This window comes from Sphaerodactylus townsendi, linkage group LG17 (assembly GCF_021028975.2).
Source record: "Sphaerodactylus townsendi isolate TG3544 linkage group LG17, MPM_Stown_v2.3, whole genome shotgun sequence".
NCBI lineage: Eukaryota > Metazoa > Chordata > Lepidosauria > Squamata > Sphaerodactylidae > Sphaerodactylus > Sphaerodactylus townsendi.
In genome coordinates this window covers 22,738,978-22,883,156 of record NC_059441.1, presented here as the reverse complement: position 1 = coordinate 22,883,156, position 144,179 = coordinate 22,738,978, and the positions used below count along the sequence as shown (strand labels likewise).

Below are 144,179 nucleotides of genomic sequence, written 5' to 3'. Positions count from 1 at the left end.
GACGAGGAGAAGGATGCTCTCGTCCCCGACCGACACGATCCTCACTTGGGTGCCATGCAAAGCACCAACCATGAGGAGAGCATGGGATCGCCCTACTCTTGGGTCCCCTCTCGGCAGCCGTGCTGGGAGGCCAAGGCGGCGGGGCGGCGTGAGTCCACTTGGCTCACGCAACCCATGGACCAGGACATTTACTCGGAGTGGGACCCGGCAACGCAAAGCGAGTGGTTGCGGGTCCAGGTCCAGGCAGGGGCGTGGGCCCCTGAGTGAGGCACGGTTGCCTGGCGGCGGGAGCGAGATGAGATGCGGCAGGAGATACACTTCCTACGGCCCAACATGGAACTCCTCTTGGCCCGCACCGAGGCGGCAGTGCGGGATTGCCAGGATACGCCATAGCTGCCGCCGCCTCCTCCTCCAGAGGGGGACAGCGGGTGCCTGTGCCCCCCAACGATGTGCCACCGGTCCTCCGGGGCCGCCCGGGCTGCAGCTGCCGCCACCCCCGCGGCGATGGCGGTGCTTGAAGGACTGTTTCGACGGGACGACGGAGACGCTACCCTACTTCCTCATGCAGATCAAAGTGCAAATGGAGAAGTGCAGTGGTGACTACGAGGTCGAGCAAGTACACGAGGTGGGGGGCCTCCTGGAGGGGGCAGCGGCCGGCTGGTACATGGGACTTTACAAAGGCCGGGCGCCAGAGCTGCGTTCCTTCCCCCGCTTCATGTTGGCACTGCAGCGGCAGCTCGAGGATCCGTTCAAGGAGGAGAAGGCCCATGCCAGGTTGCGGCAGATGAGGCAAAGGTCCCGATCCCTGAGTGATTACGTCTCTGAGTTCTCCCATCTAACCGGGGTGGTCCAGGATTGGCCGGAGCAGGTGAAGATCCACTTCTTGCGAGAGGGGCTTCACCCAGAGGTGGCACAGTGGGCCATGGTGACTGCGGAGCCGACCCCCCTGGTGGGGTGGTACATGCGGGCGGGCAAGGCAGAGGTCCGTCTGCGCAGAGTGCAGCTACTGAAACAGCGGGGCTACCCCCCTGTTGACTTCTCCCAGTCCTCCGTCAGGGGGCACTTCTCCGGCTCACAGTGGCAAGGAGGCAGGGGAATCTCTGTATGCTCAGCGGCGATGGCTGAGACTTTGCCTGAGTTGCAGCGGAGAGGGGCACAAAGCGGCCGTGTGTCCTAGCAAGAAGTCCGGCCCTCCGGTAGTCCCCGCCAGCAGCGTAACAAAGACCGGGATGACTAAGGGTCCAGAGAAAAAGTCCCCATTCAAGAAGGGTTTGGGACTACAAATGGAGCTGCACGAGGTGCACTGGACGTCTCGGCCATCCCTCGTCCCTACTGGGACCTCCGGAGGGTGTTCAAGGAAATGGAGTGCGACAAACTGCCACCCCACCATAAGACTGACTGTAAGATCAAACTACTGCCGGGTGCTAAGCTCCTGAAAAGCTGCCTCTACCCCATGAGTCTGTTGGATGCCCAGGCGCTTCAGGAGTTTTTGGACAAAAACTTGAAACGGGGTTTCATAAAAAGGTAACCAGTGATTTTGCCGCTCCCGCACTGTTTGTGCGGAAGAAGGACAGCTCCCTTCGACTGTGTACTGACTATTGGGGACTGAACGCAGTCTCCGCGTGTAACAAATATCCGCTGCCCCTGATCAAAGACTTACTGAGTTGTCTGGGGGAGGGCAAAATTTTCACTAAGTTGGATTTGCGGGAAGCCAAGGGATACGAGGACCTGATGGCTTTCAACAAGAGGATGGGCCAGTTTGCCTACCGCGTCCTCCCATTTGGGTTATCTGGGGCTCCCGGGACTTTCATGTGTTTGATAAATGAGGTTCTCCAGGATTTTCTGTACAAGGGGGTGGTGGTGTATTTGGATGGTGTACTCATTTACTCCCAGACGGTGGAGGAGCACGTTAAGACTGTGCGGGCTGTGCTACAGTGGCTCCTCGACAATGACTTGTTCGTAAAACTTTCCAAATGTGACGTTCATAAGGAGCGGCTGGATTTTTTGATTTACTGAATCTCCAGCCAGGGGTTAGAGATGGACCCGGGTAAGATGCAGGATGTGTTTGCAGTGGCAGGAGCCCCGCACCAGGAATCAGTTGCAGTCGTTCCTGGGCTTTGCCAATTTCTATTGGGACTTTATTCCTAACTTTGCCCAGCTGGCTCTCCCCCTCACTGATTTGCTGTGCACGAAGGAGAAGGGGCCAGTGGCAACCAAGCCTTTGGCTCTGCTGCTATGGTCCCCGGAGTGCGGGGCGGCCTTCCAGGTGCTTAAGCGCGCCTTCACGTCGGAACCTATCCTACGCCATGGCGACACTTCCAAGCCCTTTATTGTGCATGTTGATGCTTCGGACAAGGCTATGGGCGCTGCCCTGCTGCAAAAGGGGGAGGATGGAAGGTTGTATCCCAGTGCCTATCTATCCCGCAACTTTTCGGGGGCAGAGTGTCATTGGACGGTTGGGGACAAGGAGACGGGGGCGATCAAGTGCGCTTTGACTGCCGGGTGCCACTGGCTGGAGGGCGCAACCCTCCCTTTTGAGGTGTGGACTGACCATAGGAACTTGGCAGTGCTTTGTGCCCTGGGGAAATTGTCCGCCAAGCAACTTCGTTGGGCTGACTTTTTCTTCCATTTCAATTTCACGCTGCACTTCCTCCCCGGGAAGTTGAATTGCTTGGACGATGCCCTGTCTCGGTTGCCCGATCCCTCCCCGGGGTACCCCGCCCCGATCAGGACAGTGTTCTCCCCATCTCAACTGGGCTTGGTGGTCATCACCCGTAGTCAGGTGGCGGGTCGGCCCAGTCCCCCCACTGTGCCCGCATCGCTGGAGGAGGCCCTCAGGGGTGCGGGGGCCCTTGAAGTGCCACAGGATGAAGGTGGCGACCAACTGGAGAAACAGGAGGAGTTCTGGTGAAAGGGGGATTGACTCCGTGTGCCTCCAGCGGCATACCTTCTAGCTTTGCAGGGATGTCATGATGTAAAATCGGCAGGACGCTTTGGGTTTGTGAAAACATTGCATTTGGCCCATAGACAGTTTTGGTGGAGGACGTTGAGGGGGGATGTGGAGGCTTATATTAAAGGTTGCCCCACGAGTGCTATGGCCAACAGGGTGCAAGGGAAGGTGCCTGGCCTCCTCCAATCCCTGCCAGCACCCTCTGCACCCTGGAAGGTGATCTCCATGGATTTCATTACCAACCTCCCTTCCAGCAGAGGGAAGTCAGTGATCTGGATGGTCGTGGACTTGTTTTCAAAGCAGGCGCACTTCATCCCTTGCACATCACTGCTGACAGTGAGCAAGTTGGCCTGCATGTTTGTAACCCATGTCTACCGGCTACACCCTGCCCCTGATAAGATCGTATCGGACCGCGGTGGACAGTTTATTTCGCAGTTCTGGTGGCACTTTCTGAAGTTGCTGGGCACTGAACAGGCTCTTTCCTCAGCGTTTCACGCGGCGACCAATGGTCAGAGCAAATGTACGAACACGACTCTTGAACAATATTTACAGTGCTACATTTATTTCCATCAGGACGATTGGGTTGACCTGCTGCCTTTCGCTGAGTTTGCCTACAACAATGCAGTTCATAGCAACATGGGGAAAAAACACTTTGAAGTTGTTTCGGGACAGTCGGCTAAGCCGTTTCCTTTCCTGGGGGAGGTCCAGCAGGGACCCGTGGAACTGCAGGAATGGGTGCAGACCATCCGGCAAGCATGGGGACCAATGCAGCAAGCCCTGGAGAAGGCTAAGCAGGGGTACAAGCAGCAGGCCGATAAGAAACAGCAGCCGCTCACCCTTGCGGTTGGGGATTGGATGTATTTGTCCACCAAGAACTTGCAGGGTCTGCAAGGGTGTAGAAAACTGTGGGAAAAATATATCAGACCTTTTCAGTGCTCCAAGTGATTAATGATGTGACTGCCGAGTTACAGTTGCCTAAAAACTTGAAGTCTGTACATCTTGATTTTCATTGCAGCCTCTCAAGAAGGCACCTCCCCTGGATGACTGGTACCCTTGTCCGGCGGCGCCAGCTCCTGTCGCGGTGAGGGGTGAGCCTCACCATGAGGTGGAAGAGGTTTTAGACTCCTGGGTGTATTGTGGCCAGCTACAGTATTTATTTTTATTTATTTATTATTGGGTTTTGTATACCGTCCTACCCCCAAAGGGTTCTGGGCGGTGAACTACATAAATCACATATATACAATAATACTTAAATACATTAAAACAATTTAAAACGCAGCGATCAGTAACAAACAATGTCCGCAATAACCCTCATTAAAACCCTCCCAAAAGGGGGAAGAAAACGGGTCCCATAGATGGTAAGAGACCCAGAAAGATGAAGAAGAGGAAGAGGAGGGGGCACCTATCAGCGACTGGACACTCCAAAAGCCCGGCAGAACAACTCCGTCTTACAGGCCCTGCAGAACTCACCAAGATCCCTCAGGGCCCGGACAGCTGGAGGAAGAGTGTTCCACCAGGCAGGGGCCAGGGCTGTAAAGCCCCCGGCCCGTGTGGAGGCCAGCCGCATCATTGAGGGGCCAGGGACTACCAGCAGATTGGCCTCTGCTGAGCACAGAGGCCTAGTAGGGACATATGGGGTAATGCGGTCCCGAAGGTACGAGGGTCCCAGGTCGCATAAGGCCTTATAGGTAAGCACCCATACCTTGAAGATGATTCGGAACTCAACTGGGAGCCAATGCAGGCGACGCAATACCGGTGGGATATGGTCACGGAAGGCCCCCCCCCCCCCCTGTGAGCAGGCGAGCCGCCGCAGGTTGGACCAGTTGCAATTTGCCAGATCAAACGCAAGGGTAAGCCCGCGTAGAGCAAGGGTAGTCCAGCCTGGAGGTGACCGTTGCATGGATCACTGTGGCTAGGTCCGTGTGGGAGAGGTAGGGGGCCAGCCGCTGGGCCTGACGAAGATGGAAAAACGCAGCCTGGGTTGTATGGGCCACCTGGGTCTCCATCAAAAGAGACGAATCCAGGTGGACCCCCAAGCTGCGAACGGAGGAGGTCAGCGCCAATGAGACCCCCTTCCACACCAGCGCTTGGACCCATTTCCCGGCTGGGGACAACGAATGGGTCGATTCTGAACATGTCCAAGCCCCTCGCTTGGTGAAGGCATTTCACTGGGCTTACCCTGATTGCCCGAAACGTGGGGGGGAGGTCTTAAGGGGGGCAGAATGTCCAAGTAGTAGCTTTTGACTCTTGCTGTGTTAGAAAGCCAGAGATAGAAAAGGGCGGAGTTCCTGACTCCTTGACGCTTTTGTACAGAGAATTGTAAAACTGGGGAGCTTTGGGAAAGTATCCGCCTTCCATTTCAGTATGTGCCTTTGATGCAGTTTGTAGATGCTCCCAATCAATCCCTGGCATTAGAAAGGGAATAAAGGGTGCTAGATACAGTGGTAAAGCTTTGAACACAAGCTTGATGCAGCTGGGGGGGGGGGGGGATCCTTGAAAGGGAAATCGATAGAAGGGTTACTTCTTTTGTTTAATGAATATTATTCCCTTGATATTTACCAATCCAGAGCCTTGGATCCTGTGATAAATTTCCACTATGGAAAGTGGAGTTGCCGGTTTCCCTACCCCACCAAAGACCCCCAATTTGTCCCTTCTGCTGTTCGCAAGGATTCCTTGTCCACTGGGAGCAGCATTGTGGGGAGAATTTCAGGCTTCATTGGAACAGGGATGGTCAGGAAGACCCATTCCATTGATGGAAATGCCCTCCAGTAACAGATATATCACAGGATGCAAGCCCATGTGAAATGTTAAGCCAAAGAGTCAACGTGATGCAGTGGTTTCGAGCAGGTGCACTCTAACCTGGAGAACCGGGTTTGATTCCCCACTCTGCCACTTGAGCTGTGGAGGCTTATCTGGTGAACCAGATTAGCTTGTGCACTCCAACCCATGCCAGCTGGGTGACCTTGGGCTAATCACAGTTATTGGAGCTCTCTCAGCCCCACCCACCTCATAGGGTGTTTGTTGTGGGGCGGGGGGGGGGGGAGAAAGGAGATTGTCAGCCCCTTTGAGTCTCCTTGCAGGAGAGAAAGGGGGATATCAATCCACACTCTTCTTCTTCAAAGTTTAAGCCACAAGAAGGGAAATTCCATCTCGTAGTACGGCCGTGGTGTGGAATTGTGTGGTCATCCGAACCAAGAATCCTCTCGTCGTGGGAGCAGCTGCTCCCAAATGGGCTCTCTTTGCAGCCTCACGGGAATGCCCCCCAGGGGTTGCCAGGCATCACAGCCTGGAGACTCAAGAGGTCCTAGATTCCTGATTGACACAGAGATTTTGCTTCTAGCTGAAGACTCAGAAGGGGCATTGCTTTGCTAAGCGAGATCTTCTCCCCACATGCCTGATCAACAAGCAATGTCTCCCTCCCAAATTTCCCCCCTGCCGCTCCGGTGACTACAGGTGGGGGACAGGAGGCATCATCTGTCGTTAGCTCTCTAGAAACAGGTCAACAGTACACCTAAAGTGCCTCTTGCTGCTATGAGGTAGAGCTGTAAATACCAACCTGGGGTATGTGCCTGAGCGTTTGAGAGTATGCGGAAAATGGGTTTGCTAATATGGGGATACAATGGATGAAATGGGTACATGAGTTTTTTTAAAAAGGTTCAGAGCCAGCATGGCATAGTGGTTAAAAGCAAGTGCACTCTAATCTGGAGAACCGGGGTTTGATTCCCGCTCTGCCACTTGAGCTGTGGAGGCTTATCTGGTGAACAAGATTAGCCTGTGCACTCCAACACAGTCACAGTTCTTTGGAGCTCTCTCAGCCTCACCCACCTCACAGGGTGTCTGTTGTGGAAGGGAAAGGAGTTTGTAAGCCACTTTGAGTCTCCTTACAGGAGAGAAAAATGGGATATAAATCCACACTCCTCCTCCTCCTCCTCCTCCTCTTCTTCTTCTTCTTCTTCTTCTTCTTCTTCTCCTTCTTCTTCTTCTTCTTCTTCTTCTTCTTCTTCTTCTTCTTCTTCTTCTTCTTCTTCTTCTTCTTCTTCTTCTTCTTCTTCTTCTTCTTCTCTTTTCTTTTGATCCCCAGTGAGAAATGACTGGCACTCAGTTCCCAAGTGAACTGTTTGCATGCAGAAAAGTTTGGCTTTTCAAGTTGTAAGTTTGAGACCAAAGTATTCCAAACGCGGTTGTTGTGAGTTTGTGTCCGTGTACACAGGGCTCCCTGATGCAGTGATGGGAAGCAGGAATGGTGGTTTTTTATCCTGTCATGTTCCAGAACATTGAGTCGATCCTAAATGAATTTTGGAGACTCTGAGACTGTGGTTAAATCAGCTTAGAGACCCCCCCAAACAGCCCTGGGCTTGTAAATTCACAATCAGTGCATTGTGTTTTGTGACTTGGCAATAATTCATGACTTCTCAATGCATTATTTTATTATTTAACAGACTAGTAAGGTTCATTGCAGCCATCAACCCTCCATTACTTAAACACTGAAATAATGAATGGCACAAGGGGAATGATAACTTCATCAATGACGACTGGCGAACAATGGGCTCCGAAAAACACGGAAGTGAAGCTCCTTCTCAAAATCCAGAAGTTGATCAGTGGACTGTTTGGCTTTGGGATAAGTGGTGCTTTTTGTATTGTCATCATTATAATTGCTTTGCATTTAAGGCAGATGTTAGGTTTAAGCCACAATCATCCAGGGCATGTTTTGATTATTATCAGGCAAGGAATTCATTTTACAGGTGAAACAAAATTAATACCGATCAGACTCTTGAGTACGTTTTTTATTCTTTATGCGAGGAAACAGGAAGAAAAGGAAGATCGTTTCAGCCCACACAAGTCATCGGGAGAACAATATATCAATGAATGGTGTTCCTGCCAGCCTATATTTGTACATATTAGAATCCCACTTGGACAGGCTCTCTCCTGCAGGAACTGAAGGGGAGGAGATAATTTTCTTGGAAAAAAAATAGTTCATTGCTCAAAACACCAATGGTTTGTCAAAAATGGAGAGTGAGGACGAGAGATTATGGGTGGAACTGTAGTCAGAGCTGGACTGTGAAATTGAAACGGCCCAGGAGAAAGTGAAGCTGAGCTGCCCTTTCTGTGGTACAAAGAAGAACAAGAAAGAGTGGGGTTTTATACCCTGCTTTTCTCTATACCCCTCCCTCCCCTCCCTTGCATGCCACCCCTCCCCCTCCTCTCCCTCCACTAGGGTGGGTAGGCCATGTCCAGATGCCAGGCCCCCTCCCCTCCCCTCCCTTGCATGCCACCCCTCCCCCTCCCCTCTCTCCACTAGGGTGGGTGGGCCATGTCCAGATGCCGGGGCCCCTCCCCTTCCCTCCCCACCCATGCATGCCACCCCTCCCCTCCCTCCACTAGGGTGGGTGGGCCATGTCCAGATGCCGGGCCCCCTCCCCTTCCCTCCCCACCCTTGCATGCCACCCCTCCCCCTCCCTTCCCTCCACTAGGGTAGGTGGGCCATGTCCAGATGCCGGGGCCCCTCCCCTTCCCTCCATTGCATGCCACCCCTCCCCCTCCCCTCCCTCCACTAGGGTGGGTAGGCCATGTCCAGATGCCAGGCCCCCTCCCCTCCCCTCCCTTGCATGCCACCCCTCCCCCTCCCCTCTCTCCACTAGGGTGGGTGGGCCATGTCCAGATGCTGGGGCCCCTTCCCTCCCCACCCATGCATGCCACCCCTCCCCCTCCCCTCCCTCCACTAGGGTGGGTGGGCCATGTCCAGATGCCGGGGCCCCTCCCCTTCCCTCCCTTGCATGCCACCCCTCCCCTCCCTCCACTAGGGTGGGTGGGCCATGTCCAGATGCCGGGGCCCCTCCCCTCCTCCCCTCCCTCCCTTGCATGCCACCATTCACTCACTCCCCTCCCCTCACTCATTCCCTCACTTTAAAAAGGCTCAAAGTCAGTGTTGGGGTTCAGCCCAGTTCGGGCGAAACAGTTGTTAAAAGCTCCCTCGCTCGCTTCCCCTCCCCTGGGAGAGGGAGCAACAGGGCTTTGGAGCCCAGGGAGGGGAGGAGAGTTGAGCTGGGCAGCGCTGGTGTGTATGTGTGGAGCCGAGGGCTCGGGGTTCGCTCTTCTCCCCGCCCCGGGCTCCCGGTGGGGCACAGCAGCCGGTGGCAAGCTGTGGGCAGGCACACTGGCTGCTGCCGCTCCCGCCTCAACCTCCATCGGCGGTGGCCAGTTGCAGAAGCAACCTTGACCTGACCTGACCTATCTTTGAACCTGACCTATCTTTGACCCTGGACTGCCTTTTCCCAGACCTGTTCCTCTGGACTCAATGTAAGGCTGCTTTCTCCCTCTCTCACACCTGTGCCTGCTATCAGTTATAACCTGACTCTCTGTGAGCCCAGCAGGCCAAGACAGTGGCCAAATTATGTGGGTGTTACAATTAAATATCAGTTGGATCCAGTGGAAAAAAATTGGCAGCAGGAGGGGACAGAGTAGATCTTTGCCTTCAACCAGAAAGGAATCTAAGACATTTTGTGTACAAAGCACATGGTCTGCTAATGAGCCAAAGTCCCTTTCCTAAAGTAGTAGCAGGTTTTTTTTCTTATTATTCTGGGACGAAAAGTAGCCTTGATGGTTCAGTAGCACACAACTCCTTTCGTCGTAATTGTATTATTGTTGCTGCTGCTGATAAATAATGAATAAGTTTATCTTGGAACCGCATGCTTCTTTGACTTGTTAATTTGCAAGAGAGAAATGGTGGAGAAGGAATGAGGCAAATGGTCCGCAGCTCTTCCTTAACCCCATCCCACCCCTTCCTGCAAAATTTATTTGGGTCACAATGTAGTTCCCACGATGGAGAGATGTAAGGAGTGGTGTCCCCCAGGATCTGTTTTGGGACCAGTGCTCTTTAACCTGTTCATAAATGACCTGGAAGTAGGGGTGGGTAGCGTGGTGGCCAAGTTTGCAGATGATACCAAATTATGTAGGGTGGTGAGAACCGCAAAGGATTGCGAAGAGCTCCAAGCGGACCTTGATAAATTAGGTGAGTGGGCTAAGAAATGGCAAATGCAGTTCAATTTAGCAAAATGTAAAGTGATGCACATAGGGGCAAAAATTCCAAACTTCACATATATGCTACAGGGGTCAGTGCTATCAGTCACAGACCAGGAAAGGGATTTGGGCATCTGAGTTGATACTTCCATGGGAATGTCAACTCAATGCATGGCAGCTGTGAAAAAGACAAACTCTATGCTGGGGATAATTAGGAAAGGAACTGATAATAAAACTGCAAAGATTGTCATGCCCTTATATAAAGCCGTGGTGCGACCGCACTTGGAGTACTGTATCCAGTTCTGGTCACCACATCTCAAAAAGGATATCGAAGAGATAGAAAAAGTGCAGAGAAGGGCAACGAGGATGATTGAAGGATTGGGGCACCTTCCTTATGAGGAGAGGCTGCAGCGTTTGGGACTCTTTAGTTTGGAGAGGAGACGTCTGAGGGGGGATATGATTGAAGTCTATAAAATTATGCATGGGGTAGAAAATGTTGACAGAGAGACATTTTTCTCTCTCACAATACTAGAACCAGGGGGCATCCATTGAAAATGCTGGGGGGAAGAATTAGGACTAATAAAAGGAATCATTTCTTCACGCAATGCGTGATTGGTGTTTGGAATATGCTGCCACAGGAGGTGGTGATGGCCGCTAACCTGGATAGCTTTAAAAGGGGCTTGGACAGATTTATGGAGGAGAAGTCGATCTTTGGCTACCAATCTTGATCCTCATAGATCTGAGATTGCAAATGGGGCAACAGCAGCAGAAGGCCATTGCTTTCACATCCTGCATGTGAGCTCCCAAAGGCATCTGGTGGGCCACTGCGAGTAGCAGATAGCTGGACTAGCTGGACTCTGGTCCGATTCAGCAGACTTGTTCTTACGTTCTTATGTTCTTAGTTTGCGATCTGGGTTGATAAATGGGGAAGGAATGTAGAGTAAAAGCCCAATCTCAAAAGCATATCAGTTTTCTCCAGTAACAGGACTGGAACTGGGGTTGCCAGATCTCCCCTAGTCTTTCCATACTTGCATACTGAAAATATGTTCTAAGAATACAACACAGAATTGGCTCCAGCACCCATTTCTATGGAAGATACTGTGCATCACTCCTGGAAAAGCAGAGAAGGTGGACAATACACCCCAAAGCAAGACTCAACTATTGAGAACTGAGTGAGCTCAGAAAATGGCGCCGAGGAGGAAGTCCAAGGAAGCAGAGAAGTATGTGAAACATGGCAACTGATGACACTTTCAAAATGCTTCCACCAGAGAATTGCTTTAAAAGGGGATTCATTTAGAAGAAGAAGAAGAGTTTGGATTTATATCCCCCCTTTCTCTCCTGCAGGAGACTCAAAGGGGCTTACAATCTCCATGCCCTTCCCCCCTCACAACAAACACCCTGTGAGGTAGGTGGGGCTGAGAGAGCTCCGAGAAGCTGTGACTAGCCCAAGGTCACCCAGCTGGTGTGTGTGGGAGTGTACAGGCTAATCTGAATTCCCCAGATAAGCCTCCACGGCTCAGGTGGCAGAGCTGGGAATCAAACCCAGTTCCTCCAGATTAGATACACGAGCTCTTAACCTCCTACGCCACTGCTGCTCTTTTGTTTTGTTTTGATGCTGGAAATATAAACGTTTTGCGGTGCAAACAATGTGGAACTCCACAAAGGAACCGTTTTATTTCCAATCTCAAAGTGTTTTTAATTAATTGTGTGGAAAAGCCCATTGTTGTGTTCCTGCTGGAAACAGGTTCTCCGGGACCAAGTGGGTCCTCCCACTTGAGCTGGGCAGCGGAATGAAAACAAGGAAGAAATTAGGGGATGGTTCCCAGTGTTCCAATGTGCTGACATCACTTCCTGTGAAAACAGAAGCGGTGTCAGCACATCGTTGGTGATACTGTAGCACAGTCAAAACTCTGAAGTTGGACTATCAAATTCTAAAGCATCAATGGTGATGTGGTGCCATCAATTCAGGCAACTCTGCTCGGGAAAGACAGAAAAGGCTGCAACGGGGAGCAGCAAGATCCTTCCACTTTGATCTCCGGAAGGCTGCTCTGCCTAACAAATACTCCGAAATGTTAGAAAATAAATGTAGTACCCGAGGAGATCGTTCCCCAAAGGACAGGCCGGCCCAGGCCGGAGGTGAAGGCAGGCAGTGAGAGACACTCGGCAGGTGCCCTCCTCACATGCTCTTGATAAAAATTTCTGACTTGGCTCGTGATATTTTTAAGACAAGAGACAGGGAGATAAAAAAATAAAAAGGAGCGTATGAATGATTTATGGGCAGAAAGATGAAGCCAGACGTCAGAGCTGAGGAAGAGGCTGAGGGTCTAAGGCAGGGATGTTCCATTATTGATGGGGCTGGATTTTCAACTGGAGGAACTTACCCTTCTCACTCTTAACCTTTTACTTGTATGAGAACTCTCTCTATGTCTCTCTCTCGCTTCCTGTAAGATAACATTCTCGGATGTACTGTCTATTTTCTGCAGATAATTTCATTTCAGGGGGGAAAAAATGAAATAAGAGCAGATGCTGATCTGCTCTGCCTCTTTGTCTGGAGTGAATTCAGTGGCCATGGGCTGGAGATGAACCTCTGGAAAGTTCTTTGGTAGCTTTGCCGGATCTCCTGCTATAACTGGAGATATAGAGGAAGAGCTCCCCAGAACCTGGTTCCTGGGTAGCTGGTGCCAGTGGGAGGAAATCTGGTGGTTGGAGGGACACATTGTGCCAGTGAAAGGCCAAAGTGATGTCATTGGAGACTTTCAGATTTGCAAAGACTCTGTGGTTTTTACCATAGAGTTTTCACATTCTACATACCATAGAGTTTTCACATTCTACATGATGCCCCATGATGCCTCTTCCTGTTTTCACTAGCATTGAGGTCAGTGTGCTGGCGCTATGACAGGGCACCAGTCTCCCTCCCAAAAAATGCTCCCAGCCGTAACCAGCTGTAGCCTCTTAACCCAGTTTTCTCTGGTGAAGTTGGGTTAACAGGGCATTGGGAGGTTGCACTTGGCTGTGGCGAATGTTGAAAAACATGTGAGAGAACAGCAGAGCGACGCATTCCATGTTTTAGGTTATTAGCCTTGTGACAAGACCTCTGCATATAGTCATGATAGAATCATAGTTGGAAGAGACCCCAAGGGCCATCAAGTCCAACCCTCTGGATTGCAGGAACACACTAACAAAGCATCGCTGTAAGGAATTCCATAGAAGCAGAAATAAAAGGCTTTTTGAGTGTAAAAGTCCGTTTATTAAGACATCTTAGAAAGCTCAAGTACACGCAGTGGCAGGAATGACACTTCCCGCCAGAAGCACAGGTTATAACACCATTCACCCCATCCCCCCTCCTGCTTCCCATGGGAACGGAGTCTTCATCTCCCGCGCAAAGATAACGTCTCCGCCGATGAAACTGGCCCATCGCCCGGGCTGTGGAATGCACTCAAGGTTACTTCACCATCAACACTATTGAATCCTTTACACTCTGCCTCCCTTAAAGAAGACCCCTCCCCAGGTTTATGCTCTTGAGCTGATTGGAAAAGCAGAAATATGGGGTAGAGCGTCAATATTTTGGAATAAACCCATTGATTATACCCAGAGGAATATCCCACCCAAGAGACTAAATATTGCAAGCGTTTATGCATGAGAGTCCAGGATGGCGTCAATTTCGTAGTGCTTGTGACCATCAATAATAATTAGGTGGGGGCCTCTCGGCCAGTGCGTATGCCAGGCATCGAGGCGGGGAGCCTCCTTGAGCAAGCTGGAATGGAAGACAGGATGAATGTTACTAAGAGAGTTAGGCAAATCTAAGCGGGCAGTGACATCATTAATCACTTTAGTAATCTGAAAAGGTCCCACGAATCTTTTGCCAAGTTTGGAAAATTTATGCACGTCTCTAAGATTTTTTGTAGATAAATACACCCAAGAGCCCACACGCAGAGGGAAATCCGAGTGTGGTGGAGTCTCCTTCTTTGGAGGTTTTTAAAGAGTGGCTGGATGGCCTTCTGTCAGGAGCACTTTGATGATGTGTTCCTGCAATCCAGGGGGTTGGACTTGATGGCCCTTAGGGTCTCTTCCAACTTTATGATTCTAATGGTTAAGGTGTCAGACTACGATCTGGGAAACCCAGGCTCAAATCCCCACTCACACCATGGAAGCTTGCTGGCTGACCTTGGGCTGACCTTGGGCCAGTCACACATTCTCAGCCTCAACCCTGGCAAGTATTAAGATGGGCGATCTCCAAGGAATACCAAGGGCGTGATGTGGAGACAAGCAATGGCCAACCACCTCTGGACATCTCTTGCTTTGAAAACCCTGCAGGCAGTATTCCAAAAATGGTGATGTTTTTTTTGAGCTACTGATGCAACCCTTGCATACATACAGAGGGCAGATGAAAAATATCTATGCATTATGCATCCAGTTGAACCCCTGACAAGAAGCCCCTTCAGCTTGAAGGACTATTTAAGACATCATTGTAACATCTTGACAATTAATCAGCCAGTTGTGAATGATGGCAAAACAAACACACTGTTGATGTGTAAGTGCTGTGATGTTGCATCTGACTTAGGGCGACCCCCTAAGTTTTCAAGGCAAGGCAGAAGCAAAGGTGTTTTTTAATTGCCCACCTCTGCAGAGTCTTCTTTGGACATCTTCCATACAACTACCAACCCTGCTGAGCACCTGAGATCTGATAAGAGGGAAGACTGCATGCTTCTTGGCCATGCTGGCAGGGGCTAATGAAAATTGTAATCCATGAACATCTGGAGTGCCATAGGTTCACCACCACGGGTATAGTCCAATCAGAGCTTGGAAACGAAGTAGCAGAGGCGTAGCTCCAGGGGACAGGCGGCGCGCGAGATTAGCCCGATGGAGGTGTGGTGAGGGCCTTCCGCGGGCGTGGCTGGGGTGTTCCAGGGCAGGGCAGAGGACACACAGGTGCACTGGAGCACTTTCCCTCCTTGCTACGCCTCTGCTAAGCAGTATTGGTACTTGGATGGGGCTATCCCATATCACCTTTGCTTCCAGTTTTTTGTAGATAAATACACCCAAGAGCCCACACGCAGAGGGAAATCCGAGCGGTGTTTATCCGCTTGCAGCTTTTGGGAGTCCTTAGCTTGTTGTAAGGCGGTCTGGACAGTTTTCCATCCCTCGGCTAGGGATGAAATCCATTGTTGAAACTCTGGAGGGTCCAAAGCTGCCGCGGGTAGTTGTGGCAAACCTTGGTAGCGGAAGGGCGACCAGACACAATTTCAAGGGGTTTTCTTTGTACTGCTATGAACCGCATTGTTATAGGCATTACTCCATAAGCGGAATAAGCTTCGCACCAATTGTCTTGGTGGTAGTTGGTGTAACAACGTAAATACTGCTACTAGGGTTCTGTTCGTTCTCTCCGTCTACGCCGTCACTTTGAGCGTGGTAGGGCGGCGGCGAAGTGACTAACAACCCCAAAAACGCCTTCCAGAACTTTGAAATGAATTGGGGCAGCGGTGGGAGACCATATACCGAGGCCGGAATGGAGGCGGTAAACATGTTGAATGAACAGTCGTGCCAACTTAGGAGGCGGAGGGGATGGAAGCACATGGAATAAAATGGGCTTGTTTAGAAAATAAGTCCACCACCACCCATAAAACCGTGTTGCCATGACTTTCGGGCAAATCCGTAATAAAATCCATGGAGATGACTTCCCAAGGGCGAGGAGGCCACCGGGAGAGGTTTCAACAGTCCATGGGGCTTTCCCGGGATGGTTTTGGCTTCAGCACAAACCGAGCAGCCGTAATGTATGCCTCAATGTCTTTGCGCATTGCGCCACCAGAGAACTGTCGGCGGGCGGCCAAATGCAGAGTTTTCAGAAAGCCAAAATGTCCAGCCGGCGAGGGCATCGTGGCAAGCTTCAAGAACCTGCTTGCGGAGGAGAGCCGCGATACCAACATTCCCCCCCTCCGTAACTCCATTTTCCAAAGCGCATGGTGGGAGTCACCTTCCTCCGCTGGAGGCTTCGTGCAGCCGCCTCCTCGAAGTTCCCGCTTGGAAAGGAGAGACGAGACTAGAGGAATGGGGGGGTGACGGAGGAGTGGGCGTTTGAGATGGGGTGACAGCCAGCCCCAACTGGGAGGGGGAGAGAACAGTGCGTGGAATGTCTCGTAAGGCAGCTCCACCCCCCTCGGTAGGCGAGCGCTTGGCCAGCGTCCAGTTTATTGGTTTTTTTCCGGGGAAAAATGGACTGTAAAGAGAAACGAGAAAAGAAACCGGCCCAACGAAGTTGTTTTGCGGACATCTTGAGGGGGGGTGGAAAGAGCTGCCAGGTTCTTGTGATCCAACCAAACCTGAAAGGGTGTTTAGCCCCCTCCAGCCAGTGGCGCCAAGTGGAAGTGCTACTTTAATGGCCGCAGTCTCTTTATCCCCTACGGTCCAGTTCAGTTCAGCCAGAGAATTTCTTAGACAAATAAGCACCGCGGAACCAGCCTACCATCTTTATTTTTTCTGCAACAGGGCTGCGCCAAGTGCTTTGTCCGAGGCATCCCGCGTGAACCACAAGCGGAGATCTGGGTCAGGGGTGCTTTAGGATAGGTTAGGTGGTAAACGCATGAACTTTAAGAGTTGAAAGGCTGTTTGACACTCCACCAGGACCAGGAAAGGGGCCCCGAGGCTTGGCGGACAGTGGATCTTTACCCTTAGTGCGTAAGAGGTCTGTGAGAGGGAGAGGTCAGTTCCAGCGGGTGGGGGATAAAGTCACGATAGAAATTAGCAAAACCCAGAAAAGATTGGAGCTCTTTTCGGTTGGTGGGGAGCAGGCCATTGGAGGACTGCGTCAATCTTAGCAGGATCCATTTTCAAGCCCTCGGCGAGATCCGGTAACTTAAATAGTCAATGGAGGTCTGGTGAAAGCAGCTTATTGAGAGCCTGGCAAAGAGTGAATTGTCGAGCAAAGCGTTTCCAATACCTCTCTTTCGAACCAATGTTTCATGCTCTTCTATGGTTTGTGAGTAAATCAAAACGTCATCTAAGTATACTACAACTCCCTTGTACAATAAATCATGGAGAACTTCGTTGATAAGGGCCGTAAAAGCTCCGGGGGCACCACTTAACCCGAATGGCATTATCAAGTATTCAAACTGTCCAAACTTTGGTGTTAAACGCAGTCAAGTGTTCATAGCCTTCAGCAATTCTGACCCTGTAGTAAGCTTCTCTTAAGTCCAATTTAGTAAAATAAGCCCTTTGCCGAAAGTGCATCTAAAAGGTCCTTGATCAAAGGCAAAGGATATTTATTGGACAGAGAGACCGCATTGAGACCTCGATAATCTGTGCAAAGCCATTAAGACCCATCTTTCTTTTTTACAAAACAAAGCGGGGAGCAGCGTGGCGTGTGTTTGGTAGCCGCCGTGATGAACTCAGCGGCGAGGTTCTTGTCCAAGAAGGCACGGAGTTCCTTCTCCTCATTGGGACTCATGCGGTAGATTCTACCTTTGGGCAGTTCGCCCCTGGTTTGTATAACGATTTTGCAGTCAGTGTCTCTGTGGGGTGGCAACTGATCGCATTCTTGCTCCTGAAAACTCTGGCTAAATCATGATACGCAGGTGGGATGCCAATAGAATCGGAGCAATAAACTGAAGAAGCCAGGGGAGGGTGTGTCAGGAGTGATTGGGTTTCCCCCCAATTCATGTGTTCACCGCAGGGAGGGTCCGTGAATTCTAAGATCCGTTCTTTCCAAATGAACTTTTGGTTCATGTAACAATAACCATGGCATGCCCAAAACTATGGAGTGTTTGACACTGGCGCCAAAATAAAATCTAATTTTCTCCCAATGGTCGGTATAGCGGAGGAGAACCGGCTGTGTTTTGAACTGGGCCGGTCCTTGCGTTCGAGAGGGCTGCACCGTCCATTTGGGTGAATGGTATGGAACTTAGCCAGGGAATTTGGTCCAGACCTAGCTCCTCTGCCACCTGGGGCGCCATTAAACAGTGGGAGCAGCCAGAATCCACAAGGGCGAGGCTATAATCGCGAGAGTGTGTTTAGCGGGGTTGGCCAGAGCAGCTTGGACAGTAATGGGAGCGCTGCCTTCACTCTGGCGTCAGGAGTCGGGCCCATGTCCATGGGGGGGCTGAAGAAAGGCAAACAGCTGCTTCCCCTCCTCTGGAGTACTTCGATGACAGCTTTAGGCGAAGCCCGTCGGAGGCTGACCCCGATCTGCATGGTGGCTTGGCAGATGGAGTGGCGTAGCTGGAATGATTGTTGGTTTTGTTTCTTGGGACAGTTGGCTGACTAGATGACCTGGCCCTCCGCGAGTAAAGACACAACCCCAGTCGCGTACCGGGCGTTCAGAGGTGGTTTCGTAGAGGCGGCTGGGCTTGGCGGGTAGGCACCGTGGCAGGTTTTAGGCGCATGACCTCCGACGCAGTATTCCAAAGCGAGGCGCCACCTGGGACCCCAACTGGATCCAATCTGCAATAGTATGAGGAACCCGAATTAAAACACCGTTCCAGCAGCTTGCGTCCACAGCATCCGAGCCATTAAGCATTTCATGCGTTCAGGCCACTCAGGAGGAAGTCGAGCAGCCGCGCCTGAAATTGACGGGTAAATGCTGCAAGCGGGCGGTTGCCTTGCTGGATGGTTTTGATGGTGCGGATAGCTTCATTCTCGGCGCCTGGATCTTGGAAGCGTTCTTAAGGCTTGGAGGAATGCGGGCACCGTGCGAGAGTCTTCGTCTTGCAAATCCAAAAGAGTCACGAACCAATCGGCTGCTGCCCCATCCAAGACTGAGCCGATGTCCCGTATTTTTTCAGGCTCAGACCGGTATAAATCATCATAGTCTTCAAGTGGGCATTGAGTTGCAAAATGAAGTAGGGAAGTTTGGAAAGCGGTCCCATCAAAAGCGGGCTGGTATCGGGGGGGCGATAGTAGCCCGTTCCACGACTCTTGGCCTGCTGAAGGCGGTGGTTGCGCTGAGTTGAGCAGGTTGGGCAGGCAGCTGTTATGCAGGGGCGAATGCGGCTGGCGGTGCAGCTGGCATTTGGGTGGCAGGGCCCAGATGCGGTAACCCCCCCTGGCGCCCGGCGTGGTCAGTAACAGCAGCATAAACTCCAACTTGGGGCTTCCGGATCTGTTGCCTCCTTAGCTCCTCTCTCCAAACGCAGCCAGCTCCCTTTCCTTGCGGGTCAATGCATCCTGAATTAGCATGCAGAGCAGCTTTTTTTTCGTTCCAATTTAGCCAGTTAGATCCCTGTTTAAGAGCTTCAGTGAGCTGGCTTTGCGTCGCCAGAGCCTGAAAGCAGCTTTGGCGTTGCTGTTGTAAATCCAGTCTGGAGTGTTCCAGGACTTTATCATGGACCGACAGATTCTGGGCATATTGTCGTTGGGCGCATCTTTGGCGCGGTCCAACTCAAGTCGGACTTCTTTGCGTTGCCGTTCCCGGTCCCTCTGCAGGTTGCCAGCTCTTGCTGCAACTGTGCCCGTTCCTCCTCCCATAGCTGACGTTCACGGGTCCATGCTTCTTGGGCATCTGCGCCCAATTAAGCCCCACTTCTTCATCCCAGGTCTCGCCTTCGATGGGAGAGGAACAGATCCGGCTGGGAGTGCAGGCTTTCTTCGGACTCTTCGCCATCTGGAAGCGAGACATCGGAGACACCGTAGCCACCGGTGGCTCCTGGGGCACCTCAGGTGCGGTCGCTGGCCGGGATCAGGGGGGTCCGATTGGAAGGCGATGCCGGATACCCCTCCCAATCCCAGGTTTAGTCCCAGTATCGCCGGACGTGGCCTAGTGCTGTGCCACGGTGGTTCTTTGGGAGCATCACCAAAATACGAGTCCAGAATCGTTCAATGGATTCCTGGTTGCCGCTATGAAAGGTGTTCCAGGCCCGTCTCCTCCGGGTGACAGGTTGCATCTGAGGTTTGTAATCCACCGCAGCGGGTAGAGATCCGATCCACAGGCGCTTCGATCCATAGACAGCGCCCTAAGCGGCTCATGGAAGTCCCCATGGTGGAGTCGTCCGTCCCTCGTTCCAGCGGAGTAAAGGAAGACTTCGTGCTGATACGAGGGCGGGGAAAAGAGCCACCAGCGAGGCCCGTTCTCCTGCCGGTTGCTCTAGATCCAGAAGGGAAAGGTCGGAGCCCTCTTTGGGGGCTACCGCACCTTCCGCAGTAACATTCAACCTCTCCATGTCAAGACACCAGAGGTCCACTGCACTAGGAATATAGATGAATTAAGGATTCCTGCCACAATGTAAGGAATTCCATAGAAGCAGAAATAAAAGGCTTTTTGAGTGTAAAAGTCCGTTTATTAAGACATCTTAGAAAGCTCAAGTACACGCAGTGGCAGGAATGACACTTCCCGCCAGAAGCACAGGTTATAACACCATTCACCCCATCCCCCCTCCTGCTTCCCATGGGAACGGAGTCTTCATCTCCCGTGCAAAGATAACGTCTCCGCCGATGAAACTGGCCCATCGCCCGGGCTGTGGAATGCACTCAAGGTTACTTCACCATCAACACTATTGAATCCTTTACAATTAGCCTTGTGACAAGACCTCTGCATATAGTCATGATAGAATCATAGTTGGAAGAGACCCCAAGGGCCATCAAGTCCAACCCTCTGGATTGCAGGAACACACTAACAAAGCATCGCTGACTGATGGCCATCGAGCCTCTCCTAAAAACCTCCGAAGAAGGAGACTCCACCACACTCCATGGTAGTGCATTCCACTGTCGAACAGCCCTAACTGTAAGGAAGTTTTCCTAATGTTTCGGTGGAATCTCTTTTCCTTCACCTTGAACCCATTACTCCTGGTCCTAGTCTCTGGAGCAACAGAAAACAAGCTTGCTTCCTCACCAGCATGACATCACCGGCATGACATCAAATATCTAAACATGACATCAAACATCTAAACATGGCTATCATGTCATTTCTTAACCTTCTCTTCACCAAACTAAACATCCTCAGCTCCCTAAGTCTCTCCTCCTAGGGCATGGACTCCAGACCTTTTACCATTTTGATTGCTCTCCTCTGGACTCGTTCCAGCCTTTCAGTATCCTTCTTGAATTGCGATGCCCAGAACTGTACACAATATTCTAACCGAGTTCTAGCCGAAGAGGTACAATTGCATCCCTCGATCCTCACACTATACTTCTATTAATACAGCCCAGAATCACATTGGCTTCCTTGGCCACTGCATCACAGAACCTGATAGAAACTTTTTGCTTTCCTACTTGCTTTCCTACAGTCAGAGTTCTTCGGAACTCTCTCAGCCCCACCTACCTCACAAGGTTTCTGTTGTGGGGAGAGGAAAGGAAAGGATCTTGTAAACTACCTTAAGCAGAGGCGTAGCAAGGTAAAATGGATCCCGGGACAAAAATCTGAGTTTTGCGGCTCCCCTCCCACCATGACCAAACAATGTTTTTTGTACCAGGTCATCTCAAAGTTACCATCACATTATAGAACATGCCCCAACACACAAATCTGAACACACCCAGGGCTCCCTAGTTTAAACAACATTGAAAGTGATTCTATTTTTTGAAGGGGGAGGGGGGGAATCCACCCTGAAACAGCATCACTTTTAATGTTCAAACTAGAGAGCCCAGATTCTCATTTTAAATCCATCTTAAAGGGAGGCTCTGGGCTCCCTAGTTTAAACAACATTGAAAGAGATGCTGTTCCACAGGTGGGGTGGTGGGCATCTTCAGAGGTGTATCACAGGGAGAAGTATACACTGTGTCCAGGTTTCTCTTATAGCAGACTTCTCTCTGTGATACACCTCTGGAGATGCCAGCCACAGATGCAGGCGAAATGTTAGGAACAAGATCTACCAGAACACGGCCACACAGCCTGTAAAACCCACAACAGCCAGTTGAATCTGGTCGTGAAAGCCTTCAACAATACTTTCACTATTTTGGATTTATGAAGAAGAGTTTGGATTTATACCCCACCTTTCTCTCCTGTAAGGAGACTCAAGGTGGCTTACAAGCTCCTTTCCCTTCCTCTCCCCACTACAGAGACCTCTGGAGGTAGGTGGGGCTGAGAGAGTTCCGAAGAACTCTGACTGGCCCAAGGTCACCCAGCAGGAATGCAGGAGTGCGGAAACCCATCTGGTTCACCAGGTTAGAATCCACCTGCTCTTAACTACTACACCATGCTGGCTCTCAATCAACATCGGTGTGGTATGTGCAGACTGTGCCCTGCCATCTTTTCTGCTGATGGAAGAGGGAGAAAGAGTCCCGTTGACTGGCCAAGAGTTTGTGCACAGAATGGTGGGATTCACACTGGTTACTAAAATGAGGAGGGTAAGTAGACGTGATCAAGAAAAAATTGATAGGAGCCAGTTCTTTCAATGCACTAAATAGTATTTATGTATACATACATATATGCATGCATACACACACATTTTGTATATTATGTATTCTGTATACCGATATTATATATCTGTGTGTATGCATGCATACAGAGACACACACACAAACACATATAAATATATCCGAAACCAGCAACTATTTGTCCTCTCCTACAAGTAAATTTTACAACAACCCTTTGAAGTAGTTTAGTAGGGTTATTCCCAGCTATAGTTTGGGAAATACCTGAAGATTTTTGGGGTGGAGCCAGAGGAGGGTGGGATTTGAGGAGAGGAGGAACTTCTTTGGGGTATATAGAGTCCAGCTTCCAAGGTGGCCATTTTCTGCTGGTGGACTGATCTCAATCACCTAAGGCAACCCAACACACTTGCATGTCAAAGTGGAGATCTGAATCTGTTCTGTAGTCACTGTGGTGCCATAGTTCCCTATTGTTGAAAAAGTGTATGTTTTTCCAGGCGAATTTGGTGCGATGAAGTGGAAAATGGCTGAGACAAATAATCAGGGGCTTGGTTTGCACACGGAATCGAAATCAGGGGCTCGATTTGCACATGGAATCAAAATCAGCAAGGATGAGACATTTGAAACCATCAAAGACATTCGAGAGCGAATGCTGAGCTCAGACGAAATACTGCCTTTGTGGACATCAGACAACATCTTAAGCACAGCAGGAAAACATAACTGTCATTAACATCTGTGGGGTGTTACAGACTTGGCTTCCTTTCAGCCATAGGTTTTCTGGTACTACCCTGTTTCCCCAAATATAAGACATCCCCTGAAAATAAGACGTAGCAGAGGTTTTGCTGAAGTGCGAAATATAAGGCATCCCCCGAAAGTAAGATGTAGCAAAGTTTTTGTTTGGAAGCATGCCTGACGAACAGAATACAGAAAAATAAGACATCCCCTGAAAATAAGACATAGCGCATCTTTGGGAGCAAAAATTAATATAAGACACTGTCTTATTTTCGGGGAAACACGGTAAAAGGGGCACCTTCCACCCCACGAAAACTAGATGGTCTTTGACTAATAGTGTCATGTACAATCTCTTGCTAATTCAGAGGTTTAACCAGCCTGCCTAATTACAATGTACTCAAGGATTTTCCGGCTTATGGGAACTATACTTGTTTGTTTGTGTCAGTGCTTTCAAACATATTAACGCTCCAATTAAGCATGGGCCTGTATGCGCAGGCACTCGCAACTTACCATACAGAGAGGAATGTTAAAGAGAGGGGAGGCTTCTTTTCTTAACCAACGTCTTTGTGCTATACCTAATAGCTCAGGAGTTGTTCTTTTTCATGCACAGCATCCTTGTGGCATCCCATCACTTCCAAAACGAGCTGGCCTAACTCTGCTAAGTGGCATTGAAACCCAGCCACCCTAATTAATGCAGGACTGATATCTTTTAAAGGAGATACCGTCCCAGAAAAAAAAGGTAGAGTGGTAGAGCAGCATCTTTGCAACGCAAAAGGTCCCATGCTCAACTCCCTGCATCTTCTGTGAACAGGGATCAGGTACTATGTATGTGAGAGCCAGCATGGTGTGACACTATACTCAATAGGAGTATAGTGTCCAGATCGAGGGGTGTAATTGTACCTCTCTATTCTGCATCAGTTAGAACCCACCTGGAATATTGTGTACAGTTCTGGGCACCACAGTTCAAAGAAGGATATTGGATATTGAAAGGTTGCAACGGGTCCAGAGAATGGCAACCAAAATGGTAAAAGTTCTGGAATCCATTCCCTATGAGGGGAGACTTAGAAAGCTGGGTATGTTTAGAAGGTAAAGAGGAGACATGATAGCCATGTTTAGATATTTGAAGGGATGTCATGTTGGTGAGGGAGCAAGCTTGTTTTCTGCTGCTCCAGAGACTAGGATCAGAAGTAATGGGTTCAAGGTGAAGGAAAAGAGATTCCACCTAAACATCAGGCAAAACTTTCTGACAGTAAGGGCTGTTCAACCATGGAATGCAAAACCTCAGAGTGTGGTGGAGTCTCCTTCTTTGGAGGTTTTTAAAGAGTGGCTGGATGGCCTTCTGTCAGGAGCACTTTGATGATGTGTTCCTGCAATCCAGGGGGTTGGACTTGATGGCCCTTGGGGTCTCTTCCAACTTTATGATTCTAATGGTTAAGGTGTCAGACTACGATCTGGGAAACCCAGGCTCAAATCCCCACTCACACCATGGAAGCTTGCTGGCTGACCTTGGGCTGACCTTGGGCCAGTCACACATTCTCAGCCTCAACCCTGGCAAGTATTAAGATGGGCGATCTCCAAGGAATACCAAGGGCGTGATGTGGAGACAAGCAATGGCCAACCACCTCTGGACATCTCTTGCTTTGAAAACCCTGCAGGCAGTATTCCAAAATGGTGATGTTTTTTGAGCTACGATGCAACCCTTGCATACACGCCCCCCCCCCCCTGCAGAGGGCAGATGAAAAATATCTGTCGTATGCATCCAGTTGAACCCTGACAAGAAGCCCCTTCAGCTTGAAGGACTATTTAAGACATCATTGTAACATCTTGACAATTAATCAGCCAGTTGTGAATGATGGCAAAACAAACACACTGTTGATGTGTAAGTGCTGTGATGTTGCATCTGACTTAGGGCGACCCCCTAAGTTTTCAAGGCAAGGCAGAAGCAAAGGTGTTTTTTAATTGCCCACCTCTGCAGAGTCTTCTTTGGACATCTTCCATACAACTACCAACCCTGCTGAGCACCTGAGATCTGATAAGAGGGAAGACTGCATGCTTCTTGGCCATGCTGGCAGGGGCTAATGAAAATTGTAATCCATGAACATCTGGAGTGCCATAGGTTCACCACCACGGGTATAGTCCAATCAGAGCTTGGAAACGAAGTAGCAGAGGCGTAGCTCCAGGGGGACAGGGGGGCGACGCACCGGGTGCGCCCCGTGGAGGTGTGGTGAGGGCCTTCCGCGGGCGTGGCTGGGGTGTTCCAGGGCAGGGCAGAGGACACACAGGTGCACTGGAGCACTTTCCCTCCTTGCTACGCCTCTGCTAAGCAGTATTGGTACTTGGATGGGGCTATCCCATATCACCTTTGCTTCCAGTTAGGGCTGATCATTTGGTAAATCTGAACAACAGAAAAAAGACTCTGAAAAATCGAAAAAACCCTCGAAAAAATAAACAAAAGGCCTGTTCTAACTTCACAAGTCGGGGGAGGGCTCCGCACAGCTAAACACCAAGGTCTGATCAGCGAATCCCTGTGTTCAACTGTACTTCCTTTTGGAAGAAGCTTTAGCTCAACGCTACAGCATCTGCTTCACCCACAGAGGGTCCCAGAGGCAGTTTCCATCATCTCCGTCAAAACGGATCAGATTGTTGAGTCTGTGAAAGGTTTCTCCTGGAGCATCTTTACTAGACACAAAACTACTACTCGACGCAGGATTGAACTTGATGGATCACGGGTCTAACTCAGTAAAATTCAGCTTTGTAAATACTGATGATTCTTCAATGTGAAAATAACTGACCCATGGTCTGCCTTATAGGCTGGGAACTAGTTTTCCATGCAGCGTGACCCAGTTTCAATCCTTGATATTTCTATCGGGGGGGGGGGGGATGCCAGCAAGCAAGACTGACAACAGGCGTAGCTCCGGGGGGGGGTGTGACACACTGAGCGCATGCCCCTGCGAGAGTGTGGCGAGGGCGTTCCAGGAGTGTGACAGGGGTTTCCAGTGTAGGAGCGTGGCAGGGGTGTTGCAGGGGTGGAGGACGCACCAGTGCACCGGGCGCTCTCCCCCCTTGCTTTGTCCCTGGCTGGCAGTGATCTTTCTCAGAGAAACTGGATTTCCCCCTACCCCCTAAGAATAGCATCTTCACTAGTGTGCGCCATTTTTTTCCTGATGAAAGAGGCTGTGTACATCCTCTAACACAGTGGTGGCGAACCTTTGGCACTCCAGATGTTATGGACTAAGATTCCCATCAGCCCCTGCCAATTGGCCATGCTGGCAGGGGCTGATGGGAATTGTAGTCCATAACATCTGGAGTGCCAAAGGTTTGCCACCACGGCTCTAACATATATAGTACTGGAAAAGATTGACCTGTATGAAACACATATCTCTCTATAGATATCTGAGCCACCGTGGGGAAGTGGGGAAGAGCAACAGACTCTAATCTGGAGAGCTTGATTCAATTTCCCATTCCTCCGTATGAAGCCTGCTTAGCGACCTTGGACCAGTCACCATTCTCTCAGAACTCTCTCAGCCCGTGTGGAGGCAGACAGTGGCACACCACCTGCCAACATCTCTTGCCTAAAAAAAACTAATAGGGTTGTCATAAATTGGCTGTGTCTTGGCGGCAGAATTACGCACACACCCTTCACTCTTTGCAATCAGAAGTGAAACTTCCCAGGGACAGTTTATTTATTCACTTTCTATGCATACAGTCTCATCCCAGGGTTGGTGTATGCAATGGGAAAAGCTAGAAAGCGATTCCAAAAGAGGCTGTCCTGTAGCTAGCAGGAGAAAGGAAAAGCAGGACTAGGTCCTGAAGACAGGCAGAGCCGAAGACTTCCTGAAGTTGCCCCCTGGGGGATACAGGCTGCTTTGAGACCTCCTCAGGAATCAAGGCCTACTTATGGGTAGGCCAAAGTAGCCATGGGGATGGATCTGGCAGAAGGAAGGAAGTGTGGATTCCAAAAACAAACCCCCTGTTTACATCTTTGCAGCTTCTATTTAGGATGAGTTATCAATAAGCAAATCACTGTAAGATCTATCAAAATCAGTCTATAGCTGCATGGATGAAAAGAGAGCAAGAAACAGTTACCGGGTAAGGGATATGGATGTCCATTGACTCGGGGCCAAATAACAAATTTAAATGGTGGCGGGGAGGTATCCACATAATCAAAAATCAGCTAGTGGAAATTGGAAAGTCTATAAAATTTGGGAGTGAGCCGATGATACCGAATTTAGTATGCTGACGGCAGCTAGAAGAGTCATTTCTCATTATTGGCAAAAGCGTAAAGAACACTAACAGTGTTATGTAGCTGTGATAAGTTACACTGCATCTATCAAACAGCATTCTACAATTATGATGCCCCCAAATGCTGTTATTCATAAAAATGTCGGCAATTTGTCCCCCTCAGCCTGATTTTTGGCAAAGGAAACACATCTCTCAAGAGGTGTAATGTGGCAGGTTTCAGAAAATTGGAAATGGCCGAATTATAGCCATTATAACAAGTTATGTGAGCTGGTCATTTTTTGCTACCTTTTTGCTGAGAACAAACATACCTTCAGTGTTTTCCTTTTTTGTTGTTGTTATTTTGATTGTACGGCAAGCCTGGTGGGTTCCATTCCCCTTCTTGTTTGGGTGGAAGCTGGCCAAGCATTGAGAGCAGGGCCATACTGCCCACGGGGACATATGGGGTCAAATGTCCCCAGGCTGCGGCCATTTAGTCACTAAATGGGGGCGGAAAATTGCCCCACACCCCTCCTCCTTCCCCCCAGAAGAGATGACCTGGTGCAAAAAAAATTGTTGGGTCATGATGGGAGAGGGTGCCCCCCCCATATGGGGGGGAACTCAGATTTTGCACTGGGCTACATTTTCCCTAGATATGCCTCTGATTACGAGAGTTAATGTGACATGTTAATTCCCACTGTCATTTTGCATTCATTCAAACCATGTGCTTTCCAGAAATTTGTACAGTGTACTGTTCTTCAGACAAGGGTATACAATAGGTGCCCTCCCCTTCTAGAACCTCCAAACAACCTCAAGGTCCATTTGTAGGAGTAGGGTTGGCCAATCTGGGTTGGCAAACTCCCGGAGATTTGAGGGTGGAACCTGGGGGAAAAGTTTGGGAAAGGCAGGATGTGATGTCATGAAATCTACCCTCAGAAATTGCCATTTCCTCCATGTTCTGGAGATCAGAAAAAAATCAGGAACAATCTGGATGTTAGACCCCCTAGCACAGTGGTGGCAAACCTTTGGCACTCCAGATGTTATGGACTACAATTCCCATCAGCCCCTGCCAATTGTCCATGCTGGCAGGGGCTGATGGGAATTGTAGTCCATAACATCTGGAGTGCCAAAGGTTTGCCACCACGGTCCTAGCACATGTAAAATAATGCACATTCAATCCACTTTCACAATTGTTTGCAAGTGGATTTTGCTATAACGCCCAGTAAAATCCAGCTTCGAAGTGCGTTGAAAGTGGATTGAAAGTACATTATTCTGCACTTGCGGAAGGGGCCATAGAGTGCAATATTTAAGCACGCAACCAATGTAAAGCTGTTAAATTGGCATCTTTTCACACAACGGAAAAGTGAAATCGTAATTTCATTTACAATTTCTGTGCTTTTGAGAGTGCTGGAGAATGGCTAAGTGACTTAGCCCTTCTCTTAAATGAAGCTTTTTAAAGAAAAACTGTCCCTGATATTACAGTTGTTACAAAGAGTTTGAGACGCTGAAACCCATAAATCCTTTTAGATTAAGGGATGGATGAACAGCAGATTAGGTAAAGCAATCAGCAGCCTTGTGGCGGGGGGAGTTCGGGAATGAAAATGACTTTAAAAGACCATTTACGAAGGAGGAATTCTCTCTGTTGTGTCAGATAAATTTGTAGGTGGGCAGAATGGACAATGGGAAGCTGAACAGCTCTGGTTCCTTGTGCTATAGTAATGCTGGCTTTTGTGTCCTTTAACGGGGCAGCTTTGCGTTATGGAATTATTTGGGTGTGCTGTAGATGACTTCTGTGCCAGGAAAGCATTCCAGAGTCCTCCCTCTTGGCAATGAACGAAACTTCAGAAAACAAATGGGAACAGAAGTTCCTAGCGCTGAACAATATTATATTACATCTGCATGTGCAAGTTATGTGGGGTTTTCTGATGTTCCTCTCCATCACGGTGTCGTGCCATAACCTGAATGTCTCAGGCTGCCCCATCTCATCAGATCTTGAAAGTGAAACTGGGTTGACCCTGTTGAAACTTGGATGGGAGGCCACCAAGGAAGTTTAGCACTTGAAAAACCTACATGCTCCCTTGATGCAAACTTGATGGATTCAACATGCAGGCAAAGAAATTCCACTTAAACATTAGGAAGACCTTTCTGACTGTCAGGGCTGTTCAACAGTGGAATTCACTGCGTCGGAGAGTGGTGGAGTCTCCTTCTGTGAAGGTTTTTAAACAGAGGCTGGATGAACATATATCAGGAGCGCTTTGATTGTGTGTTCCTGCATGGCAAGGGGTTGGACTTGATGGCCTTTGGGCTCTCTTCCAACTCTATGATTCTATGAAACTTTCTACCACCTCTGTTGCAGCAGCCTCCTTTGTTCCCTATGCTCCCCCAAAAAATTGTTCACGGTGCTGTAGGAGCAAACAAATTAAAACACATCTAATAAAATCTCATTTTAAAAGACACTAAAACTAACAGACCCATCACTTAACCAATTAAAACCACAGCTGAAATACATTTTAAAAATCAATAATTAAACATTGGAGGAGGGAAGAAGAAGAAGAAGGAGGAGGAGGAGGAGGAGGAGGAGGAGGAGGAAGAGGAGGAGGTTGTTTTGTTTTCATAGCCTACTTTACCTTTAGGGGTTTCAAAGTGACTTACAATCACTTCCCTTTCCCATTCCCACAAAAGTCACCTTGTGAAGTAGGTGGGCTGAGAGTTCTGAGATAATTGTGACTGGTCCAAGTTCACTAAACAGGCTTCAAAAGGAGGACTGGCAAATCGAACCCAGCTCTCCGGATTAGAGTTTTCCACTACAGAGGAATTGGAAATTGAACCTGGTTTCCCAGATTAAAGTCTGCTGCTCATGTGGAGGAGTAGGGAATCAAACTTGGTTCTTCAAATCCAAGTCTGCCGCTCATGTGGAGGTGTGGTGAATGGCACCTGCTTCTCCGGATTAGAGTCAACCACTCTTAACCACTACCCCACAGTGGTTTCATTTGGGAATGCCAAATGAAATAAAGAGATACAGAGTAATGGAAAACGACAAGGGAGTCTCATTGGGCACTTCCGCACATGCAGAATAATGCACTTTCAATCCACTGTCAATGCACTTTGCAGTTGGGTTTTACTGTGCGGAATAGCAAATCCCACTTGTAAACAGTTGTGAGAGTACATTGAAAGTTCATTATTCTGCATGTGCGAAAGTGCCCACTGGGGAGAGATTCCTCTCTCTTGTGTTGCCCGCTGCCTAATCTCTGAATCCAGCACCACAGAAGCAAGGCCTCTGAAAATCACCGTCATGGTCGGCTGAACTCATTAGGGAGTCAGCAGCCCTTCCATGTTGTTAGTCTTGAAAATGCCATGGAACTTCTGTTTTGTTTTGCTACAGTAGACTAACATGGATGAAAAATAATTTGAGGCAGAGTTAATCTACCGCAGGCTCACTCGGTGATAGGCTCATTAAAAGAACTGACCCAGGCTCATTCCACACATGCAGAATAAGGCACTTTCAAACTGCTTTCAGTGCTCTTTGAAGCTGTCCAGAATGGCAAAATCCACTTGCAAACAGTTGTGAAAGTGGTTTGAAAACGCATTATTTTGCGTGTGCAGAAGGGGCCCTAGAAAGGGACTGGCTTTTGTGGTGGTTAAGAGCAGGTGCACTCTAACCTGGAGAACCAGTTTTGATTCCCTACTCTGCCACTTGAGCTGTGGAGGCTTATCTGGGGAACCAGATTAGTTTGTGCACTCCAACACATGCCAGCTGGGTGACCTTGGGCTAGTCACAGTTCTTCAGAGCTCTCTTAACCCCACCTACATTACAGGGTGTTTGTTGTGAGGGGAGGAGTTTATAAGCCCCTTTGAATCTCCTTACAGGAGAGAAAGGAGGGCAATCAATCCAACTCTTCTTCTACTCTTCTTCTCCCATCCCTGCTAACCTCATTGACTCTGTTCATTCCACAGGAACGGAAAAGACAGGAAGAAGAGAAATGTTTCAATTTGTGGATTAATAACGGTCACCCAAAGCAAGCCAAACCGCTGTAATTTTAGAGTTGAGCGTCGAAGAGCTTTCCCACATTTCTAGGCCTTTGGGGGCTTCCCTTGAAAAGATGCTACAGTGGACGGCTTGTGGGGAGAAACTGGAGTTAAACCAAAAGGGAAGCAGAAGCGAAGTCAATGCCAGTAGTGATATGGGAAAGGTCCAAAGTCTAAAACAATGCTCTGTCAAACTGGGAAGGAAAAGGAAAATGCAAGAAAGCATTGCAAACTTTGCAGGGAAAACAACACAAACAAAACAGGAGATAAGAATTAGGCAGGAAGATGGGCCAGGAGGGGAATGCACACTATGAAACATCTTTCAGCATCTTCAGTTTTCAAACCATATCTTCTGACTGGACAGAAATGGACCCAGGGGCGTTTCAACCACACAGGGAGAAGGGGAGAGGCATATGGGTGAAGGTTGAGGTTTGACCTCATTGTTTGGTCTTCTGCCAACCTCCCCAAGGCCTGGTTTGGACCGTAGTGCAAACTCTCGCACTCCATTTTACGCCACTTCCTGCTCTCTGTGGGAGCCAAAAATTGCAAGGAAGCGGTGTTTTCTCAGGGTCTTTTTGGCACTTCTATGACCGACAGAAACCAGAATGCGTGGAGGGAGTCGTGAAAGTAGAACCATTTTTTAAAATGAAGGCATGTATTTCTTTTTTATGTGCATATGAAAGGCTTCAGCTTAATTTCACTTTGAGGGACGTTTCTGGAACCGGCTCCAGCTGTTGGATAGAATCATTCTGTGGGTTTGATACACTCAGTCTGTGGGTTTGATACACTCAGCAGTGTGAGGTGTCTGGGAGGACCATGTCGCAGTCCTTTCCTCCTCGCTCTCCCCTGTTCATAGCCCCATTGATGGTTAAGAGTGGCGGACTCTTATCTGGTGAACCAGATTTGTTTCCCCATTCCTCCCCATGAAGCTAGCTGGATGACCTTGGGCTAGTCACAGTTCTCTCAGAACTTTCTCAGCCTCACCAACTCACACGGTGTCTGTTGTGGGGAGAGGAAGGGAAGGAATTTGTAAGCTGCTTTGCAACTCCTTACAGCTGAGAAAAGCAGGATATAAATCCAAACTACTTCTTCTCCTGTGCTGCTCCTTCTCCTGGAATCTCCTGTGCTTTAGCTTGGATCCAAGCAGAAGCAGTTGAGTCCGGCCAGGAAAGCCTTTGACAATACAATGAATGTAATGGTTTGCTTGAGAGCGATTCGGTACAAACCCAGATTCAAGGAAATTTAGAAAGGTCATTTCTCCCACATAATCTCCTTTTATCAGAAGAAGAAGAAGAAGAAGAAGAAGAAGAAGAAGAAGAAGAAGAAGAAGAAGAAGAAGAAGAAGAAGAAGAAGAAGAAGAAGAAGAAGAAGAAGAAGAAGAAGAAGAAGAAGAAGAAGAAGAAGAAGAAGAGTTTGGATTTATATCCCCCCTTTCTCTCCTGTAGGAGACTCAAAGGGGCTTACAATCTCCTTGCCCTTCCCTCCTCACAACAAACACCCTGTGAGGTAGGTGGGGCTGAGAGAGCTCTGAGAAGCTGTGACTAGCCCAAGGTCACCCAGCTGGCATGTGTGGGAGTGTACAGGCTAATCTGAATTCCCCAGATAAGCCTCCACAGCTCAGGCGGCAGAGCGGAGAATCAAACCCGGTTCCTCCAGATTAGATACATGAGCTCTTAACCTCCTACGCCACTGCTGCTATCAATCAGTTAAATGTTTTTTAAAATAAAAAATAAAAAACTTATGCTACACGTAAGAGTCCAAAGTTTGGCCTGATGTTAAATAGGATCTCTTCCTCAGCCAGCATGGTGTAAATAGTGGTGGACTATTATGGAAAACCGGGTTTGTTTCCCTGCTCCTCCACATGAAGCCTGCTGGGTGTCCTTGGGCCAATCGCCGTTCTCTCAGAACTCTCATAGGTTCCTTCCGCACATGCAGAATAATGCACTTTCAATCCACTTTCACAATTGTTTGCAAGTGGATTTTGCTATTCTGCACAGTCAAAATCCAGCTGTAAAGTGCATTGAAAGTGCATTATTCTGCATGTGCAGAAGGCGCCTCAGTCCAAGCAGAGACAGGCGAGGCCAAACCAACTCTAAACATCCCTTTGGGGTCACCATGAGTTGGTTGTGACTTGAGGGCAGTTTCTACCATGGGCCCATTAATCTAGAAAATGACCCTCCAAAGCTTGGCTCGATGTTAAGTAGGATACATAACTCAGTTTTATCTCCATGATCCAAAACCTGTTGGGGGTGGGAAGGAATTGCAGAGGGAAAGAACGGAATTCTTGGCAAGGTGGGGAAGGAAAAGGAACGCGAGAGGAGAAGGGAAACCTTCTGGCGAATGGGTTTCATTTTCCACCAGCCACACTTTCTCCTGTCTCACCATCTCCGGCGTCCCAGGTTGCCAAAGCGCTTCAGCTGGAACATTAATTCAATACCACACATTTAATTACACATTATTTGGAAGCAAATTTATTGGAGTGGAGGAAAGCAGTCTTTGGAGAGGGGTTGCTTCCCCCCCACTCCTCCCATCTCATGTGCCTGGCAGGATCAGTGGTTGTGTGTGTGTGTGTGCGTGGGGGGGGGGTGGTGGTGGTGGTGGTTAGATTCAAAGAAGAGAGGTTTGTTTTACATCAGCTGTGATTGCTATTCAGTCCACTCTTTCCAGCAAAAGGGGGCTTTTAGAAAAAAACAAGAGAGAGATACAGTTGCATTTCACAGGAAAATTCGCAAGCTGGAATTTTCCAGCCCATTTTTAATTCCCCCTCCCTCCAACAATTGGAAAATGCTGTGCCAGACAAATTCCATCTGTAAATCCCAACCACTCTGTTTTGGACTGGAAAAGGGACTTAAATGGAAGAGGTTGAGGGTCCCCACAGTCCTCAGATTTCAGACTTCGGTGCCTCAACAATGCTGTAATCGGCAACTTAATGGCCTCCTATGACCCAGATGGATAATCCTGATCACGCTGAGACCCAGAAGAGCTGAGTGTTTTCAAGTAGCAGGCAGAGTTGAAGGTTCTGGCCCTCTCTCCACGGGGTGAGGAATCCCACTGCACTTAGAAGCAAGAGTTGCAGAACTCAGTTGGGAATAGCATCACCAGCTCCAGGCTGGGAAATACCTGGAGATTTTGGAGGGGTGGAGCCTGACAAGGCGGGTTGGGGGGAGTGACATCAATGGGGTATAGAGATCACCTTCCCAATCAGCCTTTTTCTCTAGGAAAACTGATCTCTGTCACCCAGAGATCAGTTGTACTAGCTGAAGATCTCCAGCCACTCCCTGGAGGTTGGCAATCCCAGGTATATTGCAGTTTTTTAATGGTTTGCATGTCCTAAGTTTGTAGGAGTGGAAGCCTACCAATTCTTCATTGGTTTGTTTTCCTGCTGGTGGGAAGTAAAGCTTATTTTGGCCACCCAAGAAACTATGATGAAGTTTATGGGAGCCGTGTGAAAAACAGACATGCTATGGAATCATAGAATCAAAGAGTTGGAAGAGACCCCAAAGGCCATCAAGTCCAACCCCCTGCAATGCAGGAACACACAGTCAAAGCACTCCTGACAGATGGCCATCTCTTTAAAAACCTCCAAAGAAGGAGACTCCACCACACTCTGAGGTAGTGCATTCCACTGTTGAACAGTCCTTACTGTCAGGAGGTTCTTCCTGATGTTTAGGTGGAGTCTCTTTTCCTTCACCTTGAATCCATCACTCTTGGTCCTAGTCTCTGGAGCAGCAGAAAACCAGCTTGCTCCCTCACCAACACAACATCCCTTCAGATATCTAAACATGGCTATCATGTCACCTCTTATCATGTCATGGAGGTGTTGCAGTGATGAGAGGAAGGAGGAACCATAGAGTTGGAAGGGGTCACACAGGCCAACTTGTTCAACCCACTTGCTCAATGCAGGATCAGCCTAAAGTGTCCCTGACAAGTATCTGTTCAGCTGCACCTGAAGGCTGGAAGTCAGGCTCATAACCACGTCCTGTGAAGCTTCTGGCTGCGCTTGAGATCCAGTCGACTGGGCCTCCAGCACAATGGGGTCATCCTACCTGTTCTCCTCATCGGAGGACTCTTGGCTGGCTGACTCCGAGCCCCCGACAACCAGAGGTACCTCAACTGAGAATCCAAGTGAGGGCCACAATCCCAGGCAAAATATACAGATTATTCCATCAGTGATTAATTTCATGTGTGGCATTGAGTTCTGAACACACACTCTGCCAAGATCCCTAAAAGCTTTTTTTAAAGGTTACAACTTTTATGAACATAACCAAGCTGCAATTCAAGCACAGTGGGCTTGAATGAATGAAACTGTCTCAGGGGTTGTACCTTTTCAAGGTTCTCATCATGGACTGAAAGCCTCATTCAGACCCAAGCCTTTTGCCTTTGTGTTGTGCTGTGAGGTTTTTTCTCTCATCTGTCCTGTCTGATCCTGCTGCCCTTGTAGCTCGAGATTTTTTCATGTCGCTCATCCGAACATCCGGGCAGCCAGCATCTGAATTTCTAATTACTCACAGTCATCTGCAGAGGTTTCAAACACATCGGACACCAGTTAGTTATGTATCTTAATTACACTAGGTTGCTGTGCAGATTTGTGAATTTTACATTTGACGCTAATAGTGGGGGGATACTCAATCTGCGCAAGATTTATCGGTACAATCATTCAAAGGAGAGATTAGTGAATAATTTTGAATAATGAAGGAACACGAGAGCCTCGGTATCTTTCCGAGGACAACTTGTGAACAAAAAGAGGGGAGGGGGGAAACGCAGAATGCCGCAGGATTGGGGGTGAAAAACACCACCTTTGGAGTTAATTATTCTCTGATTTGCATGATGCACTCCCCCATTGTCATCATTCATAGAGCATGGTGGGTGAAGCGAAGCTTTAGAAGCTCATGAAAGGGGAAACTCCTGCCAAGATGCGTTTCAGATCGACTCGGGAGACTGGTGTGCTGTAGGGAAGCACATGAAAGTTGGGTGACTTTAAAGCGAGGGCAGGAAGCGGAGGGGATTCTGAAAAGGGAAACGCTGGAGAAAAAAGGAGCGCCATTGATAGAGGCAGACGGCACCATCAGCAGCCCCTTCTGGTGGTCGGACTGGACTATTTCAGAGTACTGGGTGGAGGGGTAGCGCACATTTGATTGCCAGAGAGACAGCATGGTGTAGTGGTTAAGAGCAGGTGGATTCTAATCTGGAGAACTGGGTTTGACTCCTTACTCCCCCACCTGAGTGGCAGAGGCTTATCTGGTGCAACAGACGTGTTTCCGCACTCCTACATTCCTGCTGGGTGATCTTGGGCTAGTCACAGTTCTCTCAGAACTCTCTCAGCCCCACCAACCTTACAAGGTGTCTGTTGTGGGGAGAGGAAGGAAAAGGAGTTTGTAAGCCACCTTGAGTCTCCTTACAGGAGAGAAAGGGGGATATAAATCCAAACTACTACTACTACTACTACTACTACTACTACTACTACTACTACTACTCCTTCATAGCAGTGGACTCTAACTTGCAGAACTGGGTTTGATGGGCTATACCAGATGTCAGCAACCTGTTATGGTCACAAAGCCAGAAGTGGCTCAGTGTGAAACCAAGTCAAGGTCTTTAGAAAAAAGAAAAGCAAGCATGGTGTAGTGGTAAAGGCTGGTGGACTAATCTGGAGAACCGGGTTTGATTTCCATTCATCCACATGAGTTGTGAACTCTAATCTGACAAACTGGATTTGTGTCCTTGCTCCTCTACATGAAGCCTGCTGGGTGATCTTGGGCTAGCCACAGTTCTCTCCGAGCTCTCAGCCCCACCTACCACCCGAGGTGTCGTGGGGAAGGGAAAGACTTTGTAAACTGCTTTGGGACTCCTTAATGGCAGAGAAAAGCAGGGTATAAAAACAACTCTTCTCCTTGGGCTGTTTTTTGTGGTGTCGAGGAAGTTGAGGAGGACAGGAGATTCAAGAAGCCACTGCAGTTTGTACGCAGTTTGTTCGAAAAGCTGATTGCAACGTGGCTGAGGCAGACAACCAGGCTTGGAAACACCTGATATTTTCTTGGAACAGTAAATGGCATCTGTTTATCAGGCAAAGCTCTGTGTTTGCCAGGAGGCCATCAATAGCTTTATGCAGATGAGCCTCCCAGGCGCCCTTGCCAGAAATCCCACGTGGAGGAGGAGGGGGCAACCTTGGTATTTGCCAGCTTTGCTCAAAATGGACCAAGTGCTGAAAGGTCATAAGCAGTTGGAACCGTGAACTCCGGCCGTGGCTGATGCTTTCTTTGATTGCTCTCCCTTTTTGCCGCCCCCCCCCCCCTTGTATTTCCATTTGTTGCATTGGGAACCTCATCTCTGTTTTCTTTCCCTGCTGAAACAATGGCCCCCCTCATGGGCTCGGGTGATCCGGGTATGCTCGGTGGAACGTCCGTACCAAGCACGGTGCTTGCACATGCCCCGTCTCTACCCACTCATTCATGCCCTCTGGAAAATGTGTCCAGGCCACCAGATATTGTAGCCTCTTAAGGTGGATTTGAGAGTCCAAGATGCTACGTACCTCCTGGTGCAGCTCTCCCCCCCACCCATATCGGCAGCGGGGTCTCCTCATGTGGGTGCCATTGGTCCGGGGGGGCTGCCACCTTCAGTAAACTGCTATGGAATACCGGGTGTACCCCTCGAAACCTATTGGGCAACCCAATTCGGCCGTTACCAAGTTGATTACTTTTATAACCTGGTACGGCCTTAAAAACTTCTGTCCCAACTTCCAACAGGCTTGTAGCCCCTGCAGATTCTTCGTGGAGAGGTAAACCCAATCCCCTGCAGCCAAAGGACAGGGGCACCTTTTCCTGTCTGTCTGAGCCTTGTAATCATGTTTCACTTTATCCAATGCCTTTTGCATGGATCCCCAAGCCTCCCAGATAGACTGCACCCAGCCCTGAAGCTCTACTGGCTCCCCCGATGTATCGGACAAAAACGGGAAGGGTTTGGGCAGCTGGCCTGACAGCACCTTGAAAGCGGTTTTCCCAGTGCTACTATGTACCACATTATTGTATGCATATTCCACAAATGGGAGTAAGTCGACCCAATCATCCTGGTGGTAGTTTATGTAGCACCGTAGGTACTGCTCTAGTGTTTGGTTGATCCGTTCGGTCTGGCCGTCAGTGGGGGCATGAAACGCTGAGGAGAGGGCTTGCTCTGTGCGTAATAGTTTCAAAAAGTGCCACCAGAACCGAGAGACGAACTGACCCCCCCCCCATCTGATACCACCTTTTCGGGGGCCAAGTGCAAGCGATGAATGTATTGTACGAATAGCTGAGCCAAGCGGCTCACTGTGGGCAGCGAAGAGCACGGGACAAAGTGGGCCTACTTGGAGAAGAGATCCACCACTACCCAAATTACTGTCTTGTCCCGACTCGTGGGCAGGTCAGTAATTAAATCCATGGATATTACTCGCCAGGGTTCCTCAGGGGTGGGGAGTGGCTAAAGGAGGCCATGTGTCTTCCCCTGGGACCGCCTGGCCCCTGGACACACCGGGCACCCTTTCACATATGTTTCTACATCGCTCCGGAGTGAGCACCACCAAAAGGCGTAGCGATTTTACAAACCCAAAGTGCCCCGCTGACTTGGCGTCGCGGCACAACTGCAGGGCCGCCTTCCTGGCCTCTGGCGGTACATACAATTTATTCTCCTTCCACCAGATTCCCTCCCACAGCTCCAGCCCTTCATCGTCACAGCATTCGTCTGAGGGGACAGGCTGCGTCCTGCTCTCCTTCAACGCCTCCTCCAAGCCCACCAGTACAGGGGGAGGAGACGCCGGAGCACTGGCCTGGCTCATCGTGGAGACCGCCAGACTCTGGATGGGCGGGGGGGTGAGTCGTTGCCAGGAAGTGATCCATCCTGACAATTTGCGTGAAGACTGGGAATACTGTTAGCCTGAAGGGAAAGTTGGAGTAGAATTTGGATGCTCTAGCTTATGCGAGGTGCTGAAGGGTTGTGAGGGAAGTGTCTCAAAGTCCAGCAGAATTCCCCAAGGCAGTTTGTGACCTCTCTGGATGTTGGTGAATTCCCGCGTAAGCAGAGGAGTATCTAGGAAAAATGTAGCCCACACAAACCCCGGCATGGGCGGCCGCCCTTCCCCACCACAACCAAACAACTTTTTTTGCACCAGGTCTTGAAGTCAGTGTATGGACCCAGGGAAAAGAGGAGGGGTTGGGGCAGTTGTTTTCCACCCCTACGTGACTAAATGGCCACAACCTGGGGATGTTTGACCCCAGATGTCCCCCTGGGCAGTACGTCCCTGCACTTCAGCAGCATTTGAATCAAATGCACATGTTCTTGCTTGGGCTAAGGAGCACTATGTTTTCAACATGGTGAGCAGAAACTCCCAAATTGCTGCTGGCCAGAAGTTGTGAATCGGAGATATTGGCAGCAGGATTCAGGGGCCTTATTTATTGGTGCTATTTAGCAGGCTGAATAACTCTGAGCAGCTCAAGATTATCAGAGGTTGGGAGCTAAGCAGGGTCAGCTAAGCAGCGTAGTTGGATGTGACCCTATAAAGCAAGACTGTGGTTGCTCTGCAAAGGAAGGGGATGGGATTGCTATGCAATGGGAGTTAATGGCAAGCTGCCTCTACAGGTGTCCTGTCTTGAAAATCCCACAGTCCCGGAGTCTGCATGAATCAATCGTGACTTAACACACAATAATAATTAATTGTGCTATTGTGGAAGACTGCCACAAGAGGGCGGGATTTGTCTTCCATCCGCTGAACATCAGCGCCATCATACAAAGTGGTCAGAGGGCAGTATTGCAGGTCCCTCTATCCGAATAGTCAGGTGACAGAAGGAACCAATGAGATGCTGCCCCATCCAATAAAACTTGGAGGTTCTTATTGGCTCCTGAAATAGCTGAGCCTCTTCCCCTGACTTTTGTTTTGCTTCCAAATTGAATGCTGTAGCAGTGCAGTCATATCGCTTCAAAGTTCTGTACAATTTCCAAGCGGGTTGACGAGCCTGCCCTTTTCCCCTTGTCTAGTCTTCTGTGTACAGGAAGCACTTTTTCTTTTCACTTTGGGAAACATTCAGTTATATCATTTCTGGCATATGGTCTGAAGTGTTCAGAGTCTTATAATGTAATCTGCTGTTGGTTTACACAAGTTGTATGGGGGGTGGGGATCTTGATTTCATAGAAGAGTAGCAAGGCAATTAGAGATTCAAGCTGCCGTTCCAGGGCCAGAGAACATATCTTCTTCCTTTGAGATGCAGATTTTCCATGGCTTGTATCCTTGCTAATCACGGCAATATAACTCGGATATCTTATTAAAACTATTAAGCCCATAATGCAGTGTGACTATGAATGGGAGATCGTCTGGAGCCCTTGGACCTAGGGAAGGGCAGATTCATTTTTGAAAAGCCATTCTTTGGAGAAAATCAGAAATCAAATGAATTGGTAATCATCCAGACTGCTGCGCGATTCAGATTGTCCGCTGTGTTTTTGGTGGGAATTTATTTACTGCCCTCTCTTCCCAATGAGCCCAAAGAGGCTCACAGTGTTTGCGAAATTCAAAGATTCTGCTAAAAAAAACAGCCAAAGAACCTTTTCCATTTAAAAAATGAAAAACAGAAACAGAAAGGGACCCAGGAGAAGGAGAGCGGGAGGAGGAAAACAAACAAAAAACCCCACAGGATTTTAAAATACTGAATTCCAGATCAAACCCAGAAACATAATCCAAACAAGGAAGCCTGTACCCACTCATAGGCCCCTTCCGCACCTGCAGAATGATGCACTTTCAATCCACTTTCAATGCACTTTGCAGCCGGATTTTCCTGTGCAGAATCCACTTGCAAAATCCAGTTGCAAACAATTGTGGAAGTGGATTGAAAGTGCATTATTCTGCGTGTGCGGAAGGGGCCCTAGATAAATAACACGCTATGCTCAGAAACATGGAAGAGGGAGACAGAGAATGGGAAAACGTGACGGCGGCCATTTTCAGACAGGCCCATGCAGATCTGGAAATTGATCCAGGCCAGATGGGAAATGTAGCCCCCATTTCAAACTGTTCAAACGGTATTAGTATTGTATTGTCGAAGGCGTTCACGGCTGGATTCAACTGGTTGTGGTGGGCTTTCCGGGCTGTGGGGCCGTGGTCTGGTCAGTCTTGTTCCTAACGTTTTGCCTGCATCTGTGGCTGGCATCTTCAGAGGTGTATCCCAGAGAGAAGTCTGTTATACCGAGAAGTCTGGACACAGCGTATGCCAGACTTCTTTCTGTGATGCACCCCTGAAGATGCCAGCCACAGATGCAGGCAAAACGTTAGGAACAAGATCGACCAGACCACAGCCACACAGCCTGGAAAACCCACAACAACCAGTATTAATACTACTGCCCCTGCTTCTGCCAACAGCAATGCCATTCCATCAGCAGAAACCTGCTATCGTGTATGTACTCATGTCAATATCAGTTGGCTGTGTCCATTAAACAATTAAAGAAAAGGCCAATGAGAATTATCGGGAGAGGCATCATTCCTCGTGAGTCTAACTTGTTTCATCTCTCTTCCCCTGCAAAAAGGGTCTAGACGTCAAAGCTTCAGTGCCAGCTGACCATCTTCTAATTAGCAGGCATAATTGTTTGAGAGCCATTAGACTGTTTTCCGTTTCCAGACCTTTGACTTGCTCATCAGTTAAGATGCACCTTTGCCTTTTTTTCCCGGAGCAAGAAAAGGGATGGTTTTGATTGAGTCCATGCTATGTGTCTGTTTTTTTTTAAAAAAAAATACTTTGCTATTCTTGGCCTCCATAAGGAAATGGTTGTTTTTATCCCTCCGCTGTTTTCTGTTTTTCACTTTGGGTCTGAACATCTTCTAGCCCACCTGGGGAGGGGGTAATTTGCTAGTTTCCTGGCTTGCCTGACTGGAGCTCCAAGCAGGGAGATGTCAAACAATTCACAGACCATCATTTATTTATTACAGTGGTATCTCATCATTCTTCTGGCATGCAAGTCGTGGTGGCATACATGTACTTTATTTACACACATTTGTTTACAACCGTGAGAGCCAGCACGGTGTAGTGATTAAGAGTGGGGGACTCTAATCTGGTGAACTGGATTTGTTTCCCCAGTCTTCCACTTGAAGTCTGCTGGGTGAGTGACCTTGGAGTGACCTTGGGCCACTCACAGTGCTCTTAGAGTTCTCTCTCTTATCTTAAAACAATCTCAGTGGAGGCAGACAATGGAAAACCACTTCTGAATGTCTATGTTATTAGCAGGTGGATTCTAATCTGGAGAACCGGGTTTGATTCCCCACTCCAAAGAAAGTGGGATATAAATCCAAACTCTTCTTGACAACCCTATTAGGTCATTATTAGGCCTTGACAACCCTATTAGGTCATTATTAGTCAGCTGTGACTCAATGGCAAAACACACACACACAAATGTTTGCAACTATGTATTCACTCTTCTTGTGGCTCACAAACCATAACTAAAACATGTGACCATTGAAAAGCAATACACTAAAACCCTTAAAAAAACTCCTCCCAAAAAAATACCTGCAGTTTGTTATTTTTGTTATTGTTAATAACAACAACAACAATATGCTGTCAAATCACAGTCAACTACTGGTGACCCCATAGAGCCAGCGTAGTGTAGCATTTTAATGTTGTGTGGTGTAGAGGTTCAGAGCAGTGGACTCTGATCTGGAGAACCAGGTTTGTTTCCCCACTCTTCCATGTGAAGCCTGCTGGGTGACCTCTCAGTTCTCTCCAACCTCTCTGAGCCCCACCTGCCTCACAAGATGTCTGTGTGGGGAGAGGGAGGGAAGGAGCTTGTAAGCTGCTTTACAATTTATTGTCGAAGGCTTTCACGGCCGGAATCACTTGGGTGCTGTGTGGTTTCCGGGCTGTATGGCCGTGTTCTAGCAGCATTCTCTCCTGACGTTTCGCCTGCATCTGTGGCTGGCATCTTCAGAGGATCTGATGTTGGGAAAAGCAAGTGGAGTATATATCTATATCTGTTGGAGTGTCCAGTGGGTGGGTGGGGAAACCTCTGTCTGTGAGTAACAAAGGCGACAACCAGGTCCAATAGTTGAGGGACATCTGAATAGGAAGTATGAGTAACAATGAAGTGACTATGCAGCCTGGGAGGTAACCACTGTAGATAGCAAGGGTCACTGGTGGGAGCATCTGAATAGAAGTCACCTGGCCTTTGTTTCTTTTGTCTATGGTCATCCTTGGTGTTTGTGTGGAGCTGAGTATTGACTACTAGAAGTTCTTGACCCTAGTATTTTTTCAACACTGGTACAGCCAAGTTCTGTTCCATTTTTCAGAGTTTCTTCCTTCCTGTTAAAATTGTCCATGTGCTTATGGATTCTCAATTGCTTCTCTGTTAGTAGTCCTGACGTAGTGGCTTCTCCAGAGTGGTCCAGAATTTCTGCTTTTTTCTAAATCAATATTCTCCTATGTCCAGGTTGGTTTATCATGTGTTCTGCTAGTTGCTGTTTGGGATTTTCTGGCCTGGAAATAGTCTGCAGTGCCTTTTCGTGGTTCCTTTTGATAATCGTGTCTGGTGCGCCAGCGCTTGGTGGATTCCTATGTAGACTTGTCCCACAGCTGCATAGTATGCGATAGACTCCTGCAGTAGCTAAAGGATCCCTTCTTTATCCTTTGGCTGAACGTAGCATCTGTTGAATTTTCTCTTAGTGGGTCTGTGGTAGATTAAGTTTGTGCCAGGTTGTGCTTCTTTCCATCAGTTTTCCCTATAGTGATCAGTGGTTCCCCTTTGATGTATGGTAAGAACACCTTCCCTCTAGATGGCCTCTTTATATCTTTTTGTTCAAGTGTGGTTTGTTCTTGGTCTTGCTGCCCTCTCTGATTTCTGTATTGGAGCAATCCATTAGCCTGTAGATTCAATTCGCCTTTGTAGGAGGTGTGAGGTTCACAGGATTCTGCTTTGCGCTGATGATGTACCAACGTTTTTATGGGTGCCTCCTTTTTGCCCTGGATTTGGTGATTTCGGAGTTTTTGTGTAGATATCTGTCTTTGTGTGGAGTAGGTGGTTTCTGTATACTGTGTGTCCCAATTGTTGGTTTAGGTTTTATGGCGGGATGACCTCAAAACATCTAAAAATGGTAGTTTTCCCCTTCATTTTCTTTCTCCATAGTAAATTGGATGTTTGGGTGGATCTTGTTGATATGGTCCAGGAACTTGTTTAGTTCTTCTTCTCCGTGGCTCCAAATGGTGAATGTGTCATCCACATAACGGAACCATATGGTGGGCTTTTTTGGTGCTGTTTTCAGGGCTTGTTTCTCAAAATGTTCCATATAAAAATTAGCTATTACAGGGCTAAGAGGGCTACCCATGGCTACCCCATCTTTCTGTTACAATTGCTTATGGTTGGGGAAAGAGGGATATAGATCCAAACATCCCCTCCTCCTCCTTCAACAACAGCAACAAAGCCATAGATTTACAATTAAAATAAATCAGTTTCAAAGTATACTATGGTGCCTCTGAATCCATAACTAAGGGGAATGGATTAAAAGGAAGGGAAAGGAAAAGGGAAGAGAAAGAGAGGGCGGCTATGGTAAACCTCAACCATAAGCCTGGTGGAACAGCTCCATATTATTCCAATCTGGAGAACCAGGTTTGATTCCCGACTCCTCCACCTGAGTGGCAGAGGCTTATCTGGTGAACCAGATGTATCTCTGCACTCCTAAATTCCTGCTTGGTTACCTTGGGCTAGTCACGGTTCTTCAGCCCCACCTACCTCACAAGGGACCTGTTGTGGGGAGAGGAAGGGAAAGGAGCTTATAAGCCACCTTGAGTCTCCTTACAGGAGAGAAAGTTGGGGTATAAATCCAAACTCTTCATCTCCTGGAGAAAGGCAATGTTGCCAAGAAATGCCTAAAACTGTCCTCTAATTCTACCTTCCTCTGCAGTTGTCCTTCCTTTTCAGTTGTGGGGCTGATGGTCCCTGACCCAAACCACTGACGTAGTATCATGCTCAAATAGTCCTTTGAACCTGAATTTCCCCAGCCCTGATCTAACATTTTAGTGCCACACTAGGAAAGTTATCGCAAAATGCTCATCTTACCAAGGTACAACTACCAATACATTGACTCTGGATATAAAATCAGAAGCCTTTATTGAGTTGTCTTACAAGGACTCAAACTGCAGGAAGCCAGATCTGGGGATCCTGACTTCTGCAAACACATTTATCCCCTTCTTTTCTAGCTCAAACATCCCCTCCCATCTTCCCACAGATTAATGGAACAACAAGGTGTGAAAAGCTTTGTTATGGAGTTCTGAGTGTCTCAAGGCCAAGCAATAGTCTTCTGCCTGGAGCCTTCTTCCTCCCCCCTTCTGGAGGCCCTTGGTTGCCTACTTAGCTATGTTTCCAAGCACAGTGATTAAGAACAAAAGGTCCATTAACATATGACAGATAGGTATATGAAAGGATGTTTCCCCCTGCCCAGGTGTGACCTTGGGTCCTGGATGGTGTGATGCCAGGGAGGGCGGGTGCCATACCTGACAAAGGGACATCTTAACCAGGTAGCGTGTCCATAGTACTGAGCAGAGGCAGAGCTACAATGGGCCCCCCGGGGACAAATGCCCCAGGAGGGCCGTCGTTGGGTCACATGGGGGGCAGAAAATCATCTGGATCCAGTTTTTACCCAGATTTGTGAGTTGGGGTGTGCAGAGGTGTAGCATGCATCTTCTGCCCCCGTCCAGCCCCGGAATGCCCCTGTCCCACCTCGGAACACCCCCGCCATGCCCCTGGAATGCCCACACCATGCCCTCGCCATACCCCCACACAGGCATGCGCCTGGTGTGTCACGCACACCCCCGCTGCCTTGGAGCTATGCCTCTGGGGGCATGTTCTATACTGTGATGGTGACTTTGAGATGACCTGGTGCAAAAAAAACCCTCTGTTTGATCTTGGTGGGAGAGGATGGCCACCCATCAGTGGAGGGGGCAGAGAACTCAGATTTTGCCCTGGGCTCCATTTTCCCTAGCTACGCCTCTGGTACGGAGAAACATGGGCCAAAGCCCCTGCCTACCTGTGATGAGTAAACATTGTAAAGATAATGACAGTGGAGAACAAAAGTGAGCCATCTTTCTTTGTTCAGTGAGAATTAATGAGAGCGCGTGATGTGATGGAAATGAAACGGTGTGTTCTCCTTGGCACTCATGCATTCTCCCCCTCCCCTCCCGCACCTTTGCCACCTGCAGATGTGCAGTACATTAAGAGGAGAGACATCATTCTGAAGAGGGAACTGGGCGAAGGTGCGTTCGGGAAGGTGTTTCTGGCCGAGTGCTACAACCTCAGCCCCACCAAGGACAAGATGCTGGTAGCTGTCAAGGTAAATATCAATGACATCTGTGCTGAGCACCTGAGGCAAAGCAGGCCAGGTTGAAAATGCTTACATGGGAGTAAGCCCTGTTGTTTAAATGGAACTTAATTCACAGTCCACCTATTCTGTCAGCCTCCAGTCATGCTAGAGAGACAATTTGGTGTGGTGGTTAAGAGCAGGTGGGCTCTAATCTAGAGAACCAAGTTTGATTCCTTACTCCTTCAAATGAGTGGCAGATTCTTCTCCAGTGAACTGCATTTGTTTCCCCACTGCTACATTTGATGCCTGCTGTGTGACCTTGGGCTAGTCACAGTTCTCTGCAAACTCTCTATTAATGCGCATTCAATCCACATTCAATGCACTTTGCAACTGTTCAGAATAGTAAAATCCACTTGCAAACAATTGTGAAAGTGGATTGAAAGGGCATTATTCTGCACATGCTGAAGGAGCCTTAGCTCCATCTGCCTCACAAGGTGTCTTCTGTGGGAAGAGGAAGGAAAGGAGTTCAGAAGCTGCCTTGCAGAAGAAAAGGAGGAGTATAAATCCAAAGCTACTACTGCTTCTTCTTTGCTCGTTTGCTTTGGCTTGCATCCAGCACCCTGCAAGGAGAAACATAAACAGGCTTAGCGCAGTACTGCCTGGGTGACATTTTCTTCAACGCCTCTAAATTGTAGTGCCCCAAAATTGTCTATACAACCTCTTGCACAGTTGGCAGTGCAAGTGGGGATATATAATAAGTTTGACTTGGCACTGGAAGTTGCAGTGGTCTTTTTCTGTATTCCTGCTTCTGCAAAATCTCCAGTGCGAATGGAAGTGATGTGCTTGAAGTGCACAGTTTTGTTTATGGGCATCAATGAATGTAGTGTTGGGTCACTACTTGAAATAACAAGGCTGGAAATAAAATGTTTCCAGACCCAAAGGGGAAAAAACAATATGGAACTCCATGGAGGAAACATTTTATTTCCTGCCTCAAAAGGTTTTAAAAGGTTTGTGTAGCAAGAACAGCTTGGACATCAGGAAGATGCTTGCAGTGGGAATCAGCAGCACCCAGAAAGGACTTTTCAGTACTTGCAGAAATGAGCGAGGCAGGTTTCCCCTGTTCAGGCTTAATGGGAAAGAGAGGTGGGAAGGAGAAAGCACAAGGAAGAGGGAGGAGAATGTCAACATCATGAAGATATTAAATACCAAAAAGTAATCAAGTGCCCAAAGATGAGGATGAATGCTTTGCCATCTGCACAGTGTACTGCCATTCATCTAAATATCTCCAGCCAGACGATCCCCTGAGGAAATAGAATTAAAAGGAAATTATGCACTGCCTTGCATGAGTGTGCAGGAGCAAGATAAAACCAATATTCTTAGGATATTCTTAGGATAAAATCTGCCCGGTTTACAGAGGAGAAAAAAACCCTCTACCATCGCGTGTGGTTCCACCAAATTGCACTTTGAGCCACAGTAAAGAACTCACAGTTGACATAATTTGATTTGCATTCAAAGTCAATGTTGAACTCAATCAAAACAAAATTCCGAGGGCCCGTCAAATCACATGGATTCAAACTGGAGAGCCAGCACGGTGTAGTGGTTAAGAACAGATGCACTCTAATCTGGAGAACTGAGTTTGATTCCCTGCTCTGCCACTTGAGCTGTGGAGGCTTATCTGGTGAACCAGATTAGCTTGTGTACTCCAACACACGCCAGTAGTGACCTTGGGCTAGTCACAGTTCTTTAGAGCTCTCTCAGCCCCACCCACCTCACAGAGGGTTGGGGCGGGGGGGGGGGGAGAAGATTGTAAGCCCCTTTGAGTTTCCTCACAGGAGAGAAAGGGGGATATAAATCCAAACTCTTCTTCTTTTTCTTCTTTTGGAATAGGTCTTTCTGAAAGGCATCCCTGTGTTCCCTTCTGGTTTTATTCACATTGATACTTGGGGAGACAGTCAAGGGTTAACTTATTTTATTTTTTGTAATTTAATTTCTGTCCCAGAAATTCCTGATCAGACCCATAACATCCGTTTCACCTGGGAAGTGAGAGGAGAGGATTTACTCTTAACCCCTGAACTTGATCCCCAGGTGTATGTACCCAAATATCCAGTACATCCACAGACTATTGGCTGAATATTTGACATCTGAATTCTGATGACACAAAATCTGTAGCTCAAATCCACGCCAGCTTTTGTTCAAAGCTCAGTCTTTACAAGGAAACCGTGCATAATCTGCTTTCCACTTCATTTTTTTAAAAAATCTCATCCAGTAATAACCCGGGCATGCAATTGAGAAAATTACCCAATCATAGCAAACCCAAAGTGTGTCTAAGAAGCCGTTTTCAATAAATGTACAAATTTCACTCCCAAATTCTCTGGAAAGTGTCCTAAACCACAGAGGATGAATCGGGATTTTTTTAGAAAAATATATGAGTTTCAGACACTTCACCAGATCCTTTTGCGAAAAGAGCCTCAACCACAACAAAATATATCGGCAGGCAAGTAAATACATCTTTTTGAATGAAGGCAGCCAAGTCAGCTGTTCCCAAATAAAAGATCATGCTGGTTCTGGAGAGTCATAATAATGAGAAATTGAGACTTTTGCCCCTAGGTTCATGAGTTTCAGGTCCTGGCTGGCCTAGAAATAAGTGGAAGCTATTACCCTTTGGGGATTGTTTGCAGCTGTGTCCAAAATGAGTTGGGAAAAATCTCACTGCAATACGGTGTGAGGATGATTCCCACAGAACTATTATCATAATAGTTTTACACCCTGGAATGGACTGAGCATACTTTTCTCTAAGCTTTTTTTTTCATCCGAATACTCATGACTAAATTTTTGGACCCAAGAGATTCCCACAGTTTATAATCATCCCATTTGCAGAATTAGGAAGGTGGTATAGCTCAACAGTTAAGAGAAGGAGTCAGGATTCAGGTCAACAGAGGAAATCTCAGTGCCAGCATGATCTGAAGGCAGCGCAGTGTAGTGGTTACAGCACTGGACTAGGATCTGGGAGAACCAGGTTCAAATCCCCACACTGCCATGAAAGATCTCTGGGTAATACTCTTTAAGCCTGCTCTGCACCACAGGAATGTTGTGAAGTTAAAGTGGGCAACAAGTGAATGATGCTATAAGCTGATTTGTGTTTTCATTGGGAAGGAAAAAAAGAGCATCAATATTGAATCTAATATGTAAATAATGTATTTTTAAAATTTAAAATGTGCAATAACCTGCCAAGCAGTGAAGAAATATTAGCATCTGTCTATGTGTGTGCAAAGTGCTGTCAAGTCGTAGCTGACTTATGGAAACCCCAGCAAAGGGCTTTCCAGGCAGGTGAGAAGCAGAGATGGTTTGTCATTGCCTTTCTCTGTAGACTCTTCCTTGATGGTCTCCCATTCAAGGCTTATGGTGACCCCAGTAAGGGGATTTCAAGGCAAGTGAGAAGCAGAGGCAGTTTGCCATGGCCTTCCTCTGCCGAGTCTTCCTTGGTGGTATTCCATCCAATTATTGACCCGGCTTCACTTCTGAGATCTGATGAGGTCAGGTGACACCATGCCAGCATAGTGTAGTGGTAAAGAGCAGGTAGATTCTAATCTGGAGAACCAGGTTTGATTCCATACTCCTCCAACTGAGTGGCAGAGTTATGTGTTTCTGCACTCCTACATTCCTGCTGGATGACCTTGGGCTAGTCACAGTTCTTGGGAACTCTCTCAGCCCCACCTACCTCACAAGCTGTGTTGTGAGGAGAGGAAGGGAAAAGAGCTTGTAAGCCACCTTGAGTCTCCTCACAGGTGGGGTATGAATCCAAACGCTGCTTCTTCTTCCCTCTCAGTTTCTATTCATAGCTACGCAGAAAAGAATAATGGTGATGTTCTTTTGTCTCTTGGAAGGATGTTACATATGACCAACTTGCCTCTACATACCAGGGTAAATTAAAAAATAAATAAATAAAAGAACATAAAGAAGAGCCTGCTGGATCAGACCAGAGTCCATCTAGTCCAGGGGTAGGGAACCTGCGGCTCTCCAGATGTTCAGGAACTACAATTCCCATCAGCCCCTACCAGCATGGCCAATTGGCCATGCTGACAGAGGCTGATGGGAATTGTAGTTCCTGAACATCTGGAGAGCGCAGGCCCTCACCCCTGATATCTAGTCCAACACTGCTGTACCTGCAGTGGTCCACCGGACAGTATTCACATGCAGGATGTAAGCTGTACTGCCTCACTGCTCCTGTCACCTGGTCTGCCTGTGTGGGGTTTGCAATCTCAGGTCAAGGAGGATCAAGATTGGTAGCCATAGATCAACTTCTCCTCCATAAATCTGTCCAAGCCCCTTTTAAAGCTATCCAGGTTAGTGACCATCACCACCTCCTGTGGCAGCATATTCCAAACACCAATCATGCGCTGCATGAAGAAACGTTTTCTTTTATTAGTCCTAATTCTAAAAGTAATCCCCTGTGCAAACATCAGGTCATTGCTGGTAGGTGAACAGTCATATGACCTGACCTAGATGGCCAAGGCTAGCTTGCATATCAACAAACAAAACCTTTATTAGGCATAAATAGCCTGCATATCTTCAAAGCTAAGCACGGTTTGCCCTGGTTAATACTTGGATGGGAGACCACCAAAGAAGGAAGACCAAAGAAGATGGGAGATCATCAAAGAAGTCTACAATTGCTACACAGAGGTTGTAAGGGCAAACTACCTTTGCTCATCTCTTGTCTTAAATACTGCATGAGGGTTCACCATATGTTGTCTGTGGCTTAAAGCGTGACGAAGCTCTTTTCAGCACACAAATGGTCATTTTCATCCATAGGAGTGGGTAAGGGGTAGGGGACAAATGGGTAGTAATTGGGGCATAGATGCGGTGGGGTGGAGAAAGGCAGAAATGGACCTTTAGGAGAGATATACATCTGGAGAAGAAAATGCCTCTCTCTGTCTTCCAATTTTTGCGTGTGGTGTTCTCGTTATCTCCCCTTCAGGCTTTGAAGGACCCAACTCTGGCTGCCCGGAAGGATTTCCAAAGAGAGGCAGAACTTCTCACCAACCTGCAGCATGACCACATTGTAAAGTTCTACGGTGTCTGTGGTGATGGAGACCCTCTCATCATGGTCTTTGAATACATGAAACACGGGGACCTGAATAAGTTCTTGAGGTAAGTCTGAACCTGTCATTAGAATGTACCCACATCTTGGTGGCCAAGCCTAGCTTGATTGTGTCAGATCTCAGAAGCTAAACAGGGTTGGCCATAGTTAGGTCTTGGATGGGAGACCACTAGTGAAGATAAGGGTTGCTATAGCCAGTGTGGTGTAGTGGTTAAGAATGGTGGATTATAGTCTGGTGAACTGGGTTTGATTTCCTACTTCTACACTAGGGCTGAACACAAACAATTATTGTTGAAGGCTTTCATGGCCAAACTCAACTGGTTGTGGTGGGTTTTCTGGGCTGTGTGGCCGTGGTCTGGTAGATCTTATCCCTAACGTTTTGCCTGCATCTGTGGCTGGCATGTTCAGAGGTGTATCACAGAGATTAGTGTGTTACACATTGTTCCCTGGTGAGCACGAAATCAAGGTTTAAACATCTCCAGCAGCCACAGAATGGTGGAGTTACTGCATGAAGTAGTGACTGGTTTTTATTTCTTAGTGTGTTGACAATTGGGCCCTTAGTATGATTGTTATGTAGGAGCATAATTGTGTTAACAAACGTTCACACTGGCATACCATTATCGAAACTCAGATTGCAGCGTTGGCCAGGGTGACTACCCTGCTGTGGAAGTTGAACAGGGAAAAAAATAAAACCATTTCCATAATCTTTGTTAACATCAAATGGCATCTAAATGGCCAGAAAATGTTATTAGTTGTTTAAAAGATCAGACTCTCTTTCTTATTGGCAGAGGCACTTTGGAAACCCATCCACCCCTCTCCCAATGGCTATGCTTGGGGCTGTGAAAGTGGTAAGACCGATGTGAAGCATTAAACCCTTTCATGTTACTTCTTTGTTTTGGTTTCCTAGCTCTGTGAGCTAGAATTGGGTCTGGGTGTCTTTGAGAGATTAAATGTGTTTCTCAAGTACCGTATATACTGCCAAGATAAGCCAACCCCTAATATATTTCAAGGCACCTAATTTTACCCAAGTCCTTAAACTTATTGACTCAAGTATAAGCCTTTGAACTTGACTCAGTAGCAGCTAAAAACAGAAGATTTGGGAGCAAGATGAGATAGAGTTGCTTAACAGAGGGTCATTCCGCACATGCAGAATAATGCACTTTCAAACTGCTTTCACTGCTCTTTGAAGCTGTGCGGAATAGCAAAATCCACTTGCAAACAGTTGTGAAAGTGGTTTGAAAACGCATTATTTTGCATGTGCGGAAGGGGCCAGAGTTTGCATTAGGGATGAGCAGCTTTCCAGCACTCTAAGAACACAAATGAACCACTGTTTTCCTCCAAATATAGAGTAATTCTGGTATTCATAGCCATCCCAGCCTAAACTTTGCTCCAAAGAAAGTCTTTGTCTTCAGCAACATCAGTATTTGACTGTATGAAGAATTGTATTAATCTAGAATGCAATGTGCCAATAACCCTTAGGAGGGAAATGCCTCGGTTTCTTTTAACACACACACACACACACACACACACACACACACACACACACACACACACACACACACACACACACACACACACACACACCCTAGTTGTAATGCTATGCAGGCTGTCCTTACAGCTTGTTTTTATGGCTCTCTGGTGAGAGAAAAAAAGCAGCAAAAAATGCTTACCGGATCCCCACCGCAGCCCCAGCTCTGGCCGCAATCTTGGAATTAAGTATATACTCGAGTATAAGCCAAGGGGGGCTTTTTCAGCATAAAAAGTTGGCTTATACTCGAGTATATACAGTAATTCTGACAAACTAACCCAAAGTCCAAAGCTCTGTTTCAGTAAATTTAACAAAAGAATACTGGCATATTCCCTCTCCTCCACTGATCCAAGCACAAAGAGGCCACAGCTTTTTGCAATTGCTGGAGGATTTCCAGTCACCCCTCCTTGCTTCTTCTGCCACCTATTTTAAGTGACATATTTGTTAGGTATGCTCCATCCCTCAAATTGACAGTGGCATCCCCTGTCTGCTCCTGAATGTATCTATAAGGGATCTGAAACCTCTAGTTGTGTTGAAGAAACATTTTGATGAAGGGATATTTCATATATTTCATTATAAGAACTTTAATTCTAAGAACTCTATGCTGCAAGTTCTCTTTTCCAAGAAGCATTCCCTCTTCAGTGGAATATGAGATACAATACCTCTTAAGATGATGCCTGCTGAGTCGCAAATGCAAGTAAAGATAAGAACGGGCCCTTTCCATAAAAATCCCCTCAAACATTTCTAAAACGTTTTCAGTCACCCCTCTTTAAAACAATGTTAAGAAAAACGTTTTCAGTCACCCCTCTTTAAAACAATATTAAGAGCAAAATCTACCAGATCAGATCCACAACAGCCAACAAAATAAATCCTTTCCCTACAGAAAAGTACCATATTTTTTAAAAGGGTTTATTTAAAAAAAATCCTATTGGTTGTTTTGTTTTCAAATTGTACCTCTGCGAACCTCTCCAAGAAAACACTTTAACAATAAAGGTGACCGGAGTGGCCGGAGGAGTCATTTCAATTTGCACCATCCGCTGGGCCAGGGATTGCGTGTGATAGAGGTTCGGGATCCCGTCGCTCAGTTGCAGCTATTCTCATGCTGGTGGTGTGAATCTCTCTGGTGGCACAGACATCTCAAACTTGAGGTGACACCATCTGGGAATACAAAGAGGCCCTCAGTAAATTGCAGTGTCCTGGATGATAAAAAGCCAGTGGCAACTCTCATTTGAAACAGTCTGTCAGGAAGAAGTATCAACACTCCTCCTATAAGAAGGACAGTTCTGCTGAGCCGAAAGGACGGGGAGAGGGACGACTCTGCATTACCGTGGCCAGCTTTCTGTGGCAGTCATGTGACTGCAAAATCATATAACTTGTGTGAGGGGATGACTCAGTGTCAGAGTGTCTGTTTGGCCTGCAGAAGGTACCTGGTTCATGAAGGGCAACAGGTATAGTGGCGAAAATTGATAGGATTGTTTCAAAGCCTCGCCAGCATGTGGCCAATTGGCCATGCTGGCAGGGGCTGATGGGAATTGTAGTCCATAACATCTGGAGTGCCAAAGGTTCGCCATCCTGTTGGCAGAGTAATGGACAGAATGTAGCTTTGTGCGCCACTTTGTTATAAGAATAGTTATCTTGCTAAAGAACAGCCTTTTTACCTCAGAAATCATTAAATATAAGAAAGCTTTACTTAAACAGAGAGAAATAGACTATATACATAAATAAAGTGTCACTTATATACAGATACATTCACGGTTCATCATTTGGTTACAATTTCAAGCATAGTCTACAATTTTTAACATTTCAGTCAGAGCCTTTTTGGTTAAAACAAAACTCATAACGTCATTCCTCAGCCAAAGTCAGGGAGCAACTGTTTCCAACTGTCATCTTTAGAATGTTTGTAGAGATCTCCCAGAATTCCCTGCTGCTGCATGCAAGCAAGGCTATAAAATCCAATAGTTCAATCCCCAGTACCGCCATTTAAAAGGGGATGTGAAACACTCCTGTGAACTCCTGGCAGTCTGCCTAGACTTTGATAGACTTTGGCTCCTTCCACATGAGCCAATAAACACTGGTGTAGGACACTATATAACCCATTGAGGGGGCTTTGCACAGATCCCGCCTCTAAAACGAGTCTCCCTCGTGTTATTTCCTCCAACCTGTTTTTTTTTAAATCTGTAAACAAGTGATCCTTTAAAAAAAAAACTCGGGTTGCAGCCACCCGCAATCACAGCCAGGCAGGAGGCGCCTTATTTGCCTCCCTTTCCCTTTTTTTTTTTACAAAAATATGTGGCTTGTATCTGCATAGCTACACAGGTACATCTGGTCGTATGGTGGGACAATCAGAGTGGCTGTAGTGGTTCGTTTGTGCCTTCCTGCATAGCTATGCAGGTGTGGCAAGTAAATAAAAAGAAGAAGCGTCTCCGTGCAAAGGCGTGATACCAACCTAGATTGTTTTCATGAGCTCCAATCGCTGCCTGCATGGATGCATGTGACTGCGAATACAGGAAAACAGGGTCCTTTATCCCGACTGCAGCCCATTATACATTTGCTATGCAGAAGGGGTTTTTGATGGGCTTCATGTGTTTACATAAATGAATAGAACTAGATATAGGAATGGGTGGGTTACCCTGAATCAACTGTATGGTTGCCATAAGGGAGAAAAATGAGGAGGAACAGTCTATATGCTGTCTGATTATGGCCCTTTCTGCTTTTAAAACATTCGTAAAATGTTTTCAGTGTCCCTCCTTTTACCATGATGTTTGTCCGCACTCACCTCATCAAAGCCATTCATGGCTGTTGTAAGGGGTTCTCCACCCTTTTTACGTTATTTGTTGAATTCATGCTTCAATGTTTCTTGCTGTGATTCTCTGGAACTTGTATAATTGATCATTCAAAAATTTTACCCGCCCCTTACCTCTCCCACAGAGGAGTTTCTGCCTAGCTGGAGAATCTTCCCATGGGTACGTGGAAAAAAAGGGGCCTGCTCTAATGCACGGGGCGGGCTAAGTTTCAGTCGTGCTGGGGTCACGCTCATAACCAGTGTGGTAATCTGGCAGTTTAAAGAGTTATAGCTATATATTTAATATTAGTATGTTTGGGTTTTTGTGGGAGGGCTAAGGGCACAGTGTTGTGGGAGTTTTTTTAAAAAAAACACGGCCCCTTGTACTTCCCAGAAGTTCTTTCCAGAAGTGACAAAGGATAACTCTAGGAATCACCAGAAGCTGTATGGTGGAACAAGTTTCCAGTGATTCCTAGAGCTACCCAGAATTGAAACAGAGGCTAGATTAATTAAAACATAGATGATTCTTAAAGCTACCCAGAATTGAAACTGTGAGGCCAGAACTCATGTCCGGCCTGCGCAGCTGTTTTGAGAAAAGATAGGTTAGAAACAAACTCCAAAAAAGCATCAGACATCTGACATCAGAAACAAACAGACCGTTTTACTTAACAGAATATAGAAAGTGACAGAATGTGAACTCTCCCAAGGGAGAGGCACACCCTGGATGCTCTCAAAAGAGAGACACGCCCACCATAGGAAAGACCTTAGTCTTTATAGGTACAAAGAATACATACGTCACAGTTCATCCCCTTACTCACGTACATAATCCATACCCCTTTCACATCCTATAAGCATGAACCTTAAAATCCCATTGGATGATTCTGTCTCCTTGTCACATTAAGACAGCCTCTATTCTACGTGTCTGATTCCTTCTGTTACATAAACACTGCATGCTGTTTGCTCACGTCCCTCTGCCCATATGCAGAAAGAACCATAAACTGAAGTCTGTCTTTTTTTGTTTTCAATCAGATTACTAGTTTCCAAAATTCCTAAATTTGTTCCTGAAGAGAGAGATATCTCCTCAGGGTATGCAGGTTGATCTACCTACATTCTTTTAGATCATAAAACATCCCCTTTCCCAGTTTGAAATGATTTCACTTTAACAGATTATACAAACATTGATTTTAACAATTATACCTTCGATTCTAATACAATAGAATTATAGTAAAATACAAGTACATATGAATCTCTCATCATTTCTGTGTTCATTCAACATATATAGAAAAACAATTTTTCTATTTAACTAATCACATTCATTTCTATTCTAACCTCTGATCTATTTTATGATTCTGTTTATTCATGTAGCTATCCCCTATAGCTGGTTCTGACAAAAACAAAGTTATAAATGTGTATGTCTTCTGTCACGTATTAAACTTTAGTGACAAGATCTTAAAGATATTTATCTTTGCTTGCCTGCATAATCACTGACAAGCTTCTAACATGCTGTTTGACCTGCTGCTAACATGCAGTCCTGCTGGTCACTATACAGAACCCCCATTTTGATTCTTACAAATCTTTGGTTCATACAAAATTAATGTTCCTTAATCAAATACAATTTGTAGACATTCTAGTCCGTTCCCACAAAACAGAGGCTAGATGGCCATCTGTCAGGAGAGCCTTGATTATGTGTTCCTACATTGCAGGGGGTTGGACTTGATGGCCCTTGGGGTCTCTTCCAACTCTATGATTCTATGATTTTATGATACCCATTGCCACTTCCAGTGAGAACTTCCAGTTAAGGCTGCATTTTTTAAAAACAAATTTCTCCCACGATTACTCCAAATGATGGTAGACAGTGAAACCTGGGGACAGGGATTTCCCACCCCCTCAGGGACTTAGCAGTATAAATGTTGCCCAGGACACAATAATCATGAGGCTCTTTTGGTGGTTCATATTTGCATATATGGCTCCCTGCAAACCACAGAGTGAATACCATTACTCAAGACTGATAAATACACTGGGCAGATGTAGAGAGGACAGATGGATTCCTGCCCAAATATTTATTTGTTTGTATGTTTATTTATATCCCACCCATCTCACCACTAGGGACCCAAAGTAGCTTACGTTGTTTCCCTTTCCTCCATTTTATCCTCACAATAACCCCATGTGCTAAATCAGGCTAAGCTTGTGTGACTGGCCCACTGTTACCTATCAAGCTTCCACAGCACAGTGCAGATTCAAATCCGGGTTTGTCAGATCCCAGCTAACATTCTAATCCAGGGTCTGCAGCCTTTTTGAGCTAACTGGCACTTTGGGAAATCTGACACAAAGTAGTGAGCACAACCATAAAATGGCCACCCACAGGAGGCGGAGCCAACCACAAAATGGCTGCTGCAGGAGGCGGAGCCAATTACAGAAGGTTAGGGAGTGAGGTTATGCATTACTCTGATTGTAGGTCTGTAGCATTTCAGTCAGAAGCTCTTTTCAACAGGATGTTTTGTAAAGTGAATATAATGTTTGAAAATATCTTTTTGTATGAGCACAAAAAACATTTTGCTGGCAGAAATTGGCAGATCTCCATTGACCAGTCAGAAGCTCTGCTAGGCAAAAACCACGCTTGGATCCATCCTGTTTATTAAAAATACTTGGTGGGTGTTAGGAAAAGTGTCAGCACCTGATCTAACCACTACACCACACTGGTTTCTGTTCATCTGCAACTCTGTATTCCGGGGGGGAAGTTGCTAGTTTGAGATAGGGTAGGGAACAAGCTTGTCCATTTTTACTGATAATTTTATTGAGGGACTCATTATAAGCAACAGAACCAATCCTCATTTCCACTGAAGCTCATCAAACATTCATCTGGTCTATTTGTATGCTCAGAATGGCAAACAGGGTGGGGTGGGGGGGAATCAAAGCTGATGAATACTCAAATTACATGTAACCGTTAGGAAATTGAAGACTGGCTCCTTCGTGTGCAGCTGGAAATTGATTTGTGACAGCAGGGACCATGTGCGGAGGCAGACCTCAAAACACAGCTTGACCATCACACCATGCCGTAGGGGGGGAAGGAGCCGTTTGCTACATAATTCTTTCTGCCCTCTGTCTTCTGCAGGGCACACGGACCAGATGCGATGATTCTGGTGGACGGGCAGCCTCGACAAGCCAAAGGAGAGCTGGGCCTTTCTCAAATGCTTCACATTGCAAGTCAGATAGCCTCGGGGATGGTTTACCTGGCCTCCCAGCATTTTGTGCACAGAGACCTGGCGACGAGGAACTGCTTAGTCGGCGTTAACCTGCTGGTGAAGATTGGAGACTTTGGGATGTCCAGAGATGTCTACAGCACCGATTACTATAGGGTAAGTGGGCTTCAGTGAATGTGGAAAGTGGTACTTAGGTATGGTGTTATAGGTGAAGTCCGCCCTTGCTATAAATACTCATTCAAAATTGGTTGTGCTCCCACAACGGGTCTATCTTTTGTTATCAAATGGGTCTATATTTTGTTATCAAGCTAAGTGGCACTTACACGTACACAGGGAGCAGTGGACCGTTGAATACTCAACTAGGAAGTCTGATGCTGCAAATATTGCCGACATTTCTCTAATTTCAGCTTCTCTCATGATAGTTGTTCGCACGCACACATCCGCATGCCGTGTTTCATCTGCTTTTCTTCAAGTTGGGAAATGTTCGCCACTGAGTAATTGAAACCTAGATGAGTGGTCCACCCATGGGGTGAAAATGGTCAGAGACGTGCCATAGAGATATGAATTGCTTTCTTGATGATGGACCTGCAAGCTGTCATATGCTGAAATGCGCTATGCCGGATATAGCCAGCTAACTAAATATGAAAACTGCTTTTCCAAGACATGATTTTGAGTTTCTCATCCTTTTTGCTTCCCCAAAGCTGCCAGGAAATGCTTGAGCTTCCTCTCTAGAGAGCTGCTTGAGGAAGCTCACAATAATAAAAAAAAAGTAAAACTGAATTCAGACAGAATAGAAAGGGAAAAAAGCAAAATGCTGTCTATCCCCATGGCAACAAAATGCTCCTCATAACCATGTGCTCATAGAACCACCATCCTAGGAATGAAGCATAAAAACAGCGTCAAAAGCCATTAGAATAGCAGAAAACCATCTCGATAAGCTGTTGAGCAGCAACACAGGACAATCTAAATCACAGTTCATAAAATGTACTTATTGATTTGCTTAATTTGTAATTATTTATTAAAATATTTATACCCCGCTGTTCCATTGCCCATTTTCCAGGCGTCTTATGGAATACAATAAAATCCAACAATAACCAACAATAATACAATAAATACAAAACAATATAATCACATTAAAATAATCAAAATACAATATTCTGCTTTTCTCCATAATGAGGAACCAACGCAGCTTATGTCATTTTCCTGTCCTCTTGTTTTTTTCCCCCACAAATAACCCTATGAGGTAGGTTAGGGTGACAACATTTGACAGGTCCAGTAAGCATCTGAAGCATAGTAGGGAGTTTTAACAAGGAATCTCCCAGGTCCTAGTTTGACGCTCTCATAGTTACACCTCCCTGGCTCAACCAAAGACAACCATGCTAGCCATAAAATCAAAACAGACAATTAAAAAAGATGGGCTTAATCTTCAATAAGTAGTCCTGGTAAGTAGAGATGTTATACTCTGGTGCCTGAACAATACCAGGTGAGGCAGAAGGGGAAAGGCATACGAAAGGCGAGGTGCCAATACCAAGAAAGCCCCATCTGTAAACTGAACCCATAAACCAACCTTTTTGAGCCAGGGGGCACCTTAGAAATTCCGACATGGCGTGATGGGAAGAGCAACAAAATGGCTGCCACAAAATGGCTGCCGCAGGAATCTAATCTGGTGAACTGAGTTTGTTTCCCCCACCCATCCCTGAATCTTGCTGGGTGACCCTGTGCCAGTCACAGCTCTCTTTCTCAGACCCATTTACCTCACAAGGTATCTGTTGTGGGGAGGAGAAGGGAAGGCAAGGCAATTGCTTTGAGACTCCTTAAAGGTTGAGTCTCCTTAAAGGCTGCTTTTTTCATTCTCCTCCGCGCACAATCAAGATTCTCTTTCTTCCTTCAGTTTCCCTGTATAGCAGCCATTCTTTCTGCAGTAGGAGGCTGTTACATTCCTTTCTCTGTCTTTCTCCGTGACTTTCATTAATGAAAAGACACTGATAAATTAAAGAGAATCCAATGGAGGGCAACAAAGATGATTAAAGGATTGAAGGCCACAACCTGTGGAGGGAGATTAAGGAAACTTAATGCACAAGGCTTACGGAAACGGCAACTGGAAAAGTGACTGATAACTGGGCATAAGATGTGGGCAGGGTAATGATCAGTAATGTGGGCCCAATCTCCATATATTTTATCCAGTACAAGTGCAGGAGAAAAGGGAATAATTTGCTTGGGATGGAAACCAGGGCGGAGGTGGATGTGTCATGCGAACCTCTCATGTGACTGGTTGTGGTGGGTTTTCCGGGCTGTGTGGCCGTGGTCTGGTGGATCTTGTTCCTAACGTTTCGCCTGCATCTGTGGCTGGCATCTTCAGAGGTGTATCACAGAGGGAAGTCTGTTACACACCGTGTCCAGAGAGAAGGAAATGTTTTGGGTATATATTGTCCGTGTCCCAGGGTGGGGAACCAATCAGTAAGTGTTTGGGTGGAACTTGTTAAGCAAATATGTGGTTGATAGTATTGTATTGCGGGTGGGGCTTATTAGTCCAGGGAGTGATTCACATTTTCATGCCCTGCAGCAGTAGCAGTATTGGTGAATGCAAATCCTGTGTTTGGGTGGAGTCCATTGTTCATGAACTTAGCATGCAATATGAATCACTCCCTGGATTGATAAGCCCCATCCGCAATACAATACTATCAACCACATCTTTGTATAACAAACCAGCCAGCTGGCCAGCCAGTCAAGTTACCCAACACTCCTAAAGCCACAGTGACCTCTTCCTCTACAGCTACTTTCCCCAACCAAAGAGAGTTGTTGTGTTCCACCATTTTAGGTAACACTGATGAGCACATGCCAAAATGTTGAACCCCCCATGACAAAATCTCTGGTGGATTCTGCATGGGCCAAAAACAGCGGTGTGAAAATGGCGTAAACCCTTTTACACTGTTTTACACCATTTTACACCGTTTTCACACCGCTGTTTTTGGCCCATGCAGAATCCGCCTGTTTAAACAGATGTGTCAAATGGAAGATTCTGTCCATGAAGAATCTATTGGAAGAACAGATTTCTCCCAAAAAGGGAGCATCCACTGTGTCAAAAACTGGGTACTGGCCAGAGGACCAAGGTACAGCTGAGGATGTGGCCTGAAGATATATGACAAAGCAAGTTCCCATAAGCTAAGCAGAACTGGGATGCCTGGAATGGGAGTTGCAGGCAGATGTGCAGAGTTTTAGTTGGCAAATCATAACAACCTTAAATGTAACCAACGACGTAACACCGTGGCTGGAATAAATTGGGCCACAGCTCATTTATTAAAACTGCTGGAAGCTGGGGGAGGCAAGAGGACACATCTGAGCATCGGGGCAGCACCGTTGCTGAGCCCGAACCGTCCCCACCATGGGGAAAGGACAGGAAGTTAAGGATGCCACCTGGGCGCAAACCCATTCGTGACACCCCTTCCTGCTGGAGTGTCGGGCTCTATTGCAAGGCACCACAGCCTGCGCCGTGAGCCTGCCCCACCCCAACCCTCTTAATGAAGCCCCCAGCCACGGAGAGGTCCGGCTCGCAGACTCGGCCTCTCCAAAAAGATGCTATCCTCTGCCCACAGCCGCAACTGAGCTGACCCCTCAGCTCCCGCCCCAGCTTCTCAAGCCTGAAGTCAATGGAGTAATGCGTGCCTGACAGCATGAAGCCATATGTCAGATCCCCAGTCAGATAAGTTCACACCATCAGACCAGAAAAGAGCAGGTTGGTGGGGGTCTTCTTGGGGACCACCCCTACAGGCGAAACCCGCAAATTGGGTAACGGGGGGTAAGGAAAAGGACCCGCAATGCTGCCTGCCAAGCATTCCTTCCTGATCTTGCCAGTCACCACTGCTGACAACCCCCTGGCCAATTTTAGGTTGGGTGCGGTTATGGCCCGCCGTGGCCCATTAAATGGGATATGGAAGCCCTCAGTAAAACCCTTACGCAGGTACTCCGCCTCTGAACGGAGGGGGTAGTGTTGCAACCATCTACACAATGAGCTAACACACACCGGCGAAGGGGCCAGCAAGCGAAGGCTCAGGGGAACTTCATGGTTTTTGAGAAGCAGCTGATCCTCCCTGGCTGCCGCCATCTCATCACGGAACGAGCAAAAGGGCTGCTTAGCGGACACCTTCGTACATTGCCCCCAGGGGTGCGGACCGAGGCAACTGTTTCAGGCGTGCTCGTACTTACACTTGACTCTATGGCAGGCCCCCTTGTTGAAATCCCAGCAAAATGCACGCGTGGGAACCCTGCCCACTCCTAACTCTCTGCAGGCAGCCTCCACAGGGAGGCTACTTTCCCCAAAAGCCTTAATAGAAGGGTGCACTACCACCATCCATGTCTGATCATGGATCAGATCCCAACGGAAGGCCTGCTTATGAGAAGCGCTCTTCCAAACTGCCTCGTCATAGGAAATGGAGGTGGCCTCCCCTGCGAGAGACTTGGTGCAGAGCACATGATTCATGTGAGCTATAAGGTGCCAAGCCCTCAATGGATAGGCAGCCCCAACCAAGGCCAAATATTCCCAAAAACCTTTTTTCCAATTTTCAAAATTCTGATCTGCTCCTTTTTTTCCTAGTTTTTTCTTTTCTACTCGGGAACCCATGACTCCCTGCGCCCTCTCAGGTCTGAGGCACCGGAAGACGTCCGTACAGTAGCCGTCAAGGGCCGGTCTCTGATCTTCTGGGGAAGGTGAGACCCTGGGGGATCACCTGAATCGCAAAAGGAGGCTGACCGGGTGACCCGGCAGAGACGGGAGGTGCAGCAATGCCTGTTGTAAGCCAGCGCCTCTTAGCAAGCCAACTCGGCAAAGCTGGAACATCAGTCCCTGAAGCCCAAAACTCCCCAGAGGCCTGAGCTGAGTCCTCATCCGAAGATGATGAGCTGGGCGACCGTCTGGCTGACCCCGACCGCCCTCTGGCTAGGTCTGGGGCTTCTTCCACCGTGATGGAAGAGCTTGGAGCTCCAGGAGTCACCTGTGCGCCCACCGCGGGGGAGTCTAAGTTCCTGTGAGCAGGAGCCCCCAAGGTGGGAGCAGGGCCTGAACTCGTCCTGTCAGCCAGTGACTGAGAACTGCAGCAGGGTGTTCGATAAGCCTCGCAAAAGAGGATCGGTCCCTGGTGCTCCACTGGCGGGGCTAGAGCCCTGACCCCCCAACAATGCATTCTCAGAGGGAATTGGCCCGCCTGGTGGCCCGAAATAGGACAAAGGCACTCCCCTGTAACCCGAGTAACCCATAAAGGGCACCCCCTGGCTACCTAGGTTATTTCCTCCCCATGACCCTGAGGAGCTGAATCCTGGCCATGGCGAAGGACCCAGTGGGGCTGAGTCCAAGTTTTCAGGGGGGCCACGCTTATAGCCAGCTTCTGCTGGGCCTAATAAAGGGCAAGGGGGAGGGGTCTGAGCGATCTTCCACCCCTATCGCAACTTTAACCTATTACCCACCTTTGTGCGCGCTCGTCCCCACCCCAGAGCTACTCCTCTGGGTTTGAGTGATTTCCATGAAATCTTGTTGTGCTCTTCTGAGCTGAGTTGTCCTGGAGAAGGAAAGCAGCAATTTATCATTTTCTGGAGGGAAGGTTCCAGCGGACTCTATCTCATGGCCGGCATTGACGTGTCGGGTCTAAAGCTCTTTGCAGGCTGCCGTGGTTTGCTCAAAATCTCGCCATAGAGCATTCACGGTAAAGCAGCAAGTGTGTGTATTTCAGGTGTTCTCCATGTGAATGCGGGAAAGTTTTGTGGCGCTTTCACCAAAACACAAGTTAATAAGTAGTTTGAATATAATAGAGGCCCGGTAGATTTAATTCCTGGTTGTTGTTTTTTGCTGTTTTCAAATCTTTTAAAAGAGAGGGGGGGGGGCACCATCTGGCTCCCGCATAAGTAGGATGCGAAGTACTTTGCAAAGGTGAACTGCTTAATTTCCCAATGTATGCTGGCACACAACAAACAGACATTTATGTAACAAAAGCGGCAGCATTGGTCTTCTTCTCCGCATAAGTCTCTCCTTGTTCCGCCCAAAGACAGATGCGTCCTTTCCAGTGCGGATAACTGAGGAATGTATTCAGCTGTTCAGCCTGCTTGGATGACAAGATAATTTTTTTTTCTGGTTCTGGAAGTTTTGGAAGGGAAAATAGTACAAAAAGATCAGAGATAAATTTCTTTGAATGGTGGGGAGGGAGTCCATAGGAAATACTTCCTATACCTTCCATTAAATTATCAATACAGTTCTAAGCAGTTACATTCTTCTAAAGGTAAAAGTAATCACCTGTGCAAGCACTGGGTCATTATTGACCCATAGGGTGAAGTCACATTACCCGCTACATAATGTACCCGGGCGAAGCAATAATGAAATAGTTAAAGCAGCTGTACAGTGTTGAGGAAGAGCGAGTTGTTGTTGCTTGTCGTTGCCGCACAGTTGCTGTTGCTGTTGTTGTTTGGATTTATACCCCATCTTTTCCTCCTGTAAAAAAGCGCAAGGTGGCTTACAAACTCCATTCCCTTCCTCTGTCCACAACAGACACCTTGTGAGGTAGGTGGGATTGAGAAAGTTCAGAGAGAACTGTGACTAGCCCAAGGTTACCCAGCAGGAGTGTAGGAATGCGGAAACACATCTGGTTCACCAGATAAGCCTCTGCCACTCAGGTGGAGGAGTGGGGAATCAAACCTGGTTCTCTAGATTAGAATCCACCTTCTCTTAACCACTATACCATGCCGGTCCAGAAAACTATGGTACTATAGAGATGGTTTGCCACCGGTTCTCCAGGGCGTTTTTATCCACAAGCCGGTACTCATTAATATGTCGACCTCAGAAGTTGATGGAAAGCTGAAGTCCGACCGAGCGGTGCCATCCGGAAACCAACTTCTGTCGGGATTGAACTCAGGTTGTGAGCAGAGCTTTGCCTGCATATCGACCGGCAAATACTACATGTACATCCGTGCCTTTCCCACTTTTGCAAAATAATGAATGTTTGGTTTGGTAATGTGCATGCGAAACTCTGGGAATACATAGAGGAGTAGATAGAGTCTCTTTCCGGGATGGCGAAGAATAAAGTTCTCCTCAATCCACTTTGCAGCTGGATTTTTCTGTGCAGAATAGCAAAATCCACTTGCAATGAAATAATTGTGAAAGTGGATTGAAAGTGCATTATTCTATATGTGCGGAATAGTGAAAGTGGATTCTGCATGTGCGGAATAGTGAAAGTGGATTGAAAGTGCATTATTCTGCATGTGCAGAAGTGGCCAGAGAGCTTTCATGGCTGAACTTCACAAGCCGCAAGGTTCCTAACGTTTTATGCGTTTCTTGGGCTTCCATAGCAAGTTGTGGAACCCCTGTTGTCCCCAAGGAGCACACCTTTTGCTGGGAGTGACCCTTCCTCCAGGGCTCAGTGCCTGCACCTGTTCACCCACCCACCCCCCATCATAGATTTCTTAAGCCTTCCAAAGACATGCTTTTGCGCCACCTCTGTTGCCGTGAAGTTGTCCTCGATCATCGGATTGAAAATTAGATATTCCGGTATCATATTAGAATGCTCGACAGCTCTGCTACCGCTTTGGGGATTCTTTTTTAACAGAAAGGCAGAACGTAAATAAGAGAAACAGACACAGTGTGCTAGCTGAGGATAGTTGCATTTTAAATGAAGTTTCAAGGCTCGTTCGTACTTCCGAGGACGGGACAAAAGTGTCCTGGCGGTATGCCCGCTGGCGTAGTCTGGGAGCTACGAAGTTCCTCCATGCTATGGGCTGGGAACAATGCGTAGATTTAACCACTCAGTCTTCAAATTTCTCTCTCGGCCTCAAAGCTTATGGATCATCTCGCACCCCAAAGCGACCGAGGCTTTGCCAGATAAAGGAGAAATTGAAGTGCCCCAGAGGATGTCAAAATGCAGAGCTCTCTGAAGTGAAGTGATGGGTCAATGGTGGGATGGCATGGGAAGCAAAGATGATTTTTCCTCATTCACACTGCACCCCTAGGGGGGCATCCTGTTCTCCACAGCCAAAGCGTGGTGCAGCGGCCTCATGCGGGTGAAACCTGGACAAGGTAGAACCGAAGCTTGGACTTCACCCGAGCGGCCGAGGCTTCATCTGGAGAGAACCGTGGATGGGTGGGAGCCTTCTCTTCTTGTACTCCTACATTCCTGCAGGTGACCTTGGGCTAGCCACAGTTCTTTGGAACTCTCTCAGTTCCACCTACCTAGGATATTGACAAACGGGTCCAGAGGAGGGCAACCAAAATGGTAAAAGGCCTGGAGTCCATGCCCTATGAAGAGAGTCTTAGGGAGATGGGGATTGCTGAAGCCTGTGTATGAAACCCAGAGGTTAAACGGGTGATATGATAGCCATATGCAATACTGGAAGGGGATGTCTTGCATCGGAGAGGGAGCAAGCTTGTTTTCTGCTGCCTCAGAGACTAGGACACGGAGTAATGGATTCAAGGTGAAGGAAAAGAGATTCCTCCTAAACGTTAGGAAAAACTTCCTGACCGTCAGGGCTGTTTTACAGTGGGATGCACTACCTGAGAGTGTGGTGGAGTCTCCTTCTTTGGAGGTTTTTGAAGATGGCTGGAGTGCTTTGCTTGTGTTTTCTTGCATTGCAGGGGGTTGAACTTGATGGCCCTTGAGGTCTCTTCCAACTCTATGATTCTATACCTCTCAAGGTGTCTGTTGTGGGGAGAGGAAGAGAAAGGAGCAGGAAGGGAAGACCATCAGAGAAGATGGTGTAGAGGAAGGCAATGGCAAACCACCTCTGCTTCTCCCTTGCCTTGAAAGCCCCTTGCTGGGGTCACCATATGTCAGCTGTGACTTGCTGGCACTTTATACAAACAAACGGGGTAGGGGAGGCTTTTCTCTGTCAGAAGCAGAAAAAGATCTATTGAACATATTCCACCTGAGACCCTTTTAGAGGAAATATCAGTGGGCCCATGGGCTTATTTATTTATTTGTATTAATTTTAGTCTGTCCTGTACCCAATGGTCTCATAATATATATATAACATAATATAAAAATCATGCAAAGCCTGTGTTTTGTCCTGGAGCCGTTCCTCTATCACCATGATATATGGTCATTGTATGTTAGCCAAAACAACGATTGTATATATGAAGCTCTGAATTGAACCCTTGGTCTGTCAAAGTCAGTATTATCTATTCAGACTGGCAGTAACTATCTATGCTCAGAGATGGAGAGTTTTTCACATCACCTATTGATGTTTCCTCTCGGTGATACCTTGTGACTCTAACCCATTAAAGTCGGCATGCTAAGCGAGATGGGTCTTACCGCTTGAGTCAGTGGACTTCTACTCCATATTCTTTGATTCCCCACTCCTCCACATGAGCAGCAGGGTCTTATCTGGTGAACTGAATTTGTTTCCCTGCTCCTCCACCTGAAGCCTGCTGGGTGCACCTTGCAATAGTCAATTTGCTCCTTCTCAGTGGACCTCCTTTTAGACCTCCACTTTTAATTTCGGCCATTGGCAGGTACCTGCTGTGGCAAGAGGAAAAGAAGGCATTTGAAAGCTGCTTTGAGACTCCTTACAGGAGAAAAAAGCAGGGTATAAATCTGCACTCCTCTTCTTCACGTGTCATTTCTTGCGACGCCTCATAAACTTTCAAGCCATTTGGATGTGGTGTCTGTTATTGCTACACTTCCTGCCCCATATACATTTTTAAAAAACTCCCAGCTCTGTCCATGAGCAGAGAATGCTTTTCCGCAGCATGTGCAAAAGTCACCGTGAAATGTACCATCACAGCGTATTTAGCGCGTGGTTACTCGGTCACTCATCTTGGAAACCCAGTTGCAACTTATTGGGGAAATCGATTCTTCACCTGCCCTTCAGCAGTTCTATCACTCTTCCCACTTGATGGATGCTAATTAAATGAGCTCCAAGCCCTTTCCCCCTTGATTAAAACTGAAGAAATAATGGTGTGTGAAATGCTGGCCATTTCCAGCTAATAGGGCTAGTCTATAGCTTGTCGGTGGCCCTCAACTCCACCAATATATCACCCTATAGAATCCTGGGGGGCTAACGGAAATTGTACGGGTTTGGTCTATATGTTATCTCGCCAGATGCTGCCCTCACGCTTTGTGCTCAAAATGCTTTTGTGTTCTGTTTCAGTGGTGTTTTTAGCAGCGATGGTAGCTGCTAGAGCATCCATTTATCACCTATGTGAAGATCTCTTTTAACATCAGATGAACTCAGGAACAATCTCCTAAGGACACAATTTTACCTAAAATAAAATTTGCCGCAGGAGGAATTTCTAGGGAAATGAATTGTGAGATTGGTGTTGGTTCAGTGATGGCAGGGAGGCGGGCTTACCTCTTTGGTTCACATGTGAGTGGCAATCATCCCATCCAGTAAGAGCCGATGTGTGTGAATGGGCAGCTGCAGGTGTAATACTACTGAATAGGGATGTCAGCCTCCAGGTGGGACCTGGGGACCCTCCAGCATTGCTGTCTTTTAAGCCTCTATTCCCCTCTTTGCTTCTGTCTTTTCTTCCCATGCCTAACAGGATAAACAAATTGTTAGCTATCAACCCTCCTCCTTTCCAACATGTGAAGAGCTCTTCATAGCCAAGCGCTGTGCAATTGCAGAGGAATTAATTGGACTAATTAGGCTGTGTTGTATTGCTGGGTATTATCTCAGGGAAGGCAATTATCCTAATTTCTCTGCGCTCCCCACCCAATACCTGATCCTCAGAGTCCCCCACAGATTGTTCTTCCCACCCGTTCTCCACCTGTTTGGCGGCTGTTTTCCAACATGCTCGTTGTTCATTTAATGGTTAGCGTTTGGTAATGAGACTGATGCAGAGAAGGGAAGAGCTGTTATCAGACTGGCAGGGGCCCCCTTCACCGAAGTACAAAGGTAGGGGAGAGAATACAGATCGGAGAATCAATAGCCAAGGCCCCAAGAACTTCTCAGACTAAGGACAGGCATCATTAGAGTCTTGCGGTGTCTAATTTTGTTGAAAGCAGACTCTTCATACTGCGTGAAAGAAATCTGGATTTAGGAAGCAAATGTCCACATCTCTTAACAATGGAGGTTGTGATCTGCAACTTTGTGTATGTGTGTCAAGTCGCAACTGACTTTTGACAACCCCTTCTGGGGTTTTTGAGGCAAGAGCTAAACAAAGGCAGCTTATTGTTGCTTGTCTCTGCACAGTGACCTGATTTTCCGCAGTGGTATCCCATCCAAACGCTAACCTATACAGCCTGGGCCCTATTTATGTGGAAGCCTCCTCCATATAGACCTGCTTGGGCACTGAGGTCAGTGGAGGAAGGCGGCCTTCCTGGTGGCTCCATCACCTTCTGAGATTCAGAGGATGGGGACTGCCTGGTGGGCCTTCTCTGCAGTGGTCCCAGCACTGTGGAGCACTCTTCCCCTGAAGGTCGTCGTCGACTTCTTCTTCTTCTTCTTCTTCTTCTTCTTCTTCTTCTTCTTCTTCTTCTTCTTCTTCTTCTTCTTCTTCTTCTTCTTCTTCTTCTTCCTTTTCTTTTCTTTTCTTTTCTTTTCTTTTCTCCTCCTTCTCCTCCTTTTCCCCCTCATACTCCTCCTCCTCGTATTCCTTCTTCTTCTTCTCCTCCTCCTCCTCTTCCTTTTCCTCCTCCTCCTCCTCATCGTCCTCCTTCTCTTCAACCCAAGACCTTGAAGGGCCACCCCCAGTTAGATGGACATTAGCAGCCTTGACAGATCAATGGCTGGACTCTGAAGGAATCTTCTCATAGTTCCACTATGCTTGTGAGCTTTTCAGAGCCATCCAGTTAGCCTCTGTTAGATGCTGGCCAAGGCAGGGACTTGGGTCTGATCTTGCAAGGGAGTTCCAGCAGAAGGACATAGAAGGCAGGTGTTCCACAAACACAACTTCTTCAATCACTTTTATCCCCATCCCTACTGATTAGCTCAGTTGGATTATTCTTGGCTGTTGGGCAACTCTCCGAGTTATAAGGAAGGAGTTGGAACAAATCGGGGGAGAGAAAATGAGTGTATTCTGTGAAGTTCATGGGTGCAATTCTGACAAAATTGTTGCAAATATCTTGCTGATCTGGAAGAGAAATCCTGAAGTATGTGAAATAGACAGCTTAATGGTCTTTGCATAAAAGATGGTTTTATGCACGTGAGTGTGTTTGCTTCTTTCCTTCTTTGTGTATTGATCAGCTCAGAAACTTTTTAATTGTGACAAACTTGAAAGCTTTCATTCGTGTGGAGGGTGTGCTAAAAGAAAACAGGGAGATTGCAGAGAAGCTGAATAAGACACTATCTTCACCCAAGAGGAGGTGAGGAAAATTCCTGCACCTGAACCAAGCTTCTTAGGAGGCGAATCTGAGGAACTAGCAAAGATAGTGGTAGACAAGGAAGAAGTTCTGGCAGCCATTGATAAACTAAATGCTACCAAATCCCCTGGCCAAGATTGCATTCACCCAAGAGTTCTTAAAGAGCTCAAGCATGAAATTGCAGATCTTCTCACTTTAATAAGCAATGTATCCCTGAAATCAGCCTCCATCCCTGAAGACTGGAAGATGGCCAATGTCACACCAATCTTGAAGAAAGGATCTAGGGGAGAACCAGGAAATTACAGACCAGTCAGTTTGACATCTATTCCTGGTAAATTAGTAGAATCTATCATTAAAGATAAAATTATAAAACATGCAGAAAAGCAAGGCCTGCTGAGGAAGAGTCAGCATGGCTTTTGCAGAGGCAAGACCTGTCTCACAAACTTACAAGAGTTCTTTGAGGGTGTAAACAGGCATGTGGATAAGGGGGAACCAGTGGACATTGTCTACTTGGATTTCCAAAAAGCTTTTGACAAAGTTCCTCACCAGAGACTATTGAGAAAACTCAGCAATGAAGGAATAAGAGGGGAAGTCCTCCTATGGATTCAAAACTGGTTAAGGAACAGGAAGCAAAGGGTGGGTGTAAATGGGAAGTTCTCACAATGGAGAGATGTAGGGAGTGGTGTCCCCCAAGGATCTGTTTTGGGACCAGTGCTCTTTAATCTATTCATAAATGACCTGGAAATAGGGATGGGTAGCATGGTGGCCAAGTTTGCGGATGATACCAAATTATGCAGGGTGGTGAGAACCGCAAAGGATTGCGAAGAGCTCCAAGCGGACCTTTATAAATTAGGTGAGTGGGCTAAGAAATAGCAAATGCAGTTCAATGTAGCAAAATGTAAAGTGATGCCCATTCCGTGTTTCCCTGAAAATAAGACAGTTTCTTATATGAATTTTTGCTCCCAAAGATGGGCTATGTCTTATTTTCAGAAGATGTCTTATTTTTCCGCTCCACAGCTGCATGCTCTGGTGTTCTGTTTGATGGGCATGCTTTCAAACAAAAACTTTTCTACATCTTACTTTCGAGGGATGCTTTATATTTAGCACTTCAGCAAAACCTCTACTACGTCTTATTTTCAGGGGATGTCTTATTTTGGGGGAAACAGGGTAGGGGCAAAAAATCCAAACTTCATATACATGCTACAGGGGTCAGTGCTATCAGTCACAGACCAGGAAAGGGATTTGGGCATCTTAGTTGATACTTCCATGGGATTGTCAACTCAATGCATGGCAGCTGTGAAAAAGGCAAACTCTATGCTGGGGATAATTAGGAAAGGAATTGATAATAAAACTGCCAAGATTGTCAAAGCAGTGGTGCGACTGCACTTGGAGTACTGTGTTCAGTTGTGGTCACCACATCTCAAAAAAGGATATCGAAGAGATAGAAAAAGTGCAGAGGAGGGCAACGAGGATGATTGAGGGATTGGAGCACCTTCCTTATGAGGAGAGGCTGCAACACTAACCTGGATAGCTTTAAAAGGGGCTTGGACAGATTTATGGAGGAGAAGTCGATCTATGGGATCCAGCAGGCTTGTTCTTATGTTTTTATGTTCTTATGAGGGCCATTGTGGAAGGCCGGCAGAAGCCCAAGCAATGGAAATTTGCATACAAATGTCCTCCACAGCTTCTGTCATTAATTTGCACTGAAGGAGTTGCAGAGATTTTCTCTCTCCCCCACCCCCTTTCCTTCTCCTCTCTTCTGATTAGGACGTGGTCAGAGTTTTTTCACTGAGCTTTGAAAATACTATTACAGGCAAACAAATGTCCAGGATTCATGTTTTCATAAGGGTCGTCTCATGTCCCTTTTGGCGGAAGGTGGTCAGTTCTGTATGGGGGTGGGACGTTTTGGCTGTCCCCTGTTAGAAACATGATGCTGGGTGTTTGAGCTGATCTAGCTCTTCCTCTGTCGTGACTGGAGTAGATCTACTCCCTGCTCTTTGTGCCTGGTATACATGGGCATAGCGAGAGGGGATGCAGGGGGGCAAGAACCTGGGGTCCCTCTTCCCACAGTCATGTGGGGGGGTGCAAGCAGGGCCACCCCCCACAACTGCACCCCACTATCTAACTCCCTGGTGATGGAGCTTGGGGGCAAAGCCAACTATGTAATGGTGGAGTCAGTCAGCCCCAGGGTCAGGTCTAGCATTCATTCAATGACATACACTGGCATTTATCATGCAGTAGCCTTTATTGAAACGAACACTGAACTCCTGGCTTTTGCAAAGCCAGTTCTTAAGCACACCCCCCCCCCCCAAATGCCCATAGCTTTATTACCTCTACTGTCCACTCCCTCCCCTGCCCCCAACTACATAAAGGAAAAGCAGGAAAATTGAGAGGAAAGTCCTTTCCCAGGGGTCAGAGAAAGATATGGAGCCATCTGGTTGCCCTTCCCTTCCCGGAGAAGGCCAAAGATGCCTCTGTTATCTACTGTTGCAATCAAGGGAGTACAAAAGAATGAAGCAAGACTCAGAAACCCAAAGAGGCCCCCCCAGACATTAAGCACACACGGACACCCAGCTGCTCTGTTTCATTTAGGCCTCAGCAAAGCTTGGGTTCAGCTTTAAACTGGAAGCTCAAAGCTGGACCCAGGTGAACTCAGGTCAGCTTCAAATGGGCCTGCACCGCTTCCAGACTCCATGTATAATTTGGGGGCAAGGCAAGCTTGGCAGCTCCAGGGTCTCAGGTAGAGATCTTCCTCATGTGCTACTTGATGTTTTTAAACTAGAGATACCAAAGACTGAGCATGGGATGGTCTGCATGCAAAATAGACACTCTGCCACTGGGCCACAGACCTTCTAACTATGTTGGACACCCTGAACTCCTAGTGGAAAGGCACAATAAATGTGTGTGAGAGGGGGAGAGAGAAAGAGACACACAGAGAGCCAGCATAGGGTAGTGGTTAAGAATAGCAGACTCCAATTTGGAGAACTGGGTTTGATTCCCTCTTCCACCACGTGAGCGGCTGACTCTTATCTGGTAAACTGGATTTGTTTCCCTGCTCTTACACACAAAGCCTGCTGGGTATCCTTGGGCCAGACACAGTTCTGTCTGAGCTCTGTCAGCCCCCACTCCCCACCCGTTGTGGGGAGAGGAGAGAGAGGCATTTGCATGCCAGCCACTTTGAGACTCCTAATGGTTGAGAAATGTAGGATACAAATCCAAACTCTCTTCTTCATACGGCTTGAGGCTGGGTTTGATTCCCTCTTCCACCACGTGAGCGGCTGACTCTTATCTGGTAAACTGGATTTGTTTCCCTGCTCTTACACACAAAGCCTGCTGGGTATCCTTGGGCCAGACACAGTTCTGTCTGAGCTCTGTCAGCCCCCACTCCCCACCCGTTGTGGGGAGAGGAGAGAGAGGCATTTGCATGCCAGCCACTTTGAGACTCCTAATGGTTGAGAAATGTAGGATACAAATCCAAACTCTCTTCTTCATACGGCTTGAGGCTGCCAAACTCACGGTGCCATCTGAATGCCCTCTGTGTCCTCACAGTGCTGGCAGAAAGGCATATCTTTAGAAAAACACAGAAGATTCCTCAAACCTGGGAAGTCTCTTGTGGGTTTCTCTCCTCAATAAGCCGGTGGCCTCTTTGTGGTGACCCAGAATTCTCTGCAGTTCTTCCCGGGGAATTTTTGCAACAATTGGTTGGTGACAGCGACAGACAGAACTTTGCAGCTTGCTGGACTGACACCAGGTTTCTGCAACAGCCAGCCTCTCGTCTAATTCTTGATGCCGAGAGCGAATCATCAATTATTAACTTAAAACATATTGCTTCGAGTTACCACCTTTAATTCTTCACAGTCATTAGCGATGGCGTGCAATACCTTAAGCTTTGCGGCCAGGAAAACGCATTTCTCCTTCCCACTCTGATTCTTTCCTGGTCTGTACAAAGAAAATGTCTGATATCATTGAATTTGTACAGCCAGGGCCATTTCTTCGTATTTACTCAAAGAGGGCTGTGAATCAACACTGGATTGTCATCTCTGGAAGTTATTTGTGTGGGAACGGGCAGGGGAGGAGATCAGTCTTTCTTCCTGGTGCATTATATCAGATTAGCATTATTCTTTATTATATTTGCCCCTCTCCCCTTCTGATTTTTGATTGTTTTTCTTACTAGGGGATTGTTTGTTTATGCATAATGTGCAGTCTATGGTTGTGGAATTTTCAGACCCTTGGAACACAGGAGAAGGTTTAAAAGAGCAATAAGATTCTTTTTTTTCTAAACCTGATCCAATTGCTGTCATATGCCCCAAATATTCTTTCCCAAAGTGACTAGCTCCGAACAGTGACAACCAAAATGTTATTTTCGCGCTGGAGTGCTCCTGAAATTCTCAACTAGATTTCCCTCTGGGTTTTGAATTCCCAAATAAGTCATTCTGTTTTCCAAGATTGAACAGAAGGTATTAGAAATTCTCTACGCTTTGGGGGTTTTTTGTTTTCATTTTCTGCATTTTGTACAGATTTTTCATTCCTTTATGTCTTTCCTCTCCACCTCTGAATTATTGATGCACATGTGAGCACTGGTAAAACACTGCAAGAAAAAAAATATTTGATGTGATCTTTCCCAACAGGGGCACATGTCTCTGTTGGTAAACCATGTGCAAAAAAATTCTTAATCAATTTACACACGATTACATCAAAATTGCTAAATTTGGGTATTTTATTAATGCCCTCAATCAAACTTGCTTATTTATTTTTTAAATTATTATTTTATTGGGTTTAGAGCAATGGCGTAGGACAGTGGTGGTGAACCTTTGGCACTCCAGATGTTATGGACTACGATTTCCATCAGCCCCTGCCAGCATGGCCAATTGGAATTGGCCTTGGCCAATTGGCCATGCTTGCAGTGGCTGATGGGAATTGTAGTTCATAACATCTGGAGTGCCAAAGGTTCGCCACCACTGGCGTAGGAGGTTAAGAGCTCGTGTATCTAATCTGGAGGAACCGGGTTTGATTCCCCGCTCTGCCGCCTGAGCTGTGGAGGCTTATCTGAGGAATTCAGATTAGCCTGTACACTCCCACACATGCCAACTGGGTGACCTTGGGCTAGTCACAGCTTCTCGGAGCTCTCTCAGCCCCACCTACCTCACAGGGTGTTTGTTGTGAGGGGGGAAAGGCAAGGAGATTGTAAGTCCCTTTGAGTCTCCTACAGGAGAGAAAGGGGGGATATAAATCCAAACTCTTCTTCTTTATACCTCACCTATTCCCAGCAAACGGGTGTGGTATCAATGCTCCAATGCTCCAATCAAACTTACTGAATTTATACCACATTCATTCCTGGCAAAGAGGTGTTTTATCAGTGCTCCAATCAAGTTTGCTTATTCAGGGTGTTTTATCAATGCCCATATCCTATATCATAGAAGGTGGAGAAAAATATAAATTGAAGGAACTGAGAGCTGCCGCAAACTGCCCACACTCCAGTTCTGGAATTAATTTAAGAAATTCTCATTGTTAGATTGGGAATAAATATATGATAGGGTACAGAGAAAAAGTATATTTTGGTTCACTTGATAAAGGAATGGGGAAACCTTTCTTAAGCCCCTGCAAAGCCATTCATGCAAGATATAAAAATGTCACTGTTTCATGCATTGGTGTGTTTTTTCCTGCCAAATTTGAGACACGAGATAAAAGTAAATTCCCATTATTCCAATTTACACACCTTCCATTGTGCTTGGGGGAGGGGGGGAATCGTATACATCTAACCCATTTGGACACACCAACGGCTTAGAAAGACCAAAAAAGGGTTGGATGCAGGTCTTACAATTTGCAAAATCATTTTTAAAAAGATTTTGAATAATCATATGAAAGCTGACCGGAGCAACGTAAAAGCCTGAAATATGCATTGAGCTGTTGGAATGTTGCAGCCCGTGAAAAGCCGAATGACACGGTTAAAGACACTCCCTTTCCCTTCTTGTCCCCTGCTTCATCCCTTCACATACCCCTGGTCCTCCTTCCCTGCTCTCCTCCTCTGTTGTTTTCCTCCCCCTTTCTTTCTCCCTTGTCTTCACCCCCACCATTCGCTGTCAGGAAGTGCCGCATCCGAAGGGCTATTTCAGCGCGGCGTGGCAACACCAGAGACTAGCAGCAATGGCCGCCACAACAGTGAGTGGATTTTTCCTCCAGTGGGGGCAGCTGGATACGGTTGGATGGCCGAGAATGTGGACAGTAGCTGGGCTGGGTTGAAAGCGGTGCTAAGCATACAGACGATTCAGCTTCAGGCCAGACCAAATCTCCTCCTGTACCATAATTAACTGAAAAAGGGATGCTGATCTGCTTATTTGTTTATGCTGCCTGTATCCCCCCCCCCCCCCATCACTACTCCTGCATCTTTCAAAAACTAGAGCGGGGGCCCCAACGTTATGCCCATGGGCACCATGGTGCCCTTCCACATAGAATCATAGAGCTGGAAGAGACCCCAAGGGCCATCAAATCCAACCCCCTACATGTTTGGGGGCACTCAACATTCAACGTTCAACTGACCTTTATTAGGCAGATCCGCAAAAATAAAATTAAGGACAAAGCAGAACAAATATCCACATGATTCTTTAAAAAACCCAGAATTAATCACACAGGGCCAAGAACAAAGAGGTGATCAAGCTTCCATTATAACCTTACCTTGATCACCTGTAACAGAAATTTTGCAGCTTTTCCTATTATCCCACAAACTATTATTCAGCAAGTGTAACATTTTTATATGCTCAGAACAACCAATTTTCCCCCTAGTGCCAGAGCAAGAAGGGAAAGTCTAGGTCAGGGGTAGGGAACCTTTAACACTCAAAGAGCCATTTGGACCCGTTTTCCACGGGAAAAGAAAACACTTGGAGCCGCAAATAATTGTTGACATTTAAAATAAAGATAACACTATATATATAGGGGGTTTTTTACCTTTTACCCGCTTTCATTCTGAGAAGCGCGATATGGATGCGCCTTCATACCTGCCAGTTCCTGCAGGTGGGCGTGTGGCAAGGATGAAGTCGCTCATTCGCGGCCGGCTCGGCCTGCGCCGACGCCAACGAGGAAGCGCCCACTCCAGCGGGTATGGAGAGGGGAAGCCTGTGGCGCGGCCCAGCCAACCATGGGCAGTTGGTGCGCCCGCCCTGCTACCTGCAGGGCGGGCAAGGATGGGGCCGGCGGCTCGGCTCGTGGAGCCACAGTGCAAGGGCGGAAGAGCCGCATGCGGCTCTCGAGCCGCAGGTTCCCTACCCCTGGTCTAGGTAATGCATAATTTGGACAAGAATACATATTGTGCTCAAGGGTCTCAACCCTATTCTGACAATATGCTCAAGTTTGGGAGCACCCATTTCCTTTTCCTCCATGTAAAGAGCAAATCCTAACTTTCCTCCACTGTGCAGGAGTAGAGGGGCTTTGGAAGAGCCAAGGAGGATCATTTTTTGTGGCAGCAGTGAGCAGTGGCGTACCGAGGGAAATTGGAGCCTGGGGCAAACTCCAAGTTTTTGGGGGGGCCCATGGGCTTCTGTGCTGCCGCCCCTCCCCACACCATCCCCTCATGTCCCACCTCCCAGTGCAGCCCCCTAGGCAGCAGAAAGTGGAGCTTATCATCACGGCCAAGGGGCCAGCCAGGTAGAAGTGGGGAAGTGGGATTTTCGTCTGCCCCGCCTTACGACTTCAACTCCAGGTCACTGCTGGGGCTTTTGTCTAGATGTCCCTCATTATAGCTAAGTACTATGGTGGCGTAGCACGGCTTTAATGTCGGAAAACATCACCCTCCATCCAAGGAGGACTCTTGGCTTAGGGCCTACTAACATTATGTAGAAACAACATCTTATGATTAAGCATAGCCCTCGATAGAAGTAATTATGTGATTTGTTCACTCCCCACATAGCCATTTTGTTGTGGTGCCCACAGCTGGTTTCCACAAAAGTCCCCACAGCCTCAACAAGGTTAGAAAACACTTGTAACTGGAGGCTGGTAGCCAAAGGGTTCCTTACCCCTATGGCTCTCCTGTCTGCTCGTTCTTATTTTCCCTTTTCTCTGGCCGTTTCCGCACGGGCAATTCATGGCGGCCTGGAGACGGTAAAAACACGTCTCCCCAGGCTGCCACGTCCCTACGAGAAGCGCAGCTGCAAATTTGCATAACCGCCTGCGCCCTACAGCCAAGCCCGGGCCAAGGGCCGACCTGAAGTTGCCGGGCGTTTCCCAGAGCGCTTCCCGAAGCGCTCTTGGGGAAACGCCCGACCTGAAGCCGCCGTTTACCCGGCAGTCTTGGCAGCGCTTCATGCCCGCCTCCCCACCTGGTATTCACCTTGTCCCGGGCCTCTGGCGCGTCGCGAGGCCTGGGGACAGCCTCTGCCCTGCGCCACTGGAGCAGGCGCGCAGGGCCAGGGAGCGCGAAATGTCCCCCAGGCCTCGGTGACGCGCCGGAGGCCCGGGGACAGGTTACTGGCTGGAAGCTGGGCGCCCAGCGCCTGCGATGGCGCCCGGCTGCCCAGTTAAAGCTTCAAGGACCCGTCCATGCGGGGACGGTCCTTAGCGTCTTCGAGGTCGGCGGCGCTAATCGCGCCGACCTCGCCGTTTCCGCCACCGTGCGGAAACGGCCTCTGGGTTTCTTTTCTCTAGCATGAACCAGCATGGTGTACAGGTTAAGAACGGTGGACTCTAATCTGGACAACCGGGTTTGATTCCCCACTCCGCCACATGAAGCCTGCTGGGTGACCTTGGTCCAGCTACAGATCTCCCTGAACTTTCTTAGTCCCATCTACCTGAGGGGAGAGGAAGAGGAAGGAGTTTCTAAGTCACCTTGAGTCTCCTTAAAGGTTGACAAAACCTGGGGTATAAAAACCAACTCTACTTCCTGACAGTAAGGGCTGTTCGACAGTGGAATGCACTGCCTCGGAGTGTATTGGAGTCTCCTTCTTTGGAGGTTTTGAAAGAGAGGCTGGATGGCCATCTGTCAGGAGTGCTTTGCTTGTATGTTCCTGTGACAGAACTCCCCTTCATAGACAATGAAACCATTAAAAGTTCAAAGGGTTTATTGCCTGTTCTGAGTGGTTCCCCTCAGAACAGCAGATAATATAGAGCAGAGTTTCCTCCCACACATGTGAAACTAAACAGAACAGAATTCACTAGACTACTCCAAGGTTACAGATAGGGAGGAAACATATCAACACAGCAGACAGAGCATTGCATGGAGTAGCCTCCCGATCTCACCCCACCTCCACAGTAGACATCCTGACATCCTGCATGGCAGGGGGTTGAACTTGATGGCCTTTGGGGTCTCTTCCAACTTTTCCTCCTTTTCTGTGGCTTTGTCTCCTGCCTAGCTGATGGCCTTCTCGATTACCTGCCTCCTATTTTCCTTGAACGCAGCTTATTCTACCTTTCCTAGACCCATTTTCTGCTCTGTCTTCCCGTAAGCCCAGACCTTCTCAGCTAGTGTTCACCCTGGAGATCTCTCAGTCATCAGAGCAGCCTAACTATTCAGCACCTTAGGCTTCACCAGTGCCAACCGCCATGTCCTTTTCTGCATTACAGGATAACTTTTTTGGTGACCTTATTTATCTCTATCTTTATTTATTTATCTGTATTTGGTGCAGTATATTTGCTGGCTTGGCCCCAATCATTGGTTCCCAATTGCCTTCTTGTTAAAGGGTCTGCTAATCTATTAAACGTTGATTTTTAAAAAATGACTTACGCATTTTACTGCTATAGTATTTCAGCTGTCTTGTTTTGCAGAATAGCTGTCTTCAAGCTGCAAAAGGGTTCTTTTCTCTCTCTCTCTTTAAACTGATTTTATTCCCCCCCCCCAGCCTATAAAATACGCTGATTAAAAAAAATCCCCTAGCATTTAATAATATAGCAATTAAATAATATTAACATACTGGGATGATTGCAATTAAAGCGGTGAAGCTGCTGCAGGGGAAGCGAGAGAATTTAGCATGTGGAGGCTTAATCTGTTAGGTGGGTTTTTTGTTACACCATGCTGACGTGATCTCAAACATGTTCATTCCCCCACCTAAAAGCCACTAACATAACCACAGGCTGTTCATTTGTACTTGTTTTCCACATATGTATGAAGAATTAGGGATAAATAGCTGGCAGCTGAAAAAAAACTCATCTGACCATAAGAACATAAGAACTAGCCTGCTGGATCAGACCAGAGTCCATATAGTCCAGCACTCTGCTACTTGCACTTTGGGAGCTCACATGCAGGATGTGAAAGCAAGGGCCTTCTGCTGCTGCTGCTGCTCCCGAGCACCTGGTCTGCTAAGGCATTTGCAATCTCAGATCAAGGAGGATCAAGATTGGGAGCCATAGATCGACTTCTCCTCCATAAATCTGTCCAAGCCCCTTTAAAAGCTATCCAGGTTAGTGGCCATCCTGTGTCAACATATTCCAAACACCAATCACACGTTGCGTGAAGAAATGTTTCCTTTTATTAGTCCTAATTCTTCCCCCCAGCATTTTCAATGGATGCCTCCTGGTTTTAGTATTGTGAGAAAGAGAGAAAAATTTCTCTCTGTCAACATTTTCTACTCCATGCATAATTTTATAGACTTCAATCATATCCCCCCTCAGATGTCTCCTCTCTGAACTAAAGAGTCCCAAACGCTGCAGCCTTTCCTCATAAGGAAGGTGCTCCAGTCCCTCAATCATCCTCGTTGCCCTTCTCCACATTTTTTCTATCTCTTCAATATATCCTATTGGACCCCTCTTTATAACCACTAACTCCAGGGACACTATTTGGAGAGGCAGCGTCGTGCAGGAGTTAATAGCAGTGGACTAATTTGGAAACAAGGTTTAATTCCTCTCTCCTCCACGTGAGAGGCGGATTCTAATCTGGAGAACCGGGTTTTATTCCCTACTCATCCATGTGAGTAGTAGACTCTAATTTGGAGAACAGGGTTTAATTCCTCTCTCCTCCACATGAACGGTGGATTCTAATCTGGAGAACCGGGTTTGTTTCCTTGCTCCTCCTGCAAAAATTTCTACTATTTTCTGATCCTGTAAATAATGGGACAGTCATTGTAATACGTCCATGTTGCAAGTGGTGTGTTTATGTTCATGATGGTCATTTTATTGCCTTGGAAACATGAATGTATTTCAGCTTGTGCAGAGGAAGTGGGAAGCATTAATATTAAGGTCAGTTATGGGACATGTCGTCAGCATTTTGGCAGTGAACATTCCCATCATTCTTGCAGACTGCTTAAGTTTGCTGTCGGCTGAAGAGTGCGCCTGTCCTGTGACAACATCCAGGCTTGAGAAATGGACTGTGAACTATTATTTCTGAAATGTCAGAAGAGCGGTATAATACCCGCCTGAATGGTTTGTAACAAATTATGGGGTTTTATTGAACTATAATCTGGAAATCATTGCAATGATTGCTTTATAAGCTAGAAGTGCTCCTGAGGGAACAACATGAATGGACATAATGCGCATGAAAATATAGTCTTCAATCAAAGCAGAGGGGGTTGGAGGGGGCTGACCCATAGCAGAGCTAACTGTCGAGCCTGCGTGATATATAGAGTGTAAGATGGGAGGGATCTGGGTTCAAATCTTGCCTTTGCTGTGAAACTCACTCCAAGATCTAGGACACGTTTGATCTTGCGTGATCATTGCGAGGGTGAAATAAGGGGAACCCATGTTCTCATACTGTGTTTCTTGGAGAAGGGCAGGGGGTGCATCAAAGTAGAATCATCACAGAACAAAAATGAACTTTGTGGTTAAGCCGGAACTTGGGCCAGGGTCTCCCTGGATTTAATCCGACTGCCAAAATATTATACCATGCTGCCTAAACACTTTTCCATGTGGTCTCTTTTGATATCAAAAGCCAGTTCACTGTAGAGGTTAGGGTAGAACAATCTCTAGAAATCTGCAGGAAGTGTCTGCAAAGTAGTTCTGCCTGCCAGGGCATTTCAGGCCCCTTACGCACATGCAGAATAATCCACTTTCAATCCACTTTCACAACTGTTTGCAAGTGGCCTTTGCTATTCTGCACAGTAAAATCCAGCTGCAAAGTGCATTGAAAGTGGAGTGAAAGCACATTATTCTGCATGGTGGAAGGGGCCTCAGTGTGGTATCAACTGTGTTATCTTTTAAGAGGCAACAGGTTTGTCTGCAGTGGCGTGAAGGTTAAGAGCTCGTGTATCTAATCTGGAGGAACCGGGTTTGATTCTCAGCTCTGCCGCCTGAGCTGTGGAGGCTTATCTGGGGAATTCAGATTAGCCTGTACACTCCCACAGATGCCAGCTGGGTGACCTTGGGCTAGTCACAGCTTCTTGGAGCTCTCTCAGCCCCACCTACCTCACAGGGTGTTTGTTGTGAGGGGGGAAGGGTAAGGAGATTGTAAGCCCCTTTGAGTCTCCTGCAGGAGAAAAAGGGGGATATAAATCCAAACTCTTCTTTTTCTTCTTCTTCCCTTGGTGTGTTTGTGCGTATTTAAAGAGTGATTTGAAGGTTCCCTTGTACCACAAGGGGGAAGCGCTAAATATTTTTTAAAAAAATTATTCTAAACAAGTCAAACATTCCCATCTTGAAAATAAATGTATTCATTTATGAGGCTAAGAACTGATCGATTGCAAAAGTTATGTATATTTTTGGAGCTAGGAAGGGGATTTCAAAGGAAAAGGCAGGGTGGCTTATGTTTTATAGAACTTTGGTTGAAGTGGCAGGAATTATGATGATTTTTTTAAAAAGCCCATAAGGGGAAGGGTGAAACATAAATGCAATAAATAACAATAATGTAAAAATTGGTTCTGGATTCCCCCCTCCCCCCGGATAGTAATTATCTTTGAACCCAATGACGTGCCTCAAGGAGGGAAAAATTACCTTATGAGCCAAAATATTGATTTTAGGAAGGTGATTGTTGTATGCTGGTGAATGCTGAAGAATTTCCGAATAACTTATCTGATTCTGCTTGTGTGTTTCGGGTGCTAAGTGTTGCTAGCTGTTGCTCAATGTCAAACTACACTGAGTTCTTTGGACTGGGTGAGAAGTTGCTAGATGTTCATTGATTTGGAGGGGAATTGTGGATTCTGCATTCAGTTCTTTGATGCCCCTCCTGACAATGGAGCCACCTCACTTGGCTAAGTAAGCTTCCTTTGGCCCAGAAAATGTGTCTGCAGGTCCCACAGTACCCACCAGAATGGTTGGGGACCCCTGCTGTACAGAGATTAGTCAGGCTTTTTACAAGAATGGGACTATGGATTCAGCAAGACATCCCCCCGCCCACCCTCTGGGCACTACGCCACTGCATGTTCATGCAAAAGAATAGGATAACTTAAGCCTTAAATTGGACTTTAAAAGACCCCTGCTTATAGATTTTCCACAGACATTAAGACAATAACAATATTCCCATTGTAAACATGCCTTCTTGAACAAATTCCATTTTGCACATTTTTAAGGAACAAATGAAGCGTGGAAGCCCTCCTGACTATATCAAGCAGGCTGTTCCATGAGATGGTAGCCATGACCAAAAATTCTCAGATATGAGCAGTTGAATCATAGAATCATAGAGCTGGAAGAGACCCCCAAGGACCATCAAGTCCAACCCCCGTTTTATTATATTGATCGCTGTGTTTTAATTTAATGGGTTTTAGCTGTATGTGTTTTAAAGTTATGTTGTGCACCGCCCAGAGCCCTCCATAAGGGGCTTGGGGGTGGAGCAAGCCATGGGTCAGGACGCCCAGGCGTGGGCTACTGTGGCTTGTGCCCCCAGCAGCATTTGGAATCTTCAGACAATGGCCTGCTCCCATCAGGAATTTCCATCAGGCTGCTTTGGCTTATGGTTTTCCTCACCAGACGGGCTTGAGGAAATTGTGAGCTGGGGTACAGCACACGAACTGCCCAGCCTATTGATCAGACCCCCATGCTGCACTTCTGTTTATCTTGAGCCAATAAAATTCTGGCTGTGGCCAATATGTTTTACCACACAAAAGTTGTGCTGTGTTCTGTCAGTAATTGGTGGTAATAAGATGAATGCACAACCTACTGTGAGGCCAGAACTCATGTCTGGCCTACGCAGCTGTTTTGAGAAAAGATAGGTTAGAAACAAATTCCCAAAAAGCATCAGACTGACATCAGAAATAAAACAGACAGTTTTACTTAACAGAATATAGAAAGTTACAGAAGGTGAACTCTCCCTGGGTGCTCTCGAAAGAGACACCCCCCCTTCTGGGTGCTCTCAAAAGAGAGACACGCCCACCATAGGAAAGACCTTAGTCTTTATAGATACAAAGAATACATACGTCACAGTTCATCCCCATACTCACGCACATAATCCATACCCCTTTCACGTTCTATAAGCATGAACCTTAAAATCCCATTGGATGATTATGTCTCCTTGTCACATTAAGATACCCTCTATTCTACGTGTCACATTCCTTCTGTTACACAAACACTGCATGCTGTTTGCTCACGTCCCTCTGCCCATATGCAAACGGCTGCAATAAAACTAACTTCTGCCTTTTCTTGTTTCCAAGAATAACCTGTTTTTCTACTTTTCTAAGTTTGCTCCTGAAGAGAGAGATACCTCTTCAGGGTATGCAAGTTTGACATTCCACTCTTTAAGATCATAAAACTTCCCTTTTCCCAGTTTGAAATGATTTAACTTTAACAGATTATACAAACATTGATTCTAACACAATTGTACCTTCGATTCTAATACAATAGATTTATAGTAAAATACCAGTACATATGAATCTCTCATTATCATTTCTGTGTTCATTTAACATATGAGCCTTTGGGGAGGGCAGTATATAAATATAATAAATAAATAAAATATATATAAAAACACTTTTTCTATTTAACTAATCACATTCATTTCTATTCTAACCTCTGATCTCTTTAATGATTCTGTTTATTCCCCTATAGCTGGTTGGCCGTTTCCACATGGGCCAAAAACGACGGCCTGGGGGCGGAAAAACGCCGCCCCCAGGCCGCTGTTCGCACAGGCGCCGCTGCTGCAACGCAGCAGCGCCGACCTGACTGCGCTCCCCCTCCCCTAGGGTGGCGTCAGGCCACCCTAAACAACAACCCTTTAAAGGATTGTTGTTGAGGGGAAAGCGTCTTCCCGGCGGCGCGGTGCGAACCGCACCACCGGGAACACGCTGTTTCCCCTTCCCTTTCCCATGTACCTCTCGTGTCGCCATCCTGCTGGCCTCCTAAGTCCCTCCCTCGCTGTCCTCCGACCCCTGGAGGTCGGAGGGCAGCGTGGGCGGGGCTGAGGAGGCCCGCAGGACGGCGACATGAGAGGTACATGGGAAAGGGAAGGGGGGAAGAGGCGGCTCCGTCTGCCGGCCTCTCCAGAGGCCGTCCGCATGCCTGCATGCGAACGGCCTCCGCCTCCACGCCGGCAGAATTCTCGCCGGCGTGGAGGCGCCAGGGAGGCCATGCGGAAACGGCCAAAGTTATAAATGTATATGTTTTCTGTCACGTATTAACCTTTAGTGACAAGATCTTAAAGATATTTATCTTTGCTTGCCTGCATAATCACTGACAAGCTTCTAACATGCCGTTTGACCTGCTGCTAACATGCAGTCCTGCTGGTCACTATACAGAAACTCCATTTTGATTCTTACAAATCTTTGGTTCACAAAAAAAATTAATGTTCCTTAATCAAATGCAATTTGTAGACATTCTAGTCCGTTTCCACACTTCCCTCGGCTAGCAACGCAGGAACACATAATCGAAGCACTCCTGACAGATGGCCATTGAGCCTTTCTTTAAAAACCTCCAAAGAAGGAGACTCCACCACACTCCAAGGTAGTGCTTTCCACTGTTGAACAGCCCTTACTGTCAGGAAATTTTTTCTGACGTCTAGGTGGAATCTCTTTTCCTTCACCTTGAACCCATTACTCCTGGTCCTAGTATCTGGAGCAGCAGAAAACAAGCTTGCTCCCTCACCAACATGACATCCCTTCAGATATCTAAACATGGCTATCATGTCACCTCTTAATCTTCTCTTCACCAAACTAAACATCCCCAGCTCCCTAAGTCTCTTCTCATAGGGCATGGATTCCAGACCTTTTACCATTTTGGTTGCCCTCCTCTGGACCCATTCCAGCTTGAAGAGAGTATCAATTGACAGGCTGTGTTCAGAGGTACAAACCTGGTATTAACGGGGCTTCAGAATCAAGGGGACGATTGTTGCCTTTTAAGCAATTCACTGAATTCAGGAAATGGAGGCCGATAAAGTTCCAGGAGGGTCTGACCTAGAGTAAATCTAAGGCCCATAACTGGCACAGCACTCTTCATGCCATTGGGCTATGCGGAAAATTAGTGTCTCCATTTTCTCTCTGTCTCCTTCCAGCCTCCATTTGTGGATAACCTCTAATGGAGAGACTGTGCCCACAAAGACACTGAGGGGAAAAGTTAGGCAGCTAAGTCTAATGAATTCTTACAGCAAAAGCTTTTTGATGCTTCCCATCTGGTGGGTTGCTTGACCAAAATGCTTCCTTTGAAGGCGGTTTGGAATGCATAGGAGCGCCGGTTGCATTCAGGAAGGGGAAGAAGTGAGCAAGAGGGCATACTCTGATGGCCTCTCACCAACACTAATGGTCTTGATGGCTCAGAAATCTATAGACATTTATCTTCCTCATCCTGAATGTTCCTCAAGTGAAGAATTTCTGAGCTTGTAAAGCCTGATCACAATATGACAAATAAACACCAGCACCTCACAAATAAAAACAGGGACATATTTGTAGTGGTTTAGTGGTTAAGAGCAAGTGGATTTTAATCTGGAGAATTGGGTTTGATTCTCCACTCCTCCACCTGAGTGGCGGAGTCTTATCTGGTGAATCAGATGTGTTTCCGCACTCCTACATTCCTGCTGGGTGACCTTGGGCTAGTTACAGTTCTTCAGCCCCACCTACCTCACAAGATGTCTGTTGTGGGAAGAGGAAGGGAAAGGAGCTTGTAAATCACCTTGAGTCCCCTTACAGGAGAGAAAGGTGGGGTATAAATCCAAACTACTACTACTACTACTACTACTACTACTACTACTACTACTGCTGCTACTGCTACTACTACTCTTCCTTTAAGAACATAAAAACATAAGAACAAGCCAGCTGGATCAGACCAGAGTCCATCTAGTCCAGCTCTCTGCTACTCGCAGTGGCCCACCAGGTGCCTTTGGGAGCTCACATGCAGGATGTGAAAGCAATGGCCTTCTGCTGCTGCTGCTGCTGCTGCTGCCGCCGCCGCCGCCACCGAGCACCTGGTCTGCTAAGGCATTTGCAATCTCAGATCAAAGAGGATCAAGATTGGTAGCCATAAATCGACTTCTCCTCCATAAATCTATCCAAGCCCCTTTTAAAGCTATCCAGGTTAGTGGCCATCACCACCTCCTGTGGCAGCATATTCCAAACACCAACTCACACGCTAAGGCGTGAAGAAGTGTTTCCTTTTATTAGTCCTAATTCTTCCCCCCCGCATTTTCAATGTATGCCCCCTGGTTCTAGTATTGTGAGAAAGAGAGAAAAATGTCTCTCTGTCAACATTTTCTATCCCATGTATAATTTTACAGACTTCAATCATATCCCCCCTCAGACGTCTCCTCTCCAAACTAGAGTCCCAAACGCTGCAGCCTCTCCTCATAAGGAAGGTGCTCCAGTCCCTCAATCATCCTTGTTGCCCTTCTCTGCACTTTTTCTATCTCTTCCTTTGAAAAGGTAGGTAGGGTTGGAAGATAATTCTGTGAATAACTTAGACCTTCCAAAAGACCATTAAGTGGGTTCTAGATCAAATCAAACCTGAACTGTCCCTTGAAGCTAAAGTGACTGAACTAAGGCTTTTGGTCTCATCATGAGAAGACAGGAAGAGTCACTGGAAAATACAGTGATGCTTGGTAAGGTTAAAGGCAACAAGACCCAACACAAGATGGACTGACTTGATCAAGGAAACCACAGCCCTCAGTTTGCAAGACCTGAGCAAGGTGGCTAATAATAAGATGTTTTGAAGGACATTGGCTTTTTCTGCACACCACAAATAAAGTGTCTTGAGGACATCAAAAGACATCATGAGGGATAAGTTCCTTATGGCCTCTGCCTCAACTTGACTTTATGCGTTGGAAATGCTAAACCTGGGCAATTTCCTCCAAGACGGTGGCGTTTGGGGTGTTTCTGCTTTGCTGTGCAGAAAGCAGAAAAACGCTCTTTGATTTCCTTTCTCCTCTAACCTGAGTTTGAAACTTCCAGTTTCTCCACAGCTTGGGCCTTCTATTTCCTTGACACTGCACAAGGGCTGCCAACCTTTCTCTGGCAACCCCTGGGTCTGTTCGAGGGTGGAGCCTGCAGAGAGAATGACAGCTTGGATGTTGCAATGCCTCTTTGGTAAAAACCACAGAGAAGTTCCTAGAGTGTAGTGGATGCTGGGACATCACTGCCATTGTCACAGCATCCGTATTAATCTCCTGCATTTTTTGCCCACTGCTTCATCAAGCAGGCAGGGCGAACTGGGGCACAGGGGCAGGAAGTTGCTCACCATGGGCAGGCAACTAGCAAGCCTACACCATACTGTGAAGTAATCCCAGAATAAAACCGATAATGGTATTATGTGAGGATCATTTCTTATTACTTGTAAATCTCCATAAGAACATAAGAAAAGCAGAGCAGTGGACTGTGTAGTGGACTATCCTTCCCCTGATGTTACCTCTTGACACTGGTATTCTCAGTTCTTATACTGGGGGATCCAGCAATTGAACTTGGGACCTCCTTTCGTGTAGCCATTCTTTCTGCTATTTTATAGTATCACCACTGCCAGAGATCAGAAGGTTGTACTGCAATAACAAATTCAGTAAGAAGAAGGACAAAAGTCGCTGATCTGGACCTGGCTCTTCAATCTGAGCAATTTGTCAGGCCCCATCTGAGCTTTGCTGTGTCAGCCCTTCGCCGCTCGCTCTCGCTGTCCCCTCTGAGATCACGGTGCCCCGCCACTGAATCCCCTGGTTCCACATGACTCACTAGACAGCAGTCATAATTTGCCAGTCATTCCACATCCCGGTCTCTGAACCTCAACTTTTGCTTCCGTCCTCAGTTGCCGCAAAGACCTCTCATCTCCTCAGCAAACCCCGACCTGATTGATTGACTGGCGCAAATGCTTCCTTCAGCTTCTGTGTGCAGAACCAAGGACATGAAATGTAAATGGGCTCTCAGAAGAAGAGAAAACAAACATTGTTTTCATATCTCAGCTTGCTTAACACCGCCGTTTTCTTCCAGCACTTCTGGCAGCCCACGCTTCTCTGGGTGGCTCATGCAGGCATGGAAATTTTTACATGTTGCAATGTGCCGGTTTCTTTCTTGAAAGGATCCTCAGCACATAAAATGCATTGCAGCTAACTGAGAGGGTTTCCCATGCTCCTCAGCTCCCGCGCCGCAACATGTCGAACACCCAGCTGGCTTTGACTGCAGACAGTTTGTCTGCTGTAGGAAAAGCTGTTTTTGGAAAGTCCTCATTATCAAAGTCTTTCTTTCCCCCAACCGTTTCGACTAGAACTGGTTTGGCAGAGCAGCCACGAGATAGGACGTTCTGTATTTTAATCTGGCCCCTGCCATGAAAATAGCCTTATAGAAACTCATTCTTGCCGCCCTAACCCCATGCTACCATTAGTCACTGTCTCCAAATGTCACTTTAGAATGTATTATTATCGTTGTTACTGTTATAACATGGGAGGGGATGGTGTGGTAATTAAGAACAGTGGACTCTTCTCTGGTGAACAGAATTTATTTCCCAACTCCTACAAATGAAGCCTACAGGATGATATTGGGCCAGTCAAGGTTTTCTCAGAACTCTCTCTGTTCCACCTACCTCACAAGGTGTCTGTTGTGGGGAGGGGAAGGAGTTTGTAAGCTGCTCTGGGACTCCTTACAGGAGATAACATCATCCTCCGCCTCCTCCTCCTTCTTATTAATACTGTTGTTAATTTTTGTTTAGTATCACAGCTGCCAGTTCTTTAGCTGGTTGTTGCCCTTTCGTTACAATTCAAGCCTCACCCAGAGGCTTAGGATGCTGTAATGTATTGACATAGTTTTTGTGCAGTTCCCAACAAGTCTGCCTTCTGAATCTGACAGATGTTGACTTTGTCAATTTGAAGATGTTTCAAGTACCGCTCTAGTGTTTTCGGAATGGTGCCAGGGTGCCAATTACCACTGGGACAACCTCAGTTGGTTTGTGCCATAGTCGCTGATTATTATTATTATTGGTTAATTTCACAGCTGCCAGATCTTTAGCTGGTTGTTGGCCTTTCATTACAATTCGAGCCTCACCCAGAGGCCTAGGAAGTTGTAATGTATCAGCATATTATTTGTGTGGATCCCAGCAGGACTGCCTTCTGAATCTGACAGATGTTGACTCCGTAGATTTGAAGATGTTTCGAGTGCTGCCCTAGTGTTTTTGGAATGGCACCCAGGGTGCCGATCACCACTGAGACGGCCTCATTATTATTGTTTTATTTCACAGCTTATTAATGTTATTAAATTATTATCTTGGCCCATCAAATGTTTACAAAATCCTTTTGGGAAATGTCCCTTTCCCCACTGCAGATTATCCATTCAGCTGAATAGAATTTTAGGAGCCCCATGGAGCACAGAGGTAAATTGCAGTACTGTAGTCAAAGCTCCGCTCACAACCTGAGTTCGATCCTGACTGAAGTCAGTTTCAAGTAGCTGGATCAGTGTTGACTCTGTCTTCCATCCTTCTGGCTGTTTCCGCACAGGCGGAATATAGCATCCCAGGGATGCTTAAAACAGCGTCCCTGGGCCTCGCAACTTCCGAGCGGTGCGAAGCTGCTGTTTCCAAACTTCGCTCCCTGAGTGAGGTATTTCAGAAACAGCGGCTTCCAACTGCTGCTGTGCAAACGGCAGCAGCTGGAAGGCGCCATTCCCCCCCTTTCCTGAACGCCTACCTTGTCCGGATTGTCGCAGAGGCCAGGGGACACGCCTCCCTGGCCTGCGACTCCAGAGACGTCACTCCAGGCTTTGCCACAGCATTTCCTGGCTCTTCTGGGCGTAGGGATGAGCTGGAAGCCAGGAGACAAGCAGTAGGGTGGGTTCGAAGTGACGGGCGCGAGGCCTGTGTAAAAACTAAACTGCCACCTGCAGCGCACTCCTCGACCTTCCATGCTAACGGTCCCGGGAAGGCGTAAGGCATTGTTTGCTGCCGATGCACCTTGAAAGGGCCTCCGAGATCAGTTAACTTCCTGGAAAATGCAGTTTGCTTGGGGTAAAGTGTAGATGACTCTGGGAAGGCAATGACAAACCACTCCGTAAACATAGTCTGTCTAGTCAGCGCTGTGATGTGATGTCGACCCATGAGCCAGTAATGACTTAGTGTTTGCACAAGTGGCTACCTTACCTTTAAACAGAACTCTACAAAGAATTCTTCCTTGACTGAGGCCAAGAGGTAGCTGTGAACCCTTCACAAACTTTTCTTTGATGGATGTATCAATTTTTGTGAAGAAAAAAATATTTTGGTAGGCTGGTTTAATAAATTATATTTTCTCTTCTGAGGATTACTGAGGATTTCTGAGAAGCCTCTTGTTGTTTGAAGAACTTGAAAGAAAAAAACACTATTGTTTTGATACCTCATAATTTCCCCATAGATTTTTCACTCTTCCTAGCAAATAAATTCATATACTTAGCAACTCTCTTTCTCTATATATATTTTCCATAAACTAAAGGTTTCATGTGTGTGGCTGATCATATAAAGGCTACCTCACTATCTGCAGCAGTGAAGAATGGCATGTTTGTTGTTAGCTTGGCTTTATATAGAATTTAAATTTCTAGCACAAATACAGTAAGGCTATTGTTAGCATACCCCCCACCCCACCTCCCGATTTATCTAATTTTTATACTGCCTTTCTGGAAATTAAGTGCTGTATTAGGATTCTATCCATGCTGCCCTCCTGACCTCCTCCAGGGGGTCAGAGGGGCAGCGGGGTGGGCAGAGTCTCATCGCCCTCCAGACCAACGCTGGAGGACAAGGAGTGGGGAGACAGGAAAGCTGCTGCCGCTGTGTGGTCTCAAGACCACTGCTGATGGGAAGGTGGCACTTTTCCAAAAAAACCTTCTTGTGGAAGGGAGGGAAAGCGCCTTCATCGCTCACTAGGCCGCACAGGTTTTGCACACAGCTGCCCAGGGACCCCGTTTTTGCCGTCCCTGGGCCGCTGTAAATGGCCCGTGCGGAAAGGGCCTTTGTTCCTTTTCCATTCCAGTTAAACACAGAGTTTCTCAAATTGATCCCTCAACTAGATTGCCTTCTCACCAATTTGTTTCCATCCATTTTCTCCCACACTAATTGACTGAGTGCCTTCATAAAACACTACAAAAAAGCAGACTTGTTATGATTGTGCATACAGTCCCAAGGAGATTATTTCGTGTGAAGTGTTGTCTTGATTGGGGCATGATCAATATAGGGATGCCAACCTCCAGGCAGGGCAGGGAATTCGCCCAGCAGTAAAGCTGATCTCCAGGCTGCAGAGAACAGCTCCCCTGAAGGAAATGGCAGTGTTGGAGGGCGGAGTCTATGACATCACATCCCTGCTGAGCTGAATCCCCTTCCTAAACTCAATCTTTCCCAGATACTGCAGTCAGACCTCCCAAAAATTCCCAAACTGGAGTTCCATCCCTCACATGCACCCTGAACATTGGGGAAATATATTTGACCAGCCCATGCTATCTAAGGCCCCTTCCGCACATGCAGAATAATGCACATTCGATCCACTTTCACAACTGGTTGAAAGTGGTTTTTGCTATCCCACACCATAAAATCCAGCCTCAAAGTTCCCCTGCCTGGTGGAACGCTCTTCCTCCAACTGTTAGGACCCTGTGAGACTTTGAGGAGCTTTGCAGGGCCTGTAAAACTGAGTTGTTCCACTGGGCCTTTGTGGAGGCTAGCCACGGAGCTGCCACCCACTGCCCCCCATGACGCCCCCCTCTGATTCCATCTATCCTTCTGCCAACAGTTGGATCGGGCGCCACCAAAATTTCTGTGTGTTGCTGCTACTGTATTTTAAATGGTTTTAATGTTTATGTTTATTACTGTATATTGGGTGTTGCCTCTTTTGGTCTTATTGTTCACTTCTCAGAGCCCTTGGGGGGGTTGGGCGGTATAGGAAAATTAAATTTATTATTATCATCATCATCATCATCATCATCATCATTATTATTATTATAGGCCTAGGAAGTTGTAATGTATTGGCGTAGTATTCGTGTGGATCCCAGCAGGGCTGCCTTCTGAATTTGACCAGTGTTCATTTTGTCAATTCGAAGATGTTTCAAGTGCTGCCCTAGTGTTTTGGGGATGGCGCCCAGCGTGCCGATTACCACTGGGACGACCTCAGCTGGTTTGTGCCATAGACGCTGAAGCTCGATTTTCAAATCGTGGTATCTATTATTATTATTATACACTTAACAACACAGCACAAGTGTCTGGAATTCATCTCTGAATATCGAGTCCTTCCCAAGGACCTAGGATATTAGAGGTATTTGCGTAGAATATGTGCAGTTCCTAGAAGTGCTGCTTTCTGCAGCATGTGGACTGATGTTCTGTCCAAGTTTAGGCTTTCCAGATGTTTTTCAAGATTTCTTGGGATTCCTCCTAGAGCAACCTGCACTCACTCAGTGGGACTACTTGCTTGTTCCCCTTTTTTTTGGCCACAACTGCCTCTCAACTCCCACCTCCTGTAGGTCCTTTTTTGTATTTTCCTTGGTGGATCTTTTCCAGCTCTCTCTTTTGTCCTCTCTAACTCCAGTTGTTAGCTCAACTGGCACAGCAAATTAATTCTATGGATCCAAACATGCTTTTTTCTCTACCACTGTTATGTCTGGGGTGTTGTGTGCCAGGTGTCTGTCTGTCTCTGTATTCTAAAAGTCCCAGAGTATTTTTTAGCTTCCTTCATTTTCTGTGGTCTCTCTCTGGCTTTGTGCTCGCAAGACCCAGGTCTTGCATACAGGGCAGGCCGGTGATTCTTTTGCAAAGGTTCCAGTGCACCATTGCTGCTAGCTCTCATTGTGACGCTTGAGATAGTCAGTTTGGGCTTATTTTTTCTTTTGGGTAACAGCAGATGATGTGCTCTCCACGGTTTCATCACCCTCTCTTTGCAGAGACGGCACTTTGGGTCATTGTAGGACTCTTTTCAATTCGTGGTTCTATATTGCATTTTGTCCGTAATGCTTGCTCCTAAGCAGCAAAAAAATCAGGCCTTCAGTTTCCTTCTCTCTTTAGAGTTCCCCTTCTGAGCCACTCCCCATGTTTCTCTTGCTGTCGACTCTTCCTTCTCATCTAATGTTCTTAAAGTGGTTGGCTTAGCCACTGTTCCTTTCTTGTTTTAAACTGTTGGACTTCTATTGGGACTCTTCTTTTGATTCCTTTTATTTCAAATATCTCGTAGCCTTGTGGACTTCTTTCAATGCTGGCTCTTGACTTCTCTTGGATGTATTCTTTCTCAGGCCTCTTTTCTCTTCCTCTGCTGGATTGCTTGATCGTGGAGCAGTCCTCTTCCTCCTTCTGACCTTGCTAGGTAGAGAGTCTTCGTCTAACATTCAATTCTTGGATGTGAAAAAAATTTCTGGACTTTCGGATGGTCATGCAATTTTCCTGTTTTTCTTCTCAGTCCAGGATGTCCACCTATTTGGCTTCTGTCCAGTTAATTATGCCCAGCAGGTGTAACATACTGGCTACAGGCAACTGCCCAAGTATTAATTGCCTCTTTTATTTATTTCCCTCCATTTAGCTTTTGATTTCAAAAATTTTCTTACTCCTTCTAAGATATTCCTTCCTTAATTGGCATGCCTTTGACTTCTGCATGCTTGATGTTCTCTGCTTGCAGTATCCCCAAGTATTTGTAGCTTTCATTCACTGGTAAGCTCTTTATTTCTATGGCATTTGGCATATTCACACCTTCGCATGTTGCAAGTTTACCTTTACTGAGTTCCAAAGTTGCACTCTTGTCGAGTCCAAAATCTATTGCAATGTCAGTGCTAAAGACTCTCACTGTGTTCAGTAGTGACTCAATCTCTGCTTTTGATTTTCCATAGAGCTTTAGGTCATCCATGTATAGAAGGTGTGAAATTTTTGTTGAGTTTCTTGCTGTCTGATATCCTTGACCTGTTTTCTTCTTCTTCTTCTTCATTATTATTATTATTATTATTATTATTATTATTATTATTATTATTATTATTATTATTATTATTATTATTATTATTATTATTATTATTATTATTATTATTATTATTATTATGCATATGCGGAAGGGGTCTTAGATCCTGTCTTCTTATCCCACAATGATTGTTCACATTCTTTCCTGGATCTTTCCCATGCTTTGTCCATGTCTCCATCTGGCTGACAGAAATCACCTCTGCAAGAGAGGAAGTGAGTGGTATAAATGATCTCTCCCTCTTTTACAATCCCCTGGAGGGACAGATGTTTCAAGAACCAGATCCACAATGGTGTCTTTTCCTCTTCCAGCGATGCAGCTGTGAGTTGCTCTTTTGTATAAGCTTCAGATTCAAGGGGATAGATGCCATTCTATATCTTTTTTAAAAAAAAATCAGCAAGCCAAAAAAAATAAGGATACAAATTATCCTGAAAGAAGGGGAAATTAGAGTGTTGTGGCCATGAAAGCCTTCGACAATACAGAGGGGAAAATGCTTATTTTTAAAAGGTATAGCATTTAGCTCATGGAATCCCAGCATATTCCAAGTCATCTTGTTTCTTCCTCATATATACCATGGCAACACCCAGTGGTTAGAATGACAGACTAAGATTTGGGGGCTTCATATCCGCACTCTTCCATGGGTGCTTACTGGTGTGGACTGTTCACTTCCTCTCAGGGTGATTCCGCACATGAGTAAAATAGGTTCGACCCATTTCCCTGAGAAGGGTACTAACCTAGGTCGAAGCCATTGTTGTTCCCCACTGCAACCAGCTTGATCCCAGCTCGGAGGGCAGAATCATCCTTTGCCTCTTCCCCACTCCATTCCGATTGGCTACTGTTCTACGGCCATGTTCCGTCTATCCCCACACACGTTATTTAAAAAAACTGCCACAGGAATGGAGGGACAAAGGTGGTGTTTTTTGATTGGCCAGCTGTACGCATGCCCGAAACACTCAGCTGTGATTGGCTGAATGGGGGACTCCTGGCACCAGAGATTCCGCACTTTACTGGAATTGAGCTGAGTTCGAGCGTGGTTCCCTGAAAAAGTAGTAGTTCCCAACTGGAGTCGGAAATTTGACCGTTACACGGGGCGAAGCTGGTACAAAACCACATCGATCCCTGTGGTTGTGCGGAGCACTTAGGTCGAACGCAGCTCGAACTTAGGTCGATAACCCAAGTGCAGAATCAACCTCAGTCTAACCTAACCCACAGAGTGGGAGACAGCATGATGTAGTGGTTAAGAGCGAGTGAATTCTGATCAGGAGAACTGGGTTTCACACAACAGAACAACCTTTATTAGGCATTTAGAGAACTGGGTATGATTCCCCACTCCTCCACCTGAGAGGTTTATCTGGTGAAACAGATGCATTTCCGCACTTCTACATGCCTACTGGGTGACCTGGGGCTAGTCACAGTTCTCTCAGACCTCTCTCAGCTCCACATACAAGGTGTCTACTATGGGGAGAAGAAGGGAAAGGAGCTTGTAAGCCACCTTGAGTCTCCTTACAGGAATGGGGTGAAATTATGTGTTTCAGTGTTCCTCTACCACAAAAATCCTCTGTTTCTGGAAAGTTATCAGGCCAGGAAAGAAAAGTTTGGATTTATACCTCCCTTTTCTCTCCTATAAGGAGACTCAAAGGGGCTTACAATCTCCATTCCCTTCCCTCCACCCCCACCCGACTAACAGAAGAAGAGAAGAGCTTTGGATTTATAACCCACCTTTCTCTCCTGTGAGGTGGGTGGGGCTGAGAATGCTCCAAAGAGCTGTGACTAGCCCAAGGTCAACAGGGAATCCAGTAACAGGGAAGGCTGCAATTTTTGTTTGGGGAGTTTTAATTATACTGTATGTCCCATTCCTTGACGGCAATAGTGCCTCTTCCATTTTTGAAGAAGAAGAAGAAGAAGAAGAAGAAGAAGAAGAAGAAGAAGAAGAAGAAGAAGAAGAAGAAGAAGAAGAAGAAGAAGAAGAAGAAGAAGAAGAAGAAGAAGAAGAAGAAGAAGAAGAAGAAGAAGAAGAAGAAGAAGAAGAAGAAGAGTTGGCTTTATATCCCCCTTTCTCTTCTGCAAGGAGACTCAAAGGGGCTTACAAACTCCTTTCCCTTCCCCCCTCACAACAAACACCCTGTGAGGTAGGTGGGGCTGAGAGAGCTCAGAAGAACTGTGACTAACCCAAGGTCACCCAGCTGGCATGTGTGGGAGTGTACAGGCCAATCTGAATTCCCCAGATAAGCCCCTACAGCTCAAGCGGCAGAAGGGAAATCAAACCTGGTTCCTCCAGATTAGAGTACACCTGCTCTTAACCACTATGCCACTGCTGCTCCTTAACCACTACGCCACTGCTGCAAGCTTGTGCTATTTGAGCAGGCAAGCTTCACCCATAGCTTATCTTGTTCCACTGCAAATAACAACAGGGTTGCTGTATCTTATGCTCCTTATGCAGGTTGGAGGACACACCATGCTCCCAATTCGTTGGATGCCCCCTGAGAGCATCATGTATCGGAAATTCACCACTGAGAGTGACGTCTGGAGTTTTGGAGTGATCCTCTGGGAGATCTTCACGTACGGGAAACAGCCCTGGTTCCAGCTCTCAAACACAGAGGTATGGGATGTACCACGGTTAAGTGGGATGGAGGGAATAATACACCAGCATGAGAAAAGTGAGGCATTCCATTGAGAGGGTTTGGAGAGATTGAATGGAGGGAGGGGGAGCTGCTCCACCTAGACACAAATGTACACAGCAGAGACTAAAAAAAATAAGCAGTGGGAAAGGGCCATTTCTCAGTGATAAACCATCCACTTGGCACGCAGACGATTCCAGGTTCAATTCCCATCCCCTCCAGTTAAAAGGATCAGGTAGTAGATGTGAAAGAACTCCACAGGAGGTTCGAGAGATCCTGGTAGATACTCTACTTGTAAGCATATGGAGGAGGAGGAGGAGGAGGAGGAGGAGGAGGAGGAGGAGGAGGAGGAGGAGGAGGAGGAGGAGGAGGAGGAGGAGGAGGAGGAGGAGGAGGAGGAGGAGGAGGAAAATTGAACCAATATTGCTGGACTAATAATGGGTAAAAAAATATGGAGAATAGCAAACAATGAGCGTGAAGAAGGAAAAGAAGAAAAGTTTGGAATTATACCCCCCCTTTTCTCAACCGTAAGGAATCTCAAAGTGGCTTACAAACATCTTCTTTTCCTCAACCCACAACAGCCACCTTGTGAGCTGGGTGGGGATGAGAGAGTTCTAAGAGAACCGTGACTCGCAGTTGTAAACCACTTTGAGACTTCTTTGAGGCATAGGCTCAAGAAAGGGAGGGGGCTTCTATTGAAACCAATGGAAAATTAATAGAATTATGATAGCAGAATAATTGTGTAAGAAGCAATGACAAAACAAATCCGTATGAGACAACCCAGTAATGAACTAGTCCCTCCCAAAATTGCTGACAGAATATACAGATAACCTTTAATGCATACGTTGCAAAGATTTAAAATACACTAAAGATTTAAAATACAATAAACATGGGGCAGCCTACAGCAGTGATGGTCAACTTTTTCGAGACCGAATGCCCAAATTGCAACCCAAAACCCACTTATTTAAAATAAAATTTAAAGTTCAATGCAAAATTAAGATGGTTTGTTTATGACCGTGCATAAAAATCTGGCCACTTGCTCTAGAGCATCTCTGGATTCATTATTTAGCAAATAAACAGTCTTCTGCTGTATTGTCGAAGGCTTTCACGGCCGGATTCAACTGGTTGTTGTGGGCTTCCCGGGTTGTGTTGCTGTGGCCTGGTGGATCTTGTTCTTGACGTTTCGCCTGTGGCTGGCATCTTCATAGGTGTATTACAGAGAGAAGTGTGTTACTGGACACAGTATGTAACACACACTCTCTGCGATACACCTCTGAAGATGCCAGCCACAGGCGAAACGTCAGGAACAAGATACACCAGACCACGGCCATACAACCTGGAAAACCCACAACAACTAGTCTTCTGCTGCTCTGTCCAGCACTCTAAGCCCATCAATAAGGCTGAGAGAAACTTTGTTCTGGCCCCGTTGTGAAGGGGGCAATAGTACAGAACATGACGTACAGTTTCTGCAGTTTTCAACATGCAGGTGCAAAAACGTTCAGTGTGAGGTGTTTTGGAGCCTCTTCCATCCTTCAAGTGACAGAATATATGGTGGGGGAAAAACAAATGCCTATGCACAAGTCTAGTGTGATGCAGCGTCTCAGAAAATGGGGCCCCTCTAGGCAGGAGCAATGGTCGAGTACTGGAGGAGGAAGGGAAGCTGAGCTGTTCAAGTATGCGGAAGGCATCCCCCGAGTTTGCTAGTTAAAGAAATGCTGCCAGTCAGAATCACTGAGAATGCTGCTTTAGGAGCTGATCTGCAAACACAGGCATGCTGCGCTGTAAACGTCTTAGTGGGGAGGGCAGAAGAGCTGGAGAGAGACACATCGATCAAACTAGGAATGGAGAAATCTGCTCGCATTTATCCCCCCGTGTGTCTAATGGCATTTCAGAATCTTTGCCTCTTTTTTAATGAGAAATGTGAATCTTCTGCTTTCTGGACAGAGAGCCCTTAATTTATTGAATTGCATGCAAAGCAAAATGCAAGGTATTGCTTTCCGTAGCCAATCTGTGTGCGCAGCAAGACCTGGCTCTGCTGTTTAACATAGCAGACATATTTTGTTTGGGACAGTAAAATGTTGATATCATGCATCTCTTGAAACGTTGCTCAAAAATAATTTAGGATTAAAAAAACCCTCCAGTTCCAAAATGCAGCAGAAATCAACTTAAAGTCACTATGATGATTATAAAGGCTTGGAAAGAGCCCTCAAATAGATACTAGGGCAGATCTTCTATGGCCCTTTCCACATAGGCCAATAAACATGGGGCAGCCTACAGCAGTGATGGTCAACTTTTTCGAGACCGAATGCCCAAATTGCAACCCAAAACCCACTTATTTATTGTAAAGTTCCAACATGGCAATTTAACCTGAATACTGAGGTTTTAGTTTAGAAAAAAAGGTTTGCTCCAAGGCATGCATTACTTGGGAGTAAGATTGGTGAAGCAACTGTGCAACGCTTTGAATGGGTGAATCACGACCCTAGGAGGGTTTACTCAGAAGCAAGGCCAGCCTAGATGTGTGTGTGGGGTGTGTGTGTGATTTTTCGCTCCCTCTATATGACTAACTCTGTGCACATGTGCCCACAGAGAGGGCTCTGAGTGCCACCTCTGGCATGCGTGCCATAGGTTCACCACCACTGGCCTACGGCCTACCACCCTGAACGTGCCCGATCTCATCTGATCTTGGAAGGTAAGCAGGGTCAGGCCTGGTTAGTACTTGGATGGGAGACTGCCTGGGAATACCAGGTGCTGTAGGCTTACACTGCCCAACCTCTGAAGAGACCTTAGAGCATATTTTATTTGCTTGCTCTAGATTCACAGGAGAATCGCAGCCCCGGCTCTGTCAGATCTCGAGTCTGGAAACAACAGAAACTGTAGATTTGTTCTAAAGCCTTTATTTGAGAGCGTAGGTAACATTGTCAAAGAGGAATCTGGCGATTCCCACACAAACCCACCACCTATATCCCGTTATCCCTATATCCCATTACCCCGTTACCCACTTGTGTCCCTGTTTAGCCTTCTCCAGCACTTTTTGGATGAGGCCCCATGCTTGCTGGATGGACTGCACCCACTCCTGGAGCTCTACCAGGCCTTGTTGCACCTCTCCCAGGAATGGAAAGGGCTTAGCTGACTGGCCTGAAACAACCTCGAAGGGGGTTTTACCCGTGCTACTATGCACTGTATTGTTGTATGCAAACTCCGCAAAGGGGAGCAAGTCCGCCCAATTATCTTGGTAGTAATTAATGTAACACCACAGATATTGTTCCAGGGTAGCGTTCGTGCATTTGCTTTGCCCATCTGTCGCCATGTGGTAGACCGAGGAAAGGGCTTGCTCCGTGCCTAACAGCTGGAGGAAATGTCACCAGAACTGCGATACAAACTGGCTGCCTTGGTCTAATATTATTTTGTCGGGGGCACCGTGGAGCCTATGAATGTGAGTCACAAACATTTGGGTCAGTTTGCTCACTGTCGGCAGCGGGGCGCACAAGATAAAATGAGCCTGTTTTGGAAACAATTCCACAACCATCCAAATCACAGACTTCACCTTGCTGGATGGGAGGTCAGTGATGAAATCCATGGAAATCACCTTCCAGGGTGTGGAAGGCACTAGGAGGGGCTGGAGGAGGCCAGGTACCTTCCCCTGCGCCTGCTTGACGGTCGCACACGTGGGGCACCCTTTGACATACGCCTCCACGTCCCCCAGAAAAGTTCGCCACCAAAATTGCCTGCGGGCTAAATGCAACGTTTTCACAAACCCAAAGTGCCCTGCTGATTTAACATCATGGGTCCCCCGCAACATGAGGAGACATGCGTGCAGGGGCACATAGAGCCGATTCCCCTTCCACCAGAACTCGCCATGTTTCTCCAGTTGGTTGCTGCCCTCCTCGGGGGGCACCGGGGGGGCTCCTGCCTCCTTTAAGGCATTCTCCAGGGATGCGGGCAAGAACGGGGGAGCGACGCTGGGTGATGCCCGACTGTGGGTAGTCACTGCCAATCCCACTTGGGAAGGGGAGAATAGTCCCGAATGGAGCAGGAGCCACCAGGGAGGGTCGGGCAAGCAAGACAGCGCGTCAGCCAAACAATTGGACTTCCCCAGGAAGAAGTGCAGCGAGAAGTTGAAACGGGAAAAAAATCTGCCCAATGGAGCTGCTTGGTGCAGAGCTTCCCGGGCGCACGGAACACCGCTAGATTCTTATGGTCCATCCACACCTCAAAGAGGAGGGTGGTGCCCTCCAACCAATGGCACCACTCCGTCAGGGTGTGTTTAATCGCCCCTGTCTCCTTGTCTCCTACAGTCCAATGCAGCTCCGCCCCTGAGAATTTGCGGGAGAGGGAGGCACAGGGGTGCAACTTCCCATCCTCCCCACCCCCCACTGAAGCAGAGCCGCGCTCATAGCTTTGTCCAAGGCATCGACATGCACAACAAAGGGTTTGGAGGGGTCGGCTTAGTGCAAGATGGGCTCGGACATAAAGGCATGTTTAAGTGCCTGAAAGACCTCCTGACACTTGGGAGACCAGCTCCATCGCCGCCACTCCCTTATCCTTGGTGTGTAACAGGTCGGTGAGGGGGAGGCCCAACCGGGCAAAATCAGGGATAAAGTCACGATAAAAGTTGGCAAAGCCAAGGAACGATTGCAACTGCTTTCACGTGCGGGGTTTCTGCCACTGGAGCACATCCTGCACCTTCCCCAGATCCATTTCCAACCCCGGCTGGAAATGCAGTATCCCAAGAAGTCAAGTTTTTCCTTGAGGAACTCACACTTAGACAGCTTTACAAACAAGTCAATGTCCAGCAGCTGTTGTAGGACAGCCCTAACGGTGGCCACATGCTCCACTTCCATTTGGGAGTATATCAGCACATCGTCCAAATACACCACCACCCCTTTGAACAAAATCTCCTGAAGCACCTCATTAATTAAGCTCATAAAAACCCCAGGAACTCTGGATAAACCAAATGGGAGCACGCGGTAAGCAAACTGGCCCGTTCTTGTGGTAAAAGCCATCATTTTCTCCATGCCCTTGGTGATCCGCACCTGGTAGTAAGCCTCCCTCAAGTCCAATTTGGTGAAGATTTTGCCCTGCCCCAAACAGCTCAACAAATCCTTGATCAGCGACAGTGGGTATTTATTACACATGGAGTTCAGCCCCCAGTAGTCAATGCACAACCGTAGGGTGCCGTCCTTCTTTTTCACAAAGAGCACCGGAGCCGCAAAGTCACTGGTAACCCTTTTTATAAAGCCCTGCCTCAAATTCTTGTCTAAAAACTCCTGAAACGCCTGAGCTTCAGAGGGACTCATGGGGTAGAGACAACTTATGGGGAGTTTGGCACCTGGCAATAGCTCGATCTTACAGTCTGTTTTGCGATGGGGCAGCATCTTGTCACACTCTCCTTCTTCAAATACTTGCCAAAGATCCTGATACGGGAGGGGGATGGCCGGGGCATCCAGCAAACCACCTGCCAACTCACGCAGCCCCTCTTCCTCTGCTGGAGGGTCACTGGGTCCAGAAGCTAGGTGATCCCCGCATTGAAGTGTGGTGGTGGACCAGGTGGTGTTAGGGTCATGCTCACAGAGCCAGGGCACACCTAATACCAAGGCATATTTGGCCACCGCTGCAGTTATGAAGCCCCACTGCTCCCAATGCTTCCTGCAGCGGAGTAAAATGGGCTCAGTCTTGTGCATGGCCAGGGCGCCGCCCAACACCCCACCGTCCATTTGCTCAAATTGGATGGGACGGTGCAGAGGGATCCGCTTCAGCCCCAATTGGCGAGCAAGCACCGGTTTCATTAGGCAAAGGGTGCAGCCTGAGTCAACCAGCGCTTGAGTTTGTATTTTAGTCCCACAACCCTGGCTGAAGACCACTACAGGGAGGAGGAATGGTTTATTGGTGCCACTCAACCGTGGGTTCGCAGCCTTGGACAGGACCTGGCCGCGGGCACACTTCATTTCCCGCTGACTCCTCACTGGATTCCACGGGCGCACTGTCATTTCCCGCTGACTCCTCACTGGATTCCAGGTCACCCACTTCTTTGGAGGCAGAACTTGCTTCACACGGTTCCACTTGCAACCCCGTCCCTTTCCACTTGCAACCCCCGACCGGCTGGATCACTTACTGGGGCACACAGCAGCAAGGTGCCCCTCCCCTCTGCAATGCAGGCAGAGCCCCAGTCGACGGCGGTGGGCGTAAAGGGGCTCCGCTGCCCCCTTGTTGCTGCAGCCGGATGCCGCTACACCCGGTGGGGAGCGACAGGGAGTTGGTGGCGGGGTCTTGCATGGGGGCTGCTCCATCACTTGAGTAGCTGCACCTTCCACAGCCAGATTTCCGCTTCCCCAGCCTGCGCGTACCACCCCACCAGGGAAGTCAGTTCCGCTGTCACTAGGGCCCACTGGGCCACCTCGGGATGCAGCCCTTCCTCAAAGAAGTGGATCTTTACTGGCTCCGGCCAGTCTTGGATCACTCCAGCCAGCTGCCGAAACTCAGAAACATAGTCGGCCATGGATCGGGTCCCCTGCCGGATCCGCTGGAGGCGGGCGCGGGCCTTTTCCACCTGGAAAGGGTCCTCGAACTGCCACCACAGCGCCAACATTAAGCGGAGGAAGGAGCTCAGCTTGGGTGCCCAGCCTTTGTACAGTCCCACATTCAACCCAGCCGCCTCCCCTCCCAGGAGGGCCCCTACTTCATGCTCCTTTTCGATCTTGTCCTCATCCTTGTCCTCATCTTCATACAGTTCCATGTGCACTTCCACCTGCACCAGGAAGTTAGGCAGTGCATCAGTCGCCCCATCGAAGCGGATTTTCAGACACTGCCTCCATCGCGAGGCTGCCAGCGGTAGTGGGGGTTCGGGTGGCCCTGGCGGTGCCGGCAGAGAGGGTGCCTCCGGTTGACTGGTGGGCGGCACGCTGGCCAGGGGTACTGGCTGGAGTGCCCCATCCAGCAGCAGCGGCACCCGACGTTCCCTCTCCCTCACCTCGGCATGGGCCAGGAGGAGTTCAATGTTGTGCCACAGGAAGTATAGCTCCTGCTACATCTCGTCCCACTCCCACTGCCAAGCGACTGTCCCTGCCTGGGCCTGGGCTCTTGACCACTCATCCTGCGCCTCTAGGTCCCACTCCAGATCGAGGTCCTGGTCCATGGGTTGTGTGAGCCAGGTGGATTCACGCCGCCTTTTCGGCTTGGGCCTCCGATAGAGAGGGGGCCGGGTAGTATGGCGATTCCATACTCGCCTCCCCTCGGGTGTCGTGCCCGACTCCATGGTGCGGATCAGGCCGGACAGGGGCGCAGGCATCCAAGTCCCCGTCCCTGCTGTCTGGTTCGTGGGGTGTCCCGCCAGCCACCCCGTCTCCGTTCTGATCCTTCACATCACCCAGGCCGCGGGGGACTCGACTTTGAGGGGCTCTCCTGTAGCTCCATCCATGTCAGACATGGGGCCGAATGCAAGCCAAGTTGCAAGATTCCACTTAATGTCAGACCTCGAGTCTGGAAACAACAGAAACTGTAGATTTGTTCTAAAGCCTTTATTTCAGAACGTAGGTAACATTGTCAAAGAGGAATCTGGTGATTCCTGCACAAACCCACCACCTATATCCCGTTGCCCCCTCCCACCAAGCCAAATGGCTCCTACTATCCCTCTACAAACTACGAAGCATTTACTACAAAGCATTGCGAGCCTGGGAACAGTTCACACTTCCCTGCAATAAGATCTTTGTCTGGGATGTCCTGGGGTGGCAAGGGGAAGACACCAGACCTTTGCCCAGCATCAAGGAATGGTGAACCCCCTCCCCCGGCTCTGCCTGCCATCCGTCACTGACAGACTCAGTCCTGACAGGCTCCTACCGACGCACCTACACAGGGGGAACATGGCCATGGGGGCGGTCCTGCCTCCCTGCAATCCAACCATTTCCTGGCAAGGAGGTGCCCGCAACATGCCTCCTGGAACTGGCCAGGAACTGGCCACAGCTTCATAAATCCCAGTCTCTGCCTTCCGTCACTCTTTGCAGTGGCAAAGTTTTTGTCTTCTTGCCCTGACTTTACCCTTCCTTCCCTTCTGTAGCTCTTCTTAATCATTCCACCCTCTACTATTTACATGCAAATTCCAGTGAAACAATGATCTCTTTGGATGTGCAGCCACGTCCATTGCTATTCCGAAGCGATAAACTCCCAGTCCCCTTGCTGTGCTTGGCTTCATCCTGCCTGCAGTTTGGAGATGTGCATTTATCAGCAGTTCGTGTCAGGTCATCCAGACAGGAGGCTGCTGCAGTGCAGATTGTCAGTTCCAGACAAGGGGAGCTGAGCATTAATAACAGCCATCTGACAAACTGCCCTCCTTCCATTTTTCCAATCCTTATCCCTGTACAGATTGGGATTCAAACTGTTATATCCTTGAGGCAAAGAGAGAGTGGTTTCCCCCTGGCTTGGCTCTGAAAGTGCAGCTTCTGTTCTGTTGTTCTTTTGATGCAGAAATCTACAATAGATATTTAAGCCCCATTAAGACAAATAAGATAAATATTCCGGAGACTTTCTGAGTTTCTTTCTTACGGAATAGTTGTATGATTGATATAACCAATAAAGTGGCCAACATTTTGAGAGGTGCTAAAAACACACTGCTTCGGAGGGTGGTGGAGTCTCCTTCTTTGGAGGTTTTTCAACAGTGGCTGGATGGCCATTTGTCAGGAGTGTTTTGATTATGTATTCCTGCATGGCAGGGGGTGGATTGATGGTCCTTGTAGTCTCTTCCAATCCCGTGATTCTAAAATTACAAAATAAAATGATCTAAAAGGATACCACTGAATTTTTTTTTCAATAAGCCTTTATTGGCATACAGAACATACAATATAAATACAGTTAAAATTACTAGATAAAACTTCACACTGGATCATAAGTTCAGTTCGCAAACCTCAGCCAGAAACTTTGCCACTGCGAGACAACAGTCAAGGTCATTACAGTTTAAGAGCATATTTACTTTATCAAGCTCTGTCAGGGTTTTCATAGAGTCAATGATTTGTACTAATAAGCTGGATCTTGGTTTCTGGTAAAGTGGGCAGTGGAGGAGAATGTGCGCAATGGAATCCAACTGCCCTGGGCTGCAGGGGCAAAGCCTCTTATCGTTTGGTAGACCCTTGAGTCTTCCTCTATGGAACCACTGAATTTATTATCCCTCTATTTTATATTTCATACTCTGGATATTTTTAAATATATCTTATGTATTTCTTTTATACCAGGAAAGGAGAAGAGATTGATTAACAAACTGTCTTTCTTCCACTTCCCCATATCATCCCTCTACAGATTTTGATCCAAACCATTATATTCCTGGGGGAGGGAGAGGATGATTTTCTCCTGGCTTGGTTCTTAAAAGCAGAGCTTCCTACCCTTCTGTGTGTTTCTCAATAATGTTAGCATCCTAGTATCAAGTGATGTGTTGAGAACTATGGAGTGTGTATGTGTGTATCTTTTGGGTGGGGTGTTTCCTTCACAGATTCAGTTCAGTTCAAGGGGAAATGCTGTTATTTTTGCTCCTTCCAGTTCAGAGAAAATGAGGACAATTAGCCTTACAATGAAGAGTCAGAGGAAAGCCAATGCCTCCCCATGGCCCAAGCATAGCCAAACATGGCAACTGTTAAAATGTATTAGGACAGAGACAGCAAAAATCAATTCCAGCGTCCCATTAAACATTCTGCCAAGAAACAGAACTCAGATCATGTTTTTGAAAGCAAAAGCTGACAGGGTGAGCAAAGGTACCCATTCAATTCTGTGGAGCAAAATCAACATTACAGTTTGGGGTACAACTGAGAGAGGGCAAACCAATCACTGGAAGTCCTGGTGGTCCCCTCCTGCCAATACTTGAATTGTGGGGTTTAAGTACAAGTAAAATGGGGGAGCTGTCCTGGCAGTGGGTGCTGAATCAGGAGGGGGAGCTGTCCAGCCAGACAATCAGAACCAGGAGACAAGAAGATGGTTAAAAAAAATATTGTGTGAGTGGCTTCCAGACAGGAGTTGACCTTTTAAAATATATGCAGCTCTGCAGCAAGCATGGTGTAGTGGTTTAGAGTGACAGACTCTAATCTGGAGAACCAGGTTTGATCCCCCATTCCTCCATATGAGCGGTGGACTCTAATCTGGGGAATCAGGTTTGATCCCCACTCCTTGCCTGCTGGTTGCCCTTGGACAAGGCACAGTTCTCTCTGAACTCTCAGCCTCACCTATCTCACAGGGTGTCTGTAGTAGGGTGGGTTAGGGAAGGTGGTTGCAAAGCCACTTTGAGACTTTTAAAGGTAGAGGATGGTACATTAATTATTATTATTATTATTATTATTATTATTATTATTATTATTATTATTATTATTATTATTATTATTATTATTATTATTATTATTATTATTGTTTGGATTTATACCCCACCCTTTTCTCCTGTAAAAAGGCTCAAGGTGGATTACAAGCTCCTTTCCCTTCCTCTCCCCACAACAGACACCTTGTAAGGTAGGTGGGACTGAGAGAGTTCTGAGTTCTGACTAGCCACAGGTCACCCAGCAGGAATGTAGGGGTGTGGAAACACATCTGGTTCACCAGATAAGCCTCTGCCACTCAGGTGGAGGAGTGGGAAATCAAACCCAGTTCTCCAGATTAGAATCCACCCACTCTTAACCACTATACCAAACTGCCATAACATGGCAGATTAAACATCCAGATGAGTAAATATAAAAGGGAGGGTTTTGGGGTGTGCCTAAGATTCACCTCCACTGTTATGCCTTTTAGGTGATCGAGTGCATCACTCAAGGTCGAGTCTTGGAAAGGCCTCGTGTCTGCCCCAAGGAAGTGTATGACATCATGTTGGGCTGTTGGCAGAGGGAACCTCAGCAACGGCTGAACATCAAGGAAATCTACAAGATCCTTCACGCTCTGGGCAAAGCCACACCGATCTACCTGGACATCCTTGGCTAGCAGCGACAGTTTTCCAAAAACCGTTGCTGTGTCTTCTTCCCCATCCCTACCTCTCCCTTGACCTCAAGCCAACATATTCATACAAACTCAAGTGCCTGCTACACATACAACACTGGAAAACACACACCCAACAAAAAAGACAAGACATAGAGAGTCGTCCCCCACCCCCAACAATCAACCTGTAAGGCAGTTTGGCTTATATATGTTTAGAGGTAATATATAGAAAGAGATATACCATATAGAAAGGAACTACTGGTGCAGGGGAAAAGGGTGTAAAAATGTTCCAAGCAGAAAGGAAGTGAGGGAGCAAGCAATCTTTATGGTAATTTAAACATTTTTCTTTAACTGAGTCTTGAACCATAAACCCTATAGTGATCTTTTGCGTCCAACCATTGGCAAGAACGGAGAGGGATGGCGGCATGGTCTTGCCCTATCTCATCAGATCTCAGAAACTAAACATGGATGGGAGACCACCAAGGAAGACTGTTAGAGGAAGGTGATGGCAAACCACCTCGGCTTCTCCTTTGCTTGGAAAACCCCTTGCTGCAGTTTCTGTAAGTCACTTGTGATTTGATGGTACTTAGGTTCACTGTTGGTCAGAGAACAAGCCGCTTGGGAATACAGAGAAACAATCCCATGAAAGGAGCAACAGCTGAAGAGAGACCATGCCTGACCCACAGCTGAATTTTGTAAACTCGCCCTCAATGCAGATGTCGCAAAAACCGAATTTTGAACTGGGATAATCCCCCTGGTGGAACCTCCTTTTATTGCTCCTGCCCAGCACCCCGATCTTTCCTTCCCTCTAGTCTTCATCGTTGTCCTGCCCTCCAACCTGCGAACGTATAAGCAGTTTTGGAAAACAAAAGATGCGGGTCACAAATGGGTAAAAGAACACCAGGGAAAACACAACGGCGCCGTGGGGTTTTGTTTTCTTATCTCCCCACCTTGGGTGTTTTTTGTAACAAAATCCGGATCCTGAGAAAAGGGCTGAACGGCAGAGCAGCTGCTTGAAAGAGCCATACAGAGAAAGGCACGACAGGATACAACCACCCTCCTGGATATTGCCTCTGGAGTTAACCCTCCCTCTACACAAAGATCCAGCATTCACAGCTGTGACCTCACAGCTCTCTCTCCCTGATAGGGTGGCCTGGAAACCATGTGATCCTCAGACGTGGTCCGGGGAGAAGGACTGACAGGCTGGTCCTTTCCTACGCACGCCCAGACCAAATGTGACCCTTTTATAATTGCCGTCCTTGATAATTTATAGAACCCTTTTTCATATACAAAGCCCTTTGCGAATCTACACTTGCCAAACCTTCAGCCAACTTTGGATGGTCGGTCTTGCCTGCTCCCGTTCTGAGAGGGGAAGAGAGTGAGGGGCTGACTTGGCCAGGGGCCACACAGTGAGTTGACAGTGAAGCACAAAGTCGGACCCAGATCTGCGTCTGCATACACTGTGCCCTGCATCACACTTCCTCTTCTACGGTGTCATCCCAACAAGGAGCTGGGTGTATTTTCCCCCCTTCGACTTCATTTTCAGATCTGCCTGTCTTACCAACTGGCCTTCTTGAAGGGCAGAGCTCTTCCAGTGGGTCTCTTTCCCTCCCATCCTGTTTCTCTAGCCCTTTCTGCCTCTATTTATGATCCAGGGTTTGTAGGGAGGCAGAGGGCGAGTGGAGGCACCTCCAAGCGCCTGCCCCTTTCTTCTTTCCCGCATGGCTGCCATTCCTCTCCCATTAGTGGAAGCCTTGAAAGGGTTGATGCATCTGCTCTGGAACTGTTGGGAAAGTTTGGAGGCTGAAACTCAAGCTTCATAGGGAGGGAGGGGAAGGCAGGTGCTTTGGGAGGGAAGCGGTTCAGCAAATCGCCCCAGTGGCCAACCTTGCACCTCACTGGGAATGGAGCTTTTACTGGGGCATAGAAGAGCCTCGTCTTCCTCCTGCCCATTGACAGAAGGATCAGAATGTTCAGGAAAGAGGGTTGCACTCCAGTCAGATGCCGGCTTGTGGGCATCTACCATTTATGTGTGTTTTTTTCATGCGCTAGTGAAGGGCATTGTACAGGGGAGACAGCAAAGGGATGATGAGCCCCAGAGCCATTGTGAAGCCATTTTTTAACAAATCTTTTTGTGCAAAATGCAGCATCTGAAAACGAGGCAGTGTGATGCCCCCAAAACGACCCCCTCCAAGCTCCCCATAAAACTATTTGAGGAGCCAACTCAACATTTGTGTAGGCTAGGGCTGCAAGCACTGGGTTGGGAAATCCCTGGAGATTTGGGGGTGGAGTCTAGGGTGGGCAGAGTTTGGGGAGGAGAAATTCTTCAGAGTGGTATAATGCCATAGAGTCCACCCTCCAAAGCAGCCATTCTCTCCAGAGAACTGATCGCGATCATCTAGAGCAGAGGTCTGCAAACTATGACTCTCCAGATGTTCATGGACCACAATTTGCATCAGCCCCTACCAGCATAGCCTGATGGAAATTATAGTCCATGAACATCTGGAGAACCATATTTTGCAGACCCCTGATCTAGAGACCAGTTGTAATAGTGGGAGTTCTTCAAGTATCACCTGGATGTTGGCAGCCCTACTGGAGGCTCAGCTGTGACCAGTTCTTCTGCCCACTTTGCCCTCAATTACTATTCACCTGTGCTAATTTTTTTCTCATGCCTGTGTTGAGAAGAAAAGTCCCTGTGCACGGGAGAGGATGCCAAAATGTCTGGTACTGGCCAAAAGTGCTCTAAGAGGTGGTGGAGGGTGTAGAGGCGATATATCTGCCTAACAGATCCCAGTGGCTGAACAATCATCCCTTACCCCCTAGAGCCCTGGGAACTGGAGCTAGAGAGTCACTTGACAGAGAGGATGTCACACCACCTCCCAAACTACATTTCCCAGGATTCTTTGGGGAAAGACCAAAACAAGATTTTTTTTTAAAAAAAGGTATAACAATAGTTATTACTTTGCAACAGACACACAACCTTAATCATGTGTCTGATGGGTTTTTTTGGCTCTCTCTAATAACCGATCTTTGAACGTGTACTTGCCCATTGTTTCTTTATTTCTGGACCAAGCAGAGAAGGTTGGGTTCGCCTCCCCTCACCCAGTGATGAATTATGTGGTTTCAGTGATAAGGGACCACTGCCAAACTGGTCGGAGACTGTGGCCTTTGTTCACTTGTGGCTTATTTGGGAGGTTATACCTGGTTGCAATCCAAAGTATATGTCCTTCTAAGCCCATTGATGTCTACGGATTTATAAGGGTGTAATTGGCTCAGATGATTTAGTCAGGCCAGAAAGCATGTGGGTTTTTCACAGAGAAAAAAAATATGGGAGGGGGGAAGAATTCCCAGGTCAGCCAAAGTGAGGGTAGTCATCATTTTTAAAAAAATCATCACCATCATTATTGTTTTACAGCACTGTCAACATAAAAGTAAAGGTTACCCCATGGGGTACTCTGACATCACAACATTTATTTGGCACACTTTGCTCATGGAGGGTTTGTAATGGTCATCTGCAGTGTACCCCTAGCAAGCTGGATACTAGGCTTGGAGATTCGAGTGCACCAAATTCTGGATTTGGCCCGAATCTGGGTGCATTTGGGCATATTCGGGCCAAAATTGACTCGAATATGTTTTGCCCGAATATGAACGAATCCAGTATTTTTTGGTGTTTTTTCGCAATTTCCTCTGCAAGGGGTGCATGTTTAAAGCTAGCACCACCAACATTTCAGGGTCTCATCCGGAGACTCTCCTGATGATGTCACCCAAGTTTGGTGAAGTTTGGTTCAGTGGGTTCCCCATCCCCCATTGTTTCCAATGAGAGCTAACAGAGATGGGGCTACCCCGTTTGAGGGTTCATAACTTTGCCCCCCCTGAATCAAACTTCACCGAACTTGGGTGGTATCATTAGGACAGTTTCCAGATGAGACCCTGAAATTTGAACAATCATGGATGGATGGAAGGTTGAGTTAACCCTGAGCCGGCTACCTGAAAGCAACTTCTGTCAGGACAGAAGGCAGATCATGAGCAGAGCTTTGACTGAAGAACTGCAGCTTTCTGCGATGCGGTGTTCTCCGCTATCAAGTGGTAGATGTTTGCTTGAGAGCAGCAGTTATGCCAAGGAGGCAGTGATTACACACCTTCTGAAAAAGCCTTCTCTGAGCCCTGCTATGTCGGAGAACCTCTGGCCAGCTGCCAATCTTCCATTCTTGGGCATGATACTAGAGGGGGTGGTTGCCTCTCAATTCCAGGGATCTTGGAAGAGACTAATTCTCTGGACCCATTTCAATCTGGCTTCAGGATGGAATTTGGAATAGTCGCTGCTGTGGTCACCTTGGTTGATTACGTCCGTTGAGACCTAAAGAGGAGGACTGTGACTTCTACTAAATATCTCTTCTACTAAATATCTCAGGAGCCTTTGATACTATCAAGCATAGTATCATACTGAGCCATCTCTCAGTGGTGGGATAAGAGGCACTGTGTTACAGTGGTTTGAGTTCATCCCTTGGTAGAGGGGAGTGGGGTGTCTCAGAATGTACTATTGGGGATTCTTCCCTAAAGGGTGCTTTAGGGAAGAATGGAAAATGGGTCCCTGCCCCGAAGGCCTTATGGTCTAAATTTTGACACTCTGTGAGACAACAACAAGAAAATGGAAAGGGGACAAAGAATGCATGCAAGCAAAGGCAGTTTGCACACGCTCGGGTTATCCTTGTCGCCATCCAAGTAGTCGCAACGCTTCAGTCAAGAATCCCCTTGGACTTCTTCTGAAGGTAGTAGGATTGGTAAGGGGGGGGGGTTAGATGGTTGTCTGAAGTGTAGGCATTGCCAGCATATGAATATCTTCTCTTCTGAAATCCAACGTTTCCACACAAAGGTCATGGTCAGCCAATCTGGTTTCTCACACCACCCCTCATGCTTTTTCTTACAATTGTGAGTTGTCCATTGTGGAATCTGAAGATGGGGCAGCCTTCTCTTGGCTATGAAGAACTGAATTCCAGGCAACACCCTGGAAAGGTGGTGGAGCTGAAGCATAATATGGTTAGAAATAGCCTCAACAGGGAGAAATTGAACTCCTGAGACAGAGACTCCCACTAGGCTCCCATTCAGGGAGAGGTACCGTGGTGGACTTTAATCTGGAGAACTGTTGGATTCCTCACTCCTCCGTGTGGATGGCTGATTCTTATCTAGTGAACCGAATTTGTTTCCCCACTTCTGTGCATGAAGGCTGCTGGGTGACCTTGGACTAGTCACAGTTCTCTCTGAACTCTCTCAGCCCACCTACCTTACTCAGTGTCTGTTGCAGGGAGAGGAAGGGAAAGGAGTTTGAAAGCTGCTTTGAGGTGCCTTGCAGGAGAGAAAGGTGGGGTATAAATCCAAACTCCTTAGTGAATCTGCTTTGTATGCCCCAAATCCTAGGTTCAGTCTGGTGTTAAAAGGATCAGGTAGATGATAGAATCCTGGACCTAGATAGCCCCAGGCTAGCTTGACCTCATCAGATCTCAGAAGCTAAGTAGGGTCAGTCTCGGTTAGAATTTGGATGGGAGACCTTGAAGGAATACCAGGATTATGAAGCAAAGACTGACAATGGCAAACCACCTCTGAACATTTCTTGCCTTGAACACCCTATGAGTAAAAAAAAAGTCCAACTTGCATGGCCCAGGCTAGCCAGATCTGAATGTATTTCAGAAGCTAAGCAAAGTTGACCCAGGTTAATACTTGGATAGGAGACCGCCAAGGAAGTCCTGGGTTACTATACAGAGGCAGGCAATGGCAAACCACCTCTGTTAGCCTTGAAAACCCTACAGGGCCACCAGAAGTCAGCGGTGACTCGATGGCACACGCGCACACACAGAGGTGATGGGAAAGATCTCAGCCCAAGTCTCAAAGAAAAAGATCTACTAACAATCAGAGCAGATAAAATTGACCTTAATAGACCAAGGCCCCTTCCACACATGCAGAATACTGCACTTTTCATCCACTTTCACAATTGTTTGCAAGTGGATTTTGCTATTCCACAGAGCTGCAAAGTGCATTGAAAGTGGATTGAAAGTGCATTATTCTGCATGTGCGGAAGGGGCCTAAGAATCTGGCTCCATTTAAGGCAGTTTCATGGGTTCGTGTTGATGTCTTCCCCCTTTCAAGAAGGAGCACAACTCCATCCAAATTCATTTTGGCCATGTGTTTGCCAACAAAGAAGGCTTGACGAAATCCTATACCACCTATTTGATATCTTGATGTAGCTAAGGAAGTTGAGGAGTCTTTGGTTGGTTCAGGTGGAGAGAGAAGCATTGGTTCAAATCAGAACTCAAAAAGGAAAAATCATGTAATGGCACCCAGGAATCATTTGGGGGGTGGAGGGTGGTGGAGTGTGGACATACGTCATAGGAAGAGGATTGAAAATGTTTCCAAGATATTTTCAGTGATTTGTGCAGAAAGGGCCATTGTTATTTCTCCAAAGAGCTCTGGCCAGTGTACATGGTTCTGTGCTCCTTCATTTTACAGAAGTTATAAATATGAAACCCCCACCAATCCTACTGCTACTATCATCAAACACATACAACAACACTTCTGTGTTAAACCATTTACTTAGTGAAGTGAAAAAGTAATAAAGGTGCCTTAATAATCTAGAACAGTATAAACATACAAAACCTTCCACCGTACAAATGTACACAAAACATGTAGGAATCAAACAATTTCCTAAATAACAGTCTTGGCTGCAGTGATAGGGAACTAGAGTGATGCTGTACTTCTTAGGAACACCAAGTATTCCGCAGAAGGCCATCCTACATTCTATAATGCCATTCTCGATAACAAAGCGTTTTCATAGATTACTTCTTCAGTAGATGTAAATAATCATACACGTTTTGTGTACATTTCTATGGTGGAAGCTTTTGTATGTTTATACTGTTCTAGATTATGAAGGCACCTTTATTACTTTTTCACTTCACTAAGCTCAATTCCCCACGGGGAAATTCAATGTAGATGAAACCAAGTTTGAAAATAAACTGCACCTTTTCATCGAGGTTTCAACCTTCCCACCACAGCATATTTCCACTGAAGACATCTAGGCCTATCTCGCATTCAGGAAATGTAACTACCATGCGATTGCCATGGTGGGTCTCTCCTGATTGGCTGGCATGCCGTGTTGGGGCAGGACCGTTTTCCAGCCATTGCTGAAGGTCTCCCTGTCACTTGCAAACAAAGTGAAGTTTGCTCGTTTATAAGAGTGAACATTTAAGTTTAACGTTTAAGCATTTTACTGTTCTCCCAGTTTACTGGTTCACATTTCCTCACACACGCGCACAAACGAGACCAAAAGCAAAATCGAAACCAAGAGGAGGCTGCGTGCGCATTGCGCCAGCCCACCGCACGCTGACTGGTTAGTAGACATTTGCGTCACACTCAACGCCAGGAATTCTGAACACAGATTAGACCCCCTGATCCTCCCCTCCAAACGGGATCAAAGATGCATTTCCTGGAAAAGTTGTACTTGCAACCAGGTTCCTCAGACACAGGATAAGCAGGAGACTGAATGACAAAGCCTTGTTAGTCGCTCAGCCAGTGGGGAGTTCTTCCAGAATCCTTGATATTTTGCATATCACACGATTAATTGACTGTGTGGAATCGGCCTAAGTAAATGGTTTAACTCAACACAGGAGAGTTGTTGTATGTGTGTCAATGATAGTAGCAGTAGGACTGGCGGTGGTTTCATATTTATAATTGCTATCTAATATGCTAGTCCTAATCATTATAGTTATATACTCCTTTATTTTACCCCTGCAAGAAGTACAACAACCCTGCAAGGCAAATTAGGTTGAAAGTGATCTAATGACTGGCTCAGGGTTGCCCCGTGACAGGTGACTGGAACAGGTTCCTCGGCATTAGCCCATTGCGCTGTCTATGACATACTCTCAATACTGAGACATTAATTGGCTCCAAATGGACCTCCCTGAGGTCTATGCTGGTTGAAAATACATTGAAACAGCCAAGTACCCCCCCCCCCCCATTCAGACCCTTCCCCTTCAATGCTGCATTTTTTCTGGAGTTCCTGAGAGGTCTGACTCCACTCCTGGGCAAACACTCAGGTGAAGGAAAACAAGAACTCAAACAAGCAGAATAGATTTTTATTGAAAGGGTTTGTGAGAGCAAGAATCCACTCAAGGGGCAGGTTTTTTTCCTGGCATGAAACCCAAATGGCAGCACGAAGGCTTTCAGCGATGCAGACGGTTCCAGAGAGAAAGCCTGTCCCCAGAGGCTGCCGATGTTTTCTCTCTGTGCTCTCCATTTCTTAAAGAAAAAGCAGCAGCAGTGGCGTAGTGGTTAAGAGCAGATGCACTCCAATCTGGAGAACTGGGTTTGATTCCCCACTCTGCCACTTGAGCTGCGGAGGCTTATCTGGTGAACCAGATGTGTATATGCACTCCTACATTCCTGCTGAGTGACCTTGGGCTAGTCACAGCTCTTTGGAGCTCTCTCAGCCCCACCCACCTCACAGGGTGTTTGTTTTGGGGGGGAGGCAGGGAAAGGAGATTGTAAGCCCCTTTGAGTCTCCTTACAGGAGATAAAGGAGGGTATAAATCCAAACTACTACTCTTCTTCTTCTCACTGTGGCCCAAACATGAGCCTTCTGGATCACGGCCTCAGGGATCTTGCTGGTGGGGAAACTTACAACCCTCTGCTCCCAACTTGACAGGAGAATCAAAGCGGTATTAATTTTTAAGAGCTGGTGTCAATCAAATGTAATGCACTTGTCATTTCTTTATACTTGGTGTAGCCTGTTAAGGATTTACTGGGTAGCTTTATGAAGGCTACATTATTTTTTATAGGGACATGTGTCACTCACTTCTTTTGGTGCCATCTTACAGTTGGTGGGGAGGGAACTGGTCCTCAACCGGTGGCCAGCATTTGCACCCATGCTCAGGGGATTTCATTTCCCAAATCTGATTCTTAATAATAAGCCTTTATTTGGCATAATACAGTAAGATCATAACACAATACAAAAACTGTGATAAGGAGTATACAGATATAAAAGTGTGAGATAAAATATAGACTATTGGTTATGCATCACCTCCAATAAAAACATGCTACCAATTCACAAGTTTCATTATCAGAACTGTCCAAGAGGAAAGGGAGTCTGCCTGACTCTCCCATTACGCTGGGTATCCTAGAAAAGATACTGGAATATTTTAATCTGATGTTTGCAGATTTAGGGCCGCAGAGCAATTGATGTGCCAATGTTTCAATTTGTTGTTCACCGCAAGAGCATACCCTTTCGCTCATTTTCAAGTTGTTAAATCTACCACGCAATAAAGCTGAGGGAAAAACATTGAAACGAGCAAGTGTGAGAGCTCTTCTCTGAATAGGATTAGTCAGAAAATACAAATAAGGAGCCATCCTATTTTGATGTAGAGGTATTGAGAGATGTAAGGGTGAACAAGTTTTCATAGCAGCCCTAATTAAATTAATCCATTCACTTTCCAACAGTTTTTGTTTTAACAAGTTGTAAGATTCTGAACTGGATAGCGGGAAAAGCGAGTCGAGGGATATACCAAGTGATTCAATCTTTCTCTCTATTAGAGAGAACCATGGATTAACCTGGGTATCAGATAAAAGTAAGGCCGTTTCCGCACGGCCCTTTTATGGCGCCCTGGGGACGGCAAAAACGCCGTTCCCAGGGAGCCATTCGCACAGGCGGCGCTGCTGCAATGCAGCAGCGCCGACCTGGCTTCGGCTCCTCTCCCCAGAGGCGGCGTCAGGCAACTTCTAAAACAACCTTTTTTAAAGGGTTGTTTTTGCTCCAACAGCTGCAGGTTCCCGGGCGGCGCTGGTTATTGTGAACGGCACCGCCGGGAACACACTGTTTCCCTTTCCTTTCCCACTCACCTTGTCCCCGTCGTCGGCCTGCTGGCCTCCGAAGCCCCTCCCTCACTGTCCTCCAACCCCTGGAGGAGCCGCCTGTCGTCCGCCGGCCTCTCCTGAGGCCGCCCGCATGCTTGCCGGCGCCTGGGGGGCCGTGCGGAAACGGCCTAGGTGAACCAGCGAATGCTCGTTGTGTAAGAAATGCAGGCGAAGCCAGAATTTAAAGGCTCTTGACCAGGCCCTATAAACTAATGAATTTTGGCCCAGCTCTAAAAAAAAAAAGGGCCGCATAGGGTACACAATTTGGCAGGCCCATAATTTTATGAAAAAAAATGGATTGGACCATATTTAAGGAATCGTCAACTGCGCTAAGCCAGATAGGAACTCCATAAAGTAGCTGCGCCTCTATCTTGGAGTTAAAGATTTTTAGTGCTGCTGGGACAAGGGAGTGGCCCTTTCCATAAAAAAAAGCGTACAATGGCTGAATAATGGTTGGTAGCAGCTGCAATAGCAGCTTTTTTGTGGGGTAACCAGGAGAGGTTATAGGAGAAAATAATTCCAAGATATTTATATCGGTTAACCTGCTCCACTGGCACATTATTAATTGCCCAGTTGTGTTTTTTTGTATTGTTTGGCAAAGACCAAGATCTTGGTCTCAAATCTGATTTGGTGAAACTTCCTATTTCATCCATTGTAGAGTGCTGAGTGCTGAAACACACAAGTCCATGGAATGCGTAGGTGAGATAGAACCCTGTTGTCTAACAAGCTTATTTTCTGGGGAGGGGGGTTTCTGTGGATTTTCAAAGGCAAATTCAGACATTCAACTCCACCCCCAACCCCTGCACAAAGAGTATGAAACTGGACAACCCAGTAACAATGGTGTAGTTGTGTTGAGCAATGAGTCCAGAATATTTCAGCTGCCAGTTCTTGCTTTTGTTCCTTAGAAGATTTCTAAATTAAGATTGTGTTTATCTGATATTTCATGGGACATTTGTGCATGGGTTGATCTACAGAGGACTCTGCTGACCCACCTTTCTTCTTGTGTAGTGGTTAAGACTGGCAGACTCTAATCTGGAGAATCAAGCTTGATTCCCCTCTCCTCTCTGGGTGGCTTTGGGCCAGTCACAGTTCTCTCAGAACTCTCTCAACCCATGCAGAGGTAAGCATGGATATCCTTGAGTCATCAGAGAGCCAATGTGGTGTAGAGGTTAAGAACAGGTTTAATCAGGAGAACCGGGTTTGATTCCCCGCTCCGCCAATTGAACTGTAGAGGCTTATCTCGGGAACCAGATTAGCTTGTGCACTCCAACACATGCCAGCTGGGTGACCTTGGGCTAGTCACAGCTCTTCGGAGCTCTCTCAGCCCCACCCACCTCACAGGGTGTTTGTTGTGGGTGGGGGAAGGGAAAGGAGATTGTACGCCCCTTTGAATCTCCTTCAGGAGAGAAAGGGGGGATATAAATCCAAACTCTTTTTTTTCATTCCCCCCCCCCTTTTTTTTCTCCCACTCGGGATCACTATCCCAACGGAAATAGTCTGCTTATTGTAGCTTTTAGAAGCCAGCACAGGATGTAAAACATACTGCGTGAAACTACTTTATTTGCCCAGCAGGAGCAATTCTGGATGACATCATGGGTCGCTCCCATTTCATCTGCCTCGGACACTCCATTGGCCCTCAATTTGTCTGCCACTGTTGGATAATCTGCCTTTCTTGACCCTACATCTTCATCGCAAACAACTAATCTTAGCCTTCCGGGGTAGAAATACAGGCTAGTACAGGTAGAGTAACTTCCAACCTAATATCTCTCCCCCCTACATAGGTTGTTTTGGTGGGATCCATTCTTTCCCAGAGAATACGGCAAAAGAACATATGGCCTGAACATCAGTAAGTCTTCTTTGAAAAAATACTTTTGTTCCATTGCTGAAATTACTAGCTTCACTAAGATGAGAAATCCAAGCCACAGGTCCAAATGATTTCAGACCTCAGCTGCTGTCTCCTTCTGGTTCTCAGCTCGATAGGAAGTGACTGTGAGCTATTTATGTAGCTGAAGTCTTTAGATAGCAGCCCAGGTTTGTTGTGGCTTGAAAGCTAAGCAGGGTGGGCCCTGGTGAGTACGTGGATGGGAGACCACCAAAGAAGACCAGGGATGCTACATAGAGGCAGGCAATGGCAAATCATCTTTGCTCATCCTTTAGCATTGAATACCCTAAGAGGGGTAATTTGCCCCTTGACATAATTATTATTAAAGCATACAATCTATACATGCTCCATAACTAGATCATATCACTTTAGACTACTGAATGGGAAGAAAGCACATTAGAATATTTCTGATTTTTTTTAAAAAAAAATTTCTTTATAAACAGAACACATGCATTTAGGGAAGCATTCTACCCTAGCATCTGCTTTGGCATGCATCTGCAGAGAAGTGCTATTTAGATATGCACATGTATTAGAAAACATTCAAGCATGATATCCTCCTACTTAGAATCATAAAGTTGGAAGAGACCACAAGGGCCATCAAGTCCAACCCCCTGCAATGCAGGAACACACAATCAAAGCACTCCCGACAGATGTTCATCCAGCCTCTGTTTAAAAACTTCCAAAGAAGGAGACTCCACCACTCTCCGAGGCAGTGAATTCCACTGCCAAACAGCCCTGACAGTCAGACAGTTCTTCCCAGTGTTTAGGTGGAATCTCTTTTCCTGCACCTTGAATCCATTACTCCGTGTCCTAGTCTCTGAGGCAGCAGAAAACAAGCTTGCTCCCTCTTTGACATGGCATCCCTTCAAATATTTAAACATAGCTATCGTGTCCCCCCTTAACCTTTGCTTCTCCAGACTAAACATCCCTAGCTCCCTAAGTTTCTCTTCATAGGGCACAGATTCCAGGCCTTTTACCATTTTGGTTGCCCTCCTTTGGACCCGTTCCAGCTTGTCAATATCCTTCTTAAATTGCGGTGCCCAGAACTGAACACAGCACTCTAGGTGAGGTCTGGCCAATGCAGAGTAGAGTAGTACAATTACTTCCCTTGATCTAGACACTACACTTGATGTCGGAAAGGATACCAGCAGCAGGAGGTAAACACCAGGTGACCACTGAAGGGTTGTGAGAAATGGATGGTGAAAAGGGTCATTGAGTTGCAGCCAATTTGTGGCAACGGAGTAGGGTTTTCAAAGCAAGAGGAAGACAGAGGTGGTTTGCCATTGTCTGGCTCTGTGCCACAACCCTGGACTTCTTTGGTGACCTCTCATCCATGTATTAACCAGGGCTGACCCTGCTTATGCTCTGAGATCTAACAAGAATGTTCTAGTCTGAGAAGCCATTTCAGGCCATGTGAAACTACCCTGCGTTTATTTTGGTGGTGGGGTGGGCTCCAGGTAGTTGGTCATGTGATTTGGAGGGTTGGTTTGCAGGGCAGGGCCGATGACAGTCTCTTCAGCCTGATTTCCCCCCCCCCCCTTTCTTTGGTATCCATCTCAGAGGCGTCTTCATGCCAGACTTTTCAGAGAAAGCTGAAGTTCTTAATGGGAAGTGAATCCCAAGACCACAAACAGTTTGGATTTCAAACTGTGAGAAAATTGGTACTGAATGAATCCACACACAAAACAGAAAACATTCATTTCCGGCCGCCAGGATGGAATTGACTGTTATATTAAGACTTCAGAAGGAGCACTACCCGGGAGTAATTTCACTCCTGTCAGGCAACGTTGGCATCTAGATTAACCTCTGTGTAGTGAATTTTACAGGAAAGCTCATTCGGGGGCTCAAAGGAAGGGGAACAATGGTGTAAATCCCACTTGTAGTAACCCCATCTTCTCATCCCTCTTGGAAAAAAGGGCACCCCAAGTTTTCCCACATGCATGTGAGACACCAACCTAACCTCAGCAAGGTCTTACGGAGTTAGTCTTTTTTGTTCTGCCAACCTGACAAGAACGGCTCAGGCCAGCTCCTTTTCGTTCCTTCCCCTTTTGCTGACTTAAGAACATAAGAACATAAGAAAGAGCCTGCTGGATTAGACCAGAGTCTATCTAGTCCAGTATTCTGCTACTCGCAGTGGCCCACCAGGTACCTTTGGGAGCTCACATGCAGGATGTGAAAGCAATGGCCTTCTGCTGCTGCTGCTGCTCTCGAGCACCTGGTCTGCTAAGGCATTTGCAATCTCAGATCAAGGAGGATCAAGGTGTTTTAAGTTGAGACAATCAGACATTGGTAGCTGGTAACAAATGGTTCCCTCTGTGCATGTACTGATAGCTGTGATGTGCATTGTGGCTCACACATTTGAGTGGCGATTGTTTTCTCCCCTTGAGAAGCAGTAAACGGGTTTATCTTTGCAGGCAAGGTGATGATTCAGACTCTGAAATGTGCGAAGCCTTTTTGAAGGGCCAGTACTGCTTGTTCAAAAAATGTGTACCTGCAAGGCATTTGGGGGGTTTTTTGGGTGGGGGTGGGGAAGGTTGCACCTTGCTTTCATATGATTATCTATTTTTGACGTAATTGTGCATCATGTTTCTGCGCTGACAAAAATCTCTTTAAGTATTGCATATCTAAGTTTCCATCACACAACACGGGCATGCTACTATTATGGCTGTATTGAATAGTCACCACTTTTCAGTGGGGGGAGGGGGTGAATCTTGCTTTTTTATGGCCCAAAACTTTTCGTCAGACCCTCCCGATCCTGAGAATATCCTCAGCCTCTCTCTCTCTCTCTCTCTCTCTCTCTCTCTCTCTCTCTCTCTCTCTCTCTCTCTCTCTCTCTCGAATCTATTTCATCTTGTTGTTCTTTTGATCATCAGTTACTTCTGTTCCATTGTGCTTTCATTGAGTCAATCAGGGATCACATGACATTTAAAAAGTCATAATTATGTCTCATGAGCTTTGGGATACATGCTGATATCACTGAAGATGAGGAAAGCAGATTAAAACTGAAGGCAGTGTGTCCCAAACCGGTCACATCAGTGATCTTAGCCAATGAAGAATGTGAAGGAAGACCGCATTTTGGACATATCCATATTCTGGATAGGCAAGTAATTCCCCCCTTTTTCACAAAGATACCTTCAAAATAAATGTGAAAGGGGGAAATTTGTTGATCCAATTTGAGCAAACCCTTTCGTAAGGTGTGTGGGAATTACTGTGAAGATTCCGTGCCTGTCATTGGCAGTTTACTACTTTAAATCTCTGCATTAACCTCCTGTGCAGCTGAGACTAGGCAGATTCCTGGGTTGGGGTGGGTGGGGGGAACATATTAAAGCTCTTGGACTGGCACTCACCAAAAAAAAAATCGCAAGCTAGCAGCTTCATTTAAAAGGTAATTGGTATTGCATTTCCCTTCGACATCTGTGACCCAATGTTCAGCAAATCCGACGTCTTCTTCCCTTGAATTATTGATGCTGCAAAATGTCATCACATAAACCCTTCCTCCCCAGAAACCGGCCCTTTGGTTTCAGAGACATTTTGTTGCAGGTTTTTTTTTTAAGCCCCGATTGTATGTTCCTTGTGCTAATACCTTGGCTGCTAATCTGATTTGGACACCATCTAGTTTGCAAGAAACGTAACCTCTTGGAAAGCTCAGAAACCCCCAGGCAGCAAGGTGCAATGGACTCTAATCTGGAGAATCAGGTTTGATGCTCCACTCCTCTACATAAGTGACAGACTCTAAACTTGGAGAACTGGGTTGGATTCCTTTCTCCTCCACATGAATGGCAGACTCTTATCTGGTGAACTGGGTTTGTATCCCCACTCCTCCACAAGGAACCTGTTGGGTGACTTTGGGCCAGTCCCAGTTCTCTCCAAACTCTCTCAGCCCAACCTATCTCACAAGATGCCTGTTATGGGGAGGGGGATGAAGGCAGTGGTGGGATTCAAATAATTTAACAACTGGTCGTTTACAAGCACCATTTTAACAAACCAGTTCTGCTTGAGACTCCTTACAAGAGAAAAAAGCGAGGTATAAAAACAAACACTTCTTCAGGAGGGAGAAATTCCCTACCTCCATCATACTTCTGGTGTTCAAGGGGGTTTGCCATTTATTAAAACCCTTGAGTGGGTGGATCGTTTTGATCGACAAGAGCAGCATAGGAGTTTTGCTTTATGCGACAAGGGTCTACCTAATCCAGCATCTTACTCCATGCAGAAGCCAACTCATTATTCTTGAGGGCTAACAAAGGCTATAATCCAAGACCATTTATTCTCTCATTCTTGGCCATTTCAGACTTCATCAGCATATATTTAAATTTAGTATTCTTTCCGTTCCTGTATGCAACTTTGTGCTTGAATTTCCTTTGTCTTCATTAGAACTTCATTGACCCATTCACCCAAATTAGAGAGATCTTCCTGAAGTTCTTCACAACATGTCATCCTGAATAATGGGGTTATATCTGCAAAATCCATGCTCTGCTTGTGTCTGTTTTGCAGGGAGCTTAACATTTTAAACAGTGATCCCTACAGAAGTGGCCCAGGGTGGTTCTGCTACCTCAAGATTCCATCATCCCTTCCTTGACAGAGTAGAAACCAGATATGGTGTGTGATGTCACCATTGTAATTGACATCACCAAAGAAATGACCATAGTAGCAAGACTAAAAAAGACCTTTCCTCTGGAGAGATGTTTCTAGATCACACAGGTTAGACGGACTATTGATACAATATGGATGTTTATGTGAGATCCTTTTCTTCATGGTTGTTCAGTTTTCTTTGGCATCTTTTCTGAAAGGACATTTCCACCTCTGAATAAATTGCACTTGCAGTATTTTTTACTTCCTTTTTCTATCTGAAGATGTTCCAATGCAGGGAAACATTCTTTAAGGAGCCATGCGCAATGCCCAAAGCCACAAGTTAAAAAAAAATGCTAGTGCCATGAAGTTGTAAATATGCATCTACAACACAACCTTTTTTTGATTTCAGATAGAAGCCCATTTTACGAGCCTTTACTTTCATGCACTTAAAAAAGTCCATTTGCTGAAATAGGAACAATTTGCTACAGAATTCTTTTAAACTAGCAAGCTTTCAAAATGGCTGCCGGATTTCTTTTCCCGACTGGCACTTACCGAGACAAATGAGAGCCTTCTTTCCAATCACTTCTAATTTGAATTTTTTTCATGAGCTGACATCTCGTCACAGTAGTTTGTGTAATAGTTATTAAAATATGCTGCAGAGAGCAGCTTTGTATAAAGGGAACATGGAAAAAATTGTTCACTTTAGCCAAAGACCACAATGGTTCTGTTTCATGTACCTAAATCAGTAGTAGTAGTAGTAGTAGTAGTAGTAGTAGTAGTAGTAGTAGTAGTAGTAGTAGTACATTGAGAGGGAAGGTAGCATGGTATAGCTTGATTTTGTCAGATCTCACAAGATAAGCAGTGTTGGTACTTGGAAGGGAGATTACCAAGGAAGACTTCAGAAGAAGGCAATGGCAAATCACCTCTGATTAATCGCTGGCTTTGCAAACTCTTTCTGGGGTCACTATAAGTTTGAAGCTAAGCAAGGTTGGTGTTTGGATGGGAGACCACCAAGGAAGACTACAGAAGACCAAGGCAAACCACCTCTGCTTTTCCCTTGTCTTGAAAGCTCCTTGATGGTGTCATCATAAGCCTTGGATGGGAGACCACCAAGGAAGACTCTGCAGAGGAAGGCAACAACAAACCACCTCTGGTTCTCCCTTGCCTTAAAAGCCCCTTGCTGGGGATATCTATAAGTGAATTGAGACTTGATGGCATTTTACACACATAATATTGCATCATTTTCAGAGGATAGTTTTCAATCACTCTGAGAAGCAAAGTTTACCCAGGTTTTCTTCTGACCTAAAGAGATTTCCTTCAACTTAAGTGAGCCTTCTTCTAGTGGAGAGGGCTCTTTAGGCCGAAGGAAGGCTTCTCAGCCTAATCAGCTCCGTCAAGAGGCAGGTGACATGGCAGACAATTATTCTTCAAGGAAGTATTGATCTGATGCCAGATCTTCTCCCAAGTCTGTCTTCTAGATCAGTTAAACCAGCTCTGTCCTTGACAGTAGACATGTGGTGGAGAAACTACTGCCTGTCAGTTAAGATTGTAATTGCAGGAAAACCCGTGTAACTGTTTCCTGGCATATCAAACGTTGTTTGATGAAGACTCAAGGAAGCATTTCTGGAAAAGCAAGCCACCAGATTGTTTGGATGACCTGTATGCACTGAGATCTTTTTTTCTTGCAATGTACTAACTGCAGCTGGAGCGGGAATATGTTATTTGTAACTGTGAAATCTCCAACACAGCCAAAATCAATTCCAGACAGCTCTGATTCAAAAAAAATTTTTACAAGGTCATTGGAGTAAACACTACAGACAGGCACCATCTGCATCTAATGGCAAAACCTTTGCTCTGCCAGGTAGGTTTACTGGGCTATCAGATTGCAAAAGGGGGGGGGGGCATGTTCTGGAAACTTTGCAATAGTGTGTGACATTTTCAGCACCACAGAGTGGTTTTTCCTAGTTAGTTGAGTAGGCCTTTAGAAGGGAATGGTCAGTATTCCCATTTTTTCTCCTATTTTGCTTGAATTTTGGTGATAGTTAAGACTGATAAAGCTGAGTAATGATGAGTAATGAGATGAGTAATTAGTTTAGGCAGTTCAGAACCTGGTGTGGTGTCCTTTGGTTCTGCTTTGGAAATAATGGGATGAATTGGCATCAGAGCAAGATTCTTTTCTGCAGGAGGCAAATGGATCCAAATAAGCAGGATGCACAGTAAGTGAAGGAGGTATTTATTTATTATTATGATGTAGGATATGTTTGGCAAGATTTCAAGCAGCAAGGCTGTGTTCAGTGCCATTGTAGATGGATATGATTGGACAACCTGAGCATCTTAAATTACCAAAAGCTACCTAATTGCAGGTGCAAGCCGCAAATGTGTGTGGGTGGGCCTGTCCTTGTTATGAAACATTTTATGTAGAAGAGTATGAAAGGCTAGGGTGAAATCTGATGGATTTTAAGATATTGGAGAAACCCAGTTCCACAAGGCTGTCTGAAAACAGCGGCTGGGGTAGATGCTAAGTGTTTAGATGCGGGAACGGAAAATTTGGTGCTGCTTTTCAACTATATAATTATGTATTATCATGACATTTGTTTTATTTTCATTCACTGCATTGTTATCCTGATGCTTGTTCAAGGAATTGGAAATGGGATACATGGTGTCTCCCATTTCCCACCCTCTTTCATTAAATCCTAACAACAATTTTGTGTGGAAAGTTGGACTAAGAAAAGTTGTCTGACTCATGATCAGCCACCAAGCTTCATAACTGTGTCCCTACCCCTCATTAAACCCTGGTTTCTGCAGCCTGATTCTCTAAAACTATGCCACACCTGTTTTTACTGGTGAAAGAAGAGCTAACATTGCAGGTGCAAGCCGCAGGAGCAGCAGTGGCATAGTGGTTAAGAGCAGGTGCATTCTAATCTGGAGGAACCAGTTTTGATTCCCCGCTCTGCTGCTTGAGCTGTGGAGGCTTATCTGGGGAATTCAGATTAGCCTGTACGCTCCCACACACGCCAGCTGGGTGACCTTGGGCTAGTCACAGCTTTTCGGAGCTCTGTCAGCTCCACCCATCTCACAGGGTGTTTGTTGTGAGAGGAGAAGGGAAAGGAGATTGTAAGCCCCTTTGAGTCTCCTACAGGAGAGAAAGGGGGGATATAAATCCAAACTCTTCTTCTTCTAACATGGTGTAGTGGTTAAGAGCAGATGGACTCTAATCTGGAGTACCAGGTTTGATTCACAGCTCCTCCACATGAGCAGTGGACTCTAATTTGGAGAACTGGGTTTGTTTCCCTGCTCTTACACATGACGCCTGCTGGATGACCTTGAGCTAGTCACAGTTCTCCCAGAGCTCTCTCAGCCCCACTTACCTCACAGGGTGTCTGTGGGGAGAGGAAGGGAAAGGAGTTTGTAAGCCACTTTGAATCTCCTTGCGGGAGAGAAAGGTGGGGTATAAATCCAAACTCCTCCTTCTTACACTAAATAACAACTTTGGCTGTTTCCCCATAGCCAGATTTGTGAGGCCCCGCACAGCCGCACAGCCCCCCAAATGGCTTCCTACCTTGTCCTGGCTTCCGTCACTCTGAGGAGGCCAGGGGACACGTCCCCATGGCCAGAGTGAAGGCTGCAGTGACGGAGGCCAGGAGGTGTGTCCCCTGGCCTCCTCAGAGCGACGGAAGCCAGGACAAGGCAAGAAGCCATTTGGGAGCGGCACAGGGAATATGCCAGCTTCCACCCACTGCCATTCGCTCGGCAACAGGTGGAAGCCGGTGTATTCCAAAAACCTCGTCCCCCGAGCGAGGTTTGAAAGTGGCGTCTTTGCGCCACTTGGGGGAGGCCAGGACGGCACTGCTGTGATGCAGCAGCGCCTCCTGTGCTAACAGCACCCTAGGGACGGTGTTTTTTCCGTCCCTAGGGCGCTGTTTTTTGGCCATGCAGAAATGGCCTTACTTTTAAAAATAACCACTGCCTTTCCAACCAAGAGCTCATTTTGATACACAGGTTTGCCTTTCTTTTTATCCTTGGAAGCACTCTGTGAGATAGGATGCTTGAAAAGTTAGCTGGTAGTGAACTTCATGGCAGAGGAGGGGGAATTTGAACAGAGGTCTTCCCACTTCTATGGCAATACTACACCACACTGGCTCTCTGTCCAGTGCTCTCAATACCCATGAGGCAGGTCAACATGAATCCCATTGCAAAGATGAGGTGCAGAGATGGAACCACTGTTATGTGCCTAGAGCCACCTCATCTATATGTATAAAAATCTAACAGTGTGTTTGTCCCTGATGGTCTCCCTCAGAAGCTGCTGGACGGATCGCCCCCAAATTTTCACAGGACATCCCTCCCTGTTGCGGGCAGGTAATCGGACCTTCAAACCACCGAAAGTCCATACCTGAGCCAGGTAAAACGTCTTTTTCCTGGCGCACCAGGCCATGAAGCTGGCTCTGTTTAACTGTCACCCTTAGAATGTTCGCGCAGATGGGCAGAGATGAGCAGTGAAAACAGTAAATAGATAATACTGGTAGGTAATACGAGTGGAAGTGAAACACATACACACTTTACCGTGTGAGACGTCAGGTGGGGTTCCCCCCCACACACATGCAGGTAACTTTCACTCTCTGTGCCTCACCCACTGCTACCACACAACACACATACTCTCATACACATCCAGCTCATCCTCACACACCTCACTCTGCCCTCCCTCACATCCAACCACCACTTACCCACTTCCTCACCCATATTCGCCAGCCACAGCTCTCTTTTACTAAAAAGCCACAGCTGGAGTTTGCCTTTTTCTTCTAAGAAAATCCGGGGGGGGGGGGGGCGAACCAACACTACTGCCTCTGCTTCTTTTGCACGTGGCCCTTTAAAAACCCAGGGAGCTGGCCTCGATCTGAGCGCCTCACCACCCTGCCTCTGCTGCCTGACTGGGATAGCCTGCTTGCCCCAGTTCTGCCTTTACCAAGCCAGAACTCTGCGTGTCAACCAGCCTCATGGACAGCGGGATTCACACTCTGAATAGTTCCGTTGTGGAATGTGCATTGAAAAGGGAAAGAGGGATTCCATTTGACCACCCCAAAAGGCTATGCTGCGGATCATTGGACCTGCATGGACATCTGTGCGGGTTGCGGACTGTGATGAAAAGGACAATTGCCACAGCAACGCGTGGCCGGGCCCGCTAGTATTATATAATAACCAGGCAGGGAAATACACCAGATCGGAGCTCATTACTTCCCCAGCACTGAGCATGAATGCCCCTCCAGAGCAATTCTGCTAGATTCCTATTTTCACACAGTGTGCAACTTTGGTCTATAATTTCCATAATCCCTCTTCCTAAAGAGGTCACTTCTGAAGTTCTCTTCCGTTCGCATCCTTGGGAGTAAGGTGTGCTCCTAATGAAGCATGACGGGCTGCTTAAAATGATGAAACTAGCTGGTGTTTTTTAAATGACTATTTCACTGCTCAAATTATTTCAGTGTGGCCCAGAGCAGGAATGAGTCACCCTCCTGGGAGGAGGGAAGTTCTTGAAAATTCTCAAGGGAAATACCAAAGAAGCTGCATTCAAATGAGTCTATGGGCCCTAAAGGCCTTCTCTGCCCATGTGCAGTCGCATACAGACTATTTAGCTATCTAAATACTGCTACATTTTTTTAACGTCTGTTGCCATCATTGGGCATAATGTAGAGTTTATGTTATTTTTTAAAAAGTTAACTTACGGAAAGGTCTGAGTTACATGATACATCATCATCCATTTTGCAGAACAAGTGTTCAAAGTAAGAGAACTGGAAGAGAGCAGCAATTGAACAATGCTCAAGAATGAGCAAAACCAGGAAACCAAATCGGGTCTCCTGGCCCTTTCATCTTCCTTTAATTTAATATCAAAGTGTTCCCAATATGATTCCAGAGGGGTAGCCATGTCAGTCTGTTGCAGCCAAATCAAACGGACATCCAGTAGCTCTTTTAACAAAATTTGTTCCAGCTTAAGCGTTTGTGATTCAGACCTCACTCCTTCAGACATATGGAATGTATCTGTCGGAGTTACAAGCCATGGATAAGCGGGTGTGGGGAGATGTGGTGAAGAGAGGAAAGTATGAAACAACTGATAAAAAGAGAGAGAAATCCATAAGCTGTGGATGGGGGGTGAGTCCCTCGATGAATCCTAATTCAGCATTTTCACACTGGATTCCCTCTTTGAAGCATCACTTTTAACAACACTAACCTTCAGATTAGCAATAGTATGTTTTGGAACACTGAAATGTTTTCCTATTGGCTACTTAATATTGATATTTTTGATGGCAAATTATTCTTTTTATGCAAGGGCTGTTCGGTTTGTCCAACATGTGTGATAGAATAGCATTGTAGACATGTGCTGGCATATAATACATTGCACTGGCGTATATTACATTGGAGAAGGAACGAGGAGATGAGTCTCAGAAAACATGGTTGATGTTGTAAGGTTTTGTAATAATACAAAAGTTGGCCATCTAGTATTGCTGGTTTCTGGGTTGATGTCTTTGACAGGTGTTCCCTTCTCATTGGTGAGATGCTATTTTAAGCTGAAGGACTGTCTTATATGAGGAAAAACCTGCCACCTAAGTCATGTGAAAGAGAAATACCTGTCTAGGGGCGATTCCGCACACGTGTAAAATAGGTTCGACCCAGTTCCCTGAGAAGGGTACTAACCTAGGTCGAAGCCATTGTTGTTCCCCACTGCAACCAGCTTGATCCCAGCTCGGAGGGCGGAATCATCCTGTGCCTCTTCGCCGCTCCGTTCCGATTGGCTACTGTTCTACGGCCATGTTCCGTCTATCCCCACACACGTTATACAAAAAACTGCCACAGGAATGGAGGGATGAAGGTGGCGTTTTTTGATTGGCCAGCTGTACGCATGCCCGAAACACTCAGCTGTGATTGGCTGAATGGGGGACTCCTGACACCAGAGATTCCGCACTTTACTGGAATCGAGCTGAGTTCAAGCGTGGTTCCCTGAAAAAGTAGTCGTTCCCAACTGGAGTCGGAAATTTGACTGTTACACGGGGCGAAGCTGGTACAAAACCACGTCGATCCCAGTGGTTGTGCGGAGCACTTAGGTCGAACGCAGCTCGAACTTAGGTCCATAACCCAAGTGCGGAATCGACCTAGGACAGAATGTAATTCATGGTAATGCATTGGACTGGTTTGAGCTGTGACTTATAAGGGACCATTAGTAGAATCATCTCCTGTGACACAAGCTGTTCATCAATTCAGAGCTGAGAATTTTTTAAAAAAAATTGCAAGGCAGCTTATTGGGGGAAATTTTGAACTGTTCAGATGGGGCGGGATAAATTATTGGTAGGAAAGGTCTGGAGTGCCACATGTGAAAAAAAAACCCTGGGAGAATCGACAGCAAACCCAAGGATGTGTGAAGGCCTAAATAAGCAAGGTTCCTACTTTCCCTAGAGTAGAAGCCATAGTTCGGTGGTTGTGCTTTGCATGCAGATAGTTCTGGCATTTCCAGTGAATGGGATTGGCTTGTGGAGAATGTGTCCTTGAGTGCCAAATGACTCATGGTGACTCCAACTATGGGGTGTCCAAGGCAAGAGGTGAGCATAAGTGATTTAGAGGTGAGCATAAGTGATTTAGATATCAATCTAAGCTTCCAAATACTGACCATCGCCAACTCCACCTAGTTCCCAAGCTTTCATGAGCTGGGGCCAAATTTGGCTGTTCACGCTGTTGAACTATGGCAGGTTATATGAACCATCTCTGCCCAAGACCTGTCATCTCTGCCCAAGACTTGTCAAAGTAGCCAGTAGACCAATGGCCAGAAGATAGTTTGGTTGTTCCACTGGAGGAAAAAGGGGGTTTAGAGCATTGGAGAGGGCTGGATGGAAATGAAGAGCCTTGGTTACAATTAAGATGTTGCATCATTAAGGGATGGCACTCAGATATGAAAACCTTGATTTGAAGACTCAATCAACACTTATTAGATACACACTTTGTACGTCCAGAGAATGAACGAGCCTCTTGTCTCATTTAGGCGCATTCTCCACAGATCCAAATTTGGCTAAATCTCTCTATCAGGAATAAAATTAGCTATGAACCTGTGGTTTCTGTCATGGAGTGTGTGAAATGGTTATTAGAGAGAGGAGAGAAACCCAAGTAGGTTTATGCTGGAAACATCTCAAGAGCTTTCTACACAGATGAGTTCAAAGACTCTTCATGGGTCTCTGGCAGCTTCCACATCTCTCATCATGGGGTTTTTTTTTGTTCCCAGGTAGCACCAAGACAGTTACAAGCAATTTTCTTCTGTGATTTGATTTCCTGGCATCATGGAAGTGTGATTTTTCCCCCTTTGAGAGAAGCGTACTTTCAGAATTACTGTTAAAGTGGGGGTAATTTCTTGCATGAGCGGTCCTTGTATAAGTGCTATTTTACGTATCTTATTTCTGAGGGATTTTGAGCAGTATAAATTATGCACATTGATTTAGTTCATGCTGAGCACTGATGCTCAGAAGGTAGTAATACTTGGAGGACTATCCATCTCCTCAGTTGATTACAGGGTACTTGGGGAATTGAGGTTTAGGCCTGATAGCCTACCTCCACTTTAAATTTCTATACTAATTACATGCTATGATCACATTGTGCTGGTGTGGCTGCATGTATGTGCCTTGCAAATTCCCTAAAAAAAATTTTGCTGTTTCCCCAGCATTTTTTAAAGATAAAGAAACACTAAAGATAAAATCATCCACAGTTTGTTGCCTGGGAAGAGTTTGTGTACATCAGCAATTTGACCCCAAAAAGGCTGTATCAGGAAGAATTATGTGACGAGGCTGGGAATGAAGTTCTATACAATACTAGGAAAATGTCCATCGTAATGAAAAGTGACATGTGTCCATAGGGCAGGCTTGTACATTTCAGTGATTGCTAGAGATGCAATGTATTCCTGGGAGCATATTACACATAACAGCTCTGACTTGGGTAATCTAAGCTAGCCTGATCTCATCAGATCTCAAAAGCTAAGCAGTGCCAGCCCTACTTAGTATTGGGATGGGGGACCACCAAAGAATACCAAAGTTGCTATGCAGAGGAAAGCAATGGTTTTCCACCTCAGCTAGTCTGTTGCCTTGAAAACCTCAAAAGGGGTGGCCATGTGTCAGGTGTGACTTGATGTGACTTTACATATAGAGACATTACGTGGAACTGTGGTGGGATTCTGATTGCCAGTTGTCCAGGCACGGACATGTCCCCAGCGCCCGGACTCAGCACAGCAGGCAGGGCAAGGGCTGGCAAAGGGAGAGCTGCCGCTGCAGCAGGGACTGGGGAGGGCGTTGGCAGGGGAAGGGAGTGGTAGAGAGGCAAGGAGATTAGAAGGGGTGGCTGCCCAGCGCTGTGGGGGAACAGGCTGGGGAACCCCGGGCTTCACACCGGCTGCACACCTACCCCACCCCTGTGAAGCATAACAGGGTGGGGCAAGGAAACCAGAGAAGGGGAGAAACAACTAGAGGGCTCTCTTCTGTGAGGCAACAGAGAGAGTGAGAGGGAAAGGGGTTAGGCAAGCTGGTAGCTCTGACAAACAGCACTGGGACCCCAGGCCAGGGTACGGGAGGAAGGTACAAGGCGTGTCCTAACGCAAGGCGTCCTGTGGGCAAGACTGTTCCTTGGCCCGCAGGGCCAAGCTAATGTAACATCATCTGGGGAGTCCAACCCCCAGGTCAGGGAAGGTGGGTCGGTACAGCCACCTGCGGGGCCGGGGCAACTAGGGGAAATGCCACACCAGTGTCATGGAGAGAGGGCTTCCTATAACTTTGTACCTAAGAGCATTTTCCCTATGGGAGTCTATGGAAACCATTCCCGTTTGTAGGAGAAAATAAAGGGGTTTGCTTAGGATCTCCACTGAGATGGCTGCTCAACTTGTTTCCTTCCCTAGGTAACCCAGCCAGTGCAAATCAAGCCCGCTGTACTGTATCCAGCCCCTATTTCCTAGTCCCCATGAGCTGGTTGCATTTTGATTGGGGAAAAAATATCCAAAATGCATTGAAATTAAAAAAAAAATCAATTTGCAAGACCTGAGCAGAGCTGTTAATGATAGGATATTATGGAAGTCGTTCATTCAGGGGGTCCCCATAAGTCAGAGATGACTTGATGGCACATATCACACACAATTGGGGCTGCGTTGTTTTCTGTGTGTTTAGCTGAAAAGCACAGTCATTGTTCGACCTGCCTGTATGACATTCTGTTTCATGGGTCGTCACTGGAAACTGCTTGGGAAGCAAGATGACAGAAGCGAGGAGAACTGGCTAGTGTTGTGACAAGTCCTTAGCAGATGAAGCATGCATGTGAGATTACTTAAGTTGTAAAAACCACCTGTATGTTCAATTTTGACACTACCCTTTGTCCAAGCTCTTGTCAGCCTTCTTCCATGACATGTCTTTGCAATCGGGACATTTTCTTTCTTACAACTGAAACACGGCTTGGGCTTCATTTGTTTCAATTGCTCCCTTAGCCCTGTATTTTTTATATGTCCAAGAGTAACTTAGGAATGGATGAATGCAGAGATCTCTACCACAAAGGCAAAGGCAAACATTTAATAAGCAGTTCATCTAGATAGGCCTGAAGAGAATCTTAAAATTCCTGTGCTTCCTTGAAATTTTTGATCTGGTGGTGAAATTCTCCTTGTTATTTGATTGGGCAATATAAAGAAAGAAACCTGAGCAGGTCTACTTAAAAATAAGTCCCATTGTATTCCATTAGATTTACTCTGAGGAAAGCATTCTTGCGATTGCTATCTATCCAACCAACTTCCTCCATGGTTAAATTTAGCCAATAGATGTATCATGTCCTTGATGTTAAATTTTGAGGAGGGAGGACAATATAGCTCAGTCTCAGAAGATCTTGGATGCTGAGGGTCAGAATTTGGAACAGAAACCATCAAGGAAAGTTCTGCAGAGGAAAGTTGTGGCAAACCACCTCTGCTTCCCTCAAAAACCCCTTTGCTGGGATTGCCATAAGCCAGTTGCTGCTTGACCTCACTTCCATAAATAGGTTTGAGGACACAGTTTATTGCTTGTAAAACACTGTCAGATTTATGAAGACCCCCACATCTCAAATAAAGTCTACTGGCCATGGCTTCTGAAGCTTTTTCTTCCTTCCATCATTCTTAATAACATTTACCCAGCTAGTAAACGATGTCTCACTTGGTAAGTGCCCATCTGTCTGGACCGAATCCCTGATCTGATTCTAGCCGAGAGGGTGCCTGACTCCCTCACTTGACTCTGAGGCCTTTCATTAGTGGGTGTGGGGAGAAGTTAGGTATATGACCAGCCTTACCCAGAAGTGTTACAAAACATATATAATATATATTCCGGTCGCTTTAAAAAATATATATATTTACATAACCGATTTATTCACACAGGTGTACACACAACTCTTTCTCCTGTTTTTTCCTGTCCCCACCCCAAACCTTGGAACAAGAGAAAAATATTTTTAAATGTATGGATAATTTATGTTTGGTACAAAGGATGACTTAACAGTATCACCAAAGGTCACTTATCCCATCAACATGCCCTGCGCCATCTCTGCCTTCTTTGGCTTTCACATCTTTTTTCTCCATCTTGCATACAGCCCATTATGACCGAAAGGCCATATAGAATGCAGAAAATGACCAGTGTGTAGAGATGAGCAGATTGTAGAACACAAACTGGTATGTATAACACAGACCAGGATGTAGAATGTAGATGGGTGTACAGAATTCAGGAGATGACTGGTTTGTAGAATGCAGACTGGTATAAAGAATGCTGGAGGTGACCGGTATATAGAATGCAGACCGTTATACAGATCATAAGAAATGACTGGTTTGTAGAATGCAGACTGGTATAAGGAATGCTGGAGGTGACCGGTATGTAGAATGCAGACTGGTATAAAGAATGCTGGAGGTGACCAGTATGTAGAATGCAGACCGGTATACAGATCGTAAGAAATGACTGGTTTGTAGAATGCAGACTGGTATAAAGAATGCTGGAGGTGACCGGTATGTAGAATGCAAGCTGGTATACAGAATGTAAGAGATGGCCAATATGCGATCAGACCTTGGAGGACCAATGTCTCAGGCTGCCGCTGCCACCACCAAATGAAAATGCCTCCATGAAACAGAGGCAAACTCATTCCTTGACTTGTTTCAAAAGAAGCCTTTTTCTACATAGATATGTGTGTTTTTTGTATGTGGGCAAAAAAATGTACATCAACTTGACCTTTGCATTTATGTGTATGTCCACAGATGCACATATCTCTCTCTCGAGTATAAATATACTGTATGTTAGAGCTGTAAATAATTCTTGGTCATGTGTCTTCTGTCTTCTCATAGTATCATATCCTCAGTGTTATGTTTAACAATGCCATTTATTGATTGATTAAAAACTGTGCGTAGATCTGTATCCTCCTGACATAGTTTGTGTAGACCTCTCTTCTCAAATAAAGTACAAAATCACCAATGGTTTTTGAACCCTTATATTCGTCTGCCTCATTCTTGATTCAGGGTTGGAGTTTTTTTACAATGTGGGAAAGTTCTTTGCAATCCTGGCTGTTCTTTTCTTTAAAAAATGAGGCTGCCAGAAATGGAACTTCAGAGCCTCCTGCCTGTAAAACATGATAACATGTGAAAGGGATGTGGGAGTCTTAGTAGAGTACAAACGAAACATGAGTCAACAGTGTGATGTGGCAACCAAGAATGTCAATGCGTTTTTGATCTGTATCAATAGAAGTATAGTGTCAAGATCAAGGGATATAATTATACTTCTCTATTCTGCATTGGTTAGACCTCACCTGGAATATTGTGTACAGTTCTGGGCACCGCAATTCAAGAAGGATAGTGACAAGCTGGGACGGGTCCAGAGGAGGGCAACCAAAATAGTCAAAAGTCTGGAATCCAAGGTGACATGAGACTTAGAGAGCTGGGTATGTTTAGTTTGGTGAAGAGAAGGTTAAGAGGTGACATGATAGCCATGTTTAGAGATTTGAAGGTATGTCATGTTGGTGAGGGAGCAAGCTTGTTTTCTGCTGCTCCAAAGACTAGGACCAGGAGTAATGGGTTCAAGGTGAAGGAAAAGAGATTCCACCTACACATCAGGAAAAACTTCCTGACAGTAAGGGCAGTGGAATGCACTACCTTGGAGTGTGGTGGAGTGTGGTGACTGGATGGCCATCTGTCAGAAATGCCAAGTCAATGTATCTTCTTGGCAAACCCAAAGCAGCTTCAAGCAATTGCAGCGATACCCAATGCAACATTAAACAATATTAAATTATCTTGCATTGAGCAGGGGGTTGGACTCGACGTTCTGTGTGGTCTCGTCTAATTCTATGATTCTTTGATTCCACATAGCCAGATGAGTCTGACCTCTCCCAGGACTGAAAAAATTCATTGCAAGAAAGAAATACACCAAACCAGACCCCCATTTCACGCATGAATGGGCAGATGTCTATTAGCAAGTTCCACACAGGTATGATGATGAAGTACAACAACATAGGGAGGAAGAGGAGGAATTTAGATTTATATAACACTTTTCTCAACTGTAAGGAGCCTCAAAGCACCTTACAATCTCCTTCCATTCCTCTTGCCCTTGTAAGGTAGGTGGGGCTAAGAGAGTTCAGAGAGAACTGTGACTAACCCAAGGTCACCCTGCAGGCTTTATGGAGAAGGGCAGGGAAGCAAACCTGGTTCTCCATATTAGAGTCCACTGCTCTTAACAACTACACCACACTGGCTGTCAGATCCGCACTTAGGGTCTGGTCCTAGAACCAAGGTTACATTGAACCAAGACTGCATTCTGGCAGTCCTTTAAGACCTTTCCAGAGAAAGTCTTAAAAAATGAGAAGCTCAAGATCTTGTGGGACTTTTGATTCCAAACAGACTAAGTGTTGGTGCACAAACACACTGGACTTCACAGTGATCAAGGACAAGAAAATGACCATCATCAACATAGCAATACCTGGTGGTATCAGGGTCAATGAAAAAGAACAAGGTCACTAAATATCATGATTTGAAGACTGAGATTCAGCAAATATGGCACAAACCAGTTGAAGCTGTCCCAGTGATAATCGGCACCCTAGTCGCCATTCCAAAAACATATTCCAAACACCAATCATACGTTGCGTGAAAAAATGTTTCCTTTTATTAGTCCTAATTCTTCCCCCCAGCATTTTCAATGTCTGCCCCCTGGTTCTAGTATTGTGAGAAAGAGAGAAAAATTTCTCTCTGTCAATATTTTCTACCCCATGCATAATTTTACAGACTTCAATCATATCCCCCCTCAGACGTCTCCTCTCCAAACTAAAGAGTCCTAAACGCTGCAGCCTCTATTCATAGGGAAGGTGCTCCAATCCCTCAATCATCCTCGTTGCCCTTCTCTGCACTTTTTCTATCTCTTCAATATCCTTTTTGAGATGTGGCGACCAGAACTGAACACAGTACTCCAAGTGCGGTCGCACCACTGCTTTATATAAGGGCATGACAATCTTTGCAGTTTTATTCTCAATTCCTTTCCTAATTATCCCCAGCATAGAGTTTGCCTTTTTCACAGCTGCCATGCATTGAGTTGACATTCCCATGGAACTATCAACTAAGACGCCCAAATCCTTTTCCTGGTATGTGACTGATAGCATTGACCCCTGTAGCGTGTATGTGAAGTTTGGATGTTTTGCTCCTATGTGCATCACTTTACATTTTGCTAAATTGAACTGCATTTGCCATTTCTTATCCCACTCACCTAATTTATCAAGGTCCACTTGGAGCTCTTCGCAATCCTTTGTGATTCTCACCACCCTACATAATTTGGTATCATCTGCAAACTTGGCCACCACACAACCCACCCCTACTTCCAGGTCATTTATGAATAAGTTAAAGAGCACTGGTCCCAAAACGGATCCTTGGGGGACACCACTCCCTACATCTCTCCATTGTGAGAACTTTCCATTTATACCCACCCTTTGTTTCCAGTTCCTCAACCAGTTTTTAATCCATATCTTGTAAACTGCTTGGGCGACTGACTTAAAAACTAACATTTACAAAAATAAAAAGTTTAAAAGGTTTTGTAGACGTTTGTCACGGGGCGAACTACAATTCCCGTCATCCTCCCAGCTCAGCTTTCAAGTGCATGCTGGTACTTGTAGTCCTTGCGGCTTCCTTCCAGACTACGTCAATGGGGGTTGCAGGAGCTCTTCACTATCCTTTGCGGTTCTCACCACCCTACATAATTTGGTATCATCTGCAAACTTGGCCACCACGCTACCCACCCCTACTTCCAGGGGTGGAGATTATTTTTACTAGATACATTGGGCAAGATGTCATTGGAAATCAATCTGGGTAATAAAGGCTGCAACTGGAGGAACTCTTTCCTAAATGGTAAACACTGTTGAATAAAATGGGCCCTTCTTCTGAACAGAATTGCTCAGAATTGCTTCCTTCACTCCACTGCTCCCCAGGTCATTTGGCAGAGGCCAAAATTATAATGGAGACAAATTCGGCTCCTTCTTGTGGCATCCCATCACATTCCAGGGACAATTTCTTCTCTTGGACTGCTTTCATCAACACTTGAGGGATCCTGCCATATTCTTTGCCATTTGAATCTACAGCAGACATTTGCTATTACACTTTCTAAGCAAAGCTGTAAAGGTGATTTGCTGAGTCACATTAAAATATCACTCCTGATGCCGTACTCCCACTGCCGAGAATTTGACTGACAATTTCATTTATCTCTCCCTATATGTTACCAGGCTTAATGGCACAAATCCTTAGTTAGAATTTCACAGTGTCTGCTCGGATATTTATTGATCATAAACTAATTGAGAAAACCTCATGGAGGCGAAGCAAAAGGCTCTGGCATTGATGAATTCAGTCAGTAGGTCAAAGGCAAATAGTGGTCCAGGATTAGAAGGGGCATGAATAGCCCCCTTGTCACAATGGGTCATAAATTCAAAGTATTTGTAGAACACTTGACTAGAAACATAGCAACATAGGCCTGGAAGGGACCTCAAAGAACATCTAGTCCAACCCCCTGCACCACACAGGACATTCACAACTATCTTCCTACAGGGACCTCTGCTACATGTCAGAGGAAATGAAAAGAATAAAAAAATCCAGGATCCCTAGTCAATCTGCCCCAGAGGAAAATTCCTCCCTGATTTCAAAATGGTGATCATGAGAATCAAGGGCCTCGAGACTCAAGCATTAGCAGTTCATGAGAAGAAGGACACAAAGGGGTCTTCATGCCCTCCTTCTCATGATCTGCCTAAGTTCACACAAGCAGCCTTCCTGTCAGATGGCCATCTAGCCTCAAACCTTCGAAGAAGGAGAGGCCACCGTCTCCCAAGTAAGTCCATTCTACTGAGGAACCACTCCATCAGGAAGTTCTTCCTAATCTTCAGCTAAAAACTCTTTTGATTTAACTTCAGGCCAACAGTTCTGGTCCAATCATCCAGTTCTGGTCCAACAGCTCCAACTATCCTCTCCAAGACAGCCCTTTGAATATTTGAAGATGACTATCATCTCACCTCTCAGTCATCGCCTCTCCAGAATAAACATGTTTATCTGTCTAAAGTATTTCATCTATTGAACCCAGAAACTCTGTGACTCAAAAGCTAATTCTTTAGCTGTTATTCAACGGGCTTAATTACAGCAAAGTTTTGTTAGGATTTCAGCCAGTGCACAAACAGGAGAACAAATTGAACCCTACAAAACTAGAATTAAGTACCTACAAGGTCAAAGGATTGTTTAAGGAGCCACTAACAATAAAACTGCTAAATACGTATGCATTTATTACAAATTAAAACCATCTACACTTGTAAGAAGTCCATAATACCCTACCTTATACAAACAAGACCACAATGAATTCATTTGCTCCAGACTAAAAGAATTTCCCGCAGCTCTATAAGATTTGCCGTACTGGAACTGGGCATTATTGACACACTGTATTATACTCTTTAAAATAATAATTCTTCAGCAATTTGTCTCAGACATAAAAAAGTGATATAGTTGCCATTTGTAGTCTGGTACTGTATTACTTTTGACCACTGAGGAAGGTCAGTTGACTGAAATGCTTCTGTTTCCAAGGGTCAAAAAAGTGTCCCATAGGACCCTTGTGTATTATAATTGTGATATTGTATGAATAAGGTATGCTGTTATGGGCCTTTTACAAGTGCAGATGATTTTAATTTGTAATAAATAAACATGTGGTTTTGACATTCAGTGGTTTTATGTTTAGTGACATCTTAAACAATTTCCTGACCTTTTAGGATTTCTAGGATTTCAGCCAGTACCATTTTTATGGCATGAAATTGAACCATGGGAATCTGTTTTGTTTTGTTTTGTTGGACCATGACTGCCTTGAATATTTTCATTCCAAAATTTGCAGTTTTGGGAAGAAAAGGGAGGAGGAGGAGTTTGGATTTATATCCCACCTTTCCTGTAAGGAGACTCAAAGGGGCTTACAATCTCCTTTCCCTTCCTCTCCCCACAACAAACACCTTGTAAGATGGGAGAGAGCTCCAAAGAGCTGTGATTAGCCCAAGGTCAACCAGGTGGTATGTGTTGGAGTGCTCAAGCTTAGTTCACCAGATAAGCATCCACTGCTCAAGTGGCAGAGTGGGGAATCAAACCCGGTTCTCCAGATTAGAGTGCACCTTCTCTTAACCACTACACCACGCTGGAGGGTGATATTTCCTGACTTGGAGGAAGTATGGGACTGGTCATGG

General features: G+C 46.6%; 1 protein-coding gene and 1 pseudogene across 1 annotated transcript; both read left to right on the top strand.

Annotated features, from left to right (window-relative positions):
* Positions 1-41,128: 41,128 nt before the first annotated feature.
* Positions 41,129-112,376, top strand: LOC125424418 (NT-3 growth factor receptor-like). Its single transcript, XM_048481645.1, has 6 exons — positions 41,129-41,264; positions 46,418-46,548; positions 51,494-51,666; positions 59,039-59,282; positions 99,004-99,162; positions 109,931-112,376. The coding sequence occupies exons 1-6, from the start codon at positions 41,129-41,131 to the stop codon at positions 110,114-110,116; spliced, it is 1,029 nt and encodes a 342-aa protein (XP_048337602.1). The 3' UTR covers positions 110,117-112,376.
* On the top strand, positions 101,821-101,938 carry LOC125424778 (annotated as a pseudogene).
* Positions 112,377-144,179: the final 31,803 nt, after the last annotated feature.

Excerpts from the sequence above, each read along its gene's own strand:
- LOC125424418 (XM_048481645.1), top strand. The coding sequence starts at position 41,129 with ATGCTCAGAAACATGGAAGAGGGAGACAGAGAATGGGAAAACGTGACG. Across the intron at positions 59,283-99,003 it reads ACAGCACCGATTACTATAGG|GTTGGAGGACACACCATGCT; the intron begins GTAAGTGGGCTT and ends CTCCTTATGCAG. Across the intron at positions 99,163-109,930 it reads TCCAGCTCTCAAACACAGAG|GTGATCGAGTGCATCACTCA; the intron begins GTATGGGATGTA and ends TATGCCTTTTAG.